The sequence below is a fragment of the Aplidium turbinatum genome, chromosome 5 (genome assembly GCF_918807975.1).
Source record: "Aplidium turbinatum chromosome 5, kaAplTurb1.1, whole genome shotgun sequence".
Lineage (NCBI taxonomy): Eukaryota > Metazoa > Chordata > Ascidiacea > Aplousobranchia > Polyclinidae > Aplidium > Aplidium turbinatum.
The window spans coordinates 26,981,063-27,125,241 of NC_137476.1; the positions used below are offsets into that span (position 1 = coordinate 26,981,063).

A 144,179-nucleotide genomic window follows, 5' to 3' on the forward strand; every position below is an offset into this window, starting at 1 on the left:
AATAGCACAAGCAAAACACGAAAAAACTACTAGCGGTATCACAACAAAATAGTTGTGCAATAGACAGGAAGCAGTGAAACTGGATTTCAGTCATAAAAACAGCTGCTTCCAAACTATGTATTGTTTGATTGCCGGAATCTTTGTCCTCAAACCACAAAAGCTTTTTTTTGAGAACTTAATTCTGGCAGTTTTATATACTGGCAGAGCTATAGGGAAAACCGGCAGCTAAACCACATGAACTAATATAGAGCTCTCCTGTAAAAAATCTTTTACTTCCAATAAACATGGATATGGAAGTATTACTGATGCCATGCCTCAACCACTTAAGAACAGTAGGATAATTGGTAGATTTAAAACATTGATATAACACTGATGGTATTGTTTTGGAAGCACAATTGCAAATGCAGACAGGAGCAAACGATGCAATGTCTACTCAAGTGCCTTGTAATAAAACCAAAATGTTTGCACAAGATTTTATCAAGTTCAGTGATAGAGCAAGAGCATGTGTGATGCTCTGGGTGACCATCCCATGATACACAAAGAAGAACAAGGTAGAATTAAGGGTTTAACAAAAGTCTTCTGAATTATACGGCAACGGTTTTAGGAAACTATAGCAGGCCTCTAAGCTCCCGGAGCGGTCCAGAAGTTACTGCAGTCAAAAAGTGACCAGGGTTGCCAATTATTTCATTATTATCCTCGGTAGCTCAGTGGTTATGCGCCCGGCTCAATCACGCAGCGTAAGTTCGTGTGTGCGCTTGAGCAACGCACTTTCAGGACTGCTCTCCATTCAGCAGCACCTAGTGAATGGAATAATTTCCTTTCAACAATCAGAAACTTCGCTCTATCAATCTCGGTAACCGGCCCTGTGTCAAGAGCCTCTACAAGTATGCGAAACTATCAGGAATAACCAATCAAGGCTTTGTCAGTGCGAGCATAAAGATTCAAAACCAGCCAGCCATTACGGTATTATTTAAAAAATATTAAAATTTATATATACCGGTACGGTAACCTCTCAAAACGTTACAGTAACAATTTTAAGCTTTGATTAATTTTTACTGAAAAATTATGCATTAGTTTAAAAGTAACTTAGTTCCTAAATTTTCGGTTTTGTATCCTTTGCGGACGTGCCTGGCAATCTTTATTGCCAACAACTGCGTGCAAACAACAAATCAATACGCAGTTGTTTGCCGCAGATGCTTGTGCTTCCTATTTCCTTGATGTTTTTTCACAATTTGTTTTATAATGCGCTTTTTTGCCTCGCGTAATTAACCGCCATGTGATGTGCCTTTCTCCTCTGCTTTGCAGTTTTATTCTTGTGCATTTCGTTTTTCATTTCATTGTGTAGATCAGTTATTTTCAATGTAGATGTTATTGTAAAATCAGTTATTTTCGTTACTTGAGTTGCCTATGGCCGAAAACGTTTGTAGTTTATAGTTTTATGTTCACTCTAATATATATATGATATTAAATGCTGTGTGGTTGCTTGGTTTTATCTGTCTGTGTGTTTTTACATCAGAATCCTAATCAATACAATTATATATAATTTTTTTGAACTTTAGGCTGTTGGTAAGCAGTGCAGTTATACTATAAAATACAAGCACTAAAAACTTAGAATTGTCTGCATCCCCAAGCTATTGATTTGTGGTTACATGGAGGATGGGAGGTTCAGAATCAAAAGCAGCACCAACTAACAACAGGAACATCTCTGAGGGAGTTAGTGTTGTCAGAGCGACAGGTATTTATATATAATCTTGACATAGCAGAGTTTTTGATCAATTTAAATTGGAAGTAAACTCATTGTTTATACAAACCTTTGTTCTATCACGGACCAGTTTTAAAATGAAAAAGCTTTGAAGACCGGCAATAGGAAAAACAAAGTTTGATGACATCTACGTATGGGTCTAATTTTGTTTATAGCATTTAAACACACTTTATGTTTATAGCATGATGTTTCAAACTGACGATGTTCCAAACTGAAATACACTTTCTAACACAGTGGAAAGAACTGTTGCATAATCAAGCATTTCTGATAAATGATTGTGAGACGTGAGTGTAATTTGACACACCAAATATCACCTAAATGACCGGGCACGCACCTAAATATCCTGATGCGTGCACCAGAACCTATTTGGCAAACACCTGTCAGCACCTAAAAACGTAGACCCATTAGCAGGCCTCTAAGCTATCGGCAGCCATGGCCACTGAAAAGTCAATAAATGGCCACTGAAACTAATGCGCTTGTAAGCCATGTTTGGTTGCCGGCTTCTACAAGCCAACATTTTTTTTTGTCCACTCACAGATTTTTTATTTTGGCTGCCGTGAGCTCTGGTAGGCCATGCTTGATTGCCGGAAAAATAAAAGAGCTTAGAGGCCTGCATTGGTATGACAAAAATATGCCATTTGGTTTATAAACCTGGGACTGCTACTATTCGGTGAGTCCGATTCGGTGAGTCCGATTCGGTAAGAACCTTTTCGGTGAGAGCCCTATTCGGTGATTTTTTTGAAATCTTTTTTGAAAATTATCTGATACCGTAGCCTAATTATCATTGCCGCTTTTACATCGTTTTAACGTCGCTAAACGTTGAAATAAGACCCTAACCCGTAACCCCTCACCCTACCCCTAACCTTAACCCCTAACCCTTACCCCCTAACCCTATAACGACAATAATAATTAGGCTACGGTACCCAATAATTTAAAAAAAACATCACCGAGTAGGGCTCTCACCAAAAAAGGCTCTCACCGAATAGGGAACTCACCAAATCGGACTCACCGAATCAGACTCACCGAAACGGGCCATTCCATATAAACCTATATGCTTGCTTGCCGTATTCTATATATAATTGTCACGTTTCAATGAACTTGATGAATCTTTGCTATTCTCTGTGATATTAGAGGTAAATTTGACACTTTGAAGTAAAATGAAAAATCATGCAATACTCAATGGGACTACAACATTTTGGTGTCTAGGCTCTATGTCAGGGCTACTCAACTGGCGGACCGCGGTCCGAATCCGGACCTTCTGGGTGTTAAAGGTGGACCTCAGCTTTCTGGAAGAATCACCTCTGCTACATTTTAAGGACTCTTTAAACAGATTTCCATTAGGGAAAAGCAATTTTTTGTGATTATCCAAGGAGCTGGGGGCTTTGCCCCCAGATCCCCCAACGCTTTGCTGTCTTCCCAGATGTGCGATCCACACAGCTACACTACAAAGCAACACAATACATTTTTTTCCTTTTTTATTTCTTTGTTTGTGTCAGACAAAAATCCAAGTCGTGTTACATACTACCTGAAAAGTGTTTCGGTGCTTGTAGGCTACTGGTTGTTTAATTTTTGTGGTTGCATATGAAATATTCACGGACCGCAAAAATATTTAACTTGTCAAAATGGATCTTTGCTAACATTAGTTAAGTAGCCCTGCTCTATGTGTATGTAGTTGTTATAACAAACAATCACCTTAGTCTCAGGCATGGCAGAGAGACACAAGAAAAAAATTCAAAGCAGGGATATCTATAACTACGGGATTGGAAACTCTGTGGAACTGAAAACCATTTTATACACCAGTAGGGTCATTTTTCTTTGTGCGCTGCTGTGGTAAACAATCACATAAATTGACCTCAAAGAGCACCAAGTAGTAGGCTAAACGAACAACTAAAAGCGTAACAATCAATTCACCTGCTGTAAATTGTAAGGTCTACGCTTGCCTGGTTTGTTTATTTGTTTGTATTCCATTAGTGCAGTCATGTTGTATTTTGTTTGCTCCTTAAAGAATTTCCAGAATGACTATTGGTTTCAGTTCAGATGACATCGTAAACGTATTGGTTTCGTACTAGATTGGTCTGTGAACAAGTTGATGATACAACAGCATATTCACTGATTGCTGAACAGTGAACACTCCTCATTTACTTCTGATCCGATTTGCAGTACGCAAAATGCTAAAGAACAACAGTAGGCGGTGTTTGGACTCGTTGCATTCAGTCATTTTTGGATTCATCGTTTTTTTTTTCTAGAATCGTAAATGTACTTTTATACATCAATTAAATTTTAATGTGATTGTACATTTTGTATATTATTGTAAAATATAATTTTGTATATCTTTTAGTCGATATTTTATTTTGTTAATCTTTCTGTAGTCGTAGTAATGTGATGACCCTACTGATGTACAACACTGAATAGAGTTTCCAATCCCGTAGTTATAGATATCCCTGATTCAAAGTACGTAGATGATGGTAAATAAAGTGACTTGCACTCTTCTGGTGGCTATTGGCTACTATGTTACCTCCTGATGTTAAGGATGATACCTAGCTTTTATTACCGACGTTTCGTCAGTCAGCAGGACCGACTTTATCAAGGTGGCTAAAACAGGTAAACACAACCTGTTCAGTAACAAATGGCACAACACAAAAACATACTGACGAAATCAATAAAGGAGCAAGAATCATAGTTAAAAAACGCATAACGCAGTAATGCCAAAAACAGTAGGCCACTATCTAACAGCATAAATTTATCTCTTCAACGTCAAGAAACGTTGAAATAATAATTATGAGACAAGACAGAAATAGAATTAGCAATTATTAGGAATGTGAAAAAGCTCTGAGCAAAGGAAAAAGTGAACACAAAGTCAAAGTAATTTTTTGTACACAGAGGGAAGCTCTGACCATCATTCTGGTTAAGAACACGTCATGCTTTTTGGTTAATGCACCAACTTTCTGTAAACAATCTTTTTTATAATCCTTTTCGGTTCTAAGAATAGTAGCGTTGGTCCAAATAATTTTATGGTCTGAAGTTATAAAGTTTTTGCAAAGAGCGGATTTCTCTAGACCAGGGGTTCTTAACCTTTTTTCCCTTATTACCCATTTCTGTCCAGATCAAAGTCCCATTACCCAAAATCTAATTTTATCTATTTTACCATATTAAAAATATAAAACAGCGTTATTCAGCAAAAACAACATTTAACGTAAAGAACGGCATCAATAGTTTCAGTGAGACATTTGCGCTGTTTTTGTGTACAATCGATGCAATATTGGGTGCGATTTTGGATACTGCACAAAGCAAATCTGACTTCAGATCTAACAGCTTGTTTCGAAGTTTTGACTTCAAAGCAACAACACTTGAAAATGCTGATTCACAGAGATAAGTGGAATGGAACATAGTCAACAATGTTAGTGGTTTTGCACAACTTTTGGATATGCTTATTGCTTTCCCCATCATTCCCCAGAATTTTCTCAAGCTTTCATCTTCAAAAGAATATAGCTCGCTCGTCTCAACACTAACTCTAAATGTACACTTAGCTATATAAACTACTTCAAACAACTGCTAACAGCAACGCAGCCATCAAGCTTGCTCATAAAACAACTGTAACTGAACTGATTATACAAGAAAAATCTTACTAATATGTCACAAAAATGAAATACATAAAACCGGCAACAAAAATGATGCGAAAAATAAATCACTATGACGAAAGAATTCTAAAAATGATAAAATATCACTGTGCTTGTTTGGTTGTTTTGAACGGACTCAAAACATAAAAAAAGCATAAGTAATAAAGCAACTTTACCACTTACAGAGCTCTGTGACATTGTTTGTTACATCTATAATTCTAAATATTCTGGTTCAGCTGATTACCCACCTGCTATCCTGAAATTACCCACATGTGGGTAATTACCCATAGGTTAAGAACCACTGCTCTAGACGTTGAAATTTAAAAGCTTTTTGGTGTTCATTAGTTCTTGGTTAAGATCATGTTTAGTCTGTCCAATGTAGATTAAACCACAGTCATGACACGGAACTTGGTAGATCAACCCAGAAACTTCACCTTCTTTCGTGGGGTCTTTAGTCGAGGGAAGGTATTTGCCTATTGTCAGATAGGGTTTCATCGCAACCTTTATTTCTATGCCATTGAGGATATGCGAAATGGCCCGTTTCGGTGAGTCCGATTCGGTGAGTTCCCTATTCGGTGAGAGCCCTATTCGGTGATTTTTATTTTAAATTATTGGGTACCGTACTACCGTAGCCTAATTATCATTGCCGTGATAGAGTTAAGGGGTAAGGGTTAGGAGGTAGGGGCTAAGGTGAGAGGTTACGGGTGAGGGGTTACGGATTAAGGTTAGGGTCTTATTTCAACGTTAAAACGATGTAAAAGCGGCAATGATAATTAGGCTACAGTACCCAATAATTTTCAAAAAAAAATTCAAAAAAATTATTGAATAGGGCTCTCACCGAAAAAGGCTCTCACCGAAAAGGCTCTCACCGAATCGGACTCACCGAATCAGATTCACCGAATAGTAGCAGACCTGAGGATATGCTGACCTCGCTATTTAAGCTAGGTATCATTCTTAACATAAGGAGGTAACCTAGTAGCCTATAATCATCATAAGAACGCAGGTCACTTTATTTATCACATGCCTGGGGAACAGTTTCACTTTGTTTTTACTATTTTTAGATGATGGTAATTGCTTCTATAATATACAATATATAATACATACCAAACTACTCCAAAAAAGTCGGTGTAACTATCCTCTTTTTCTTATGGAAAATTATTCTCAAACTTACTCAATCTGCATTCATTTATATTTTTATTTCAAAGTGTTATGGTATGCTATACTTGTAAAAGTTGTTGATTTCATTATTAATTTTTGTATTAACAAACCCTTTTCAGCCTTTTCCGCTGAACAACGCTTTCAAAGCTTACAGTTTCACACTGTTCATGGAAAAAACGTTGAGCTTACTCATGGCAACAAGGTTTGTAATCTAACCTTTCACGCATTGTATAAAACTTTAAAAGTTATGACTCAGTCCATTTTGATTGTTACCGTACCACATAAAGTTTAAAGATGAGCATTTTATTTTGTAAATACTTTATTTGTGATTACATGATTTTTCTTGAATGGTCTGAATATTTTCGCATGCATGCAAATGATGTGATTGCTTTAAATTTGCATAGCTTGGAAAGTATTTCTTGTATCTGAAAGTGTTTGCCCCATTAACTTAATCAACAAGTAACTCAGTTCAGTAGAGGGTTAAAACACCAGATTTGCTACCATTACGGATGATACCTAGCATTATAAATTTTACCTTATCATTGTGGGTAGTTTGTGCATGGTTACATCAAATTCGCATCTCGCGGCATAGGGATCACGCATTCATCTCATTTCGACAGCGGCATTAAGTCGTGTATCTTGAAATTCACCTGCAGCATGTAATGTTCATTGATTTATTTTAGCATAGTAATATGTTGTACTGTGTTCATATACCAGTCAACGAAAATAATGTTTATCATAAAGCATTGGGTACTGAAAAGGGGTCTGCTACTATTCGGTGAGTCCGATTCGGTGAGTTCCTAACCTCTAACCCCTAACCCTAAAACGGCAATGATAATTAGGCTACGGTACCCGATAATTTAAAAAAAAAATTGAAAAAATCCCTCGTTAAGGGATCGGACTCACCGAAACGGGCCATTCCGACTGATAAGTGGGATCCCAAACCGCAAAATCTGTCATTTTTATGTTGATTAACATTTAAAGATGTTAAATCAATGTAAAAATTATTAATTTTTCTGTCTGGGTTGTTGGGGTCTGCTACTATTCGGCGAGTCCGATTCGGAGAGTTTCCTATTTGGAGACAGCTTTTTTCGGAGAGTTCCCTATTTGGAGATTTTTTTAAATCAAAATTATAAAAAAATAAAATCCAAAATTCGTTTGCATACAGACGGCGATGCAAGATACATGTCAATTTTATGTGAGCAAACATTTTAATTTAATAGCTCAAAAATAAATTTAATTCGCTTTTTATTTTTCGCTAAATTTCAATTCAATTAATTTGTCTTTGTCCGAATGCAAAAGAAACAATATTGTGGAATAAAATACAAAATTCTCTAAATAAACAGAAGGCGTTGTTGGATTTTCAAAAAATCTCCGAATAGGGACTCTCCGAAAAAGGCTGTCTCCGAATAGGGAACTCTCCGAATCGGACTCACCGAAACGGGTCATTCCGGGGTTGTTGACCCCTGTTGTGCATAGCATTTGTATTAATAACCTCTAAAGGTTTGACATTATTCTAGCACAGCCCCTACCTTTGCAGGTAGCAAAGCGGATAAACAGTTTCTGTTATGGCATCACTTTCTCAAATCGACCTATTAAAATTGAAGAACGAGTTTGCATCAAGCTAAGGACAGTAGAAAGCGCAGCATGGAGTGGTGTTATGAGGTAAGAAATTGCATCAATACGCTTTTATAAACTTAATCACAGTGTATTCCTATTTGTATTATAATTATGTTCGCGTTGATTTAAACGAAGGTTATCAAGCCATTCTTTTTGTTCATTATACAAATTTGCATATAATTGATTTACCAATCCAAAACACCAATATATATCAAATCAACCTAACATAGTTTATGCAAGTTTGGGATGTTTTTGTGGAAAATAAGTAGGTCGATCACAGATAAATGTATATTCACTTACCGGTTCTACAGACTTGAATCAACGTAAAAAGCGAATGATTTGCTGTCTGGGATATGACTTGCAAAGTGCTTAAAAGTTTGTTTAATCCCTTTTTTGGCCATCCCTGATTTAAAAGATTTATTTCAATTCATCTCATTAGCACTGAGCAATGGCAAATGCACATGTAATTAATTTTAAATCTCAATTCTTCAAAACGAAAAAAACATAATTTTTCTGTTTTTTTTGCTTCATAACGTATTTTTTCTTTTAACGAGAAACAGTTTCACTGAAACTCTTTTCCAGTGATAATTTCTTTTTGTTGTAAAGTTTATTTGTACAGGTTCGGTGTCACAAGTATTGACCCAAGAATCCATGACTCCTCAACATTACCAAGGTATGCCTGTCCGGATTTGACCTGCCAGGCTGGTTATTGGGCGAAAGCTTTACCAGAAGACTTCGCAGTCCAGGGTAACGTCATAGCTTTTTACGTCAATCGCGAAGGTAAAAATCAAGTCTCTTTATCACTTCAGTATTTTGTTTGCGCCGTATATAAGTCCATATCGCAGTGAGAACCACTTTTTTATTTGCTGTCCAATGTGATAGCACTGGATTTCTTTTGTCTGAACACCGACAGCAGAACTACTGGAAGTTTCAGTATTACCGAGAGTAGTAGAATAACTTTTCCCAACCAAGCGAAGTGATTTTGAATCTGAGACATGTCATCGTTTCTTCAGCAATGTTGATTTTGTAGTTGGTTTATTCCCGGAAGTATATTTGTCGTACACAGACACGTTGGTGCTGCTTAGATGACGTAAGTGTTCTTAGCAGAAGATCACTCGTTTCATTTAGGCGTTTTGATTTCTAGGCAACGTTTGTTTATCGTTAAATAACGAAGAACAGGGAGTGTTTTTTGGCGAAATCCCTACCAACGCACCTTTGTGGGTGATGGCTGATATCTACGGGAACACTACAGCCTTGGAGTTTGTGGGTATGGCGCTTTGTTCAACGACTTTCTATTACTGTACTGTTTTTTAACTTGTATTGGTACTTAATCAGCATATTAGTTGTTTTTTTACTGATTCAACGTTCGTAGACGTTTCAATGTGACAAAAAAACTGATGTACTGACTGGGTTTTATCTGCCCAATTCAATTTACTCTGGTGCGGGTTTTGGTTAAAGCACAAACAAATGCAACAATACAAAACTGAATACTGAAAAGTTGTGCAGACGTTTATCAGGGTCAGACAAAAATGGTGTCATAGTTTGTTGGTTTCAACTCCCATGTTGTAGTTTGAATGATTACATACAACTCATCCACTTTACCACGGCCACGTGTTCACCACGCAGGAAAGTCACTTCTCAACGTGCACAGCATTTGAAGTTTTAATTTAAATTTTTAATAGGATCTTCCTTGATTTTTCTGTCTGCTTGTCTGACATCCGCTAACATTGTTCAGAAATGCACGGTCATACTCTGTATGACGCAGATCATAACTGCTCAAACAATAGCTTTTATCCTGCATTGCGTCGTTTTTTTGTTCTGTATTTTTAATGTGGGCTGTTGTGCTTTTTAATCAATTATATGACTGTAATAAGATGATACGCCTTTTTTTCAGATGACGAAAGACCATTCATTGTATCCCGTCGTGTTTCCGTGTTTTCTGAAGATGACGACGACCAGTTGATGGATAGAGGTGAGCCGTGGCCTCTCAGTTTTTCTTTCAAGTTTGACTAAACCGATTTAGCTCAAGGTCTTAATGGTTTTCGATTGAATACGGTTCGCTAATCCATACTATTCTTTCCAATGTGTTGTTTATATTAGCCTATTGTATCGACGGTTTTTTAATTTATTCTAATTAACAACGACATTTTGACGCGGCCAATTTGTTGCGGCCGTTTTGCCGCTTTAGCATAACCCCTGCACTCCAGTGTAGTTTGATGCTATGTGCATTTCGTCTTAGAAGACTATTTGACGCCTAAACTGCATCCCAATGTCGTATTACATCTTGTTTTAACATTCTTGAATCTTCAGTTGCAGAGTTGCCCGATATGAACGGATCTATCGAAACCGAAGTGAGGGGGGTCTACAACATCTCTCCTTTTCAACGCATCAAACGCATTCCTTTCTGTCAAATGGCCGGAGAAGGAGTGGAACTTTCACACAACAGCGCAATGGCGTCACTGGGAAATGTAATCGTCTTACAAAGCTGCCTTGTATTTTCAGGTTTCTATGCCATGTAGTTGTTTTGTGCTTTTCTAAGTACCAGAACTTTTTCGTTACTCTGTTTCAATATCGCCACTTCGCCAGACGTGAAAGCGATGTAAAAAAGCAAAGTGTTGCCAGGTGCCTTTGCACTTTACCGTAAGGCAAGATTAAAAAAAAAAAGCATAATGATATTTATGGTAAATCGAGCGTTTTTTTATAGTTGACAGCAGACAAAGCTGTATAAATTCAAAATTGACAACGCTTTGTTTTAGTCATATAAATTTCTTAAGTGTTTACTCGGAGTGTTAGTCTTGACAGCATTTTAAAAGCACAACAATGCCTAAACAACTTAGACCTTGGTTTGTTTTGCTTGGGATATTAAAAGAGTAACAATGTTAAATTTATCTAGCACAATTTTCCTATTCTAAATATTACCAAATCCATTTAACACAAGCTCGTAAAAGGAAAACCTCTCCTCGATTTGATTTAATTTGGATTACATCATTTGTTTGCTCTCTTGGTTTTCTTGTTGACCTCAATTTGATGCGGTTATATTTCAACCAGAGCATCATTAGTTTGTGGTATACAATCCAGATAGTAAAATAGATTAGTTGGCGATGAAGTCCTTGCTCGGACAGCAAAATCCGCCATTTTTACATTTACATTGACGTTAAATCGATGTAAAAATGACGGATTTTGTTGTCTGGATGCCTCTCAACACAATGTCGAAATAACAATTTGTTTGTCTAATGAACGTTAATTGGCCACTGACAGCATGGTATTAAATGTCAATATTTATTCCCAGTGCTTTATTGAAAGAAGTGCAGATTAATGAGTTATCACTTTGCAACGTATTGTGATATTTTACAGCACTAGTACACCAAAACGCACCATGCGTTATACGCGCACTATCCTACCAACAATTATAACATCATTAATAAGGATATATACAAAGTCAGTCAGGCTTGAAAATTTGTATAATCTTTTGATAAAGCTTTCGCCACCGTAAAGGCTGCTTCTTCAACGTATCTTCAAAAAGAATCATTTTTGCATTTTTTCTGAACAGATTGGCAATCCGCTTTAAGTTCAAGGCTTCATCCAAGTATTTATTATGACTTAACTTTTCTACCATGTCGCTTTTGCTTCTAGCTGAACCGCTCAAACCAGGCAGCACTTGGTACCTGAAGGTGATCCACGCCCGTCGAAACCCATTTCTTTCCATTGGTGTCACTTCATGTAATCCTGCCACCCTGAGGTCTGAGTTCCTTCCACTACATGCAAACACACTCGTCGACCGACCTGAGTACTGGGTGGTGGATAAGGTCTTAGTTTTTTTTCTTTTTTTTGATTGGTTACCAAGACAGCAAATCAGTCGCTTCTTACATTGATTGAACGTCTGTAGCCGTTAAATCAGTATAAAAAACGATTGATTTTCTGTCTGAGTAGTTATTTGCAAACCAGTTTAGATTTAAAATTTACTGTCTAAGATGATGAGATAAACTGTATTTAACTGTATAAATGTATAAACTGTATTATAAAGTATTATAAAGTGTAATACTTTATAAAGTGTATGTATGTATTATAAAGTGTACATTATGTATAATGTACATTTATAAAGTAAACATGTATAACATTTATACACATGTAAACATTTATACATAAACATGTATACATGTATAAGTTATAAAGTGTACATTTATAAAGTGTTCTGTATGTATTATAAAGTGTATTATAAACTGTAAACTGTATAAACTGTATTAGTTAATTACGCATGATCGTCACTCCAAATGTCTTGGGTGTTGTAATACTACTTAACACCTTTACTCCGAAGATTAACAATACATAATACATATTGTACTGTACCACCACAACAGAAGGTAGCCTGTTGCGTGTTCTATACATAATTAGATAACTCAAAATTAGTGATTATTCTGCACAAACGCATTGCGTAAATAGCTAGCAGGTAGTGCCTTTAACGCCTGGTTTGTGATGTGATGTCGAAAAAAGGTCAGTTTTATTAGTCTTTGCATTGAGTGAAATGTTTGTGGATATAGTAGCTTTTAAACATCGCAAGTGGCCTACTGCTCCAGCTGCTGTTAATTTTTGCTTATGTTCGCTGCGTAGCCGCGTGGTGAAAGCTCTGGTACGACACTCGAAGTGGCGCCGGTTCAATACCGCTCAAGAGCACGCCGCTGTGTCTTTGGCAAGACACATAAAAGTAAGCCTGAAGGTGGACAAGAAGATTAGCTCCCTTGCCTTCCCGTCCACTTAATCTAAATCATCGACCATCGAGATACGACAAAAAGCTTTGCTGTAATAATTAATTGAATTAATTTCCCTGCATGGAAGTTCCACTTATCTTTTATACTTTTCAATTCCAGCTTTCTGAACTCGTCAACAACGAAGATTTTTTCGCAATTTCACTCAATCCGAACGGTTTCTTGTCCTACCAAGTTGATAATCATCCAATGAGAAGATCTTTCTACTGTGACGTGTCTCAGCCTTTGTGGATTATCATTGACCTGAGTAAGAACGTGGAGAAAATACTTTCCATCGGAAGTGAGTTTCCAAGCTTTGTGTTAGAAGACAAAACACGATTTCAATATGGGTGATTAACGTAGCTTACGACTACCCATACAGCAAAATCCGTTATTTTTACATCGATTCCAGACGTTGAATCAATGTAAAATGGCGGGTTTTGCTGTCTGAGTATCAAAGAAGGTTATTATTTTAAACCGAATCTCTGTAGTTTGCTTATCCAGTTGAAGTCAGTTATTTAATTCACGGTTTTTCGTTTCTTGTTCTCTGTATTGCGAGGGTTACTTGTCAGCATATTTTGACCCGACTTGATGGCGGCTTTCCGCACTTCTATTTTGCCGTCCATGGAGATGGTATCATTTTAGCGAAATCGATCCTTCATAAATTATCCAAAGAGATTTGATGTGCCAGCATTCGATGTGTGCGAATTAGCCATAAAGGTAAAAGTGGTCCCATACTTGCTTTCAAGTGTCTCAGGAGTGAGAAGATAAGGTTCTCATTGTACTAACTAAGCCTTTGGCACTAAGGAAAGTAGGGTGGCCAGTTCCTTTCTCTAAGGGGCTTTTCTTTTAGCAATTACGCCACCCAATTTACTACACTCTATCAACAAGCAGCTTAATCCGAGAGTCGAACAAGGTTTGCATTATTGGAAATGAAAAGCCAACGTCTTATCCACTGCTCAATCCCACTACCAATTAGCAGTAGACCGGCTGTATTAAACCTATGCTAATATGCTGCTGTTGTGTATTGACACGTTTTTTACTTGTACAGTGACTGATATGCAATCCCCAAGCGTCGGAGAGAGTGCCCATTCATCCAGTGTCGATGCTTCGCTCCAGGAGGGATCTGTCATTGCTGATCCGCTTAACGCTTACTTGTTGGAAAACAGTGATGCGGAGGAAAATGCCACGGATGATCCGGTGTTTTCTGGATCGTTACTTTTCCCCGAAAGCCCTAATGTTGTTTTGCTAGACAGCGATGAGGAGGATGGTGGAGAGGAGAGGAGGATGATGTACCGGAGGAATAGGGGTCTCCTCAACAACATCTTCAACCGGAGTCGCAGCTCCACAGATTCAAACTTAGTGAACTCACCTATGGAGCGCATTAACAGCAGCAGCAGTAGCAGCAGTGATGAGTACTTCAACACAGATAGCGACAGCACTCCCCCCGTAGCCGGTCCTACCAGAGTCCGTCGCCATCCCTTTGGTCGTGCTCTCCTCGACAGAGGAGAGAGTGGTGACGTAGCCGCTCTCGCTAACATGTCCATTGCAACACCGCACGAGCAAGCCGAGACATCAGCTCCGACAACGAGCAAACACAAAGCCGACGAAAGCGAAGATTCCAGCAAAGTCAACGAATGCTCGATATGTTGTGAGGCTGCAGCCAACGCGGCCATATACGATTGCGGTCATGTGTGCTTGTGCATTGAATGCGGTGGCCGCTTGGTCAACAGCCAGCGCTTTCCAAAGTGTCCGATTTGCCGAAATCCGATCAAAGATATCATGAAATTATACCACGTCTAACGTCGCCGATTTTGAAGTGAGGACGACAAACAACATCCACTCGCACGGGAATGTGAAAGCAACAATTTCCAAAAAAGTTTTGGATGCAATAGCTGTCGAAAGTTTGTATTTAGCAAATTGCCATTTTTTATTTTAGTTGTTAAACTAACATTCTTTTGTTATTTGTGCACACATTCAATGTGTTATTTTGTGATGCTTGGTTGAATGTTGTTGACTTGCTACGCTGCAGTTTAATTTTTTCTTTCTTTGGTCCTGTTTTTTTCGGTTTGCGTGTAAGATCGTGGCTGGAACTAACAATATGGTAACCAAGGCCGGTATCTGAATTGGGTGACATGGTGCAGCAGCGGCTGTTATTCGTAACCCAGCCAACTAACTATTTTTTTTTCATTTTCTCAACATCTGCATAGTGCATAACATCAAAGTTAAGTTTTCTCGGATATCACTTTTGTGAGCACTTAATCGAACACTGGGGAGCCATGCTTAGCTGAACTTCTTTGCGCAAGTTGGAATGAACACAACAACATACAGCGAATTTATGCGTTTGTTGTTTGCTGTCGTGTGCCACCTTATGAATGCTTATAAGTTATTGCAACTTTAGCTTGATGTTTCCCTTGAGGGTAAGGTAGGCCTAGATCTTATTATCATCAACAATTTTGTTCATACAGACCATGAATTAAACCTCATGTTGAGGGTGTAGCCTGTTTGTCGAAGGCGAAGTCTTCCTCTCCACGCCTCATGGTCCGTTGGGATATCAGAGTCCATGTTCAAGGCTGAAAGTTGGCCGAAGGTTCTTCCCAAGAAATTTTCAGTCTACCTTGACCCGCTGTGCTCCAATGTTGACACATCTGACCTAAGATATCCAGCTAATGCTGCACTCAACGTGCCCAGCTATCTCATTCTCCCCAATTGAGGGACTACACCAACGTTTCTTATTTGAAGCCTGGATGAAAGAGTTTCAAACTGAATGTTATCTTCAGGCTTGACCAGGCAGATCTATCTTACCATTCTTCTGCCATTATGTTGTAGGGCTGTGGGCGCTTGATGGTGCTTTTTAGTGTTGCCCACGTTTCAAAGCCATGGAGCATGACGCTCCTCGCGCAGACGGAGAAACTTACCTCTGATTGTGCCAGCAGGAAGGTAATTGCTTGTAAAGGTGGGAGAAAGTTCTCACTTTTTCCAGGCTGATTTGCACCGCGGTATTGCAACAAGTTCACACCTCCCTCCAGAAGACATGGTATCTCCAAGGTAGCAAAAGTCAGCAACCACGTCAATTGAGCCACCTTCAATCTCAACCTCGGCCAACCGTCTATGGGTCTTGCACTCTTGCTGTGTCATCGGGGTTCCAGTGAACCTCTACATTGAGAAGTTGCTCATAGTGTTGTTTCCATGCGACTTTCCTTCCTTCCTCGTTGAGGGAGAGTTTACCAGCATCATTGTTTATGGGGATATCACCGCTGCCGTCCTGATTGTCACGCCGCATTTTCTTAGCGATCTTGTAGATGTTCCCTGACTTTGAGTTGACATAATGAAATAAAACTTTTTTGCTTCAGTTTAGCAGTGTATATGGCATGTTGAGCTGTTTTAGCGTTGTTGTATACTTTTCTGCTTCCTCCTGCTTTTCATGCCTTAAAGCATCTCCTCTTCTTCACATCATTCTCCACTAAATCATACCACCACCGTCCACCAGGTTTGTTTTTTTTCCAATGGTGCCTAGATGAAACATCACAGGTGTCTTGGGCAGCCTCAGTAACTCCTTCCTTCAGAGTTTTCCATAACTTCTCTACTGTGTTTGCCTGAACTCCTTCAGTCTTAAAAGCAAAAAGTTCAGCAAACTCAGCATTTGTGTCAGGGTCATAAAGTTTCCAGAGTTTTATGCGGGCTTGAATTGTCACTTGTGCTTGTGAGGAGCTTGTAGCGTCATGTCAAACACAATGAGTTTGTTCTGGGATGTGCATTCTTCATCTAGGATGACTTTTACGTTTGTGACATGCTTTCTGAACCTGCGCCGATATAGGATGCAGTCGATTTGTGTCTAAACTTCTCCAGGTTGTTAAGTTACCAGATGTCTGTGCTCTTTCTTGAATACAGAGTTTCCTATCATCAGGTGTTCGCTGCAGCAAATTCAAGTACTCTTTCACCTTCAGTATTGCGTTGGCCAATGGCGTGCCGACCATGAACTTCCACGTATCCGCATGGATTGCTCCCTATGTGGCCGTTCCAGTCACCACACACAAACAGTTCCTCAGTGGCAGGAACAGTTGTGACAAGGCTCTGAAGTTGTTCATAAAACATAATCTTAAAGAGTATCTTGTCGGAAATGCGTCTCACCTCAAATACCTTCTCTCACCAACCTTCAACCAGCATGATACCTACCCCTCTTGTGCCTTTGGCATTGCCTGACCAGAGGAACTTGGCTTGGTACTCCTTCCCAGTATTTTTCCTGGTCCCAGCATGCCTCCATCTGGTTTCTTGGAAGCAGAGTAGGTCCATTTCCTCCCAGTCATGATCTCTACTACTTTATTTGCCTTCCCTCGGATGGTTCCTAAATTAAGTGATACCACACGAAACGACTTGAGGCCTTCGAAGAATTTGCTACAATGGCCGGACCTTGCAGACCAACGCACCCGGAGGTCTGCCAAGCCCGAGGCATTACCAGTTACATTGTTGTTACTAGCACTGCATTGCTTATTCGTTTACGACTTGGCATATTTTGTTTTAGGCAGTTTTACAGCCGGATTTCATGACCAGCTTGGTACACTTTAGGCAGTCCAAGATCTCCACCTTTCCCAGTTAGCTAGGGCAGTTGTGTAAAATTACATCTGCACACTGCACCGTTGTTCCATAAATATGCTAGTGACCCGCTGCATATGCTACTGTCATCCAAGTTATGACAGGCTATCAAGAGATATCAGTCGTTACATGAACCTGTGGCTGGGAGTTGTTGCACTTCTAGGGCTCCAACCTGCCCCGAGATCCCTAGCCAGTTTGCCTTGGGTCACACGGCATGCAATTTCCGTAGTGTACCGCGGAGAGGTTTGGCTAGAGTCTTGTCAGTGAAGAGGTTATGTACCAGCAGGGAATCCTCACACAATCGGCTTCTTTTTTATCCAATTCAGTCAACTTGTTGTCCCTACGTAAGCTACTAATCCAAAAGGGTGGTATGTGATGACTTCTGATTCCCAGCAGTTGAGAAGCCAACTTCAACGCGTCAATTGGCGTTTGATGTTATTAGTAGTTTATATTTTACAACCACTAATTACAAGGAAAATCTTTTTTCGTTGCGAAAAAATTCGACCGGTGTTGCCAAGCGTCTTTGGAGAAAGGGAAATTCAAGTTGAGTCAACAACACGAGACCGAGCAATCGCTTATAACGCGTTATCTTTTCGCGTCATTTTCGCCATTCTTTATTCCTTTTTATGGTGGTGCGTTTTTCATGCGGCTTTAATGAATTGTTGTTTCTGCTTTTATCTTCGCTTTTGCTTGTCACTCTTCTTGTTACGTGTCAGGACTGACAACGATGCAGTATAATTAATCATTTATACATTGATTCAACGTCTGTAGACGTGACGTGGCATTCAAAGTCTGCAGACGTTGAATCAATGTAAAAATGACAAATTCCACTATCGTCTGCAGACGTGGAATCAATGTAAAAATTACGGATTTTGGCATCTGGAGAGTTTCCACAAGCGATTTGCTGAAAGAGTGAATACAGTATAAGTTGCTTTTTTCGCATGCATTGAGATAACGTTCGCATACAATGCGTATTGCAAAATATGTTCCATGGAGAACCCATTTTACTGACTGTATTGGGTCACCGAAACACTGTTTCAATATGCCCAACCCCATGAAAAGTCTTCTGGAAGAGAGTTTCGCTGGGCGTGTACTTGATTTTCAAAATTACATGCTATCATAATTAAAGCACTAAAATAAAGTTATTTTTCAAAGTTTATATACATGGGTCGCACTTCGAAGTTCAGTGGTCCTCATCATTGACAATTCTTTGACTGGGGTCCGTGAATACAAAAACTTTGGGAGCCACTAGATTAGAGTGTTTTATGACATTGATTCATTTTTGTCAAACGTTCAATCGCCGATAAACATTTCTAGCTTTGTTGAAGTTTCTTTTCAGAGTTTGTGTTTATATCTTTCTTGTCTTTTGATCAACTTATTTGTTTTTTATAACTTTCAACTACAGCAAAGTTTTTTTTATTGCACAGTGCTATATTGAATAAACTCCCTGCGTTGTCAATACAGTAGGCCTAAATGCACGAAGAGTTCGAGTACGGTATTGTCTTAATTAAACCAACATATGCCCGGTAAAATAGACACAGTTTTGACGCAAAATCAATGCACTTAAGGTGATATAATTTCTAGCTGATTAAATGGTTTGCGTTCAATCTTTCTGTGATTGCTTTTTCGTAATGCCATGCTCTGCGGAATAAACCTTGATTCGCCTTCTCTGGTGCATTGTCAGTCCAGTGTTGCCAATTGATTTTCCAACAGAATAGGGGTAATTTTGTTATAAAGTTACATTGAAACAACTATTCTTGTGAAGGCTACTCGGATGTGATTTTTAGTTATGCTGCAGGCATATTATTCTGAAATTTAAAAATCGCACTGCTTTGATGAGTAGATCAAAGTTTCTATAATATTTCTTTTATTGGTTATGAAGAGGTTAGAGATTTATGGTGATTTATTTGTTTAATCTCCGCCATCATTGATTGGCTGTAAAAATGTTAATCAGCTTAACATCGCATGAGCAGTAAAAAAAATCTGAATTATTGATTTTTAAGCAGAGAGGGGTAGCACGCTTTATTTGTTTTTGGATCAAAGACCCAGACAAACCAACACATTTCACTTTAGATATCATTACTTTGCATCAACCGCCTCGATAGCTCAATTGGTTAGCCTGTCAAGCGATGGAACTTCAGAAAGGCCGATTGGGAATACTACAGCTTCCTCACAAACGAAGCTACGCAGTACCTCCCATCCCCACGCACCATCAAAGTGGATGAAGCCTACCAGGACTTCTGTGATGCAATTATATCTGCGGCAAAAGACTCCATCCCGCGAGGTCGACGGAAAAACTACATACCTTGCTGGGATGTGGAGTGCGACAGGCTCTACCGCGACAGGCTCTACCGCGACTTCCTCCGTTCCCCCCAGGGCACCGCCACCACTAACTCAGCAACAGCCCTGCTGGCAAGATTGGATTCAAAGAGGAAGAAGCGCTGGACAGAAGCCATAGACTCAATCGACTTCACGCACAGCATGGAGTACACTCAACAACCTCACTGGCAGATCACGTGCCTCTCGTCGCCAATGCCCCATTTCAGCAAATGCCATCGCCTCACAACTTGTGAAAAATGGAGTGCACAGAACGAGAGACCGTGAATCAGACAAGTCCGTCCTCAAGGAAATGACGGACCTCTGGAAGGTCCCAACACCTGTCGAGGGCAACATCTCTGGTGAGTTTACCCCAGAAAAATTTGCCTCCGCCCTCTAGCACCTAAAGCCAGGCAAATCCCCGGGCCTTGACCACCTATGCCCGGAACTAATACTCCAAGCTGCCCCCTCTATGAGGTCCTGGTTAAAAGACTTCCTTCCTGCTGCTTGCGTCACCTGCGCATCCCAAGAATCTGGAGAAGAGCCCTAGTGGTTGCAGTCTCAAAGCCAAAGAAGCCCCCAGGGGATCCGAAAAGCTACCGCCCCATCTCTCTGCTCTGTATCCCCTTCAAGATACTCGAAAGACTTATCTACGCCCGTGTCGAACCGATAATAGACCCTCAGCTCCCTCGGGAACAAGCCGGCTTTCGCCACGGAAGATCAACCGTAGACCAGGTCACTCTGATGACCCAAGACATCGAGGACAGCTTCTCGGCAAAAAAGAAGCCTGGCGCCGTGTTTGTTGATCTCACGGCTGCCTACGACACTGTATGGCACAGCGGCCTTACCTGCAAACTACTCCGTCTCCTTCCTGACAGGCACATGGTCCATATGATTATGGAACTTGTGCAAAACCGCAGCTTTACCCTTTCCACCGGTAGCGGCCGACGAAGTAGACTACGTCGACTCAGGAACGGCGTCCCACAGGGCTCTGTCCTGGCTCCCCTCCTCATTAACACTTACATCTATGACCTGCCTGACACCATCTCCAGGAAGTATGCTTACGCAGACGATCTGGCTCTCCTGCATCCAGCCGGAGATTGGCAGTCAATGGAGAGGAACCTAAGCCAGGACATGTCAACTATATCAACATATCTCCAGAAATGGAAGCTACAGCTCAGCAAGGCAAAGACAGTGTCGGCGGCCTTCCATCTAAACAACAAGGAAGCAAAACGTGAGATCAACATCACCACCGATGACGAACACCTCCCCTACTGCTCCGAATCCACCTACCTCGGCGTAATCCTAGACAGGTCACTCACGTACCGACGACACCTGGAGTCACTGCGCAAAAAACTATCGGCGCGCGTTGCACTTTTGAGGCGGCTGGCGGGTTCCAGCTGGGGAGCTGATGCGAAAACCTTTCGCACAGCTACCTTGGCCCTCGTCCATTCTACCGCTGAGTACTGCGCACCCATGGCCGGATTTAGCTGATGGGGGGCCCGGGGCACTTTTAGATTGGAGGGCCCCCGTGCAAAAAATTTTTTTAAGCCTACGGCGCGAAAAACCATGTCTACGTCTACAATAGCATCAGTCCAGTACTGCACAGCATTTTGCAGAAACTTTAAAGGCCAAAAGGAAAAAAATAACACAAAATCACATTTTTTCCACATAGGGGGGCCCGGGGCAACTGCCCCCTCTGCCCCCTCCCCTAAATCCAGGCCTGTGCGCACCAGTGTGGTGCCGCAGCTCTCACACCCGCCACATTGACACCGCCATCAATGACGCACTACGCACTGTGACTGGATGCCTGCGTCCCACTCCAACGGACTGCCTTCCCATCCTTGCAGGCATCCAACCTGCTGAGCTTCGCCGTAAAGGAGCCATGATTTCCCTTGCTCGTCGCGCACTGGACCCCGACCACCTCCTCCACAGTACACTCCAGCGCCTACCTGGAGGACAGCAGCGACTGAAATCAAGACGCCCATTTGTGCCCGCCGCACGACAGCTTCTGAACAACGTTGAAGATCTTGGAATAAGTGCGGCACACTGGACGAACTGCACATGGAACATGGAGTGGCAAAACAACACCTCCCGACTCCATGATTTCCTACCCGACGTCGATCCCCACCCTCCGGGAATGTCCCTCACAAGACTTGCGTGGGTCCGGCTTAACCGCCTACAAACCGGCGTCGGTCGCTTTCGTTCAGACATGTGCAGATGGGGCCTGGCTCCCTCACCGGAATGCGAGTGTGGCGCCACAGACCAGACTGTAGACCATGTCGTCCATGACTGCCCAATCCATCAACCACCACATGGAACGCTTGGACTGAAGGCCCTGGATGACGAGACTGTCGAGTGGCTGATGACATCATGCCCAAACATATAGTCCGGAAGAACAGCTCATCATGGACGAAAACGGTAGCAGTTAGTAGCCCAAACTCTTATTTACACTAGGCTACGCGACATCTCACCAGGGAAATGTTAAAAAACCTTGAAGAGTTTTGAATGTGTTGGAGCGGCTAACACCACGTTTTTCTTTTGACTTGGCCTATCTATCACGACACAAAACATGGATTAGCCTACAATAAACTGATCAGAAAATTATTTGTAAAATGTTGGTTCATAAACCAAAATCACAACAGTCAAACTTTTCCATTTGTTTGCAACTGAATTATTTGAAGCTGATGTATTTCAGTGGCGGAAGGCAGACGAGGAGGTAAAGAGAGATGTTGAATGTGTTCGGCAGTAGTTTGGCAGAGGTTATTTTTGGACCTGGTCCTGGGAGCATTTGGCGCTAGGGGGGGGGGGGGGGCGAAAACTTAAAGAAACACTAGTGTTTCTTTAAATATAGTGCGTTTTTCTTAAAAGTGCTTTGATTTGGAACTTGAGGGGGGGCGAAAACTTAGAGTTTTCTTATTATATATTGGTATCAGACCCAAATTAGGCTATCCTCTCAACGGCCCTGGTGTTCGATGTCTTGTGGCACGAAGCAACTAATCCGTTTTCAGGATTTTGCTTTACTTCGTTACGTACCACAAACCTAAGTTGTTTCTGATAGAACACAAGGGTCGACTTGCCTTTAAGCATCCCAACATCGCGAGCTCCCACACTCGCATGTAAGGCAACGTCGACCAACGGGTGAGAGGACTAGCGACTTTCCCCCGCACTGGTGAGCCCGAAGTTCAGAACAACGCAGGGCACTCTACCTTTGCGTGTCTCGGGCAAACCCAGCCCTCTGACACTGGTGGAGTGTTATGTGGCATGAAGCAGCTAAATCCGTTTTCGGGATTTTGCTTTACTTCGTTACGTAGCCTACTGCAAACCTAAGTTGTTACCATGGCGATCTGTATAAAGGTCGCCATGGTTGTTACGTACACAAACCTAAGTTGTTTCTGATAGAACACAAGGGTCGACTTGCCTTCACTGAGCACCCCAACATCGGGAGCTCCCACTCTCGCATGTAAAGGAACGTCGACCAACGGGTGAGAGGACTAGCGACCCTCTCCCGCAGTCTAACCAATTTGTTATTGCACCCGCCTCTGCCCCGATAGCTCAGTTGGTTAGCGCATGACTTCGTGAACGAAAAAGCTTCAATATCAAGCAGTGCTGATTTAACTCTCGTGGTGTGCGCTTGAGCAGCGCATTCTAAGGACTTCTTTCCCTTCAACGGTAGGCCTATCTAATGGGTGGAATAATTCCCCGCCAACAACATTTCAACAATCGGAAACTTCACTCTGTCAAGTGTCAATCTCAGTATCCGGGCCGCAACTTTTGAAAAGGTACCATTATAAAATCCCCTTTCAACTTGGTTTGGTAATTACAGAAGAAAAAAGAGCAACAGCTGTGATGGGAATCAAACCCACGTCAATGTAATTATTATATAATTACTACCACCGCCCTAACCCAATGCGCCAAGCCAGCCGATGGGGAACGAATGACTAAACTGAGCTAGAATATACGTTTTCCTTTGTTGCTCAGAGGGGATTTTTTTATGGTACCTTTTACAAAGTTGCATCCGGGCCTGCGTCAGTGGTTTAAAGCCTCTCCAACTATGAGAAACAACCAGGAATAACCTATCAAGGCTTTTTCAGTTCAAGGATAAAGATTCAAAACTAATCAACCCAGAAAGTCGAAATTTAAGTTCTGTGTGTAGTTATTCTTCTTTATAAGGTGGAGACCTCCTTAGAAATAGACCTAAACAAACATTTTTATCTGAAGTTTCGAAACGATATTTAAAAAAATGAATGTTTTAATTGTTTTGAAATACATCCTTTTTTTTCCTCCATCAAGGATTGTGTGCACAAAGTTGGAAAAACTGCACAATATCCTGCTTCAGAAACTTTACCACATGACTGGGGGAATACGAGATATTCAATAGTGATGATCCTCTGGCAACTCTAGTTAGAAGCGGATTTAAGTTTTTTGTTTTTTTAGAGTTTTGCTGAGTTTGAATAACTGTCGGTCTGTCACTGCAATTTTGTTCCAGTGCTAATCAAATGTGGAGAAAATAAACGAAAGGTGTTTTTTAATTATACTCAGAAATTAAGCGATTTATTATGCAAATGGAAAATTAGTTTGGTTGTCAGCAATTATTGTAAATTTTGGTTAAGATTGTGACTTTGTAGACTCGTCTTCCAGACTCTGAATTGCAACTTTTTACTTAAATGGGAAGGTATTGACTGACTGCTTTGTTACAGGAAACAACCTCAGTGAATGATATCTTTTAGTACAAGTTAACTAATACTGAACATGGAAAAAATTATTCAAGAAAAAGAAGTCTCAGATTTTGTCTTGATAAGTGACAATGAACGAATAAGTGGGAATGCATTGCTTCATTGTTTTGTAAAGAGCAAGCACAAAAATGGAAATACTGTGCACGTTTTCTTGTTTAACCACTATCGTCATCATTTTTGCAATTTGCTAAACATAGAGGAATCCCAAGACTTCATAATTCATGACTATTTTGTTGACCCTTTCGGCTGGGAAAACAATGGTGATGTTACAAATGAATGCATGAATTTGTCATCAGATGTAGACCATCATTGTAAAAGCAATGAAAAAGTTGTTGTTATAATTGATTTGCTTAGTTTGATGCTTCGTACTTTTAAACATTCTAAGTTTTTTTGGAAAATTCGGAATTTGATTTCCAATCAAAGTGTTAAACAGGTTGTTGCATTATTTCATTCTCATCTGCATGAATCTATGCTATACAAGTCATTGTTCTATATGGCTACAACTGTCATGCTAATAACAAATGAAGAAGACAAACTTGCTTCAATGCAAAGTAGAAACCAACTTCAGTCTAATAGAAGAAGAAATGATATCAGTATATGTTCATTAACGCACAGAAAACAGAATGGAAAAGTTTTAACTGCCATTGAACAATTTGAAATATTACCTGACAGTTTTGAATTAGTTGTTAATAATTGGTCTCCTCCTTCAATTGTCAATCAATCAGATGATGTAAAACCTGAAGAAGACCCTTTCTCCACTGAAAACTCAGATTTAACATTTAATTTAAGTCTCACCAGCAACGAAAAACAACAACGTAGCAAACTAGTGATGCCTTACACAAAAGTTCAAATTGAAGATAATGAGAAAAAGTTTGGTTCAATCTTTTATGAAGCTGATGAAGTGGACATGTTTGATGAAGACCCTGACGACGATCTAGATTTCTGATCAAGGTTTACCAAGACTCAAGTTTAACCAGTCTATGAATTGAAATACTTGTGTATATCAGAACTTGCTTGTGGTGCATGTTGGTGGACAAAAAAATGACATGCTCAGAAAACATGAAAGATTTCCAAAAAAATGCTAACTGAAAATGTGATAAAAATAGATTGATATCCAGGCTGGCTTCATTTATATACGGTCACCAATGTTAACGTCCTCTTGCATTTTTGTGTTGTCTTCCAACTAATTGATGTTACAACTTATAAAATAAATCACAAGAGTAGTTTGAAACTTTCTACCACCAATAAAAGTTAGCTACAAAAGTTGTGTGGTGAAAGTCGGATATGTTTTATTTTACTGTAGTTTATATTTTGACTGTTTGACTCAAACAGCATTCTACCAACTTTTTCTTACAATTATGTCAAATCATGTTTTAAAAGTTTTTGTGAAAACCTTGCATGTTTAGAAAAGCAATCTTAGTAGTTTTTTGAAGTAAATATCAACAACATGGCGTGGACATATAATACTGGAATGGTTGATTCTTTGATACGTGACTACTTATTGCAACGAGGCTTTAATGCTACACTCAAGAGCTTTGATCTTGATTTAAAGCAGGACAAGGAAAAAGGTTTTAGGGTAAGTTTGAAAGTATAAATTGCTGTTTTTGCTTGTACCAATTATGTGAATCTCAATATGTAATTGCAGTATTGCAATGTATATATGTACACAATTTTTTGATTTTTATTATTTGCAGACATTTTCATATTTTTTCTATTGTATATATATATGTTACGTTACAGTGCAAATAACTAATCTTTTTTTCTACGGTCATAAAAGTATGTAATTTAATTTTATAATGTATATACAAAATGTAGTATTTTGTAATGTAGTATTGCAATGTATAAAAGCACATTTTTTTTATTTTTGTTATTGGCAGACATTTTCATATTTTTTCTATTGTATGTTTTTTTACAGCAAATAACTAATCTTTTTTTCTATGGTCATAAAAGAATGTAATTTAATTTTGTCAAACACTTAGCAGTTTATCGGCAATTAAATTTAATCCATAGCAAGCTAGTTGTTTCAGGCCTTGTTTCTGCAACAATGCTTACACAATTAACAAAAGTTCCATTAATTAATCGATATTTTTACTTTAGGCAGAAAAAATTCTCCAACACATTCTGAATTTTGTTTACTCATTTGATCTTGACTCTTTAAGAGCATATTGGAATCACCTGGAATCAAAAATCTTTTGCCGATTTGATCAAACGCAAATGCTTACTGTGAAAAAGCTTGAATACAATCTTTACCGCCTGTACATTGTTAACTGCATGCAAACTGGCAAGAAGAAAGAATGCATGGAATTTTTTGAAAAGTTTTCACAGGTTTGCCACCTCGATGCTTACTTAAACGTGTTTGTGTAATATGAACTTGGCTATGTTGTTGTTTTTTATTCCAAACATAAGAAAGAAATTGTGATCTTATATTTTGTAGGTGGATAGCTTATAGAAAACTACATGGTGTATGTAGTGCTTTCAGTTTGACAAGAATACCTGGGTATTTGAAAACCTAAGAAATAATTTTTACGATAAATAAAATTCAACTTATTACGTCAATGTAATGTAACTAGGCATTCAAGTCGGGGTTTCAACAAGCATGTTTCCGTAGTTTGACTTCCTCGAGCATGAATTGATTCAACCCAAGTAATTAAATGATCATTGATCAGTCATTGTGTTCTTCAGGCTCTAGGAGGAGTGTCGGAGTGGAAAGATTGGTTTGCTTTGCCCTTCACTCCTCATCCAGAAAGCAATAAACATTATACATCCTATTTCACAAAACAATGGTCAGACACTTTTCTTGTTTCATTTCAAAACTTTTTGGCCGTCACTTTTTCTTGGTAAGTGGTTGCGCTTGTGCAATTGTAATGATCATTTTTACGTTGCATTTCTGAAAATAATGGTGATCTGATCGGTACACCACAACTGGGCGATACCCACTTGCGCGAGACCAAGTGGGCGACAGACCAAGTGGGCGACTAGCCAAGTGGGCGACAGCCAAAGTGGGTGACCATAGCGAAAGTTTAGCCATTCGGAACGGTGGTGACATACGGTATATATTTATCTAGTTGCTTGCGGCGTCACGGTTTATCGTGAAGGGGGTTAAAATAAGGAATTAAATTCAACTTAGTTAAATTTGTTGCCAAGCACTTAAAAAAATTGCTGTCGTTTATTTCAGCATGCCGACTCCACAACTTCATGAGGTAATGGCTCAAGACAAAGCGAGGATAGAACAATTACAAAATGAAATTGAATTGTTAAAGAAGAAAAACATTGAGTCTGCTTCCACAGCGACAAAGCCAACACAAAAGACGCCTCCTAATTATGTGAAAAGCATGGGAATTCCTGGAGGTTTAGTAGAGTAAGTAACATGTGTCTCATAGTCATAAGATGAGTTGGGTTTTTTTTTTATTCAGCATGGTTTAAAAAATCAGGACAATCATCCCCGAATTCTGTAGATTTTGATGATATTCACAAACGCCGGATTTCCTAATGTAGATACTAGAGATGTACCGATATATCGGTATCGGTGATATCGGCCATTTTTTTAGTACGGTATCGGCAAAATACTGTGGCCGATACTAAACATGTAAAAAAAGGCGTTTGCTGCGGATTTTCTGCAGAAGCAAAGTTATAGATTTTTTAAAGTAGTAACTAACGTCGATGTAGAAAAATAACAACCCGTTCAAATTTTTGATACCTCACACTCCCATGACTTCATGCGCGCACCTTTTGCCATTGTTTGCTTACAGTGATTCTTTCACTCAAACAAAACGTTTTGTTTCAGCAGTTTTGCGTTGTTCGATTCTTAAGTTGTGAAGGAGACTCAATTTCTCCAATATTTATCATTTGTGTTTCTTTTTTACTCTCAGCAGAGGATAAAACCAGGCCAAGACTACCCAGGTAGCAAAAATGTATAATTTTGCATCGTTTTTACGTTGCTAAACGTTTAAAAAAACCATGTAACTTGGTTGTTTTTAGTAAGCTGGTTCTATCAGTTTGTGATTTAATTTCCACCTTTCGTTGTAATAAACTCACCAAGCTTAAACAATGTCATGGCAGAGTAAGTAGGCTCAAAATGAAAGCAATAGGTCTACGAATCCTCACCTAACTATTCAATAAATGGTCTTGTTGCGCCTAAGATGACAACCTTATTGTGAAGAAAGAAGCGATCTTCCCGTCTATCAGCACAAGGCTGAGCACTCACTAGTACAGCCAGCTGTTGCGATTCGCTAACCATAACGGTGTAGCTTCCACGCTAGCCATTTAGACCATCCAATCAACTACATGTTTCTCGGCAGCCGTTTTGTAGCAAGAATTGTATCGACAAGAATTGAAATGGCTAGTGTGGAAGCTACATCGTTGTGGTTAGCGAATTGCAACAGCTCGCTGTACTAGTGAGTGCTCAACCTTGTGCTGATAGCCGGGAAGAACGCTCCTTTCTTCACAATGAGGTTGTCATCTTAGGCGCAACAAGACCATTTTGTATAGTTTAGTGAGGATTCGTAGTCCTATTGCTTTCATTTTGAGCCTACTTATTCTGCCATGACATTGTTTAAGTTTGGTGAGTTTATTACAACGAAAGGTGGAAATTAAATCACAAACTGATAGAACCAGCTTACTAAATACAACCAAGTTACACGGGTTTTTTAAACGTTTAGCTACGTAAAAACGATGCAAAATTATACATTTTTGCTACCTGGGTAGTCTTGGCCTGGCAAAAGCTTTTCAACCAAACGACAAGCGCCCTTCGGTTGCACATTACTTGTCGAATAGTTTTTGTATGACTACACAAATGACTTGGTTTACATCATCCATTATGATAGCCTATTTGGAGGGGTTTGCGCAAACAGTTTATTAATTTTGCAGAAACCCCAATTATGATGTAATGATTCTTCCCTTATACCCCAGTCCTCAATTACGGTGGCCTTTCATTACTAAAACCTACTATTGAGTATTATGACACAACAATGCGGTTGAGATTGGATTCTTGAATCTTTAATAAATTATGCCATTGAAAGCTTTTTTTAATAATTTTATGCAAATAAGGTAAAACTTAGCATTTGATATAATTCCTTGCAAAACCAAGATTGCTTTTTTTTGTAACACCAAAGTATCGGCCAAAATATCGGTATCAGTATCGGTATCGGCCTAAAAAAGTGATATCGGTATCGGCCAAAATATTGGTATCGGTACATCTCTAGTAGATACGGTATGTTTTATGTGAAAAATTAAATATTAGTCTTTAAATCAAATTTGAGATAGAATTTGCTATTGCAGTTTGTGTCAGATTCAGGCCTACAACGGGGCTCGCTCGCAACTCATGGCAGCTATAGTTTTGGCACAATGTTTTGCTGAGCACTGTCACGATTGTGTGAAGTAAAAATCAAATTTCAAAATTTAGTGTTTGAGTTTAAAAAGTCTGAGAAGTTTTGTTAACTTTGCAAAATTCCTAAGGGAACTCAGAATATTGACTAGAACGAAATCATGACTTCAGAAAAATAGCTCTGGTAATGCCATATGTTGCAGCAATAATTGTGTTCCTGTGCTTCATATTTAATGCCCCTCTAGGACTACTCTCAGATAACAAAAGTTGTTTTGATTTATACAGCTTCTTCCAACCAACAGCATTTCCAGATGTTGAAACTATGTAAAATTGCTAACTTTCGATGGCTGAATAAACCGATGCGGCTCATGTTTGCGCAACACTTTATTTGCAGGAGTAGCCCAATGGTGGTATCCCAGCCTCAAAAGAAGAAGTCTTTGCCCTTCAGTTTTCCCACCAAAAAAAGCGCCACTGCAACCAACTCAAAGTCAAAAGCCCCTCCTAACAAGCAACCCACACAAGGTAGTTCAGGTATGACTGAAAAAAGAAAGTTGTATATATATATCTCATTTATGCCAGCAAAAAAGAGCAGCTGTTCTGGTGTATAACTGTATATTTTCGTATAAATAAATGTTGAAACATCTTACGAACTGGCGTATTGCACCTGTCTTGCTCTTTACTGTATTTTAAGACAAACCTTTTTTGCGCTAAACATTTTAAATTTTCAATCTGCGGGTTGAACAGGCTTTTTGCTTCAATTAATCCTCATTATAAAAAGACAAAGCTTTCTCCAAATATATCCGAAACAAAAAATATACTTTTTTCTACAATAAGCCTAAGCGATGTACCAGCACGTCAATGAACGGGAAAAGTGACAGAACCTATAAGTGTTTAAACGTGAATGAATAGTTGCTGGGTGGTCAGGTACAAGTATGTAGCTAGCACGGCCACAAAAACAAACAAAAATATCGTTTTTTTGCATTGATCATCGTCACACAAATTCTCTGATGACAGTTTCTCCGAAACCAATCAAGAAGCTGACGGAGGTCATTCAACCGGAACCGCCGGTCGCGATGCCAACACCCATCCAAGATAACATTGCCACAAGAAATAAGAAGTTATCGGGCTATCAAATGGAAAGGAGAGAATTACTTGGAGGAACAGCTGCTGCCCCGAAGGTAAAACATGTTGTATATGTTGTTTTTAAGTGTATTTTGGTCCTTGTTCTAGCGTTTATTTCTACTTTATGTTTCTGCATTGTATTTAAATTGTACAGCAATGATTGATTTCTCTTTTTTGATGTGTTACGTCAATGTTCAGATTCTTGTTCTAAGTTTGTTACGTTTTCTCTTTCATGCAAATAGAGTTTCCAATTCCTAAAATATGCAGTTTATCAAAAACATTATTTCACAAACGCAGGCAAAATCGATACCCATCAAAGAAGATAATTCATCAAATTCTCCTGTTGGTCAAGCCACCCCAGCCTCATCCGTTCCTTCCATGAGTGGATCTCCGAAGACGACGACGACGACTCCGGTGCATCAGAGCAACGCCACCAACACGGCTCCTATCAAGGTAGACATCACACAAGAACTGACCAATCCGGTGCTGCCAAGCCCAGCTTCGCCATCTTCAGCTCCTTATTTACTTTTAAGCAAGGACGAATACCACGAGCACCATTCTGCAATCGTGCAGTGCAGGTATGCCGTTGATGAGCGGCGAAATTTAATTGTCGTTGTTAGCGACTGCTTTGTGAAGAAGATTAACCGATATTCGCCGCAACGATTTGTATCTTCCTGCAGAAGACTGCAGTTAGGGTTTCTATGTCTTCCTCGTTATATTTGCGAAAAACAGCAGCTTGTCTATCAAGCTTGATTGATATAAAAACTATTTGGTCATTACTGTAACACGTGACCATGGTCGCACCTCTTCAAAGTTGTCCCATCTCCAGCATTTGCATCAATTGTCATTTGAGCCAAAGCTTGATTTATTTGGTCTTAAACACTGGAGTATTTTAAAACATTTTCTCTGTTTAAGAAAGACCAAGTCCATTTTTTTTCAAATATATTTTCTCTTCTGGCGATGATACAGAAGTATATGGCTACATAATGAAAACCGCCTTAAAATTCTTCATTTTTTTGATAAAACTTATTACGTTGTTTGTTCTAATCAAACTTTTCCAGGTTCAATAACACCGGGGGGACGGTAGCAAGCTGTGACAAGGACGGAGTGGTCAAGGTCTGGCGGTACGAACCAGCACTAACGACAGTGGCCACTGCCATGTCGAAATCTCCCTTTCTTTCTCTAGAATGGTGCAAAACATCAGAGACATTGGTAAGAATTTCAACTTTATAAAAAAAAGTTTTGCCTGACTTCGTTTCTCACTCTATATTTTCGCGTCGCCTTTGCAAATTGAAAAGTTAGGACTGGAGAGATTCTAATGAGGAATAATAATTGCTTTCGCCATGAAAGCATTTACAAGTTATTTATCAACTGTACGGTTGCTTTAATTTTTGTAACTCTCTCTACGGAGTATGGTAAATCACTAGAATGACTGAATTATAAAGATCGTTGGCTCTTTGTTGAAATACGTCACAGGCTAAATTAGTTAAGAAAATAAACTTTGGCCCTGTCAGAGAAGGCAGTCTCTGGATGTACTGTAGACGTAAAAAGAAAAGCCTGGTTTACTAAGTTTTTATTTAAAACCTTTTAATCACTCGTGTCATTCACTTAACCTGCACTGCACTTACCTTGAAAGATGATCCCAGGCTTTATCAGTTTCCATTTTTACATCGTTTTATCGTCCAGCGACGTTAAAACAACATAAAAATAACAACTTTTGTTTGGATTAATCTCCATTTACCTTTCTTTGCAGCTTCTCCTTGGCACTTCTAGTGGCGTGTTACGTTTATACGAAACAGCAACCAAGCAAATCCAGCAGGACATCATCACGTCGAACAACTATCCTCGCATCACTCAGATCGCTTGCAACTCGAGCGGCAGCGCTTTTGCGACATCGTGCGTCTCCCGTACTCTGGGTTCGGGGTGGTCATCGCCCGATCTGGACAGCACGCCCCTGCCCGGACGTCTCGAACTTTGGACCTTGTCCGGGAGCAGGGTGAGATTTTTCACCATTTTTTGTTCACCTTGATCGAAAGACTTCTGGTAAACCTTTTGGTGCAGCCCAACGCCACCTAGAGGTAGAAATCTGTGATGTCATCACGAATAGTTCAGAATGTCAGCGAAACCGTTGTACACTTGTACAGACTTCATGATGAATATCGCAGGATTGACTTGTGTCAACAAAACTTTTGACCGTGTGTGTTGGACAGTAAAATAAAATGAACGATTCCATTGCTTTCTGGCAGGCTGAAATCGACCGGATCCTCCACGAAAGTCCCGACAGCGACATCAAGTGTGTATCTTTCAACCGTGACGGAAACTTGTTGGTATCCGGCGACGCGAATGGAATATTGACAATGTTTGGTAAGAATTTCTTCAAAACATCCCTGACCGTTCTAATTGCGAGGGGCCATGGACGTTCGTTTTGCGTTCTGCATTGTTAAAAATAAATAATTACTCTTCAGTCATTGGCTCTGGGATTTTTCGTCATTGTGGCTAAGATCCACTTGGCTATTGATAAAATTACTTTAGATTTCTCTCTCAATTGTCATAGTAATAATAATCAAGCTTTTATTTGCGCCCATGGCGATAACATACAGAACACTGCGATCACAGATGCGATACAACAACGACAGGAAGCAAGCAGCGAAATGACATGTATAATACGTCTTCGAGTCTCAGCTGCTCTCCTTATTTTGGCTTGCCATTAAGTGTCTTTGCCGAGACACACAGCCGCGTGCTCTGGAGCGGTGTCGAACCCACGTCCTTTGGAACGTCGCGCAGACGTTCTCACCACTCGGCTACGCAGCCGACTGTCCAATGTCCATACAGGCTGAGGTAGTATACAGCTGCATTGAAGCTTTACTAATACTAGGCCAGTAACAATGCCAAGTTAAAGTATTTCAATCAAAATTTGACTCAGCAGCTATAATTTTACAGTTCTTTTGCAGTTTTTTTTATCATGAAAACAGTTGTTACTTGAAAAAATGTATGAGGCGATTGAAATTGATGTAAAAAACCTAAAAATACAAAAAACGTTTTAAACATCCTAATTAAAGAGTAACAGCTTTCAATCGTTGCCGTACTGTGCGAGCAACCAACCCAGACAGCAAAATCCGTCAACGTCTGCAAACGTTGCATTAATGTGAAAATGACGGATTTTGTCATCTGGTTAATGAATGTTAAAAACAGCATCAATATCTCTTTTGCAGACACGAGAAACTGCCAGCCAGTGATGAGCAAGGCCGCACACACCAAGTCCATCTACACGCTGCAGTTCAGCGAGAATGATAATTTTGTCTTCACCCTTGGTGCAGATGGGAAGGTACGCGCTGGAAGTATTTATATTAACAGTACAAATTAAAAAGTAAAGCACTGATTTTTATACAGTAAATAACTAAATATGTAATACAGTAAAAAGTATGGATCCTCATTCTTGTGTAATTCATCATTCTTTGCAAAATGGAAAATCAAGACAGAAGAGACATCGGCACTAACTGTTGCCAAGGACATGCACAGTTGAGAAGGAGCGATCTTACAGTGCTCGCTGTTCTCCAGGATAGTGAGTAGTCACTAGTCAGGTTGTGCTGACACCAGGAAGATCGCTCCTTCTCAACTGTAATCATTTTAATCAATCTTGTTGCCTCGACGTGCGTAAGCGGTTGTAAGCGTTTAAAAATACGCCAGGCTGTCGTAATCAAACTGACGTTTTCTTTCTCGAAATAAAACATTCATCAATTCAGTTGTTACCAAGGTTTTAACTTGCTGATCACATTATGTCAATAGTTTCTGGGTTGGGACAGTCGCAGCCTTGCGGAACCCATCACCTTTCCAATCCACCCCTTAGCGGCCGGTCCATTCGAAGTGTCCGGGTACAGTGGATACAGACAGGTTCACAAACCAAGCGGTGGGAAGCTTTTCTCGTTTGAACCAGAAGGCCGGCATATTTTAACTTGCGATGGAAATTCAGCCTTGATATACAAGGTCAGTTTAGTTGATCGAAGCCTTTGGTGATGTTTCTGTTTCACTCGTATTTTGTCCAACTGCCGTTAGCTGTTGTACATAAAAAACGGTGTTCATTCTGTCCAATGAACAGTACTTTTTCCATTATGTTTTTTTTTTGATACTATGTCTGAATTCAGGCATCCTTCCTTATGGCTGCCATCGGCTCATCTAATATTTTAAGTAGTCATCGATTGAGACGTGCTTTTTCCAGTGTTGCCAAAAAAAGCTCGCGCTTTTAAACAGCGCGGACAAAACTTTATTTTGATTATTACCAGACAAGAAATGATTTCAAAACTAGCCAGCCAAATAACGTATTATCTGGCGACAATCGACATTGTACTGTTGGTTTCGTGTTATCTTTACTTTTCAGATTGACACAAGCGTTGGCTCGTTAAAGAAAGAACTGACTTTGGTCGGGCATCGAACCCCGGTGCTCAGTGTCGACTGGGTTTCAACGTCTAATTGCGGCCACTGCCTGACCGGTTCCATGGATGGCCGAGTACACGTCACAACATTACTGAATCAATGACGGCGTTCAGTCCTCGCTCGGGGAAAACACCTCGGTTTTGCGAACCAACTCTAGCAGATGCCTATTAAAACATGTTGACACTGTTCTGCTGATCAAAATAATTTTGTCGAGTTCACGTGCAATTCATTGTATAGAGTCTATTAAACTTGTATGCGGCAATTCATTTTTACATTGTATGAGATCCAACTTATATGCGTTGTAATCCCTGCATTCTTTCACCTATCTATGCAATTGTCTGCTTGAAAGGCAGCTTGGTCGCTTATCAGCAATAAACCAGGTCATTTTAGTCTGCGTGCATAAATCTATGCTACAGTAATGATACTCAGATTTGGCGCAGCTGAAAGAGATCGCGACGTGTTGACAGAAAACTGTATTGTCAAAGAAAGAGCAACTTACAAAAACGAGAGCAACTTCACAAAATTCAAAAATGCGACACCACACGCTTGGGCAGTGTTGAAAACGATGGTATTTGATGGAACAGGAAACACGACCTACAAATGCATTCAACGGAATACGGGGGAGACGAGGAAGTATTTCTTCGCTCAAGACATAAAACACGATGACAAAATGGCGGTCAATTTTTGAGCCACGACGAAAACAGAAGATTTTCCTCGGTTCAATCCTCAATTATGTAGTTGGGGTGCACCACTAAGATGGGTTCCTGGCTTTCTCCGTCCCCGGAATCCTTCAAACCGGTTTGTCCCAGTTCAATCAGCACGTGATCCTAAACAACCAATCAGAAATTAAGTAATACTGCGGTTGAGGCGATATTAAAAATTCATTAAAGGACACGTCTTCACAACGCTTGTAAATTTTACCGATAAGCAAAGTACTCGAACTTCTAATCTAAAAACGATCCTGCAGCAATTATGTCACCGAAAGTAAAGACGTCAGGTATAAGACCTTCACATGGCGTTGTCTTAAACGTGAGTGGCCGTGATATGACTGAACACATTTTCATAACGAAATTTCGATATTATTGACGGCGCACAATAAAAACTACATCAAACGTGATCATATTGGTCAGTGAAGACAACAAAATAATTTCAATGGGGGGGTCTTCATTGAACGGTTTCTTTTACCATTCCGCTCAGAAAAAAAAATCTCACTGACCCTATGGATAAGCCTGTGGATGACTTTGCTGACAACTTCCCGCTTTTCCAACAACTCTTCTTCAGAATCGATGTCATCCGATATCTCCTCCAGATACCAGTTCACCATCTCGCTCTGTTTAACTCCTTCACTGGCTGGAGCGTCACCTGAACGGGAAAACACGTTCTATGAACGTCGTCAATGTAAATCCAACGTAAGTGATGTACAAATCAGATATGACGCATGTTTATCACCACAAGCCTTCAGTAGTCAAAAGTAGTGCAACAAATTGTGCGCATAAGTTGAGCACACCAAAACGGTATGCTGTACACTGTACAGTATTGATGGTTGGTGCACAGCAACACGATAGTAGACAAGCCGTGGACATTAACTGATCTCGCTAATATGCGTAACAGTAGGAACTATTTTCAAAGTGTTTGGTGTGACTGAACTCAAAAGGTACCAAAGACCTCCCAGTGACAAAGATGCCAATCGGACTACCACTGAATCGGTCGTTTAGAATTAGAGGGAGAGTAATGAGAGACAACACTCGGAATAAAATCTTTCATGTTCCCACCAACCTCCTCCTAGCTCTTCCTCTTCTTCCCGTCTCCTTATATAAATGACCAACATGTTGCTGAGTCTTTTGTAGTCGTTGAAGCTCATTCTGGAAGCCGCTTTCTTGGTAGCGATCACTTCTGACTGGACCTGTGTCGTCTGCTCTTCGTCAGTTCCGGTAGGAATTGAATCGGTTCCATTGGTAGCACCATCTTGTTCTGCCGGCGGCTGCTGTATTTCTTCTTCTTCCTAAAAAAATGAAACAGGTGTAGATTCTTTTTCTCTCAAGTCCAAAAAAAAACTTTTCTTGTTTCCAGTATTTCCTTATAAGCCTACGACTGAAAAATGAAATTATAAGATCGTGATAAACAGAAATATTCACATAACGAATGACTATTGCAAAAGCCAGAGCTACGTCTGCTGGGTATCTGCATGTCCTCCCACTGCCACTCTAGTAATCCCATCATTGAAGCTATGACAGAAAACAGCGAAAGGAAAAATACCTCGAGGAAGTTGATATCGGGTGTCTCGACACGGATGATTGATTTGTTCAGCAACCTCGCCGCTTCCTTGACGTGCTTCGGCAACACCGACTCCAAGCAGTGCAGCCTGGCCATAGCTTCAGATAACCTTGAAAAAATACAAGTATTTTCACTTTTCTTCTATGGGCAACAACATCATGTTGCTTACAATGATTTTGTTTAGATTAGATGGAGAGTTAGGTTTGTTGCTGACGTTGGCCAACAAGAAAATACTGCTAAGCTAAAGGTACAAAAAAGGGACACAAAAAGCGGTTTATCTGCCATACACTGAAGAAAATATACATGCACACAGGTAACTTTAATAAATGTAAAGGTGTCCGCTGCCCGTGAAAGAACAGGGCTACTTCCACAGCAAGATTCATCTATCGACAAGCTAGATAAAAAAAAAAAAAAATTACGATACTGCCAGTCTGCAGAATACGACAGACAAGTACTTCTTCAAACAAAATTCAAGGTACCTGACCAAGCTCTCCAGTTGTCTTACGGTGATCCTCCAAGATGTCCTTGCGATCCCGGAGCTATCCCTCTCTCTCATACGGCGATACTCATCCACCATAAACTCTTCCGCTTCTGCGGATATCTGCTCAAGAAAACCAACAAATGTGCGGAACAATGAAAGAAATTTGTCAACTTAAAAGATGTAAGTTTACAACCCAGTGTTGTTCGAGCATTAATGGTCGAACTAACGATTTTGTGTAATTATGATCATTCTAAAAACATTGCAGAATAAAGAAAACAACTTTTAAAAGTTTTAAAAAATATATACGCTGAACTACAGTTCGGTCGGTAAATGAAATAGCGCAGGCTGCGCAGATTACATTTGCTTCAACCAAGAGGTTCCACTTCCGCATTGTGGAAAAAACTGGTTTAAGTTGGTCCGGTAGAATAAAAGCTCTCGCAAAAGATTCAACAAAATGTGACAGACTCTGTTGCAAGAATTACCTTTGGTTTGAACATTCTGGCAAAGATGAGATAGCGTTGGATTTCCTCCAGAGTGTAAATTCGGTTGATAGATTCCTCTAACCTCGTGTGAAGATCGACAATTCGACGGGCGATTGCGTAGTCGGTTACCTAAAGTACAGCTTGCGCATTACAGACAAAAAAAATCGGCTATTTTTACCCCGAATGAAATTAAATTTCTCAAAAAAATTGAAAGTCGAGTGTGGGGTCTTCCATTTTCCTTCGACAGGGGCATAAATGAAATTAAATTTTAAAAACTTTATGTCTTTTCAGTTAAATGTAGCAGCATAAGCACATTCAGGTTAAGATAAAAGATCCGTATTTTCTTCTCACCTCATTGCATTCGTCGACTAAAATGAAGAACAGATCAAAACGGGACATGATTGGAGCGGAGAAAGCAATGTTCTGTCGAAGAGATTTGGCCCTGTCGTATCTTCCCCCGATTGGGTTGGCAGCTGCCAGTATCGAGGTACGAGCGTTGAGGGTTGCCTAGAAAGGAGATGAGACACCGAGCGATGAAAGTTCGGTCGCTCAAAGTGAGAGACAAAATTGTGGCAAGTTTAACTCACTAGTCCTGATGACATAATACTTGAAATGTTCATTAGAAACAGTAAATAAAACCTCTCCTGATCAACTCTTTGGCTATTTTTGGAATATATATTGATTACATCAATTCTATAAGCTAATGATACCAAGTGATGAAAGTTCGGTCGCTCAAAGTGAGAGACAAAATTGTGGCTAGTTTAACTCACTAGTGCTGATGACATAATACTGAAAAATGTTCATTGGAAACAGTAAATAAAACCTCTCCTGATCAACTCTTTGGCTATTTTTGGAACATATATTGATTACATCAATTCTATAAGCTAATGACACTAAACCTCTACCGTCGCCTACCATCTCTTGAGTAAGACAAAGACATATCAAGAAACTACAAATTTCCTATACTGACCTTAACGCCGGCTTTGGTGATTGAGATAGTCTGCTGTTCCATTGCTTCGTGAATAGCCACTTGGTCACGAAGCTCCATTTTGTCGAATTCATCAATGCAGCAAACTCCATTATCAGCGAGCATAAGGGCGCCTGCCGTTAAGAGTGCATTCGCAAAATGTGTATTTTAAAATCTAAACAGTCTTTTACCATTCAATATAAGAGCTGAATTGAGCTTGTGGTATGTTATTGAACACATTTCCGAGTCCAGAAAATACAACTAAACCTGTCCTTTGTACGTTAAAGTTTGCAAATGTTAAATCGATGAAAAAAGACGGTTTTGCGAGCTGGGATAAGATTGGGGTTCAATCATCAATGATAACTATAAATAATCATTCAGAAGCGTAAGGCAACTGTACAAAAATGGTCAAGTTTGAATCGGTTTAAACTAGACAGACATACCAGCTTCGATTACGAATTCGTTAGTTTCCTCATCTCTCACAACAGCAGCAGTTAGCCCAGCAGCACTGGAAGCTTTACCGCTTGTGTAAACTGCCCGTGGAGAAAATTCCTCAACTTTTCTGCAAAAAGATATTCATGCCATGATGAAATCAAGACAGGGCAAATACGGTGTCCGACAAATTGTTCGTAAGCAATTGTTCGTAAAGCAATTGTTCGTAAGCAATTGTTCGTAAAACAATTGTTCGTAAAACAATTCTTCGTAAGCAATTGTTCGTAAAACAATTGTTCGTAAAACAATTGTTCGTAAAATTAATTCTTCGTAAAACAATTCTTCCTAAAGCACTTTTTCGTGCATGCAATTAAAATTTGATGTATACGAAGAAATGCTTTACGAAGAATTGTTTTACGGATTTCGTTTTACGAAAAACAGTTTACGAACAACTGTTTTACGAACAATTGCTTACGAACAATTTGCCTATAACCAACAAATACCCACTTTCAATGTTTTTTTAAGGCCCTTCCAATTTATTATCAAATTTTTAGTGGTCATATTATCATGTTGATGAAAACAGTATTAAAAAGCAAAGAAAGCATTTTCATCCAAATCCATTACTGCAACCAAATATCAGTGAATGAAAAATCGAACAGACAGAATGCTGTAACAACGGAAAATTAATCAGTGGCTCACTTTAAAAACTGGCTTTTCGCTGTGCTTGGGTCCCCCACAATGCACACATTAAGGTCTCCCCTTAGTGTTGTGCCTTCTTCTGTCACCTTTGGTACCCCACCAAATAGCTGGAGCAGAATCCCTCGCTTTATTTCGTCGTTTCCTTGAATGTAATAGCACAAGGATGAGAAAGTGTCTAGTCGACTATAAACATAACAGGTAAAGGTATAGATCAGGCCAAGACTTTAACACGCGTTGCCTTTCAAATCTTTTTAGGAACTTCAACAATGTGTTTGTACGCAGCATTAACACAAGCGTGCAAGGCACTAAATGTTTAATTATTGCCCCATTGGTAAGTAAAAATTTCTTAGATAATCTGCTGTGGTATCCTAATTATTGAACACGCCTGACTTCTACTAACACACAAATGTCTAAAAATATTTCAGTAAACAGAGAGTTAAAAATTAGTGTTTAGCTTCATCATTATCATCATAATCCATCGTCGGTTTGTTTCCCACTAGTGGGGGTGGCCGATTGTTTCCGCGCAGCAATTGTCTTAATCCCTTTTCTCCATTTCACCATGTCCCTTGCATCTTCCTCCTTCAGTCCGACTTGTTGTTTCCACGTTCTTCTTGGACGACCGCGTTTCCTCTTCCCATCCACCTTTAGATCTAGTGCTTTTCTAAGAAAACTTCCTTCCTCCCTCCTTATCACATGTCCATACCATCTTACTCCATTTGCCCTTGCCAGTTGGTCTATGGTCTCTCTCATCTCTAGCATATCCAACAATTCTTCAGTCCTTTTTTCCCTTCTCGTTTTCACCCCACACATTGCTCTCACCATTGACCTTTCCGTTCTTCTCAGGATTGCCAGTTCACTCTCTCTCAATACCCATGTCTCGCTACCATATAGCATTGCAGGCCGCACACAGCTCCGATATACTTTTCCTTTCATCCTTAGTGAAAATTTTCTGCCATACAACATTTCCCCACATTCCCTGAACTTTGCCCAGCCCAATCTTGCCCTTGTTGTCACCGCTGCTTCACATCCACCACTTCCAATCACCCAGATAACAGAAGTCTGTCACTGTTTCGATGCCATGGCAGAACTCATCATCATGGCCTTCCACTTCATTCCTTCCTTTACTGCATTTCCCACAAACAAAACACTTCGCCAATCTTGTTGCGGCTCTCTTGACATTAGTACATCTTGCATGTACCCACTTTCCACATTCCTTGCATTGCATTGAATTTCTCATCACTCTCTTGCCACATATTCCACAGGGATCTACTTTGCTCTCAACAACTGTTCCTTCTGCTCCACTCACCATCACTTTTGTTTTTTCAAGATTCACCTTTATACCCTTGGTTTCAAATGCTTCTTTCCATTTCACAAACTTTCTCTCCATTCCCTCCATACTATTACTTGTCAAGACCAGGTCGTCTGCATACAAAATTTCACTCAATAAGCCCTCCCTCACTCCTTCAAGTTACAACGTCAACCACAATAGCAAATATCAGAGGTGACAAAACTGATCCCTGGTGTACACCAACCTTCACAGAAAACTCGTTTGAATAATTTGATCCAACTCTCACTTTTGTTCTTGCATCCTCATACATAGACATCACAGCTCTCACTAATACCTCCGGTATACCTCTTTTCCTCATTGCCCATTCCATCACTTTCCTTGGTACTCTGTCAAATGCCTTTTCTAAGTCGACGAAACACATATATAGTTTACTCTGCTTCTCTCGGTATTCCTCCTGCATTCTTCTCAATATAAACAGAGCATCCACTGTACCTTTTCCTGGCATAAATCCAAACTGCATATCATTTAATTTCACCAATGTTCTCAACCTCTTTTCTAGTATTTGCTCCACAATTTTCATTCCATGCTCTAGTAGTTTTACACCTCTATATGCACTGCAACTTCTCACATCCCCTTTTCTCTTGAACAGTGGAACAACAATACTATGCTTCCACTCCTCCGGCATTCCCTCTCCATCTAATACCCTTTGGCTAAGTTGTAGCATTACTTCAATTCCCAACTCTCCACTTGCTTTTATCATCTCTACGCTCACTTCTGATGGACCAGCTGCTTTATGCAGTTTCATTTGTACCATTGCCTCCACCACTTCATCACGAGTAACCTTTCCCACTGGACCCTCCACCAGATCAACCTCTGTCATATGATCCCATACATTCTCCTTATTCATAACATTTTCCATATGTTCCTTCCACACTTCTCCTCTGCTTTCCGGGCTGAAATGCAACTTCCCATCTCCACTTCTTATACATCTTCCCCCTACAATATCTTTCCCATCCTTTTTCATTTGCTTTATGAGTCTGAATACTTTGTTTTGGCTTTCCCCCATTTTATGAAGTTCCTCCTCAGCACCATTCTTCATAGCACTTGCAACAACCCTCTTTGCCTTCTTTTTCATACTCTTATACTTCTTTTTATTCTCTTCTGACCCATTTTTGCGCCACTGCTTGTATGCATCTCTTTTCTGTGAAATCGCATGCTTCACCTCCTCATCCCACCACCATGTGTCTCCACGATCCCTCTTCACTTTCTTTTTCCCACATACTTCATCACATGCTGCTAGGACACCTTTCTGAAATGAAGCCCACAAGTCCTGCGCACTCATGTTTACCAGCTCTTTTGCTCTTTTCACAATTCTCGTTTCTTTTTCCTCCAGTTTCCACACATTTCTCACAAAAACTCGTTCTTTCTTCACAATTTTCTCCACTTTTTTCATATTTAGGTCTCCTACTACTAGTCTATGCTGCAACTCTCACGGAATTACTTTTACATTCTTCAAGTGCTTTCTCTGTTCCTGCCCAACCACAATAAAATCAATTTCCGACTCATGTTCTCCTGAGCTGTAAGTCACCTTCCTTTTCTCTTTCTTTTTAAACCATGTGTTGGCAATACAAAGTTTCCTTTCATCACAAAATTCAAGTAGCATTCTTCCTTCCATGTTTCTCTCCCCAAAACCATACCCTCCATGAATGCCCTCGAACCCATTTGCTTGTTTTCCAACATGCCCATTAAAATCTCCTAATCCAAACACCAACTCTTTTGAACTCCGTAAATCCGTTCATTCCTAGCATATCAAGTCAAAGATGAAGTCAACATGTTCTTGCAAAACTTACATTACTGCACATCAATTTCTCACCGTGTATTGTAGGAAAAAGGCTTGAGCACAAGTTTGTATAAAGATTTTTGTCACATGACATCTGGTATACTTTTTCCCATTCCGCTTCTGTCATTTGGTTCTTGATCGTGTCGATTGTTTGTTCGTCTGAGCGGATTTCTTTTCCACCAAACTGAAAATCGATTTCATTTTTCAGCATGACAAATCAACGAGACAATTCGATAGCACCTCTATGGAGACTAAATTGCATAAAAAATCAAATTTTACAAAATACGTAAACTAAATACAAATAAATCAAGACAAAACCTTTCTTGTAATATTACTTCTTTTATCAGTTTCAATTTTTCAAAAAGCGCGGCGAGCAACTAAACTGTTTATTTGTATATTAGGCTGCCGTCGAAATTCGACTTATCATCTTTACTACCAACAGTTTTACTTCATTCCGACAAACCGTGGGATTAGTAGCTGTGACGTGGCAAGCCAAGAAAGCTTGCTTGTAGGTTAAATCCCGGACTCCCAACGACTTCAACCCTCGTATGCCTTCCGCTTCATTCTAGAAAAGGTTTATCAATAATGACAACTGCTTCAAACACGTTAGACAGTTATCGAGACACAGTATTTCAGCAAAGAAAACTTTTAATGTGCAATCAACGCACAGAGCCGTTTTATTGATCATTGTTGATGGTTGGCTCCAGGAGTAATTTTAAACAGTATATAATTCAAGAAATACTTTCGCAAACCACACTGTCAATTAAGCACCAACACAAAACACCAAAGTTGCTCAACTGCATAACGCAGTGAAATAAGGTGGCAATAGTGTTGTCGCCGAAGTGTCATCACACCCCTCTTCGGTGTCATAATCTGCTTTACATCTACTACCCTACGTGAAAACTGATGGCTTTCACTTTTAGAACAAATTCGTGTGTATAATTCATAACTTATTTTGAAAGTTTTATCAACTTTCTAATGAAGACGGATGTTCTACAACTATATTATCTTATAACCTAAAGCAAAGATATGTGTATGCAAATACGTATATTTAAACAGAGGCATCGATTTTCAAGTTAGCCCCGAGTAAAACAAACAGTCTCTGCACCTGGTTTCGTCCTCGATTCGAAGGCTCGGCTCTTGTGCCGGGGGTTGACATCTGTCCGACGTCAGGAACAACGATCAGCGTTCCAATGAAATCACACCGGTCACCTGCTTGAGCCATTTCAACGGCTTCTGCTCTCACAACAACTTCGACACTGAATCAAAAAAACTTTTCATGTAGGTTTTTACTTCCGATGCAAGACGATCAAGCGATAAAATGGGAAATTGTTCACTTATCAGGCTCGTAAACCATTGAAAGTATATACACCATTAATCAACAACTGAAAAATATTCTAATACTTATGTTATGTACCACAGGTTTATGGTCCATACGATTTTGTGATAAACAAATTGAAACGTTTCTAAGAAAAAAACAAGAGGTTTTGGCACAACTGGCAGCATGGACTGATATGCTTTAAAAACTGTCAGAATATTGTTGGTTTAAAAATACGACCTTGGTGGTGCATGATAGAAAGCCAGATGCTAAAAGTAGTGGCTCCCCAAAAGCAATTCGATTCAAGAATAACGAAGTTCGGCAAATGTTTTGCAGATCAATTAGAACTTGACATTCCAATACACTGTACATACAATGTACATACCATGTTAAAAAATTATCAAGATTAAGACTACTAAACGTACGTTTAAACACAAGAAAGTTTTTTAACTTGATTAATTAAAGCAAACATTTCCTAAATTGAGTACGGTACTTGTTAATATTGCTGACCACAGCAATGAAATAGTAGGTCATTTCAAGTGAAAATACAACCATATGAAAGTTGAATTAACAGAAAAATAGGGCAAGTAAAAACAAAGATTGTCCACGTACGTTCTTGGAATGGAACCTCTTGGTAACTCTGCTTGTGTTTCTTGAATGCGAACCTTTTGGAAGTCGACAAATCGTGATTTATTTGTATCTAGCGTGAATTTGCTCCGATTTCCACACTGGGGATTTCGACAAATCGTCGGCTGATTAATCAAAAAAAAAAGAAGTCAGCCCATTTTTTGTTTTAAATCATGAACTCATTAGTAATTCCAAATACTGCATCATGGAAAGCCTTAACATTAACTCGATAAAAGCACTTGAAAATGACACATAAATTAAAATAACAGTATAAAACAATATATTTCCCAAAACACAACTTAGATGCAACACAGCTAAATAAAACATAATTTTGATTCAAATCTTGGGCCAAGTAACATTGTTTGTAAGCAATAAATGATCAGATACATTTAATAAAATGGTCATTCATTTAGTCTATATGTATACACAAGTGCATAAAGCTTTATGGAGTATTTCTAACAAAAGTTATACATAAAATGTTTTAATTAAAACATTTCACCAGCTATCATATCAAATACCAAGCACACTTCCAAAAAAAAAAATTATTGGTATAGACTAAAAGTTTATACCTGCATGTATTTGAATTGTTGTTCAACATCTTTTATCACTGTTTGACAATCTAAACAAACAAACGTTCCGCTGACTAATTCAGGATGAACGGGATGTGTTCGAACCACCTGCCCACTGATCCGCATCAATGTGCCTATTCTACTATTTCGCAACTCCCGAATCCTGAGGAAATATTATTTGAATATTTCAACTCACAACTAATTCCAACAAATTGTACAGTGTACACTTCCGATCTTTAATCACATTGAAGTTATTATTATAATCAATTCAAGGCAATACAAATAAACACATCTTTAAAAAGGTGAATCATCTATTGTTTTGGCATTAACAGTGTGAAGCATGACAATCCATCCACTAAATGAAAGATTATATTCTATGAGACACTTCAGCTTTAAACTCCACAATGGAAACCAAAACATTCAGACTAACTTTTGACGATTGTCAAACTCTTCAATTGCTAGATACAGATCTTTGTTGTTAGGAATGCCCCTGTAATGATCACGAGAAAAATTTCGTACACCACGACATAAAAATGGATAGAATCTGTAAAAAATCAAAACAGTAATGCATTATTTCATGTTGATATTACCAATAATTTACCATGTGTATCAAATGTGCTTTACCAATAGTACATAACTTTAAACAGGCTCTATATATTTAAAAAATCACAGGGACTGGACGTTTTCTAAATTTCTAAGCTTAAAAAAAAGAAACTTGAAAACCATCTTAGAAATAAAAATCTAAATATTTTATTACCTATTGCTGCTGAATTAGTTGAGAAAATACTAATATCTTATGCTTGTCTTTTCACATTCAGATAATGGTGCTACAATAGTCCCCACTTATTAAGCCCAATTTACTCCAGTTTGAATTACTGAATGTACATGGTCCCGCAGCTAAATTGGGACTTTTTTATTTTCGCATAATTGTCTTTTTTATATGTCATATCTAATAAAGATGAAACTTTCTGCAGATAATCTTATAAAAATATTCTAAAAGATAGTACCGTATAGTAATATTTAGGCAAACTTCTTTAAACATGGCTGAATTAACAAAACGGATAACCATATGCAAATTGAGATGTGCTGGGAACGGGTCTGCTACTATTTGGTGAGTCCGCTTCGGTGAGTTCCTAACCTCTAACCCTAACCCTAAAACGGCAATGATAATTAGCCTACGGTACCCGATAATTTAAAAAAAAAATTGAAAAAAATCCCCCGTTCATTGATCGGACTCACCGAAGCGGGCCATTCCGGCTGGGAACACACCTTCGGATATTTATTAAGAGCATCTTTTTTATCTCATTTTATGTATACATATATATTGCAGATTTAAGTAATTCCTAATGTCGAAAACATTTGGAATTATTATTACGGTATATTGCTTGTGTGTAACACATTATTATAAAAATATAAACCCGCTAAGATTACTTTGTTTTGTTTGTTTATTAAGAGCACTGGCTACTTAAAGATGACAGTTTACCGAGTTGTGGCCAAGTTTGTTGCCAAGGGGATAGTTAAAATAAATCTCCACAGCCCTCGAAAGAATCGAAAGCAAACAAAAACTTTTCTGGCGGGGCTGAAAAGGTCAATAAAGGCAGACCAAACACAGTCAATGACAAAACTGGCCAAAGGACACCATGTCAGTCACAGAACCATCAGTAGAGCAGTCAATACAGACCTTGGGATAAAATCTTATGTAAAAAACGCATTGCAACCTCCTCAGTCATCACTGCCTGCTCAAGATCAAGCAGGGGTTGCAAGATGTCCAAAGCTTCTCAATCATCTCAAGAACAAAGGAGAGCATGTTCGTATTTTCATCATCAAAATTGCCCATGACACTTTAGAAGCTACTCATCTGATGCACAGCAAAAATTATGTTTCCGTGATGGTTTATGCAGCCGTGGCAAGTGATAGCAAGGTGATGCCTCTTCATTTCATTAAAGCTAGACTTAGAATCAACACAACAAAGTATCTGAAGATTCTGAATGATATTTTGCTGCCCTGGATTGGTAGAAACTACAATGCTACCAAAGTCATGCTTGTTCAAAACTCTGTGCCAGCGCATGGAGCAAATAAAGTCTACACTAATCTGAAGAAGAATCTTCCCATATTTGTCCCGAAAGACATTTAGCCAAGTAGCTCTCTAAATCTGAACATTTGCGACTACTAGCTATTTAGTATGATTGGATGACAGTTTAACTCAATTCCACACCTTAAAGGGCGGGGAAACCCAAATTAACTTTGCGAGTTTTTTGTTTTAGCGTGATGTGTCATTGTGTACAACATGCGTTTTAGCAATAAAAAAATCCAAATTTTGTTGCCCTCGTCTCGCTAAGGCCGCTTTTGTTTGATACCCGTTTGCGAGGTCTCGTTGCGCATCAAGCTGTGATGCTGTTCGCTGTGACGTCACAAGGTACATATAGTTGTGGCCAAAAGTTTAAGACCAGACTTGATTTATGACGATTTTTGCATTACTTCAAAATACTGCATCAGATATAAGATGATGCAACTGAAACAATATATGATGCAGTATTTTGAAGTAATGCAAAAATGGTCATAAATCAAGTCTGGTCTTAAACTTTTGGCCACAACTATATGTACCTTGTGACGTCACAGCAAACAGCATCACAGCTTGGTGCGCAACGAGACCTCGCAAACGGGTATCAAACAAAAGCGGCCTTAGCGAGACGAGGGAAACAAAATTTGGATTTTGTTTTTGCTAAAACGCATGTTGTACACAATGACATCACGCTGAAACAAAAAACTTGCAAAAAGTTAATTTGGGTTTCCCCGCCCTTTAAGCTTAACTCTCTTAAAGCAGCCATTCAAAGAACATTCCGAAATCTTGATACCGACAAAGTGAAAAGAAGTTGTTCACGGTTTCATCATAGAATAGCCAAAGTTATCGAAGCAAAGCGCCACTATATTGAATAATTCTGTTAAATAAATTGTAAGGATTACATTAACATGTTAAAATAGATAATTTTACTTTTTTCATCCTTGAAATCAGAAAATAACGAAAAAATGCAAAAGTCCCAATTAAGCTGCAGGACATTGTATATATAATATATTGTATAGGAATTGCATAGAATTGTCAAGGTGGGCTTCAGTGAGAACTACTAGTACCGTACTGTATTATTCAGTGGCAGCTCGTGCAATGGGGCTGCAGCCCCACCTGAAAGAAAGAGAAGAGGGAAAATATGATTTTCTCTGTGTTTGTCCGACCCGGTTACTTTTTTCCCTTAAGAATTGCAGATTGAAAATTAAAATATTAAAAGTTTTGTTTGGCAACACCAATTTTGGGCAAACTCCTCTGCAATCCGAGATTCTGTATTTCAAGCGCTCTGTTTGGCTAAAAATTATCTTTGAAGCTACACCTCTTTTGGTATTTTACAGCAATTTTTGAATCTGTTGGGGCTGCATGGAAAACAGCCCCACCTAACCGAATAACTTTACAAACTTAGTTTTTATTTCGCAGAGTAGCAATGAGCCATTATTGTAGAAGTGTTACCTGTAGAGTTAGTGTATTCAACAGGTTATAGGAAGTGCTAGTCCAGCCTAGGGCATCTCAAAATCACTTGAACCTTGTATGCAACGGCTAGGCTAGTCAAGACTAAGCTCAATACTAGTAAAGTTTGTCTCCAAAGCAATATAATACTGTTAGGGTTTTTTTAAATACAGCTTAAGAATACATCAACTTTTCAACAAAGTTTGAATGCATTTTTTAAAAATTTGGGGTAAAAACATGCTCAGAACACACCAAATTTAATGCAATTTTTCAATTTTTTGGGGGGATAATACCTCCCACTTTTTATTGCAGCCCCACTCCTCACAAACAGCACCAGCCGCCCCTGGTATTAATGAATGTTATGACTCTGTAAATGACACAAAAAAAAATACATCATAAAAACAAAAAAATGCACAATTAACATTCATTAAAGAAGACAGTTTAACCTGTAATATTCTTCTTGAATGGAAGTAGCAAGGTGATTGTTAAAATTTGCAATATCGGAAAAACTAACGGTCAGAGTATTCTTCTCGGGTCGAACTAGAGACTCTGCAGGTTGAAGATATTTAACTTCCCCATCCACAGTGTATCTACGAAAAATGTAGTAATACAGAATGAAGTATGTCAAGCAGTTACTGATTGAACATTTTATTGAAACACATTTTTGACGAGCTTTCACAATTGCTCTTTAATGCATTATGATATAAAAAAATTCTAAAATGTTGTAAACTTAAATAATATGATAAAGCAATGGTTCTTATAACGCTTGCCAGATGTTGCGTCCCTGAGATCTTTCGTCCCTAGCTTGCTAGAAGTTTTATCCCTGAGATCTTTCGCCCCGACGGTTCGACCCTTAAGCGTTGGATTGTCCACCCACAAATAGGGAACGTAAGCTGGGTTTAGACCGTCGTGAGACAGGTTAGTTTTACCCTACTGATGAACGCTCATTTCCCGACCGAGGGTCGCCGCTACAGCAACTCTGCTCAGTACGAGAGGAACCGCAAATTTGGTACATGCGCTTGGCTGATTGGTCAGCGACGCAAAGCTACTGTCCGCGGGCTTACGACTGAACGCCTCTAAGTCGGAATCCTTCTGACAAGCGACAATTTGTTTGTGCCCGGTCCGGAGCAGTCGAAGATAGGGCAATCGTCTTTATTTCGGCGAAGCCGTGGAGTGACCTAGATGAAGACCGGGGTGTCGTGATCGCTAGAACAGTATTTTGACTGCGATTTGTTGAGTCTGCCATCTGGTCTGCGATTCGTCTTGTCATAAAATGACAAAGGCACCGCCACCGTCGCGCGGTCGGGGCATGCGTGCGGTCGCTCGGGTTAGCTACAGTCTAAAATACAGCTACAACTAGGCTTACATGCCAACTTCGAATGAAACTTCTTTTCGGTTGCGGTGTTTTGCCACTCTCAATCTCACACGCTTGTCAGATCTTTTGTCCCCGAGATCTTTTGGCGGTGTTTTTCCGCTCTCAATCTCGCACTTTCCTCCAAAGTACGGTAGCCAATGTCTGTAGGGCCGAAACGTCGGAACAAAAGATCTCAGGGACGAAACATCTGGCACCCCTTATAACTTGGGTTTGACGGATGCAACCTAATTCGTACCATGAACAATTCGTACCTTGAAAAGATCGAGATAAAAAATTTAAAAAAAGCTGAAGTTGTTGATCGCAGTGTCCGCAAACATTTTAAAATTTTCCGCAAACAAACAAAAACTCTTAGGATCATTACCAGAAATTTTTAAATGTTTGCGGAAACTCTGATCAACCCTAACCCTTTTAAAATGTTTGCAGAAACTCCGATCAACCCTTAGAACCTTTTTTAAATGTTTGCGGAAACTGCGATTAGCGAGTTCGGCAAACTCTTAGGATTCATTACCGGAAATTTTAAAATGTTTGAGAAAACTGCGGAAAAACGGAAACTGCAATCAGCGACTTCGGCTTTGTTTTATTTTTTTTCTCGATCTTTTCAGTTTGTTTATTTGCGGAAACACCCTAACCCTTTTAAAATGTTTGCGTAAACTCCGATCAACCCTAACCCTTTTAAAATGTTTGCAAAAACTGCGATCAGCGACTTCGGCAAACTCTTAGGATCATTGCCGGAAATTTAGCATCATTACCAGAAATTTTAAAATGTTTGCGGAAACTGCAGAAAAACGGAAACTGCGATGGGTAACACTAAAAGGCGGAAATGCGGAAACGCGGAATAAGCCGAAATAACTTTAGAATTAAAACAGTCATAGTATTTAATGATCTCACAATTGCTTCTAAATAATATCTTTCAATGATATTTCAACATAAGAAAATGTTCGGTATTGAGTTGTGGCTAAAAATCGCATTTCCACCTTTTTTCTATTTCAATAAATTCCATTAAATTTCGAAATTTACTCCAATAACTGTGGAATTAAAACAGTCAAAGTATTTAATGACCACACAATTGCTTCTAAACAATATCTTTCAATGATATTTCAACATAAAAGTAGGTTCGGTGATGAGTTGTTGTTAAAAATCGCATTTCCGCCTTTTTCCATGTTGCAACATTTCATTCTTTCATGATGAAGTTATCGCTATGTTAAACAATATGGACGCCAAGATCGTATATCCGCGTTTTCTACATCGGCATTAAATCGCTACTTTTGCGGACAATACGCCATTTCATGCCCGGCTTATTTCCGCCTTCCGCATTTCCGCCTTTTAGTGTTGCCCAACTGCGATCAGCGATGTTCTATTTTTTTTTCTCTCGATTAGCAATGTTCTATTTTTTTTCTCTCGATCTTACCTAACCGATGCTCTGATACCCTAACCCTTTTAAAATGTTTGCGGAAACTGCAATCAGCAACTTCGGCTTTTTTAATTTTGTCTCTCGATCTTTTCGAGGTACAAATTGACGGTACAAATTAGGTAGCACCCGGGTTTGACCACAACGACTTAAGGATTCAACAAAAGTTGTCCAAGTTATAAAATTCAACAAACACTTCACCAAATTACAATAACAAAGTGTTAAGCTGGCTGTGACATTGTGATAAAACAAACTTCCCTCCAAATTAAACTGATATAAATTTTGCATAATCTGAATATTTACCGAATTGCAGCAAAATAATAGGGGTTGACCTATAATGCCGAGACACATTGGCATGCTCTTGAATACTGATTGAAAAAATTCCATTCAAGCTCGTACAACCTACAGGTGCTTTAATCACTCAACCATACAACCAACAGGCCATAATATTAAGTTGTAACTTAATGGTAAACCATAGCTACGATACCTCCACATTAAAAATAAAACATGCTTTTCATAATTTTGCTTTGTCTTGAAAAGATTTAACAAAAGTCTAAAAGTACTTGAAGATGTTTGCTAGGCTGCAGTACAAAACTTGAAAAAATTACACATTATCACTTACTCTTCTAAAAAGTCATTGAACAGTTTTTGAACTCTTTCTGCAATTGCATCGGTTGACTTTTGCAGCCTACCAGTTTGATCTGCGACATCCATTGCTCCAACGCAATTTTTTAAATCAGAAGTGTGTTAGCCAAAATAGAACACAATCTAAACAAAGCAAACAGCACAATCTGAATCTAATTTAAGTAACTCAGTCGGTCAGTCCAGTCCAGTGATATAGTTTGGCAATGAACATTGGCAATCCTAATTCTTTATGGAGGTTTCGCGCGAAAATAAATGTTTCCCGCCAAAATTGTGGTAACCTGTTTGATCATCTCAATTATATAAACCGAAGGGGAGAAAAAAAGAAAGAAGTAATTTTATTTGACAATCACATGACACACACAACCAGGGCCCACAAGAGGGGGGAACAACCAGTGCATTGCACCGGGGCCCGATAAGTTCAAAGGGGCCCGACAAAATGGCTAAATTCACGCGATAAAAAGATTGATTTCAACGATTTTGCATAAAATATTATTTTTATATTAGTTCCGTATGTCGAATGGGGCCCCCTTATGGGTAGCCTAGGCTATGCCTTTTTTTTAAATTACAGAATTTTCAATTTTTGAGTTTAAGGGGGCCCGACAAAATGTTTAAATTGGCGTGCTCACTGCTCAGGTCGATTTTGCATAAAATATTGTTTTTTATATGAATATTAGTTTTGTATTTTGCATGGGCCCCCTCATGGGTATGCCCTTTTTTCGAACAACAAAATTTTCATTTTTTTGCTTTCAGGGAGCCAATAAAATGTTTAAATATGCGTGTGTTTAAATAATTGAATAATTAAATAATAATTGTTTAAATAATTTTGCATAAAATGTTTTTAATGTTTTTTAATAAAATGTTTTTTATATTTTGAAGTTGGTATTTCTTATATGAAGTTGGTATTTCTTAATGTCATGAACAATAGCAATGCATTCATCCTAAGTTTGCTGCCCTAGTCTGTAACAGATTGAACGATTAGGCCTATAGCGCCACCTACCATCTGTATATTGATTGATTGATTGATTGAATCTTTATCCTCGGACTGGGAAAGCTTCTTGCAGAGCTTATTCCTGGCAGTTTCGCATACTTGTAGAGGCTTTGAATCACTGACGCAGGCCCGGTCACCGAGATTGACAGAGTGAAGTTTCCGATTGTTGAAGTCTTGTTGCCGGGGAACTATTCCATCCATTAGATGCCGCTGAATGGAAAGCAGTCCTTAACGTGCGTTGCTCAAGCGCACACCCCGAGAGTCGAACCAGCGCCGCTTGATCTTGAAGCTTCTTCGTTCCAGAAGTGACGCGCTAACCAATTGAGCTATCAGGGCGGACAATTGAGCTATCGGGGCGGACATATATAATATATGTGCGGTTACCATCACTATGACGAAATATATATTCTCACGAGTTACTGATGTATGCGCAAGACGCTAGTTTGATGAAGCTGTAATCCAGCACCCCAGAAAAATCCCTTATGCTATAAAATCACACTTGCAAGAGCATCTTGAAAAACTTAAAACACAAAAAATCATTGCTGATGTTGATACGCCAACTGATTGGGTAAATAACCTTGTTGTGGTTGAAAAGAAGGACAAATCGTTGCGCATTTGCTTAGACCCAAAACCATTGAATACTTTTATAAAACGTGAACGTCATAATATTCCCACACCAGCGGATGTCCAATCCCAACTGTCCGGAAAGAATTTATTTACTGTAATTGACATGAAAGACGCTTACTGGCATGTAAAGTTGACAGAACAATCTTCGTACCTCACTACGTTTCACACCCCTTGGGGTAGAAAACGATTTCTTCGAATGCCTTTTGGACTGTCGTCCGCGTCTGAAATAATGCAGAAACGAAATGAAGAGACATTTGGTGACATTGCCTATGTACATATCATAGCTGATGACATCATCATAGCAGCATCTTCTGAGAAAGAACATGATGCAATTCTTAAAGCTGTGCTAGACAGAGCACGTCAAAAAGGAGTGAAGTTTAACAAAAAGAAAATCCAACTCAAAGTGAAAACTGTTGAATATATGGGTAACATTGTTTCACAAGATGGTCTGAAGCCGGATGAAAACAAAATTGACGCTATTGTGAACATGCCCAAGCCCACAGATGTCCATTCTTTGCAACGATTGCTAGGAATGACGAAGTTCGTATCTCAATATATACCTAATAAATCCTCCATTACAGCGCCTTTACGTGATCTGTTAAAGAAAGGAGTTGAATGGAAGTGGACTGATGCTCATGACGAAGCATTAACTCGTCTTAAATTACTGTTGACAAGTAAGCCAGTTTTATCGTTCTACGATGTCATGAAGCCTGTAACAATCCAGTCCGACGCTTCTCAAAAAGGACTCGGAGCGTGCTTACTTCAAGATGGAAAACCGATTGCCTATGCTTCTAGGTCCATGACTGCCGCTGAACAAAACTATGCACAAATAGAAAAAGAAATGCTATCTATCGTTTTTGCAATAAAAAAGTTCCATCAGTACTTTTATGGAAAAGACTCTATTGTTGTTGAGTCTGATCACAAATCAATTGAATCAATTATGAAGAAGCCAATGTGCAAATACGATTTAAAAATTAAATTTGTTCCCGGAAAAGAAATGTACGTAGCTGATACTTTATCACGTGCTTATCTCAATGTTGTGGCAGACAATGAATTGAATGATGACCTTGTCCGTGTAATCCACACTCTTATAACTAGCCTTCCAGTTACGCCATCTCGCATGGACGAGCTTATTGAGGCTACAGAGCGAGATGCAGGTCTTTAAAAGGTCAAAAGCTATTGCAAAAATGGATGGCCTCGTGCACAAAGAGACGTTCCAGTCGAAGCTAGAAGTTACTGGAATATGCGTGACATATTGCATGAAGCCGAACACTTTAATAATGGCCAACGATCGAATCGTTGTTCCAGTCGAGTTACGATCGTTTATGTTGAATTTAATCCATGAAAGCCACTTTGGAATGGAAAAATGCAAATCCAGAGCGCAGGACTTGCTTTATTGGCCTAGGATGTTATCAGACATCGAAAACATTGTTGCAAAATGCAATGTTTGTTGTGCTCATCAACGAAACAACCAACGTGAACCGCTAGTTTCTCACGAAATTCCAGATGGACGCTTTTTAAAAATTGCTATGGACATAATGACTGTTAAAAATCGCGATTATCTTATCTTGAGAGATCAAGACGTTACATAGTCTCTGCAGATTTCAAGGTCAGAAATGGTATTGTATGTTAATGTAAATTGTAAAGCTATAAGCACACATATGCAATGCTATGTCAGCCATGTCGGATAGTAGCCTATTGCAATTTTTATCTTCAAAATGGCTGATTTTACCCACTTGTTGCCATGGTTACAATCAGGTGTTGCCAGAGTTAGGAAGGGTTAGAGTTAGGAAAGGTTAGGGTTTTGATCTTTGCCCAGGACTAAAAAAAATTTCAAAAATACAAGTTTTTGTTTTCAACAGCTATAAACTTTTCCTCAAATTAGGGAAGAATTCCATATCTGACAACGCTATTGAGGTTATATTTACACTATGTAGTGTTTCAGCATTTTACAGCATTTTATTTTTGTGTATAACTAGTGTGTATCTGTGAATTTAAAGTTATATTTACAATAGTGCATTGTTTGTGAAATAATGGAGTGGTAATACTTTAACCTAATTTATCCTTTGTAAGAACGCGCACCGCAAATTTTGCTTGTGATTGGTGAGATATCACGCGACATGTCGCGCTGGGGGGCCCGGCAGCAACATCTGCACAGGGGCCCGGCAGGGCTCTTGGAGGCCCTGCACACAACGCAACATTGACAGTGTTGTACGGGTCAATGAAATAAATTGACGGCGTCAGCGTCAGCACTAATTTCTAGCGCTATTTTAGCCAGTGTCTCACAACACGGAAGTATTTCAACCAAGTTTAGGTAGGGATTGTAGATCATAGGGATGCGAAACTTCATCCGCTTTTGGCTTATCCGCAACACTAGAAGGGTTACGTTTTTTTGTAATTTACAAAATATTTTACTTTTTATGGGTTATATAAAAAGAGTGAAGTTGGTTTTAAAGTGATTTAAGGTTTTTAGTTGAAAGCACCAGCAGTAAAGCGTAAAAAAAATGACAAATTGGCAATTGACCCTTCTAATGTTGAAGGAACAACGGAGTTGCATGTCCCGTAATGTACCGTCCCTAGTTTAGGCTAACAATAGCTATGAATAAAGAGCTGGTATTATGTTTTGAGACTGTAGCCTATTAGTTATTTCCTGCCTATTAGTTATATCTGCTGCGTTTGGGACGCATAATGTCCTTTCCAAGTGAAAACATGTGTTCCACAGCAGCGCTGGACGGTATTGGTGTGTTGTATTTCAAAAACAAGCCTTGAAAACGTTCACTCGGAAATGCATCACTGTTCCAAGCGTGCTGGAATGGTTTAGCATACCGGTATATAAATCTTTTAACGAGGTCCACTGCAACAAAATCGCTCTTTTCAGGGGTATAGGGCTCTTGAAAAATAGTATCTTAAACTTCCGCGATAACATTCATTGATTTTTCGCTTTCTCTCTCTGATCTCTCGTTCTCGATAGGCTGCTGCTCACGATATGAGTGATCACCATTTGGCGAACTTCTTCCGTTTGTATTCCAGGTAGCCATTTCAACCAACTCTAAAGACGGTAATTTTGTTGAGTCGCGCTGGCCAAAATACATTGTGAAACTCTCATTGTGAAACGAGATAACAAAAAATGACGCATAGCGCTTGACGCTTAAGATCGGAAAATAGTTGACGGCGCTTTCACTTCCGTCAATTAAAAAAAATGACGGCGCTAGCCTCAGCGTCAACAAAAAGTTGACGCTGTCAGTGTCAAATGACGCCGTCTAATTGACGGCGTCAACGTACAACACTGTAGGCCTACCTACGTTGATATAACACTGTACATATGTACAAGTTTTTATCACAATAAAATATCTAGTTATGAGTGTAGAGAGGTGAAACATGCTTTATTAAAATTTTATTAAGGTGTTGCGACCGTGCCATATTTTAAACTGATCGTCCTGCTTTGGTATCATGCACGCTATAACGTTCGCGTTTTGTCGCTTGTACCTTTTTCTAGACCTCTGCTATGTTTGTCATATATTGTAGGGGAAGGTGGGGCAAGATGGGACGTGGGGCAGGACGGGACACCGTGGATATTTTTAAAAGTATTAGCTTTAGCAACCTCTACCCATTTAGATGTTACAGAATACCATGATTTTCGATGACTTGCAACGTGGTCGTGGCAGCAGGATAACTGATTAGAGGCTAGTTGCTATAAGAAATCTTATCAAAACTTTTCACATTTTAGCATGATTTCAGAAAAATCTGGAAGATGATACGTGGTCTAGAGATACAGTAATAAAAGTGCTTTTTGGGGTATCTGACTTTTTAGATGTGAGTTGCATATATAATAAACAAACAGAAAATTTCAAAATGCCAGTCATTGGGGCAAAACGGGACAGAGCTGCTTGGGGCAGGATGGGACATCTGTCCCGTCTTGCCCCACTAAAGTTATCAATTTTCAATGATATGCTAGCCCGACTTGTCACCTAGGCAAGGCCTATTAGCTAGTGCAAATGCCAAGTCAACCAGTAACTTGAGAGTTGGGCACCTATTAGTAAGCTTTGCATCACAGCACCCTCCATTGGGGCTACACTACACCTACTATAGGCTAAATGGTAGAGGAGAGGTTAAATGGATTTTGTTTTATTGTAAAGTTGAAGCAGTTTTAACATGTTGCAGCCAACCTTTGTTAAAACAGTTATCATTTTAGCAATAGGTGGCTTGACCGTAGAACATAAAATGGTTGTCACATAATTATGTTATTTTCTCTTGATTATTATTATAATATTATCTCATTAAACTAAGTCAAAGCCTCTACAGACCAAAGGACCACGTTTTTGTCACAAAATTCTATCTTTGACTTGAATAAATACAACTGAACAAGCAACCAATCAATTGTCTGTATTGAAAGCCTAAAATAGTTATTCTTTGTGCAAAAAATGGTGCCGCGAAAACTGTTCTGCTTATAATGGACGTGGAAATTTTGTATATGATTTTTATGGAAAAAAGTAGTCTGTCATTTCGCCTGACAATGGGAGATTTGTCCCGTCCTGCCCCAGGTGTGGGGCAAGATGGGACAAATTATTTTTTTATTTTTTTGTTAATTATGAGGTCATGCGATACTGACTGAGTCTTTATATCTTGCTGGTTGGTAGTGGTGTGCAATAGAAATAACATGATACCAAAGTTGCCGATATTGATAAAAAGGAATTCTGCAAAACATTGATTAAAGTTAAGCGTCCCGTCCTGCCCCACTTTCCCTATTTTTCGTTGTAATAGTCAGAAATAAAAACAAACTGAATTGAACAACAACCTGTAGCTCCTGCGAGCTTTACGTAGGCTACATGGCTTTACGTTCTTTGACGTCACTCATTATGGGTTCTGGAATCTGAGCAACCATGCAGGATCTTTCATATCTGTAGTTCATTTCTGCGTTTTCCTCACGGCGCATTTGCTTTCTCTCACAATTCTTAGAATTTCGAAAAGTGCTTGTCTGCATTCTTGCAATTGCGTTACATTTAGGCTAGCCTAGGCCTACATAGTTTTGCGTCGGTCTTCACTCTACGTTGGTACCGGTATAGTTTGTTGCGTGGCACTTATAATCAATGTGTCGCAGCTACATTTCTTTAATTAAGACGAAGCTGGAGCGACCAGCGTTTAGTTTCACAACAATAATTGTATCGTAACCACGTAGGCTATCGATGCAGAAAGTAGACTACACTCGCACTGTGCTTAAGCGTATCTACTGCAGAAGGCAGCATGACCGTACAATAGTAGGCTATGCTAGCATACTGTAGTAGCCTATGAATATCCGTTTTTAAGTTGATTTCTATTAGCGTTCTGTTCTACATTCTATTAATGATTTAATTTTGGGTGTCAGACTGGTAATCTCCATAATACCACAAATCAAATGCTCCCTTCTAAACGAATTTGATAGCCTACTGGCTACTGTGCACTACGCCTGCAACATTCAAATCAGCAGACTTTCACTGCACACACTAGTGTGAACTTAAAAGCTCTGTCCCATACTGATACATCAGTTCTGTCTTCCTTCATAAACAAAACAACAAAAACGATGTTCAGGAAGGGCATCAAATATCAAACCAATGGTTATGAAACCTCGAATGAATATTGTGCGAGCAAACAAATAGAAAGCAAGGTAAATTTGCTTTCCGATGATGGCAAAGCAAGCGTGGTTGATGTCTATGGAAAAACAAAGACGATTGAGTTAGGCTACTCCAAGGCTGTAGAATCGTGGCGACTCCATGGTAAGTTCACAGCGAAGTTAGGTAGGCCTATGTGTTTGTTCTTGAAAGCACTTGCTAAGGAAGACTCTGGTGGACCAGCCCCGATAGTTCAGTGGATACGTGCCAGGTTCAAGATCAAGCGGCGCAAGTTCGACTCTCGGGGTGTGCGCTTAAGCAACGCATTTTCAGGACTGCTCTCCATTCAGCGGCACCTGGTGAATGGAATAATTCCCCGGCAAACAACACTTCACTCTGCCAATCTCGGTAACTGGCCCTGTGTTCAAGAGCCTCTACAAGTGGGCTATGCGAAACCACCAGGAACAACCAATCAAGGCTTTGTCAGTCCGAACATAAAGATTCAAAACCAACCAACCAACCAGCAGTGTTGTACGCGTCAATGAAATAAATTGACGGCGTCAGCGCGAATTGTCTAAAAACTTTACGGCGTAAAGTACTGCGTAAGCTCTTAAAGAAATTGACGGCGTCAGCGCTAATTTCTAGCGCTATTTTAGCCAGGGTTTCACAAAACGGAAGTATTCGACTTCTAACGAGTTTGGTTTTTGAGACTGTTTCGAGCTGCGAAAGACGATTTCGTCTTCTCTCGACTCAGATTAACCTAGAATACGATAAACAAACTCGAAACTGCATAATTGGATAGACGAACAGCTGCCACACAAAAAGATTGTTAATTGCTATCAGCCTGAAAGTCAAAACGTCAAACAAAATTTAACTCTCATTGTGAAACGAGATTTTCCATGCAAACGAAAAATGACACACAGCGCGTGACGCTTAAAATCGGCAAAATAGTTGACGGTGCTATCACTTCCGTCAACTAAAAAATAAACTGACGGCGCTAGCCTCAGCGTCAACAAAAAGTTGACGCTGTCATGTGATGCCGTCAAATTGACGGCGTCAACGTACAACACTGCCAAGCAGCCCCGCATTGTCCAGCTTTCTTCTGCTTAACGTGGTAACTATGTAACTTACGATACGGTATGTAACTATACGATACGGATATGCAACTTACAACTTACGATACGGTATTGTATTACCCGTTTTATTCAAAGCAATAAAAGGACTTTGTTGCGATGCACAATATGCATGCGCACTCGAAGCAACACGCACGGATTTTTAAAAACAGGAAAAAGGAAATACAGTGAAACGAACTGACCGCGACAGTTGAAATAAAAACTCATTCATTTAAACAATATTAAAGAGATATCTGGCCATTTCCAAGTACGGTCCAGCAATGCAGTAGGCTACTAAAATAGCCAAGCCAGAAAATCACGGCAACAACTAGACTCAGAAAATTCTGTGACACAATAGAATTCGCCACATATTTGTCGGTCCTGGCAGAAGTCGTAATAGTTTTAACCAGTTTGCATAATTCGTGAGTTCACCTAATTTGTCACTTTTTTAATTCCCTTTGAGGTGACAAATTCTACTGTTCATATAAATTATGCATAAAAAGTGAATGTCAGTAAGTTGAGTAGCAAGTAAGTTACCAACTTAATTAGAAGGTAAAATAAACTAATAAAAATGCTCAGCTGCTCTCCTGTAAACTCCACATACCCCATCTCTTACAATATTTGTTCCTCTTACATTAATGTAACGTCAACATGGTAATGTTCTATTCTGGTGGAATAAAGAGATCGTGATCATTCAACATTATTTCAACTAGGCTATTTACATGAGCAATGGACAACAGCGCATTAAGTAAAACTTCTCACGAAACGGTATAGCATGGCTGGAGTTTTTCAAAAGCGGCAACACTTCAACCACCATCCTGAAGCTACCAACTTTGGTGACGGCCTGCATCAGCATCCACTGGCTCAAATTCTTGGCAAGCATACGAAACTGATAAACACCGGTTTGGTGGTTGAATATTCACGTAATCACAGTTAGTGGTTGAATATTCACGTAATCACAGAATTTAGTTTCTACTCTTCAAAGTAAATTCTCTCTAGTAGTAGCCTTCCAGTGTAGTCTGGGAGCATCGTAAATCTGGTGTGGCAAAAGGATAGACCCTGGACCCCAGAGGCTCACACGACGACAAGCAGTGTAAAAGGTAACGTCTGACCAAAATATAGAACAATAAGCATACACTGTTTGAACCCGGAATGGCCCATTTCGGCGAGTCCGATTCGACTAGTCCGATTCGGCGAGTTCCCTATTCGGCGAGAGCCTTTTTCGGCGAGTTTTTGAAATTTTTAAAAGGAAATTATCGGGTACCGTAGCCTAATTACAATTGCCGTTTTTACATCGTTTTAACGTCGCTAAACGTTGAAATCGTGCAGAAAGGAATAAAAAGAAAATGTTTGAACTATTAAATTAAAATTCGTCATGTCAGTTCAGTTATTTTTGACCATCATATCAAAAACAATACACGTCAACATAGCAAAGGTAGAAGCGACAAAACGCGAACGTTAAAACGTGCTTGAATTCGTCATGTCAGTTCAGTTGTTTTTATTTCTGATCATGATATCAAAAACAATTCACGTCAACATAGCAAAGGTGTAGAAAAAGGTAGAAGCGACAAAACGCGAACGTTAAAACGTGCTTGTGACCGAAGTAAGTTATTGAGTTGAAAGAAATTTGGCAAGGTTGCGTCACCTTCAGAAAAATTTAAGATATGAAGGAAAAATAAAACAAAGAAAATGTTACAAAAAAAATAATGTTTATGTCTATAAGTTAGTACTTTTGAATAGTTAAAATCATAGGCGCCTAACTATTTTTTTGGCCGTGGGGGCAAAAGCGTGTTTCATCAGCAGCAACGTAAATTCAGCGAAATGTCACGCAGATGGATGACGTAATTATGTCGTCACACTAGGATTGCTTTTATTGCCACACTCGGAGTTATCGCTACGTTCGACCTGCCGTTAATTATTATAAACAAAGCTCGACCAAAACACATACTATGCGTCTGCGTTGGCTAGCGGTTGATGGACTGCGACTCTTTAAGCTAAGCACAACATAAAGTTTAGCAACGAACTAGATTTATTAGCATGAAACAAGAGACGAAAAGGTTTACTAAAAGGTATACTGTAAATGGAATGAAAATACTAACTTGATCATATGCTTGAAAATATACCTGTTGAAAGCAAAATCATTTATGTTTACATCAATTCAACAGCACGTCACCTTTAATAAATTTAAAAGTTGCTGACATCCGTAAACGGCCCTTGAAAAATAGTTACAGAGAGACGTTTGATTAAGTTTTCGACTTGACATTGCTCCCTTTTCACTACAATATCGCAACTTATGGCTGACCAGCTTTCAAGTTTCAATTCGCTGTAATACGCCCGTTTTTGTGTTGCAGATGAAACAAAAGATGCGCATATTCCCCGCCTTTGATCGGGTTTCTATGGCAACGGTCGTGTGTGCGCCATGCAGTTTGCGCGAGTCCGTTGTTGTGTTGATTATGCCGCTTGTGCGACTGTGGGCAGTGCGGTTTGTACCAGCCCTTGTTACGTTGGTTAGCGGTAACCTCGGGCCGAGACTTCAAGTTCATTTTCACAGCAACCTATTCACTGCCGCGACAATTCTCTGCAGAGGTTTCGACTTTCGAAAGCGACAGGAGGCTGTTTGCAAGCGCATTAAGTTAAACGCACGCTGCGTCTACGTAGCAAATTATGTTGTTTTTGGGTGCATTCAACATCCGATGACATTGAATCGACGCAAAATGGTAGATTTTTGCTATGTCACAGGCAGCAAAATCAGTCATTTTTACATTGATTCAACGTCTGCAGACGTTAAAATGACAGATTTTTTTGTCTGGGGTGGGATTGTAGCATCGCTACTCGTTCTAGTGATTATTTACTACGAGGCTGTTGCGGTTTGCATTTAAAAATGTTTTCCTGCTGCCGATCGCTAGTTCATCTATTGTTTTATGTATCAATGCCACATAAAAAGTTGCTCCCACGCGGAAATATGCGTGGGGACCTGGTCCCCACGGCTTAGGCGCCTATGGTTAAAATGATTAGTTTGGATCAACAAATGTGTGACCTACACTCCTACAGCTTAGATTGAAAGGAAATTATCGGGTAGGCTACCGTAGCCTAGTTATCCCGACCAGCAAAAATTTGTTCCAAGAACCCAGTTAGCCTAACAGTTCATTTTTACATTGTAGTAACAGAATGAAAAGGCTAACCAAGTGTGTGGCCTATCGGTTTAACGTCGCTAAACGTTGAAATCGTGTAGAAAAGGGTGCTTTTGCTGACTAGGATACGTTGAAACTGAGAAACATTCACAGAAGCCCTACGATACGTTGCATTTTTAAGATAATGTATTCAGACGTTGAATCAATGTACAAATGAAATGTTATGCTAAATGGGTTTTCGGAACAAATCGTAGGGCTTCTGTGAATGTTTCTCAGTTTCAAAGTATCCTAGTCAGCAAAAGCTCCCTTTTCTACACGATTTCAACGTTTAGCGACGTTAACACGATAAGCCACACATTTGTTTAGCCTTTTCATTCTGTTACTACAATGTAAAAATGAACTGTGTTCTTGGAACAAATTTTTGCTGGTCGGGATAACTAGGCTACGGTACCCGATAATTTCCTTTCAATCCAAGCTGTAGGCCACACATTTGTTGGTCCAAACTAATCATTTTAACTATTCAAAAGTACTAACTTATAGACATAAACATGATCTATTTTATTTATTTTTTTGTAACATTTTCTTTGTTTTATTTTCCCTTCATATCTTAAATTTTTCTGAAAGTGTTGCGACCGTGCCAAATTTCTTTCAACTCAATAACTTACTTCGGTCACAAGCACGTTTTAACGTTCGCGTTTTGTCGCTTCTACCTTTTTCTACACCTTTGCTATGTTGACGTGTATTGTTTTTGATATCATGATCAGAAATAAAAACAACTGAACTGACATGACGAATTCAAGCACGTTTAAACGTTCGCGTTTTGTCGCTTCTACCTTTGCTATGTTGACGTGTATTGTTTTTCATATGATGGTCAGAAATAAAAATAACTGAACTGACATGACGAATTTTAATTTAATAGTTCAAACATTTTCTTTTTATTCCTTTCTGCACGATTTCAACGTTTAGCGACGTTAAAACGATGTAAAAACGGCAATTGTAATTAGGCTACGGTACCCGATAATTTCCTTTCAAAAATTTCAAAAACTCGCCGAATAGGGCACTCGCCGAAAAAGGCTCTGGCCGAATAGGGAACTCGCCGAATCGGACTAGTCGAATCGGACTCGCCGAATCGGACTCGCCGAATAGTAGCAGACCCGTTTGAACCATCCCTTTTCGTAAAACAACCTTTCAAGTTTTCAAAGTATGAGACAAAGTACAATATTCATTGCAAACTTGTGTGATGGTGTTAGACAGTTACACGAAATTTCGAAGTTTAAACAAAGGACGCAGCGTATAATGAATATTGAAACAAAATCGTTTTAACAATGACCATAAAAAGATCTCATTTGTTCACGGCATTTACTGTTGGGTAATTGAATCGGAAGAAACGTAAAAGAGTTTGCAAAATACTCATTTATTCTTTGGCGTCACGCTCCAATTCTCCATCAGTTTCAAAGTTATGTGAGTGCCACCCTTGTAAAGGCTGTTCAAATAACATGTGATCCCTTCAGGGAGTGATTACAACTTTAATATTGAGTTATGTAAGCCAGTGAGAAATGTAATTTACTTAATATAATTTGAACAGCCTCTCCGCATGTAGCAAGATTACAAGCACCACTGTCTGCAGGTAGAAAATGCTTGGAGGTAATGCAGTGTAAATAGTAATGCGCATTTGTCTGTACAACTAGAGGTACAAAAATGCTGCCTCCGGTCATTTACGCTTTTTCTTATCCACCTAAAAAAATGAGCAACATTTACATACTGCTTAAGAACATTTTCAAATTAATTAAACATTTCCATGACCTGTTCTAAAGCTTTGTCGACATTAGATCGTTTCTCATTTCCCGTTTTTATTGTATTAGGAGATACCCCATTGGAATCGGATAGTCCTTCTGCGAAGTCTAAAACAGAAGCAGCAGCTGATGGAATCAATCTCAGAGTGATAAATGTTTTGCTGGATTCGTGCCTAGGCTGCTTGCCAAAATAAAATTGCATTTCAATTTTTGGAATAACTTCGTTATGTTTTACACCGAGGTACCACGCTTGGAGAAAATGTGAATAACGAAACAATATCATCTCTTCATCCCTTTGAAGTTGAAATATATTTGATGTGTCGCTATCGCTGTATGATGTTACTACAAAAATTCGGCTTTGACATAAACGTTTAGCTATTAAGTTATAATTTTCATCAGTTTTTAGCACCAAACCAGCTCCCATATTTTGCAACACTACATCAAAAGGTTTTCCCATGTATGTTGACGGAGTTGGAAGCTTCATTGATACATGGGACCAGCTGTTGCGATTTCCTCGCTTTTTGTCATCGTTATGAATCCTATACCCTTTGTCCATTTCACAGTAAACTCCGCTCCATATTTCCTGAGTTCCATATTTCATTTGCACATCATAAGTGTGGAGCTGTTCTCGGGGTATGCGGAGCTTGTCTATGACCTCCACAATGGATGGTTCTTGTATTATTTTGAACTCATTTTCATCATGATCATCAAACGCTGAATCAGATGCTATTTCAGCAGCTTCAAGAAGCATATTGAATCCTTCCGTGTTTTCACATTGTTCAATATCTTCACTTTCAACATCTCCTACTTCGACTACAGTAAATGGAACATCGTCACTAGATTCGGTAAATGGAACAAGGACTTCTGAGGATATGTCAGTTTCTTCCAGTCCTGGCTCTGAAAGGAAAACTACTTCTTTAGCATTGAAAAGAGGATCTTTTTCAGCGGTTTGTGTTGCTTGAGTTTTTTTAATTTTTGGACGAGGAGAGATGTTAGGACTGGACGGAAGCGGTCGTTTTATTGATGGTTGATCAGCTTCTAGCATAACCATTCCAAGAGAACTTGTAGCAGCAATCCAGTCTTCTGGTATATTAGACTTTGGTAGCCATTCTATGCCGTTTATATCCACATTAGACGAGATCTCAATTATATCACTTACTGAATCTTCTTCAACATCTACATATTGCTTCATCTTTGGAATAGCCCTTTTGGTCTTTGCTTCTTCTACAGTTAAGACTTTGTACACTTTATAATTACCAGTTTGCAAGCCTAGTTGGTGAAAGTTTTTCAATTCTTCAATTTCACTACATTTTCGCAAAATAGTGCGAAAATTGCTTTTCATAAGGCTAATATGCTGTGTAGCATAAGACTTAGCATCACATTTTACTTGACTTCGATAATACGCCCAGGCTTTAAATATCTTGTGATGCTCTTCCCAATCAGGATAATTTTTTTTTGTCCACGGCAGCTTAAAAATCCGCTTTTTATCAGCATCTATCCACTCTAAGTCTTTGTATTTTCCGCTTGATATTTGTTGGCACAGCCAGGCTTTAAACTGAAGATTATCACTTCTACAAGATTCCATTATGTGTTGTTCATGTGCAATTGCCTTATTATATTATGCAAACTGCAACCTGTCAGTTTCAATGGAACAAAGTTAGTTTTACTCGGCACAAGCCAGGTGCCGTATTCTTATACCGTACAGCTGGTATATATAAGATATTCTTATACTACAGAAATTCTTATACTGTACAGCTAGTATATTGTAGTACAGTATATTTTTTAAATACTTTCAGAATACTATAAATACACTGTCACAACATGCTGCTAGGGAAAAATCTCTAAGGAAGAGCCAATGTTTCATTAGTCAACAAAACAATTTATATACTGTACAGTAATCCCCGCTTATTAAGCCCACGCTTATTGAGGACCAAACGAAGCGGGGTACAAATTTCTGCCACTTCTATCCGCATAATTACTATGGCTAAAAGTTGCTAAATTTGTAACAACTATACACAACAATCGTTTTTTTCACGTTATATGTCATCATGCACTTTTGCGGAGTGCTGAAAATTGCATTTTTTTGCAAGTTGTGTCAGCAATGAGCCGGGTTTGGTGCAACCCAATGATCACACTGCTAAGAACTGAATTAGCAGCATAAGAAAGTGAGAAATTGTCGAAATCAATGGTTTTATTGTATCAAAATCTGAAGTATCAAACCTAATCATATTTAATGTTACGTAACACTATCGGTTTAATGTATCCCATTTAACCTATATTATATGAACAGAATGGCCCGTTTCGGTGAGTCCGATCCCTTATCGGGGGATTTTTTCAATTTTTTTTTTAAATTATTGGGTACCGTAGCCTAATTATCATTGCTGTTTTAGGGTTAGGGGTTAGGAACTCACCGAATCAGACTCACCGAATCAGACTCACCGAATCGGACTCACCGAATAGTAGCGGACCCTTATATGTATCCTCCTTAGAACTGTCAGTTTAAACTGATGGCTCAAAAAGAAGAGTTCTGAGCATGTTGATGCCGATAGGAATCCAGTTTTTGAGTAAATCTGATAATTGAAAGGCCAGCTAATGGTTTGATCTCTTTAAATTGTGAGTTAACAGCTATCACGATAATTACAACGGCCTGAACTCAAAAAAGTGTTTTTGCACTATTCTAAAAACTAACTGCAATCAAATGGTATGAACAAGAACAAAATTTATACACACAACTAAAAAATATTTTATTGAAGCAATTCTACGCAAAAAATAAATTAAAGATAGACTTGCAAAATTTTTGTAGCAATTTTACTACCATCACTTTAAACTGACGCTGGGACCAAGAGGGTATAGGTAAAACACTATGTACAGTATTTCCTTAATAACCACACCTGTACTTTTGCATTGTGAGGTCATAAAGGGGCTATAAAATTTTGATTATTTGCAAAAATTTCAGTAGTTTATTTGTGATTGAAAGCAGGTGCAGATACAAAATTGACCCATTGTCAATTACCCTTTGCAATCCACTAAGTTACTTTGTTTGACATGAAATTTTTTGTTGGTAGGCTAGACTTCAAAGGCTATTATTTAATTTTAAACAAGCTTTTGGTGAAAATGTTAAACTGACCTTACTTTTTTTGTCAATGATGCTTTTGCTGTCTTTTTGAATCTAAACTATTGACATTTTGGTAGCTAAAAAAGTTTGTATTTGAACATAATCATAGAACCATCAAACTAAAGCAATCTTGCATTGTTTTACCTGTACCCTCCTGCTCTTAACTGTGTCAGTTTAAACTGACAAAAGTAAAATCATCTATATTTCACAAAAACAACAATTTGTCTTGTAAAAACCTAGACCCCTATCTACAAGGCTACCTTGAAAATTGGCAGTACATGTATACTTTAATATTAATACAATTAGACCGACATAGCCGTTCATGAGTATTGTCATTAAAAACAATTGACAACTCCCTCTCAAACTATTCAGGAAACTCAACAGCCAGCTCCCAGCGACAAATGATAGAATGGCCTACCAACATGGTCGTTTCAGAGGCTATCTAAAAACTTGGTTCTGCTACTATTCGGCTAGTTCGATTCGGCTGCAGTTTTTTTTCGGCTGGTTTGTTGGATCTACTTAAGGTTTTGTTGGATTACAGAAGGATTATGGTTGAATTTTCAAAAATTTGCTGAATAGGGAACTAGCCGAGAAAGACTGTACCCGAATACTAATCGGGAACTAGCCAAATTGGACTCAGAGCCGAAACGGGCCATTCCGTAAAAACTTAGGCCATCGAGAGGTTAGAGGCCTGGAAACGTAAGGTTGCAGGCCTCATAAACTCATCACTAATCTTCTTCTTATGCAGCCGACTTTTATCACTAATAAAAGGATAAAATGGCAAAATCACAATGCTAAAGTATGCATTGACAAAATATTTCTTTTTGCAAAAGTAAAAATTTTAAATTTACGACGAAGACCACTATTTCATCACTTTTTGATGTTATTTTCACACATTATGAGTATCTCTCCTTCAAGAACATCATGGATAGATTGTGGTGATCTTTATCCTTGGATTGGGAAAGCTTCTTTGAGAACTTACTCCTGGCAGTTTCGCATACCTGATGTGGAGGCATTGAAGCACTGACTCAGGCGCGGTGAAGTTTCAGAGTGTTGTCTGTAAGCTATTCCATTTATTAGATGTTGCTGAATGAAAAAATAATCTTTAAAAAGGCATTGCTCCGATCAGCGACTTTAGCTTTGTTGTATTTTTTTCTCGATCTTTTCAGGGGACAAAATCGGGGGAAGAAGTGTTCAGGGGACCAAATAGGTTGCGCCCATATCAAAATGGTTAATTTAATTAATATTATAGTCTTTACTTAGGCTATATTGAATCTTTGGATTACCAATAGCCAATAACCTGTGGTCCCCAATAGCTCAGTTGGATAGCGCGTGACTTTGTAACTAGAAGCTTCCAGATCAAACAGTGTTGGTTTGACACCTAGAGTGTGCGCTTGAGCAACGCATGTTAAGGACTGCTCTCCATTCAGCAGCATCTAACTAGCCTATAAATATTTGATGTTGCAAGCACCGAGGTGCCTATTCATCATTCCGATATATATAACGCATTTGCTGTTAATTAGGTTAACAGTTAGTTTCATAACTAATAACTCTAACCATTAATAACATCAAACTTTTAGAAGACACATTAATGGGAGCAGAAAATGAAAAAAATACGACCATATGTACAATTGTACATGAAAAATACATACACAACATACACAATAGTACTGTCACTTAATACATAACATCATAAGATGATTTCAAGGTAATTTCAATGGATCACTGCTCCAGTGCTTGTCAAGTCTTGCCTTGAATGCATTCAAGCTAAGTGCATTTATGACTGTTGGTGGTAAATTATTCCAGGCATTTACTACACATACTGGGAAAAAGTTATTCTTAAAATACAGGACTTTTCTGGGTGAAATTTCAATTTTCATTTTCTGGACCACTCATTCAATGCATCAAGATCATTCTGCAGTTTTAAACAGTCACTTCTGTCCATTATTTTCTTATATATTTTTGTGTTGTCTGCAAATAACTTAATAAAGCTATGTGTCGTCAGCAAAATAATCTAATGGATGGAATAGTTCCCCAGGCAACAACACTTCAACAATCGTAAACTTTACTCTGTCAATCTTGGTGATCGGGCCTGCGTCCGTGGTTCAAAGGGTCTACGAGTCTGCGAAACTGCCAGAATTAAGCTCTCAAAGAAGCTTTCCTAGTCCGAGGATAAAGATTCAATCAATCAACCTGCTCTACCTGATCAAAACCTTGCAACGGTACGGTAGCATTTGTTGGTGCAAAATAACTTGTGTCCCTATTGGTGCAGTGAAGTTTTAGTTGTTTTTGCCACACATAGCCAAACACGTTTCATTGCATTAAACTAAAGTTTTTAAATGTCACTTTTGATAAGATTTGTCTGCAGACCATTGAATCAAAAATCCATGTAAAAAACAGATGATTTGCAAACAGAACATTGTTAAAATAGAGTTGCCAATCTAAAATCTAATTTATTGAAAGCGTCAATAGTTTTTTTGGCTGTTTTCAATTTTGTTGTTTCACTTACAATCTGTTTGAATAAAAACTCTTGATCTCCTTCCTGCTTTTTACAAAAATTCGTACGACCAATCCGAATTCTATTTTTCTAAAAAGAACAAGAATCCTGATCCGCTTCGCTTTGTGCTCATCTCTGAAAGGAATAAGGGTATTGCGACCGTGACATATTTTAAACTGATTGTTTTGCTTTGGTATCATGCACGTTATATTGTCCGCGTACCTTTTTCTAGACCGCTGTTATGATTGGCATATATTGTTTTTTATTCGTTGTGATGGTCAGAAATAAAAACAAACTGAACTGAATTAAGAAAATAATAGGCTACCCAATAAATAACAATTTGCAAAATTTAAAAAAAACATTAACTTTTTGGCGTATAAAATCGCGATACTCTATATTTGACTTTACCCTACTCGGAAGTTTTGATGGAGCAAAAATTCCCGGCTTTCTTAGAGTTTCTCGGCACCGAAATCTTCTTTCAAATTCATGCACACAAGTTATAAATGATGGAAGCTGGGCAATCCAATGATGGTGGCTGAGCAATCCTTGACAAGGTAACTAATCCTGAATTCGCAGTGTGGTCATCCAGGCCTGGTGAAAGGAGCTTACCCCACCTAGCCTATGTAGTGTCTGTTTGAGCAGTACGGACATGTTTGCTCATGATCCTATATTAGTTCAATTAGGGACAGTGGAATACCGGGACGACTCACTTTACTGATTTTTCTTGCGAAATGGACAACTGGAGGGTTACTAAGAAGTTCAAAAATTAGCTGAACTGTACAACGTTTTCTTTGATGTTTGGTAAATTCATTCTCATCAAATGAATTTCTATACTTGGTTAAAATTTTGGGTGCTAGAAAATCTGCAAAACCTTACTGCAGCAGTGTGAAGCTACCTACCGTTACCGGTGTTGCGTGAAGTCAACCCCTGCATTATCATTTAACTTGAATACTATTAAATAAACATGATATCACATATTTCCTACATTTATTTTGGCGATACACTCTTTGTACACACGTGGGTAGGTCATATAAATTGCACCTGAGTATGCGACATATGGCAGTAGACCTCAAGCTGTAGTTGCATCAAGTTTTGTCATAACATTGTGACCCTCCAGTTGTCCACCTTAACTGTGAGTGAGCAATCCCCTACTTCTACCATCCCTAAGTTCAATGATAAAGATTCAATCAATCAATGATAAAGCTTTGTGTGTCTGCGACATATTAATTTTGTAGCCTACAATGTAGCGTAGGCTACTGCGCCGGTGTGTGAAGCTATACTGAAATAAACTTGATTGATTGACTATAAATACGCAATCACAGTTAGAGTTTTTGTTTTCAAAGCGCTGTGCATGCTGCCACATAATATTGTTGTTTCTCTAACTCTTTGAATTATTGTTCAAATCTTCACACAAATAGACTCATTCAATAGTGATGTCTGAGCTGGCAACTCTGAGCTGGTCATTTAAATGTCTGAGCTGGCAACAGTCGCGCTAGCTCAGCGGTTCTTAAACTGAGGGGCGCGAAAGGTTCACAAGGGGGGCTCGAGCGATGTCAAACTATGTGACTAAACGTTGCGTAATGAAATTTTGGGGTCGTAATGAAATAGTTTAATTTAGTCTAGTGCCGGTAAGTTGTAGTCTTGCCATGATGTCAATTGACCGCAACCGTCGGTATGAAATGTCGAGCGACCAATAAAAATACAAGCATGATAAGCATCTCCTTCTTTTGCCATTCAATGTGATGAGCCAACTGATGTTTCCCAATTGTCTCAGTTGTTGGTTTATGTTCGCTTTGTTGGTTCTTCTTCAATTGAAGAGGAAATGCTGTTTTGCAGACCTCTCGAAACGACTACTAAAGCAGAAGACATATTCCAAGTTGTCACCACATTTTTTGACAACAATGGTCTGAAATGGAATGAACTTGTGGGTGTCTGCACTGACGGTGCTCCAGCAATGCTTGGGTTTATTGCCAGGATAAAGCAAAAAAGTCCCAATGACATTGGATCTCACTGCGTGATTCACCGTGAGGCTCTGGCCTCCAGGACTCTACCAGCTGCAATGAAAGATAAGCTACAGTAATCATACGCATACAACCAAGCAACCACACGGCATTTAACATAATGGATTAAAATTGAACATAAACTATAAGCTACAAACGTTTTCGGCCATACACACGTTAGCCCTTATCAAGTAACAAAAAATAACTGCTTATCATATCTACAATGAAAATGAATGACTGATCTAAACACTGAATTGAAAAACGAAATGCAAAATGAAACGGCAGAACAGAAGAAAGGCACATCACGTGGCGTTTAAATTACACCAGGCAAAGACGCAACATATGACGTATCAAGAAAAGACGTTGAGTAGATAAGAAGCACCTGAGGCATTTTGCATTTCGTTTTTCAATTCAGTGTTTAGATCAGTCATTCATTTTCATTGTAGATATGATAAGCAGTTATTTTTTGTTACTTGATAAGGGCTAACGTGTGTATGGCCGAAAACGTTTGTAGCTTATAGTTTATGTTCAATTTTAATCCATTATGTTAAATGCCGTGTGGTTGCTTGGTTGTATATGTCTGTGGCTGAAGAAAGTAACCTCTTTACCAAAATTGTAGTAATCATACGAGCCGTCAACTTCGTCAAAACCAGTGCCGTCAATACGAGACTGTTTACCAAGCTGTGCAAGGATATGGATTCGAACCATGAGACTCTCCTCTTCCATACATCTGTTCGTTAGTTATCGAAAGGTAATATGTTAGCCCGCGTGTATGAAATGAGAGATGAACTGATGCTATTTTTGGAAGCTCATGGGAAGCAAGATCTCCTTCTGCCATTTTCATCAGAGAAGTTTCAGCTGGAGTTGGCATAGCCTACCTCGTGGACATTTTCGAGGCCCTCAATAACTTAAATCTGCTCTTGCAGGGCAGAAATACTAACCGGAGTAATAGCTATGATTCCATTCGAGCATTTGTGGCAAAGCTGGGGATGTGGCACCGCCGAATACAAATAGGAAATGCAGCTTCATTTCCCAACCTAGATACTGCACTTGACAAAAAGCAACTTGAACTGGAAGGTGAGCTTAAGGCTGAAGTGGAGGCTCACCTTCAGCTTTTGAAACAAGAATTCGAACGATATTTCCCAGACTTGGGTGACACCGACCTTCCAGAATGGAAGATGACAAGAAATCCCTTTCGTGTTAACGAGGACATTCTTCCCGACGATTTGCAAGAAAAATTCTCGGAAATAAAGTGTAACTCCACTGCAAAAGACGATTATGAAGCAATGCCACTAACTGATTTTTGGGTTAAATATTTTCACATATAGGCCTACAAGGAAGTGGGTAGCGTGGCGATACGCACACTTCTTCCGTTTTCGTCCACTTATCTGTGCGAAAGTGGCTTTTCTACACTTTTGAACATAAAAACAAAACATCGAAACAAACTTATTGATTGTGAAGCCGATCTGAGGTGTGCATTATCAGCTACAAAGCCTCGAATTAAACTCTTGGTTTCCGAAAAACAATTAGCCTACATCCCTCACATTGATGAAAGCTAAATTCCTGTAGTTATTACACATTAATGTTTGCTAATTTTGTAGTTTGGTGGGGCGCAAGTTTGGATGGCACGTCAAAGGCGGGCGCGGCTCAAAAAGTTTAAGAACCTCTGCCGCTAGCTCAATGCGAACAAAAAATTTCCAATTATATGTGGGTTAGATTCTACATTAGGGTGTTTCATATTTTCGAAAATCCTGGGATCTGATGTGGTGGGGTTTTTGGGTAAAACGTCGACACCCAAATTGTTAGCTCATTATGACGTCATAAAGATGTGGAGCACGCTTCTTGAAGGACCAAATAAATATTTTACACGTATATCACAAACTAGCCTACTTGAGTTATTGTTGTGACAAAATTAATGTCAAAATACGCAGAAGACACACTTTCCTATGACCACTTCTAAAAGTCGAAAAATGTATCGCAGACAAAAGATAAAAAAAAAAAAGTTTTCTGAGTAAATTTTCATTTTTGAATGATAAGTTTTGGTGTAGGTCATTGTCAAACATGCTAGGGTACTTTTTTATTGCAGAGTCATAGTATTCTAAAACGTGACGTAATAAGACTATTTGATGGCCCACAACGTCAGTCACAATAGAGGTAAGCTATAGTAAACATCGCTCTAAAATTGTATTCTCATCTCACGACAAACAACCTTGCATTTCTGTCTTGAAATCATAAGTGTCTAAAGGTGCAGAGTCATCTCTGATGACCACTAAATTGAGGAAGCGGGATGCAACACTAGATTTATCAATAGTGTTCCACATTAATTCGATCTTGCAAAAACACCTAAATAAAGTTACATCTCTGTGTTTTAGCGGCAATCATCCCAAACCCCTCATGACCCTCTTAGCGGCAATCATCCCAAACCCATTATGACCCTCTTAGCGGCAATCATCCCAAACCCCTCATGACCCTCCTGAATCTGCTACTGTGCGGGGTTGGTACTCTCCAAGTGCTTCAAAATAATTCAAGCACTAAACGATTTGTTTCTATATGGATTGACTGCAAAACTTTGCTTTACGATTTGTAGCTGCGTTTGGAGTCTGACATAGATGCTTTGGCACAGTTTCAAAAAGAGAAAATTGAAAAAATTGCGAGTGCTCAAAACTGCAATTATCCCCCTTATCGCTGATTCTAACTTTCCTCTGCAGTCAACTCAAACAGGCTGACAAATAAAAACAGATTTAAAACAGGAAGCGACCACAAAAAAAACACAACAGAAATGCAGCAGTGATGTCAAAGAGAGCTTTCCTGCACTTATCTTCACAACGTTTGACAACTGCGCTATGATAATTCACAGCCATGCACCTGGCAAGCCTGTGAATTAATTGAATGTAATTGCAAAGTTGTAAACACAGGAACAGACAATTTTGATATAATTTACGCAAAAAAAAGTTACAGAAGAAAGAAATGAAGCAGAAAATCCTAAGTTTCATTACATAGTAACGTAACAGTCGAAGGTACAGCCTATTCTTTCATCTGACTGCAATTTCATGTACAAGTTTTATCGCAAACTTTGTGCGGTAGAAAGGTCTTTGCAGGTATCTCGGTAGTCTACGGTATGGTACAAGAGTAAACAACATAGAACAACGTTAAAATAACAGCAATGGCATTTCCTAAATGAATGAAAAAATACGTGTGATTCATGAAGTAGTCGTTTCAGATTAGCGCAGCAATGATCAAGTGTTACTGGTGTTCATACGGCGCCCAGGCCTTGGGTTGAGCAACAACCGTCCCTTTTGCAATGTAACAGAGACGGATTGTGCTAGCTGGGTACTCAATAGTAAAAATTATGAGTATGATGGCACAGCTCAGGCCATTTTTACACCATTTTGGCCTTTCAACATTTTTCTTCAGCTTTTTATATCACGACGCAAAACGAAAAACCAACCAAATTTAACAGTAACGCTTTAGCTGAAAAAACCCTACAGCCTACAACGAAAAAAATTTCTAAACTTTCACAGCGTCGTCTTGATGCTTGTAAATAGGAATTTCAGTTACGTTTGAAAACAACAAATCTTCTAGTAGAGTGTCAGAACAGAAAGAAGTGGAAAGACGAAAAACTATCAGTACATAAATGGACTGATTTCCGCTTAAGTGTAAAGAGTGCGATATAGGGATAGTGTTTAGATAACATCCCAGACAGCAAACTAGTCGTTTTTACATTGATTCAATGTCTGCAGAGAAGAATATCATCTTCTGTCAATGCACTTGTTGTAAATAGTTTTTGCAAATTTAGTAAGCGCAACTGACCAGACTTTTTGCTACCCAAATGCAATATAAAGTTACACCACAAATCATCTATAAAAAAAATACGTAACACAAAGCTGAAGGGCTGTAATAGCACAATACACCACGATAGATGTTAACATACCGTATTTAAACATAGCAACATTGCATGGCTATGTAGTAAAAAAACGTCCAATCAGACTGTTAACGAGGGATTAACAGTCTGATTAAAATTGTATAAATCAAATTGTCTTTGTTTACTAAAAGTTGGTAAAATTTGGAAATTTTTGCAGAATGTGACATATCAGGCCGTATCTCCAGGTAGCCATGGAACAATGTAATTATCAAAATCCTTTATAATCTTTTCATGAAGGCGAGAAAATGCTTTAATTGAGAATGCTCTGTAGCTCAAAATACTCTTGAAGGTGGTTTTAAGTCACACCATGTTAACCAGTTTAAGAAGTGTGCACTGTGCAGCACATGTGGTTTATTGGTTATTAGTATAAGTAACAAAAATATTTCAACCAGGCTTGTTTTGCATTTTTTTAAGTTGCCAATGACGTTTTTTTTTCGGTTTTGTCCCCGTAAGCGGTCAAACAACGAGACAGCAATACGTTACTTTTAAATTTTCTAAACAGAGAAATGGTTCATCAAAAATTAGTATAGAAAAAAATGCCAACCTTGATCATGTGCAAATGTTTAGAAGTGTACAGAAAATCACTGACTACTGTATATTGGCAAACCGATTGTGTTGTTCATGAAATCTCATGGCGCATCTCCAGACAGCAAATCAGTCGCTTTTTACATTCTACAGTCTGCAGAGGTAGAATCAATGCAAAAAACAACAAATTTGCAGTCTGTGTCGCGATCGATTAGCAATTCAAGCAGGACTTACAACTTCTGACAGTGTTCGCATTTTTAACATGCACAACAAATGTTACAACTACTACATCTAACATTACCACAACGTGAAATCCGTCGTATGGAAATGCTGTTTTCACAGGCAGAAGCCGGGAACAGTGTTGCCCAACGCTTATTGCCATAAGTCAACAAGCGTGAAGTCATGCAAGTTAAAATTATATTCAGTACGAAATACAAAGAAATGATTGAAAACACTGCATTAGAAGCGGACTTGAAGTAAATATGTGAAAACATCATATCACCAAACATGAGCGTCTCGTATCTCTCCAATGACTTGACTGGCAGATTGGAGTGCCTGAAAGCAAACACAGAGGATTCATAAGAGTCCAAATAACTTTATCATCATTTTTGACACTTTCACATCGAAGGGCAGGCATTGTTTCCTTCTGTGATTATAACCGTTTCAGCCTCCTAAGTTATACCCAGCAAGCAGAAGCACCCTTTTTCAACGTTGTTGCAAGTTAAAACGATGTAAAAAAAGGCAAGTTTCGCTAGATAGGTAAACCATTAATTGAGCGATTTAATCGCTTTCAACATTTTGTCAGTAGCATAGATCAGTACCCAGAGAGCAAAATTCGACATTCTTACAATATAGCGACACGAGGATAGCTTAAAAATATTCTGAAAAGCCACAAAATGCTGAACTTGCACAGTTGCCGCGTTCCGCATGAAGCTTTCGTACCTGCAGCATGTTTACGACTTCTGTTCTTCGTTCGGAAATTGAATCCGATTCTGTTAATAACCTTTCGATTTGGTCATGTTTGTACAACTGACCAACCAATTCGCTTTGAAGATGGTCCTTGACGAAATTGACAAGGAAATGCATGACTGCTTTTGGTACACTGGAAGACAAAGCCACAAAATGGAGAAAAGTGGGAGATGCAGTGCATGCAGTCAGGCAAAAGTAACTAATTACGAAAACAGACAATTTGCTAGTTGAAAGCATCGCTTATTTTTATTTTCAGTTACACAGAATGGGAAATGAACTTTTCTATAATAAACTATGCCTCAAGCACAAACGAGGGTGCGACGGTGAATTCCTTTCAATCAGCCGCCTTCTTCCAGGAACTATGTGCAATTATCCATCCAATTCACTACCCTGAAACTAGTTTTTAACAACCAGCCTAACCTGGAGTCGAACCAGAATCGCATACTTGGAAAGTGAGCTTATCCGCTGCACAATTCTACAGCTGCGAGGGCAGTATCCCAGCCAGCAAACCAGTCCTTTTTTACATTGATTCAACGTCAGCAGACGCTGAGTCAATGTAAAAAACAGCTGATTCGCCATCAGGGATTCTCTAAAAAGATATCTATCAGTAAGCATTACTCGCAGAAAACATTTTCAATTTTTCAAAGCGTTAGCTGAGAAGGAGTTTAGTTTCTGCATTTCGCACTTTCAATTTTCTATCCAGAATGACAACACCGACATTTCAAAAATCAACCTTTGCGGACAACAACAAGCTGGTCTATTGGTACCTGTCCTGAATATTCTTCTTTACAATATTATAGTACGCGCTGATCAGCCGACGAATGATCTCGACGTCACGCTTTTCTCGCGTCGTCAATTTTCGGGATATCGGCATCGGCTGAAAAATACGTCGGTACCGATGAAAACTATGCAAATGATCTCGTTTACTGGTGTCCCAGCTAGCAACGAACATTTTTACCTAATTAAACGCTTAAAGACGTCGTGTCAATGTAAAAACCATGGATTTTACAAGCTGGGATAGCTCCACGTCCGCACCACAGTGAAAAACGAAAACCACACATCTCTCAGGCTTAACGCTGGTTTAAAAATAGCATGGCAAACATACAATTGAATACGTGAATTCAAGAAGTGCCCAATTTCCACAAAGTTATTTTCGAGATAAATGTGATTTAAATATTTCGGTCATTTAATTTTGTGGTGGAACTTCGATATCGATTATATGCTGAGATATACTGATACGTATTTTGCCTAAAAATTTCACTCGGTGATGATTCTGCAGAGAAACTATGAGGAAGTTAATTCCCCAAAATTGGGCCCTTTTTCAACTCAACGAGAATGCATGTGCTGCAAACTCTTTGCAAATGGTTTTATGAGAAAATAGGCACAGAGCAGAAAAAGATTGATTAAAATCCAGAGAACAAGGTAAAACAATAATGCAGCAATGTCCAAGGCGTTTCAAAATCAAATATTTACTCCTCATAGTCAGAGTCTTCTTCGGTTCCACAATGGGGCACGTAGGCATTCAAGGTTGTCATATACTATCATTCTTCTCCTCCAAGATATCGTGCCAGTGATTGAACGCCTTTCACTTTCTAAGGAATAATGAAGCAAGGGCCTGTGTAGAGGGGATCGGTGGAGTACTCAGCTAGAGAGTACGGTGGCCTTAAAAGCCGAAAACTTTGCTCCAACATGGCATTCATACTTGTAGCCTGCTAAGTTGGATTAGAGGAGTCTGGTCCTTAGCATTAATCTTGTAACTTTATCAAAAAAAAAATTGTAGTCTTTTTATGTCACTTCCTTTCATGGTAGTCAACTGAAAGCGCTCACAGATCATGTCGTTCCAGCAGCCGGTGCTGGACATGGTGACGCTTTCTCTGCATTCTCTCTGTAATGCCAAACTCTTCGTCACATGGCAGATAACAATGACTGCGTGTGGGCAGATGGTGAGCTATGGAATCCAATTTGCCATGCAATACCAAAGAATGCTGCACCGTTGTACTATTGTAGTTTTGGCCACGACACACCTCGGTAAATACGTGTAAATTCGGTGTATTAGCATCCAGGTGGTTCGAAATGTAATCGTAAAGACAGCTCACCAGCTCATTTACACCCCTTCCAGCTTCTATGTCCATAGCGTTGACATGGCTTTTTACATGAGGTACTTTTGGACCTGTGCTATCTTGCTTCCGATATATAGTTTTGGACCTAAATCGTGCTGGATAATGCTTCTGAAGAAAAGGCGCACATTCTGAGCACATTGATATCACATTCAAGATATCGCCTTTTGTTCCCCTGAACACCATAGTGAGACACCCGGTGAGGAAAACTGATACTGTATACTAGTATAGTATGAGCAATTTTCAGCTTGATGTCATCACCTTCTGAAACCTGTTTGCTTCTTTGGTCTTTTGGTGTGGTTCCTTGTGATGTATGTAGCAGTGTATAATTTCCGTGCGCGGACATTTTGCCGAAAGACATTTTGCCGAAACCCATTTTGCCGAAAGACATTTTGCCAAAAGGACATTATGCCGAAGGACATTTTGCCGAATGGACAAATTGCCGAAAGGACTAATTGCCGAATGGACAAATTGCCGAAAGGACTAATTGCCGAACGGACTAATTGCCGAAAGGACTAATTGCCGAATGGACAAATTGCCGAAACAATTTGGAAAAAAATTACTTTGAAGTGACACAAAGTCTCGTTACTATGCAAGCAGTGCTTTTGAAATAGAATTATTTTGCTACTGTTGTTTGCTTAAAAATTACTTTGAAGCAACACCAAGTCTCGTTACTATGCAAGCAGTGCCTTTGAGCTGGTAATTATTTTGAAGTGACACCAAGTCGCAAGTCTCATTGCTATGCAAGCAGTGCCTTTGAACTGGTAATTATTTTGAAGTGACACCAAGTCTCGTTACCATGCAAGCAGTGGCTTTGAAGTAGTAATTACTTTGCTACTGTTGTTTGCCTAAAAATTGCTTTATATACAGTCCCCACAGTTTTGGAAATCAGTATTAGTTTAAGTGACACCAAGTCCCATCTATAAGTATATATGCAGTCTCCACAGGTTTTGGAGATCAGTATTAGACGTTTGCTTATATAACACTTCTGTCGGATACTTAGGCTACGCGCTGTCGCACATAATTTGTGAGTGAAATCTGTTTGTGAATGACATTTATGTGTTATTAGGTTATGATAATACATTATAATGCATTTGTATAATTTCGGCAATTTGTCCATTCGGCATTTAGTCCTTTCGGCAATTAGTCCTTTCGGCAAAATGTCCATTCGGCAAAACGTCTTTCGGCAAAATGGGTTTCGGCAAAATGAGTTTCGGCAAAATGTCTTTCGGCAAAATGTCTTTCGGCAAAATGTCTTTCGGCAAAATGTCCGGGTACCATAGTTACTGAGCTATACGCCTGATTCGTTCAACTGACTGAGTGCAACATGGGCCCAATTGCTGGAGTTGGGCCCTTCTTGGCATCAATGAAAACATTGAAAGGCGGCTTCCTGGTCAGGGGCACCGGGAGCGTCCACGTTTGGAAATTTTTTGTACTCTTCTAGAATCTTTAAGAACATGGACAAACCAGGATTTTGTAAATTTAATAAGAACGATGGACGATCGATCGTTGTGGAAAATCACGGTAGCCGACGCCTTATTCAGGCATGGCCGATGATGATGAGACTTCAAGTTCAAACATTTGGCCGATATTCAGATATGATTTTGAAGACACTGAAAAGAATCGGAAAAGCACAAAAAGTGCAATTTGAAAAACGAGTGGAACTGGGCCCTTATTAAATTCACGTATTCAATTATGTACAAAATGTCTGGTCTGAGTTAGTGAAATGTTTTGAGCAAAAAAAAATTTACGATGGAAAACATAACTAAACAAAAACGCTACAGGCAAACTATAGACCTCAAGAGCAAGACTCACAATATCGAGGAGATTCACTCCTTCAATATCTTGACGGGATGGACTTCCATAAGGAGACGGCTCAGCGGCTGCTGGTTTATCTTTTTGGGACCCAGAACCCGAACTGCTCCTTCCTCCATCGGACTCTCCATTCCCACTCCACCGCATTCCTGGAGAGATGAAGAAAATGAAGAAGCAAATTCTCCAGTTGAAAACTTAGCCAGTTTCCCATGGATAAGGATTAAGTAGTCTGCAAACGTTGAATCAATGTAAAAGTATTGATTTCACTTGTTTCGTACGTGAAGTTGAAGCATGGAGAGCTGGAGAGAAGGGTTTCAACTTCATCTAACTTCGTTTTAGCGAATTGAGTTTGAGTTGATTTCGTTGCTACATTGATCCAGTGTTCAGCAACGCAAAATCAACCTACAGTGACAGCTGTACCACATCTCAACGTCATGTGCATCATCAGTGACTGTATGACGCTAGCACAAGAAGCAGGCTACCGGCAGTTTTACTTTTCGGCTTGCACAAATGCACAGTCTACCCTTTTTACATTGAATCAACATCTGCAGCCGTTAAATATGTGAGCTGGCGATCTGACATCAATAAAATAGAATCAAAACAAAAAAGAAATTGCAAACGTCCATGCTAGGACACATTTCGTAACGATGGAGACCCACTTTTGACAACAGCTGTTTTTTTTAGTTTTAACAAAATATCTCATTTCATTTGATTAAAAATTACTGTATCCTACCGATAAAATTTCTGACGGAGCCGCTGTTGGAAGGAAGGACACTGTCCAACGATGGTACGCTGGATGATAATCGCTTTCCGGCGTCGCCTTCTCCCTGTGACGTAAATGCAATGTTCATTTATTGAAATATGATTGGCTGTTTGTATTTCAAGTAGCACAATCCACCTTTTTACATTGACTGAACTTTACTTCGACGTTGAATCTGCGTAAAAAGGTTGAATATTGCATGGTTGCTAGTTGGGATGACACTCAAATGAAGGCAGAGACTGCTTGATGGCGGAAACTAAGTTTGGTTACTGTGCCTTCGAAGCTAAATGGAGTAAATCTTTAAGCACCGGCGGATGAGCTTGCATACGACAGATTACATTAAAGACAGCAGAAATTAGGCCAAATAAAAATCCTTGACATTGTTTAACATCGGCGTTGCATTAACGAGGTGTAACGTTTGAGATGGCAATAATCAGCAACTAGTGGATACCTTAAATCGCTGCCTCACTTGTTCCTCAGAGATTTGCTTTGGTCGTTTGGGTGGTTCCTTAAAAAGCAAAAGATAAATATACACATAAATAACAGCACAGTAGGCTAGGGTGCTTCAGTAGCTCATGAAACTTACACCATCCCTAGTTCCAACTTTTACTTCATATTAAAGTGTTCATTTATGTCGAAAATTACACGCCAGTCTGTCTCTCACCCATCATGCTTCAACAAAGAATGGTCTTCATCTCAAAATATCAGGGTTGCCAGCAGCTCTCCATGTTTTAGGAATATAAATTTTTCGATATTGGATCAGACAAAGAAAATTCGAAAAGGAGAAAAATGATATTACTCAGCTAGAAACAGCTGCCATCTTTACATAGTTTCAACGTTGCTAAACGTTGAAACCCGGATGGTGTAAGTTTCAGTCTACATTTATACTGGATACAATGTAAGAAAAGGTAAATTTTAATGGAAAACCATAAAAGATAAAACTTAATTGAAAAAACATAAATTGTAGTGCATGAGAAGTGATTGAACAATTGTTGACACAAATGAAAAGTCAAACAATGAAAACTTCACTCACGTTGTTCTGCTGGAAATTATTGAGCAAAACTTCGGAAACAAATGTGGCTTCTGTGAAGTCTGGGTGCTTAGTGTTAATGTATGCGAGTTCAATAGCGACTATGTTTGACACCTGCAAAGTGAACAGAGGATTTGATCAATTAGTTACATAAATACAATGCATATTTACAATAACAAATCGATTCTACATGTTTATTGTTACCTAGACAGCAAATCAGTCTTTTTTTCACATTGATTCAATACGGCGTTGAGTCAGCGTAAAAAACGACTGATTTGCTGTCTGCGTAAATAAAACCGTTGAGTAACTGCACGGAAGTCTAAAGCTACACTAAGATATAATGTACTTTGGTACATACCATGTCGTTGGTGATAGGAAGCCGTTTCCTTAGCAACTGGGTAACCACCTCTACAATGCTGTCCCTTAGATTTGGAAATCGTATGATGTCCTGTATTTGGTTGAAAATAAGTATGTTTACAACGATGATTTAACGTTACTACAGTAGAACAAGAAAATTGACGCAGAATCTTGCTACAGTAGCCAGGACAAAGATTTCGAATGTTTAGACTTCGGTTTCTATAGTGTGAAAAATGTCGTCTTTAATGTCAATGAACGTGACTAGGTATAAGGTAAATTTGCAGAAAAAGACTATGATTAGACGTTTCTTTTCGTAAGCGACATTTGGTAAACACAATAATGCATATGGGAGGTATATGAGGAACTTATGGTTAATAACGTTGTCACTAGTTGAGATAATCTGGTGACGTAAACACTTGCGGAAATCCTTATATTTGACATCACACCGCGTCATATGACGGACGTAAACATGATACAATGCTTGCTCTCCTTCTCAGGCGCTCAATTCGGACACATCGACACCAATTGAACGTCCTTACGCATTCGACGTTGAATCGAGGTATAAGCGTCAGATTTGATTGACAGCTGTTGCTATCACCTGGGCGACTGTGTGCTGAACAATCCTCTGCATCTCTTCATGTACGAGCTCAACACAGCGCAAAGAAGGTTCTTCTAGTCGCTTGATTTGCCGCTTCACCAGCAACTCGAAAGATACTTCAGGGACAAACCAGGACGGCCGCGAACCCTGCGTGGTAGCTCGTCATAAGTTGCTCTTTTTTGTAATCTTATATTCAGGGGTGGATGTACCCACAACAAAACTAACAAGAACCCGGTTAAACCAATCCCTCTGAAATTGGTGAATGTAAATGTAATATAAAACATTTTGGCAGCTTATCCATTAAAAATAGCCACGAACCGCCACCGAATCGCCTAGAAAATCAGTTTGCATGAAATTCATTTGTTGAATTGATCACTTATCAAAAATTTATATACGTTATATACGCGGAATGAACTAAATCGTAGTCAGTTCACGAAAAGTAATATTTTACAAGTTATTTTAGTTTTGGTATTTGTGAATCACCGACCCTTTTTATTAAGAGTAGCGCTTGGAACAACTTTTTGTAGGCCTACTGTGAAAAAATGTGTAAATATCAAAACGTCTAAAAACCTCAATACATTTTCATTAACCATTATCACAAACGCTACCATGCATCGTAGGCGATAGAATATATACGACAGAGTAAGACAATCTTACTTTCAGGACAAGTTTAATAATAGACGCGATACACAAAATACAGTCATACAAATGCAACCATTTTCATTCATAAGCGTGATGCGTTTTGCCTTTATTTTAAACAAGATCTTAAACCAACTCACGCTGGCGTTACGTATGGCTGTGAGTATGTCGAGATCGGTGAGGCCACCTAGCGGCGTGATTTGTTCCAACGTTTTCCCAAAAGTTTCATGAAATATATAACAGACCCTAGCGCCGCCATATCTGAAATACAATTATCAAGATAAGTAGCTGACAGTGGAAAATACTCCACAATGCAAGGTGTGAATCACTTAAAAGAACATGTCGACTGAAAGGTCAAGGAAATCAATTGATGTCCTATGGGCTTAGACAAGGGTGAGATGACACAGGCAACGTTATGGATGTATCGTGAGAATTGAATTCTTCTTCGTCAACGAAGATAATATATTATACCTCAAAACCCATGGCCTTAAGCAAGCTTCTGCTCTATCGTTAAACGCGGCCAAGTGCATGAACATTTTGGGAGATTGGATTATTAGTATAAGCATTCGAATGAGTTACAACATTAAAGAAAACAGTTGAGTTTTCGAAGCGGTTGTTAAATTCTAGTTTGATTTTTACAGTTTACATTCCATTCTTTATATTGAGAGTTTATTTCACTGAAGATGTGTGTAAACCACTTTGCTTCTGAAACTATTCCTGTTTAGATTTACAAAAAATACCAACAACTCATTAACATAAGCAAGATTACTGCAATTCTCAAGAGATATGTCATTGTTAAGCGTTAACTGCGAGTAATACGTGTATGTAACAGTAACAGTGGCCAATGCCACGGCCAGGTTTGCGCTTTGTAAGTTTAAAACTGACGACTAATCGAACAAACAAAACTAAAAGCAGAATCTTGTGCTTACAATTCTTTAGTCTCAATATTTTTCGATGTTCCTTCAATGGTATTGCAGTATTCCGATGCGAACGTCATGATTATTTGCAATAAAGTGGCGTTTTTGTCAAGAACTTCGTCACCGTATGACGTCAGCAAGCTTTGAAATTGTGCGGCCAAAACATTGATTCTCGTCTTCAGATCAGGCAGTCGGTCACGGATATGGTGCATCAGTAACCTTCAATGAAAATATCGTGATATAAATCGTAAGTAACAAAGTAGGTAAGTTATTGAGTGCACAATCATGCAATACAGGTCTCATGTATTCACTCGGTTAACTTAGCATTGAAAACTTCCATTCATTAATCCAGACCCTTAAATGATAAAGCCGAGTAACATTAAATTTATGTTTTTTGGGTCTGGTATTTTCAGATATCCAACTCAGTTCTCAAACGTTTTGTCACACCTAAGTTTGTTAACACTGTTTGTCAGATGTTTTTACATGAAACTCGTAGAGAAATTTCGCGTTAAAAGCTACCAACTTTAAGCTGTTACGAACAGAGGAGATGAAGTAAAATTTGAAAGAATTTTAACAAGTGAGGAGTCGTTTCTACAAAATTGTTCAATGTTCAGTCATGTATTTATTGTCACGACTTCACTGCTTTTGGGACAACGTGTGGTTAACATCTCTATGACAAAGTTCGAAAAAAATGCGATATGGTCAAAATATACCAAAATCTGAAATAACAAAGATTGGAATATCTACTCCTACATTCTGCCATAACATCTACTTGCAGAAAAAAAAAGACTTCGAGGAGATGAAAAAAAAAAACTTTGCAGCTGAGACAAATTTGGTGGGTTGTAATGATATTTTAACTATCCCGTGGGAGTCATGCTTGTTGTTGGTGAAAGTCCATGCGAGTAACAGCATGAACCGCTAGAGGAGGGAAACCAACTCTTTGCAACTGATACCTTTTGCTAGATAACATACTTTTATGAAAAAAAGCTGTGGGATTATCGTTTGCACTGTATATCACCAAGTTTAAACGACTTCTGGCCTTGACCCTTAGATAAAGTTATCGTACAACTGAAAGTTGTTGCTGAGGGCTTTATAAATCGAGTCATAGGCGAATGCGTGTCGTATGTATTTACAAACTTGTTCAAAGTCTTGGCAAGAAATTTTGTTCCGTTTCTACTCGCAATCGATGGGTATTTCTTTTGGAAAAACGCTTGCTCGTCTTTCAAAGCCTCTTCAATTGTCTTCCGCTTATTGATGTCCAGCTGGCTGCGGTTGGTGACGCCTGCAACATAATAGACACGAACTGAGAGGGCTATCCCAGACCTTGGTATAAACACAAAGATCTAATATTGGCCGATGAGTACTTTGGCTGCAAAGCTGCACTGAGTCATAGCAATAGTGGTTGCAAAAGGCGATGCAATCAGAAAATAACAATTTGGTTACTCATCAGTACTTGTTATCATGCCCATGCTAGTAAGTGCACAATTTTTAGACTAAAAAAATAAAGCAGCACTAAGTAGTATGTTAATAAAAAAAAAGGGAATTCGGACAGTTTCACTGGTCACTTAGTTTAAATGGTAGCCATTTTCTTGGAAAAAACGTAACGCGCGGAAAATGCGGTGGCAAAACTCGGGCATTTTTTCTGTAATATTGTTGTACATAGAACCGAAAAAAGCATAAAAAACATTTGCATTCCAAAGTTTTGGCTGGAAGAGTTATCGGGCCCATATCTTGTTCAAATAGAACTCCACTGACTAATGCAATGCTATACTGGCTCAATTGTACAGTAAAGCATTGAGCACTGTGCAGACTTATTGCTCGCAAAGTTCAATCACCAAGCACCAAAAAGACTTTATCAAATCTTTTCAATCTTACCAATGATCCCAAGTTTTACTGGAATGGTTCTTCCACATAAGACATCAATGGCATCTGTTCCTGCATCCATGATATCGAGTTTGGTGACAACAGCAAGAGTTCGCCTCCCATCGGGATCAACCTGCTTCGCAATCTGAAGAAAAAGCATCATTTATTTTTGTGTGTGTTTTTTGGTTCAGGTATTGACAAATCTTGTCTGATGCAAGTCGATAATCATAAGTTAAGTAAACTGGAAAACAAAACTGGTTGGGGTGTCTTGATAACCAGACAAGTACAAACAAGCAGTGGAAATCAACGGCTTTCAACTGTAGTTTGATCAATCGTGCTACAATCGTTGTTAAGTATGCAGCTATTCACTCTACTGATTTTTTCTGTAACTTGGCATAAACGTGGTACTGGTTTCACAAACACGTTATTTTGCAGGATACCCCTGCATCAGTGTTTTTTTAAAGGTGTTTTGGGGGACCGAAACGGTCCCCCAAATTTCTCCAGCGGTTTCCCAAAATTTGGACTTGCAACTACAGTAGAAAAGTAATGATTGTTTCTCGCTATGTCTTGTCGATAATACGAATATAGCCTACGATCAATAGTTCACGTCTGGAAAAAAGAATAAGTGGAGGTACAGCTAACAGCTGAATCAAAGAGTTATTCACAAAAGAAGTGCACCTTCGATACTCGTCAATGTTTATTTCTGATTTATGGCGCATAATGATCAGTTTTTACGTGTGGAAACATAACAAGCAGAAGCCAACAAGCACACTTTGTTTGATTGTGCAGCAAACTTGTTTGGCGGCCGTGTTGGGCAGGCTGTTTGGTTGCTGTCACAATCATTTAAGCTGTGCCTTGTCGAATAATTCATTTTATGTTGCGTTGATTGTATGTAGTTATGGCTATTTTTTGGTATTTAAATGAGACACTTGCAGTCTCTTAAAACTACTTAGCGGTCACCCAAACCAAACCTTAAAAAACCTGCCCCTGCTATCTCTTACATAGATCTTCAAGTGAAATGACACCATTTAATCAAAAATATTTTGCTGCAAACTGGTATATATAGACAATCACATTCACTAGTCTTCACTTGTGAATACATGCTCTCAACTGGCCAGAAAAACTTACGATTCAAAAGCTGCAAAAAACAAACCCAACACACTCACATTCAGAGCCTCAGAGGTAGCAAAGTCAACATTGGCGGGTGACACCGCCACAATGATCGAGTTGGGATTCGAAATGTAGCGAAGTGTAAGATCCCGAAGTTGTTGCTCGATGTCGTCAGGTTGATCACCAACTGGAATCTAGAGTTGAAATGATGAACAAATGCCGTGTTTTTATATAGCGCTGTATCCACCTCAGATAGGCATTGCTCTGAGCACTCTACAGAGCAGACACGTAGGAAATAGACTCGGCATCACTTTTAAAAAGGTTTTGGTATGACCCGATCGAAATCGATTGTTCTTTAGAAATCTAAAAGAACAATTAATTTTAGCAAGAAACAATCAAATATCGAGTCATTCATGAATTGTGGGATTCAGGTCTTGCGGCATTCGCGTCTTGCGGCTTAGGGATCGCGTCAATCGGACGGCGGCATAAAGCGTATCCTTGAAAAAGCAGCTACTGCACACCCTTCTCATTAATGCAAGGAAAACTAGATTGTGATCCACTTAACCTATTGATTTATGAATGAAAAAAAGAAATTAAAGTTTGTTTTAACATCCAAAACATGGAAAAGTTATGTAGTTTGACTTTGGTCTTTAACTGAAACGAGAAAAGGTGGGCGTAAAGTTTTACAAGTGACCTCAAGGGCCACTAAGGGGCAGCCTAAAAGTTTACAAACCCTTGGATGAGACAGATATTAATTGGCATGAAAAATTGCTCTGGTACTGCCTGCTCTAAAAATAAGCAGGAACTGCTGTAAATCCATATAGGCCTATTCAATAGCCTAGCCTACTCAATGAGTTACTGACGAAAGACAGCTCACCTTCCTGCCAAAGAATGTGACATCTTTTCAGTGTGTGCAATGGATAAGAGATTTTTAGATAGTTTTTGTATATTGCTTCTGTTGTTAATTTTTTTGGCCTCTGAACAAAAATGTTAAAAACGTTTTCAACTCGTCGTGTTTATATCACTTGATATCAGCCCTTACCTTTGTCAGCCCAGGTAGATCAACCAGAGTTAAATTAAGCACTTTAGGACTGAAGATTTTGAGAAGAATTCCATCAGTACATATTCCTTTGTTGTCGCCACACATTCTTTCTGTTTCACGTTCAACTTCATGTTTCACTTCTTGAAAGTCATAATACACTTTATCTTTGGTGTGAAGAAATTTTGCCCATTCCCGAACTTCATTTTTGTCACTTCCTTCACTACTCGCACCGTCAGAATCATCTGAAAGAGACTTTAATCATAAAATTATTGAACAAATTTGGCAACAACATTACAGAACACAGCATAAAAATACATAAAGGTGCCTTTAAGCATGAAATTTAAGCTAAGATTAATTTATGTATTTCAAGATGGCAAAGCCGAGAGACCAGTACAAACATCTTCACATGTTTTATGTGCACATATAATAAATACTGTTTATAATTCACACTGTTTGGTGTGTTAATAGAAAGTTGAAATGAAAAAAAATAAGAATAGAAAAGTGTACATGATTGAAGAATTTGAAATTTCTATTTAAAACTATAGCAGCAGATACACCAAACAAGTTCAAAAGGTGGTGCGACAGAATAACAGACCACAATGCAAATTAAAAATCCGCAAAAGTAATTCCAAGTTGTGAGATTTAAGCCAAAAAAAAAAATGACAGTAGTGTTGCCAACCTTCATTGCTGGAAAATCTAAGAACCTTCATTGTTGGAAAGTTGAACTTGGTAACTTCTAGGTATATTTGAAAAACGTTTGTAACACTTACTGCACATCAACAGAATAATATGCATACAATGAATGAATATGAATGCATACAAACAGTAAGCTATGAAGCAGTTCGTTGATAACCAGAAATCTGTAACTCATTCAACAAACCATCATTGGGTGTCTTTTTATTTGTTTCTTTCTCTTCCACATGGACAAGCTGCAGCACAAGTGGACGTCTTGTAACGATTCCTGTTCCTCGAGGAAGGAAATCTTGTCCAACTATATTTTCAAGTACAGAACTTTTTCCACTACTCTGAAGCATAAATGTTTTTATTACCATATATTTTTCTACTTTGATTGTTCGCAAAGTGTTTCTATAATCTAATCATAGGCGCCGACTTTTCAAAAAACCTTGGGGGGTGAGAAAGGTGATGATGTCATAACCGTAACGCTATTTTACTCAATTAAAATAGTCTTTGATTAAGCTTAGTGTCTTGTTTATTATATATAGACAAATAGGTCACAAACCGAATTCATTAGAACCGCTGCTTGAAACGATTAGTTTTATGCATGCAGTACGCCTAGTTGTAAAAATTTTGATATTGTTAGCTCGTAATTGGAACAGTTGGAAAACAAGACGATTCGTTTCCGTTTCGTGCGAGTGAATAACAACAATCAAGACAGTGAAGTTATCGAAATAAAACGCAAAAAAATCATGATCTCAAGCAGAGTGAAAACCCGCTATCAGTTTTATTAACCTCGTTTCGCTAATTACTTACCTTCAAAGCGTTGACAACGGCGAAGTGTTTTCTCTTCTGTTTTTTATCGAAAGTCTTTGTAGTCTTTTATTGAATACAGTAGGCTTTATATACTCGAGTAAAGGTCGAGATGTTCGCAAGTGATTTTCACCTCAAAAAGGCAAGTTCAACTAACACGGGACATGCTGTTGTCTCCAGCTCGGCAGTTTTCAAAATGAACGCACTAAAAATCATTGTCGACGTAGGTTACGGAGTGTGAAATCGCGTCGGCCTAAGTAAAACTTTTGAATACGTTTATTTGCAGTGATTCAAACTTAATTTTCAAATTCAATGATTTCTTGTCAATTCTAAACTTTATGCACTTGTTGAGCAATATGCAAAGCTCACGAGACAAAACAGAAAGAGCTGTTTTAAGAAATTATTTTTTTATTTTTGCGTGTAGGATATATCGTTCTTATTATTACGTAACATTCCATGATCGTTAAAGTCGATGTCAAACCTTAGCGGCCGCATAAAACAATGATGTCAGGTTAGCTAGGTCAGGGTGGTTCAAGACTGCGAACATGAAGGGCCACATTAGAGTCTGAGAAAAACTTCACGGGCCGCATAGTGATAAATGATAACGCGTTGCTGAAAGTAGAAACGTTGTTAAATAAAAACTTAACTAGGTTGCAATTTTGAACTTCTTTTCTATACATTTCGATCTGTTTTAGCTACATTCTTACGGTTGGGTTCGCAGGCTATGAACATTAACAAATCTTGTCGCTGACAAAATACAGTTGCAATGAAAGGACTGAGTTTGCTGTTCTGATCGACCTAATGTTTTGCTGCACGCCTAACTCACTTTTTCATCTCTGCTTGCGACTCAAAAAGTGATTTTCAGCTAGTAAAAAAGATACGATACATAACACGTCAACAAATTAGCAAACCAAAACAATTTATTGTTTTTTGCTTTTGCATATAGTGTCGATCTCTGGTTTAAATTCATTGGTCGACAGACGTAAGCAGGCATCCAGGGTTTCATCAGCCATTCTGTTCCGTGTGTCGCTTTTTAATCGCTTCATAACGGAGAAAGTGCCTTCATAACAGAGAAAGTGCTAGCAGCAAAAGCAAAATATCAACGCACGTTTGTGTCGTCACAACCCGACATTGTTCCTCATAGTTACCTATTGACCCGATTATGCGCGACTTATTTAGGGTTGTGGCGAATATAATGTATTTATAAAACGTAGGTGTATTTTTAAACCTTGGATTTAGCACTGATAATTCCGGCATGCACGAAGTGTTCGCTGGCCGCACAAAAGCTTCACGCGGGCCACATACGGCCCGCGTGCCAGGGTTTGGGCCACTCTGAGCTAGGTGATAATAGCGGTAAGAGACGTCGTTAATGCAGGCAATATCTGCGACCAAGACCATTAAACACCTTTTCTTTTATCGGTTTTCGATGTAATTTTCACACATTGCGAAGAAAACAATGCGTTCTGTTGAATCATAATTGTCTCACAGCAGGAAGACCTCGTTGAAAATAGCGCGTCTAATTTAGCTGGTTTACTGAATATTGCCATGAATAGTTACGTGACTATTCCAGCAGCGTAAGTTACTCTACCATCTACTTTGAAATTTCCATACGGTATGAGAAAGCCATGCGATCAGCTGCTGTTTTGCAGGCAAGAGCAACGTAGGCTTTTCTTGCTTTCGGCATTCTTTAAGTCCGTTTAAATTATCTAAATCTCTTTCGCGAAGTGTTTTACCTTTAAAACACCACTTGTAATCACCATTTTTGTTGCCTTTCAACCATAAATTTACGGGGAGCGCCGCCCCCCAGAAGTCGGCGCGTATGACTGTAATCTATTGGAAACGTAGATAAACATTATATATATAGCATTTTTGTAAAGCTGACAGCATTGCCAGCAACACAAACTAAAATCTTTACGTTATTCTTAAATCAAACCTTTTCATAAAACAATAAGGTTAAACTTATTTGCATAAACTCAAAGTCAAAAAAGCGAATACGGTACATAATTATGTGCCTAGCAGTTACAAAGCTAGAAAAATTACATGCTATTGCTATTATCCCAAGACTTTATGCAGATAACCAGAATGCTAATACCAGCACAACAATTTCACTTCCTATACCTGAACGCCAACAACAACAATCTGAGGAAGTTGAATTGCATCACTTCCAATTGTGTTGAAGATATCTTGCAGTTTGTTTATTACTGGTAACAAAGCATCCATTTCTTTTGAAGCAACACAAAACCTATATCATATACAACTATAATCCAAACATATAATCTAAACAATATATAAGCTTTAATCTAAACATGAATGTTGAAGAGTTGAACTTTGATATCCACAAAAAAGATAGCTTGCAGTAGCAGTGAGCATACAAGTGTCATTTCTATAAATTTGTTCAAAATCAATATTAACTGTCTATCACATTCAATGAATGTGTATTGTCAATACCAGTGAACTAGGTTTGATATAACAAGGTTACAAACTATGCTTGAATTTGATGCATATTCATTCATGGTTAAATATTGCAATATTTACTGAGCCAATGCACTTCAAAAAAATTAACAGCAAGTACCGTACCTGCATAGCAACATAACATTCTAGCAACAATGTAAACATGAACTGAGTGAAACAATTTGGAGAAAGGATTCCCTTAAAATGCAACTGCACAATCTAATTAACATTGGCTAAATCCATTGCCAAGACATCTGGTACCGGTTGAAAAACTCACTTCCTTACAATTGAGGCCCACAACCAAGCAACCTTTTTCTCACGCTCTCTTGCGCTTCTCTCTCACGCTACCTGGAAGTGGCAAACTTGTCAATGACATCTGGTGATATGACGTCAGTTCAAGGCAAACTTAGAGACCAAACTAGCTGAGATAGGCTTGGTTGCTAGTAAATGCGCAAAAAGCGATTGTCGCTTCGAGGTCTGTCTCGAACTGTGTGTTGTGTAATACAATTACGGAATACTAAATCGAATCCAGAATACCGAATCTTATTAAATTCCAGGCTCCAGCAATGCAATTAAGTAAAAAATTTCATGCAATGTTTATTTGCAATTTTAGACACATCTAGGGCTACCATACGTCCTCTTTTAAGAGGATTTGTCATCTTTTTTCAAGAAAAATGAATTGTCCTTCAAGGACGCTAAAAAATGCTCAAAAGTCCTCTTTTTGACAATATGGTTTCTTGCTTATATTTTCAACCGGATTATATTGCTTGATGACGTTTTAACGATGGCTTGTATGCTATTTGTTCTAAACATTTTGTATAGGCTACCAATGTAACATGCTGATTTATAAATTCTACAAGAATTTGGCGCATTTTATGGAACTGTTGTTGAACGTTCATTGCTTGGTTCATTGTAAGATATTAAACGACATTTTAAAAGCCATACTCACACTTTCACAAAAATTATTTTTTTACCTTCATACTCTTTATGTTGATACAACGCTTGTAGACGTTGTTGATTACCAACTCAGTTCGGTTCGTTTGTTACTTGAAACAAATCGAAACAAATGTCAAAAAATGCAATGTGTATAACACCTAACCTACAGCAAAAGAAGTCGTTGCATGGATAGGCCTACAGCTTTGCAAGGAAAGGAACAGCTTTTTAGTTCACGCCGTTTTTAGCATCTTGATGGTTATGTGCAGCCTACTGTTTTAATCATATTTCTTGTAAATAATGTAACAATTTCGTTAAGGCTGACCATTCCTTGTTGAAAAAAGCTAAGGCTTGCCCTAGAGGTCGTGCCTGATTTGTCACATTTTGCAGATTTTTGCGATCATTGCTGTCTGACTGAAACTGTCAAAAAATTAGGTATTTTTTCAATTTTTGCTGAATCTTATAAAATCATTTGTTGTCTTAAGGAAGCACTAGAAATGAGAAAAATAAGTTAAACGTTCAGTCACTCTGTTTTCTTGTTTTTTTTAGGTAACTTTTGCTGCTTAGCCTATACTGTAATGATCTAAAAAGGGTGCAACCTAATTTGTACCATGAACAATTTGTACCGTCAGTTCGTACCTTGAAAAGATCGAGAGAAAAAATTAAAAAAAGCCGAAGTCACTAATCGCAGTTTCCGCAAACATTTTAAAAGGGTTAGGGCAGGGGCGGGCAACATACGGCCCGCGGGCCGCACCCGGCCCGCGACGAGATTTTGAGCGGCCCGCAGACAGTTTCCGGTCTTTACATTATAATATGGCCCGCGGCCACACTCTGCCGCAATCCCCCACTACTTGCTTACTATGTCAAATAATAGAGACTGTTAGTTATTCTTTAGTTCTTTGTTTTCGGTTTTTGGCCAAGTGACAAGCATGTTATGTTCCGACCTGAAAACGGAAATATTACGGTTTTTGGAGATAAAGAAAAGAATACAGCAGAACATCCTTAACTCAGAAATTCCGAATTGCTATCAAATCTGGCGTTTTTAGTTGTTCTGTTTGAAAATAAGAATGAATTGAACACCAGACTTCAAGGGAAGGGCACTATTGCTCACAAAATGTACTCAACAGTGAAGGCATTCAGGGTGAAGCTAAAACTGTGTTCTTGCCAGCTCAATTTGAATATCACAACACACTTTCCAACACTCGAAAATATAGCACCCCAGATGATGACAATTGAGAAGTAGCCTAGCCTACACCAATATGATATCTGCACTAGACTAGACAATGAATTTGGTCGTCGTTTTGCGGTCTTCCAGAAACTTTCTGCTGAGTTTGATATCTTGTCATCACCCATTACAACTGACATTGAAAAGATGCCGGATGCTCTGCAGCTGAAATTGATTGATTTGTAGTGTGACTCTACCCTGAAAGAGATAGGCTATTCCAATCTAAAAACATTGACAAATTTCATGCGTCACTGAATGAATCCAAGGTTGCCAACCTGAGAAAGATGGCCATGAAACTACTTGTTCTGTTCGGGTCTACATACATTTTCAAGCAAACATATTCGACCATGAACATTAACAAGATAAAGCTGCGATCCAATCTCACTGATGTTGACGTGCAGTCTTTACTGAGGGTTTCTACATCGACATGCAGCCAGAGTTCAAGGAACTTGTTGACAACTTTATTCCACCACAGATGTCTCATTGACTTTAGCAGCTATTGAAGTACATTACGTTAATTGTTGATAAACTTATTAAATAGCCTACTGTTTTTGGTCTCTATGCTTTAAACTTAAAGCTTACATTACATTAAATACGGTACGATTTATTCCTTGTCTAGGTAGACAATTTTCTCAATTAATGTAGCGATTCATGAATCCGGCCCGCCAAGTACTTCATTTTCCCGTATCAGGCCCGCCGACTGGAGAAGTTGCCCGCCCCTGGGTTAGGGCATCGGAGTATCGGTTAGGTATCGGTATCCGCAAACAAACAAACCGAAAAGATCGAGAGAAAAAATAGAACATCGCTGATCGCAGTTTCCGTTTTTCCTCAAACATTTAAAAATTTCTGGTAAACTTGCCAAAGTCGCTGATCGCAGATTTGCAGTTTCTGCAAACATTTAAAAAAGGTTAGGGTTTAGGGTTGATCGGAGTTTCCGCAAACATTTTAAAAGGGTTAGGGGTTAGGGTTGATCGGGTGCAACCTAATTCGTACCATGAACAATTCGTACCGTCAGTTCGTACCTTGAAAAGATCGAGAGAAAAAATTAAAAAAAGCCGTAGTCGCTAATCGCAGTTTCCGCAAACATTTTAAAAGGGTTAGGGTATCTGAGTATCGGTATCCACAAACAAACAAACTGAAAAGATTGAGAGAAAAAAATAGAACATCGCTGATTGCAGTTTCCGTTTTTCCGCAGTTTCCGCAAACACTTCAAAATTTCCGGTAATGGCTCGTTGGCTTAGTGGTTAGTGCGCCCGCCTCTGAATCGGTAGGCATGGGTTCGATACCTTGTCGGGTCATAGCAAAGACTTTTTAAAAATGGTACTGAATCTAATTTCTGCTTGGCACTGAGTAATGGAGTGGATTCGGGTAATAATGTACTCAGTCGCGCCTCTATACGGCTGCATTGACACTGTCTGCTTTGTAAAGCGCTGAGGAGCAACGCATTCTGCGATGGATACAGCGCTATATAAAAACTAACATTATTATTATTATTATAATGCAAATATTTTAAAATTTCCGGTAATGATCCAAAGAGTTTGTCGAAATCGCTAATCGCAGTTTCCACAAACATTTTAAAAGAGTTAGGATTGATTGGAGTTTCCGCAAACATTTAAAAGGGTTAAGGTTTAGGGCTAGGGTGTTTCCGCAAACAAACAAACTGAAAAGTTGAGCGAAAAATATAGAACAAAGCCGAAGTCGCTGATCGCAGTTTCTGTTTTTTTTGCAGTTTCCGCAAACATTTTAAAATTTCCGGTAATGATCCTAAGAGTTTGCCGAAGTCGCTGATCGCAGTTTCCGCAAACATTTTAAAAGGGTTAGGGTTGATTGGAGTTTCTGCAAACATTTTAAAAGGGTTAGGGTTGATCGGAGTTTCCGCAAACATTTTAAAATTTCTTTAAATGATCCTAAGAGTTTTTGTTTGTTTGCAGAAAATTTTAAAATGTTTGCGGAAACTGCGATCAGCGACTTCGGCTTGTTTAATTTTTTCTCTTGATTTTTTCAAGGTACGAACTGACGGTACGAATTGTTCGTGGTACGAATTAGGTTGCATCCGGGTTGATCGGAGTTTTCGCAAACATTTTAAAATTTCTGGTAATGATCCAAGAGTTTTTATTTGTTTACGGAAAATTTTAAAATGTTTACGGAAACTGCGATCAGCGACTTTGGCTTTTTTTAATTTTTTCTCTTGATCTTGATTGATTGATTGATTGAATCTTTATCCTCGGACTGGGAAAGCTTCTTGCAGAGCTTAATCCTGGCAGTTTCGCATACTTGTAGACTTTGAATCACTGACGCAGGCCCGGTCACCGAGATTGACAGAGTGAAGTTTCCGATTGTTGAAGTCTTGTTGCTGGGGAACTATTCCATCTTTTCAAGGTACGAACTGACGGTACGAATTGTTCATGGTACGAATTAGGTTGCATCCATCTAAAAACATGTAAAAGATTCTTCAAGCGTAAAATTCTACTTGCTGGCGAAACGTGTCCTCTTTTTAGGAGATGAAAATATGGTAGGCCTAGACACATCCCTACTGAGCCACATCCTCCTGATGCATGAACCATGGATATAAGCTGAGAAATTAGCCTTTGCCTAAAGAGCCCTTCTTTATTCGTGTGAGGCCTGGAATCGGAGTTTTTATGAAATAAATCAATCCAATTTATTTTGACATAGCTCCACATTCATTTCAGTGACCAACTAGCAGAAAATCACCTAAACTTGACCAAATTCAAACCATTATCAAAAGTTTATTTGCAATGATAAAAACATCGGCAGCAGTCGGCAGCAGTGGCAGTAGCAGTAGTAGCAGTAGCAGTTGCAGTAGCAGTCGGCAGCAGTGGCCGAGTGGTAAGCGCGTTGGGCTCGCAGTCGAGAGCCTGCATGTTCGACTCCAGCCACCCGCACTTGTTGTTGTTTCTATGGGCAAGAAACTTTACGATAATTGCCTCTACCCAGTGATCGATTTCGAGTAATGGGTAGTACCAAATTTAAGTCATAAGTAGAGTAGACAACCGGAAACAGACATTGCAGTCGGCTGCAGCGTGGGTCAGGTGTACGTCGGAAAGCGTACACCGATGCATAGCGCTCAAGTCCGCTTTCCCGCAATGCAGGATAAAGATAATAAAACAAAACAAACAAACGACAACCAATTAAAAGAACATGTTACTGTTTATTGCAGTGCTAACTTTCATTTTTATATCTTATTCAATATGCGCGCAATCGTTGTTCGAAGACAGCCCCCCAACGAAGCTTTTGGCCAATGTATTTCAATGGCGAATTGATCGTCTTTCAGTTCACGCCCTGCGTGATCACGATAATTGATTGTCTCCCATTTATTCATTTCTTGCTCAATTTCAACAGATTTGCTATCGTTGAAAAGCACAAGCATAGATCTAACCAACTAAGTTAATAACAAGTCCCAAAATACTACTAGCTCCATCTGGTGACCACCTAAACTTGACCAAATTCAAACCATTATCAAAAGTTTATTTGCAATGATAAAAACATTAAACGACAACCAATTAAAAGAACATGTTACTGTTTATTGAAGGGCTAACTTTCATTTTTATACCTTATTTAATATATGAGCAATCGTTGTTCGAAGACAGCCCCCCAACGAAGCTTTTGGCCAATGCATTTCAATGGCGAATCGATCGTTTTCCAGTTCACGCCCTGCGTGATCACGATAATTAATTGTCCCCCATTTATTCATTTCTAGCTCAATTTCAACAGATTTGCTATCGTTAAAAAGCACAAGCATAGATCTAACCAACTAAATTAATAACAAGTCCCAAAATACTACTAGCTCCATCTGGTGGCCACCTAAACTTGACCAAATTCAAACCATTATCAAAAGTTTATTTGCAATGATAAAAACATTAAACGACAACCAATTGAAAGAACATGTTACTGTTTATTGAAGTGCTAACTTTCATTTTTATATCTTATTTAATATGCGCGCAATCGTTGTTCGAAAACAGCCCCCCAACGAAGCTTTTGGCCAATGCATTTCAATGGCGAATCGATCGTTTTCCAGTTCACGCCATGCGTGATCACGATAATTGATTGTTTCCCATTTATTCATTTCTTGCTCAATTTCAACAGATTTGCTATCGTTGAAAAGCACAAGCATAGATCTAACCAACTAAATTAATACCAAGTCCTAAAATACTACTAGCTCCATCTGGTGGCCACCTAAACTTGACCAAATTCAAACTATTATCAAACGTTTATTTGCATTGATAAAAACATTAAACGACAACCAATTGAAAGAACATGTTACTGTTTATTGAAGTGCTAACTTTCATTTTTATATCTTATTTAATATGCGCGCAATCGTTGTTCGAAGACAGCCCCCCAACGAAGCTTTTGGCCAATGCATTTCAATGGCGAATCGATCGTCTTCCAGTTCATGCCCTGCGTGATCACGACAATTGATAGTCTCCCATGTATTCGTTTCTTGCTCAATTTCAACAGATTTGCTATCGTTGAAAAGCACAAGCATAGATCTAACCAACTAAATTAATACCAAGTCCCAAAATACTACTAGCTCCATTTGGTGGCCACCTAAACTTGACCAAATTCAAACCATTTTCAAAAGTTTATTTGCAATGATAAAAACATTAAACGACAACCAATTAAAAGAACATGTTACTGTTGAAAGATATAAAAGTTAGCCCTTTCATAACTTTTCATAACTTCAATATATTGAAGGGCTAACTTTCATTTTTATACCTTATTTAATATATGAGCAATCGTTGTTCGAAGACAGCCCCCCAACGAAGCTTTTGGCCAATGCATTTCAATGGCGAATCGATCGTCTTCCAGTTCACGCCCTGCATGTTCACGATAATTAATTGTCTCCCATTTATTCATTTCTTGCTCAATTTCAACAGATTTGCTATCGTTGAAAAGCACAAGCATAGATCTAACCAACTACGTTTTGAGCCACAATACGCAACAAAATTAGCCAGTCCCTATATCCAGTGCCGGTCTTTGAGGTGTGCAAACCGTGCGATCGCACAGGGCCCGCAAATTAGGGGGCCCGCAATTTACTCAGAAAATGCAGTCATTTTTGTAATTTTCAATGAAAAAATTCAACAAAAGAATTAGCAACAAGAAAACATAGAGACACAACTTATTTCGTCCCCTGAATATTTCGTACCCTAAAAAGAGCGAGAGAAAAAACAACAGAGCCGAAGTCGCTGATCGGAGTTGCCGCAAACATTTCAAAATTTCCTCGATCTTTTCAGGGGACGAAATAGGTTGAAATTCGATTTTGTTGACAGTGGACAGCACCATTTTACAGTAATATTCATACCCAAATTTTTTTTGAACATGCTCTCAGAATACCCCAAATTCAAAGTAATTGTTCAAAATTTTTTGGGAGAGGTCCCCCAGACCCCCTACCGCTGGGTGTCGCCTTCGGCAAACACACCATCAGGCAACGGCCGCCGACAGTCAAACCACCCCCTCCCCTTTCAAAATACCTAGCTACGCTATTGAATTGGGTCATTGTCATTGGGGCCTGCAAAGCATATTCCGCACAGGGCCCGAAATACCCTAAGACCAGCACTGCCTATATCGACCCTAATGAAAATCAAAAGTCATATGAAACAGTTTAAAACTCACTTCAATTAAAACAACTGACACAATTAAAAATTCATACAAACAATGTCACATTCTTGCTCAGTGTAGCGCTTTGCGGCTTAGGCTATGCGTGTTTTCAATGTTTTGTTACCGTCATGAAACCTGTTTAGGACATTGTGTAGCTCAGATATGAGTGACGCTAGCTGGGAATTCTCCAAGCTTCAAACATTTGTTCAATTTTGTGCATTTTTGCTTTAGCATTTTGAGACGTGGTTAGGCATTTTTGCGTGCTTGGAATGCCACAAACTGAGTAAGGGAAGGTTGAGGCCTATGATCTCCCTTTTTGATTTAGCCCTATAGCCTAACTTTTTTATATCTGAATATTTTCACCTCATATTTCATGCTAGCATAACTTGTAATATAACCTGTTGAATCATCAAAGAGAAAATTTGTATCTTGTCAGATTTTCAATGTAGAGCAAAAAACGTAAATTTGTTGAAGTGGCTCATAGGATCCAACGCGTGGGGTCCTATGAGGCACCAGTACAATTAAAAGAATAAACGTATTTACATGAATACATTGATGAATACATTTACATGAATACACAACAACACATTTACAAGATAATGGGACGTGATAAGTTGAAAATAGAGGCTTAAGTGATCATGAAACTGAAAGATTTCCACAATTTTTAAATAAAAAGATAATAATTTCTAATAATCACATTAGGCCTACATTTCTTTTATAAGTGACAGATCATATAGGCCTACAAGGCTAGAAAATATGAAACAAACTAAGCATGCCACAACCCTGCCATCATTTTTATGATCACAAGCTTTCAAAATCGATCCATCGAACATAGGCTACTAACAGGCTATTTACACAAGATCAAAAGCAGAAAAGTCAACCGAAATTTTTCTAATTCCCTTCACTCTTTTTGTTGACCCAGTAGTGATGGGTGGACTACAGAGGAAACTGGAACAGCGATTTACAACGGTGAGTTTATTTAGCAGTTGTGTTCCCGACAATGGTTCACCAAACCAAACGTCATATAAAACCGTTCAGGTCTACTGAATCTTAGCGTATTACGTCATGGAATTTTTCTTAAGAAATGAGCCAAGATTGCACCATCGTTCGTAAGACTTGTATCACACCTGTTGAGAATTACTTCACAATGTTTCACTATGACGTCACAGTAACTGCGTACGTGAGTTTGAGATATTGCAATCTATTCTGGTCATTCGTAAAATGATTGCTTGAAAGTTGGTAGCATATTTAACTGTTTGCTTAGTGCTTGCCAGCTGGACAAAAATTCCGTCTTTATCTAAGTAGTTTGGATTGTAGTGACAGGTTTTTAGTGGTGTATCGCGTTGCACCCCATTTTCGATAGCGGCGGGCTAATTTTACAGAAATACACTTTTTGAATAGACGTTTCAGAAGAGTGTTTCTTTTTCGGTCATTACATACAGACGAACGGATCCGGGAATCTTATGTTACAATTTTCCCACAAAGAGATTATGGTTTACCGCTGTGACCAAAAAAAATAAAGACGTTGTTGTCAGTTGGAACTAAGAAGCACAAAGAAATAATAAAGACGGTACTCTAGCTCAGGGTTGTCCAAAGCCTGGCCCGCGGGCCGCATGCGGCCCGCGACCTCCTTCAATGCGGCCCGCCGCCTCTTCTAGAAAACTTTTAAAAATTACCGTATATCCTCGCATATAAGCCGACCCTAGAAAAACAACCTTAAAATGGTAAATTTATAAAAATCCGCATATAAGTGACATAACAACCAAGTATGATACCCTGATACCCTGATTGAAGACTTCAACAAGCGATTTCAAGATTTCCGGCACCTTGAGAAAAACTTCAATATATTCAATGCTCCGCTGACTATAACTATATCAGAAGCCGATGACGATTTGCAGCTTGAATTGTGTGACTTGCAAAGTGACCAGTTTTTATTAAGCAAAGCTACACTGCCAATCACTCAATTTTGGCCTCTTCTTTCTGAAGAGCATTATCCTAATTTACGCCGTTTTGGATTGCAGTTGCTGTCAATGTTTGGCAGTACCTACCTTTGTGAAGCAGCATTTTCCGCAATGAAGTCGATTAAATCCAAAGAGAGGAATCTACTTAAACAAACATCTCTCGAAGCCTGCCTTCGTTTAGCCTTAACCTCAGTTGACATTGACACAAAGGAGCTGGCTTCCAAAATACAGGCACACCCATCTCACTGAATTTTAAGTAAACTGTACCGTTTTACGTACTTCCTTAAATATTTTTTACGAATAAATTTATGGTTTATTCTTATTCATACTTGTCAGTTATTTTTAAGGTTTCCTGGTCTACTGACGTTGCTTAAAATTTCCAAAACTCTCTTATTCGTAGTATTCACATCTTAGCTTCTTTAATCTATTCTCCAATATGTTTTTATGATAAATATAAAGATTCATTTACACATGTACGTGTTTTACTTTACATCTGGTACGGTGAGACAGTGTATAAGAGGAAAAATGTCAACTGCAGCCCGCGATCTAATTTCCTTGCCGAATGCGTCCCGCGTCCCATAAAGTTTGGACAACCCTGCTCTAGCTGGTGTTTGTAAGGAAGCACAGGCAGCATAAATAATAAAGACGTTACTCTAGCTGGTGTTTGTACGAAAGCACAGGCAGTATAAATAATAAAGACGTGGCTTGTTAGTTGGTAGGCCAAGAAGCACTTAAAGAAATAATAAAGACGAAGTTGTTGGTTGGTAGGCCGCAGAAGCAAAGAAATAATAAAGACGATTTGCTGCTGGTTGGTAGGCTACAGAAGCAAAAGATTAAAGCCGCTTTCTTCTCAGTTGGTGCAGAAGAACTTAAAGCACAAGAAAATTAAAGACTTTTCTTCTCAGTTGGTACTGAAGAACTTCAAGCTAAAAATTAAAGGCGTTTCTTTGTTGGTTCTGAAGAAAAAACAACATTGGCAAGAAAAAAGATTAAAGACAATCGATCTGTGCTTGAAGATTCAAGTGGACGAATCCAAGCAAGTTTTGTGGAACTTTGGTCGGAATTGATATACCCCTACAACTACGGTATTGTGCATTTAAATTCTTTTTGTATTTTTTACGGTCTTTGCATTTAAGTTTTTTATAACTTAATAATTTTGTGTGCTTGTGTAACTTAATTTTTTAATTGTTAAATTTAGCCCCAACATGTCTACACTCGGTGGCGACAAGGACTCGGCCGCCGTCGACTCGACTGAGTTTAAGCCTGATGATGCTCTTTGCGGTCGGGCAGGCCATTCTGGGGAGGGACCCAGTAACGATGAGGCTAAGTCAGTTCGAGAGGCTCGGCATCTTAGAAGGGATATTTTGACTCAAATTGGGGAACTTTCTGTGGCCCTAGATTCTTTGAATGATAAGCAGGAACTGTTAATTTTTAGATCTAACTTATCTACTTTAGAAGAGGAATTACGGCATTTTCATGCTCTTTTGAGTAAAATTTTCAACTCTGCAATTTTGGCAGAACTTCGTGATATGGTAGATCCCGAATTTAACTCGTTGAAAAATAACTTCGAACAAAAAGTAAGTGAGTTCTCAGATATGTTGAACGCTGACATACATCCTGAGGATAGCGCCTCAAATATAAGCACTAGGATGTCTGAGAGCTCGTCACGGATAGTTGCACAAATTAACTTACAGCTAAGACGAGAGGAGCTTCAGATACAAGCCGAGGCCGAAGCGAGAGCTTCTGAGGCTGCCGCGAGAGCTGAGGCCATTCGAGCTGAGGCTGCCGCGAGAGCTGCTGAGTTTGCACTCAAAGACGCCCAGTTGAGGGCTGAACAACGTAAGGAGGTAGCTTTAGCTGAATATCGATCAGAGGCGGGCTCCCAGCGTAGCTCTAAGTAGGGATCTTCTAGGCATTCCAGAAGTGAACATCAATCGCGGTTAAATTTACATAACCTTTTCCAGACGCATGTTCAATCTGTAAGTGGACCAGTGCAATCCACACGTTTTCAAGCTGTTTCAGGAGGTCTCGGGGCCGCGGCTAAGGGTCTTACGAAGGCTCTACTGTAGAAGAGCCAAGGCCTGCGAATTATAGCCGAACTCCTCCCCCAGATTGTGAGAGGCGTATCGCGTCTCCTGATTTTAACGTGTGTGAGGATCGTGATCGTGCTGTGCATGTGACTGAGACCCCTCAGCCCTTTAAGGAATATAGCTTGTCTTCTCCCGCTAAATCGAGTTCTCAGCAGCAGGATTGCTTTTTTGAATACCAAAATAGTAGGACGTTTTTGGATAAGGCGGCCTTGATTGGTTACGATGGTAATAATATGCCATTTATCTTCTTTAAAAATCGTGTTACGGCCTTGATGGCAGCTTCGCCCTTTAAAGGAACTCGTTTGACTTTGTTACAAGCAGCTTGTGTTAGGACAGCTGCTCAAACGATTGCTAATTTGGTTTCTGACACTCCTGGCTTGTCAGAGGAAGACAGGATAGAAATGTCGTTAGCTCGCTTGTCCCAACGTTTTGGGGTTCGTGGAGGTCTTTTCGCCGAACCAGAAATTAGAAAGTATCGCTATGGTGGCAAATTAACTTCGATCTCTTCCAGTGATTTGAAAGAGTTTAAAGATGAATTGTCGCAGTGTCTGCTTTACGCGCAAGCTTATGGTCAGCGTGATAAATTGGAAAGACGCTTTGTTTTGGATTTGGCTAAGCGACTCCCGTTTGACGCTAAGCAGCGTTATCTTGACTTTTTAGGTGATCAGTACGGTAGCACTAATGAGCCTACTTTTCAGAGTTTGTTCGATTTTGTAGTACGGAAGGAAACGCGCAAGTCGACTGATTTTAGCATTATGCTAATGGGCGATTCTGGTGAGTCACAGCATTTAAAAACGTTTGGCAAAGGAAAATTGCCTTCATGTCCGGTTAGGCAGACGTCGGTAAAACCCCATGATAATGTGATTTCAGGGAGTTCGTAGTACTCGACTGCTGTTGGCGCACCGCGCGGTGGTGTGGCCAGACGAAGAGACCTACCGGAATGCAGTGTTGTACGTTGACGCCGTCAAATTGACGGCGTCATTTGACGGCGTCAATTTTTTGTTGACGCTGAGGCTAGCGCCGTCAATTTATTTTTCAGTTGACGGAAGTGATAGCGCCGTCAACTATTTTGCCGATTTTAAGCGTCAAGCGCTAAGCGTCATTTTTTGTTTCCATGGAAAATCTCGTTTCACAATAAGAGTTTCACAATGTATTCTGGCCAGCGCGACTTATCCGAATTACCAGTTTTTGCGTTGGTTGGAATGGCTCCTTGGAATACATGCGGAAGAAGTTCGCCAAAAGGTGATCACCCATGTATTGAGAACGAGGGATCAAAGACAGAAAGCGAAAAATCTATGAATGGCATCGCGGACGTTGAATATACTTTATTTCAAGAGCTCTATGCCCCTGAAAAGAGCGATGTTGGTGCAGTGGACCTCGTTAAAAGATTTATACATGCTAAACTATCACAGCACGCTTGGAACAGTGATATCTTTCCGACTAAACGTTTTCAACTTGTTTTTGAAATACAACACACCAATACCAACCAGCGCTGGTGTGGAACGCATGTTTTCACTTGGAAAGGACAGTATGCGCAGGGGCGCCGGAACCAGGGGTGGAGCAGGGGGAGCGGATGCCCCCCTGCCCTCAAATTTCTGTGGATGGGGAGGGAAGAGGGGGCAATGGTGCCCTTTTATGGTCATGTAAGCTACTGCACACTTTGCAATATAACAATTTATGCTATACGCTTTCAGCCTAAATATAATGTTTTATTTTTGCCTTAAAATAATATTCACGACACAAAATTCTCCATCACAGTAAGTTATATTACATGATTATAAAATAGCATGATGCCTTCCCAGCTAGAAAGCTACGTATATTACACGTTGATTTTTGGTTGATTTTAGGTAGTATGGTATCTTAGGTAGAATTCAGGTGTTATTAAGGACCCAAGGTACGTAGAATCTACGTGTCAGATACGAGGAAATTAGGTGTAACGCGGGCGTAAAACACGTAAAATCCACCACCAAATATACGTGTAATGCACGTGAAATAGTGTCTACACATATGCGTGTATTATACGTGAAAATTAACGTATAATACACGACCCAAGGTACGTAGAATCTACGTGTAATACACGTGAAATTTCTAGCTGGGTTTCCGTGCCATTGTTCTTTGTGTAGCGGATACTTGTATCATTACTCGATAATGAGCTGATAGATGAGCATTATCGCTATATCTTATCTTAAAACTTAAAAAAAAAAATTGGCCTTTCAGCAACAAAAGTGCCCTTATTTCATACTCCTGCCCCTCCAGTCAAAAATCGCTTCGGCGCCCCTGAATATGCGTCCCATACGCAGCAGATTGTCAGACAAACGTTTTGAAATGCTTGTTTTTCTGAAAGGAAATAACTAATAGGCTGAGCAGCTAGTTACAATACAGTCTCAAAACATAATACCTGCTCTTTATTTATAGCTATTGTTAGCCTTAACTTGGTTGAAATATTTGCGTTTTATGAGACGCTGGCAAAAAATAGCGCTAGAAATTAGCGCTGACGCTGACGCCGTCAATTTCTTTAAGAGCTTACGCAGTCCTTTACGCCGTAAAGTTTTTAGGCAATTCGCGCTGACGCTGACGCCGTCAAATTATTTCAATGACGCGTACAACACTGCCGGAATGTATTTATTGTTCGTCACGGGGTCAAGTTGAACATCATTTTTTGTCTAATTGTAAAGATTTTTTGCGCTTGACACCTAAAGATCGGAGAGATGTTATTGTGAAAGCTGGCAAATGCTTGAATTGTTTGCGCCAGCATATGGTTAGGGACTGTAATCATGCAAACAACTGTCGTCAATGTGGGCCTAACAACGATAGAAAACACTTTTTTCTTCTGCATGATTTTTATGTGACGTCACATGATTCTCTGGGTTCGATCGGCAAAGATGATGCTGGTGCCAGAGTTCCTGTGCGTAATGTTAAGATTGGAAATGTTAAAGCAGCCTATAACCGCGTTACTGCTGCTCGTGTTTTGAATCCAATGACTGGCAAATCGAAGTTGGTGTATTGTCAGCATGATCCTGGTTCGCAGTTGACGTTTATTTCGAGTGATTTGGTGTGCAAACTTGGCCTTAAACCGTATGATAAAGCATCGTTTAAAATGGATACCCTGGCTGGTCAGAAACCTACTTGTGCTAACCTTGTTAAACTCAACATCCAGTCGTTAGAGACGGATGAACTGTAATGTGGTATTGTGGTATACCTTCGGTCGTTAACCCAGCTTGGGCTGACGATGTTAAAACTTTACCTCATAAACAGGATTTAAGTGGTTTCCGTCATTTTCATGACGTGAATATGTTTCATTTAAATGATTGTAGTACTGTAGATGTACTGATTGGCAACGACAACGCTTATTTGATGTGGGCTAAAGAAAAGCGTGTTGGTGAGAATCGTAGTGAACCACATGCTTTACTCACTCCTCTCGGTTGGTTGGCTTGTGGTGGTAAGTCACCCTTAGATGAAAGCGTTGCTAATGTGTGCAGAGTGCAGACGTCTTCAGACTCGGATGTCATCTCTGGCTTTCAGCTTAAAATTGAGTCTCGTGATATGGAAATAGCAGATCTGAACAAAGTCATTCAGGATTTGACCTTGCAAAATGAAACCTGTGAATTGTCTCGCAATGACATTTTGGCTAGAGAACTTGTTGAACCAAATATTGAGTTAAAAAAATGGTCGATTTGAGATACCTGTACCGTTGAAGGAAGATATTGATTTACCTAACATTTTGTGTTGGCGTCAGATAGAGCTGCTGCTTTAAGAAAGAAAGCTTTAAAACAACCTGAACTTTGTGATTTCCTTACTGACACCATAAAGGATCTTAAATCTAATGGTTATATTGAGCGTGCTGGTGAAGCAGGAAATGTAAAAGGATTTGAGTGGTATTTACCATACTTTGTGACGTCACAATTAAAAAAGCGTATTGTTTACGATGGCAAGTCTGAATTCCGAGGAAATTGTGTAAATGATGTAATGTTTTCGTGTCCTGATTTGTTAAACCCTTTGGCAGATGTCTTGGCTAGATTTCAGCTTGGTAGATTTGGTTTCGTGGCCGATATGACCAAGTACTTTTTTCACATTTTGGACTCTTCAATACGTAAGCCCAATTTTATTGAACTGCTTACGTACACAGGCAGTGCCGTTCGGATCGTGAACGAACGCCCTTTGGTACCTTTGAGTGACGACCCTAGGGATTTTACTGTCATCACCCCTACCTCACTTTTGACCCCATACTTAGACCCATACTGTGCTGTTGGGAAACCACATGATCGTGACCAATTAAGAAGGGATTATCGGTTCAATTTGTCACTTTCTCAGCAGTTTTGAAGTAAATGGATCGATTTTTACTTGCCAGGGCTTCAGGGCCGGAAAAAATGGCTAAAAATGGCCGAGAATTTGGAGCCTGGTCAACTTGTAGTGATGAGTTCTCTCCAAGACATTGGTAAACGTGGGAAGTATCAACTTGGAAGGGTGCATGAGGTAGTTCCACAAATTAGGAAAGGGAAGCCTGTGGTTCGTAGAGCTAAAGTTGCCGTCTGCAACTATGATGAGAGTACGGGGAAAGTAAAAGTAGACTACGTGTTGAGGGATATCTCGTGCCTCGCCCCCGTAAAGAACACTTAAGTGTTAGGGTTTGAGCCTGGTTTTGTCTGCGGTGGCCGACTCTTGTCTGATCCCAGAACAATCGGTTATTATCGCAACAATTGTATATAGCGTCATTTTTGCGTGTAGGCCTACCTATGGTACCAATTTCATGTATCGTCACGTATTATTCTTATTGCTGTTCATTCTTTGCATGCCCTTTGTATTTGCATATTAACTTAAACGTGAGTGATTCAAACAATTTGTGTATCGTGTGTTTTTATTCATTGGCTCACAATTGTCGTCAATTCTTTTTTAGTTATGCCATTGTCAGACTGTCATAACTAGGGGCCGCTATGTTCCCGACAATGGTTCACCAAATCAAACGTCATATAAAACCGTTCAGGTCCACTGAATCTTAGCGTATTACGTCATGGAATTTTTCCTAAAAAATGAGCCAAGATTGCACCATCGTTCGTAAGACTTGTATCACACCTGTTGAGAATTACTTCACAATGTTTCACTATGACGTCACAGTAACTGCGTACGTGAGTTTGAGATATTGCAATCTATTCTGGTCATTCGTAAAATGATTGCTTGAAAGTTGGTAGCATATTTAACTGTTTTGCTTAGTGCTTGCCAGCTGGACGAAAATTCCGTCTTTATCTAAGTAGTTTGGATTGTAGTGACAGGTTTTTAGTGGTGTATCGCGTTGCACCCCATTTTCGATAGCCGCGGGCTAATTTTACAGAAATACACTTTTTGAATAGACGTTTCAGAAGAGTGTTTCTTTTTCGGTCATTACATACAGACGAACGGATCCGGGAATCTTATGTTACAATTTTCCCACGAAGAGATTATGGTTTACCGCTGTGACCAAGTTGCTCGAGGCATTATGGTCAGTTTTGTGAACTAATTTTTGAAATTGCTTATGTACAGATATAGCCTACAAACGTATCTTAAACTGTTAAACAAAAATTGAAAAAAACACAAACAATTTACTATAATCTCAACTAGCTTAAATATAAAAAATAAATAAACAACTTTCTAACAATAAACTAATTGTGATCTGAATTTCCACCAAGTAGGATCCTATGAGCCGGCCTCATAGGATCAGCACACAAAGTGGCTCATAGGTTCCAATTCTCCATATTGACAAGTTCACATGTATTGACTCTAAACCATTAACATTAATACAGCACTTCTTTTATTATTCCTTTAAAAAGGATACTACTTGTCACCAAATTAAACCATTTGAATATCTGTTGAGAAACTAGGAAGTTATGGTAAAATTTCCTAGCCCCTCAAAATTTACTTTTTCAACATAAAAACAAAGAAACTCTCCTTTCGCTTCGAATTCTCACAGGAGATTGTCCTGGCCCTGAGAATAGACCTTTTGCATAACAAACCAACAGAGCGTGACGTTGGAGTCGTGAACGACTAGTCGCTGTTGACATTGCTGTGCGCTAGGGTTAGTGGCGTAGTTTGCAGGCGAATAAATTGTTTAACGTTTGCTTGAGCTGTTGTTTTGTGGTGTTTACAGGCGTGTATCAGTGTTTCAGTATAATTTGGCAGAAAATAAAATTCTTTGTAGGCTACAGAAGTGTTGTTAAAGATGGTTGGCACCGGCATGGGCTGCACTGAAGTACGTCTCGAAACATCATCCTCACTTCACCGTCAGTCGCAAACGTACTCGAACTATAAAAGTACTAACACTGCAAAGGCATTAGTGGGATTTGATCCAAATGGGGGTATTATGTTTGTATCTCAGTTGTTGTACCTTAACCCTACACTCGAATGTGAGTGACAAAGAAATATGTCAGAGGAGTGGATTTTTTCACCTTTTGAAGCAGAAAATAGCTGCTAATGAACGGCACTTCAATGATGCTGTTATGGCCGATAAAGGGTTTCTTATAGAAAAAGACTTACATGATATTGGTCTAATGTAGCCTACATTTGAATATCTCACCGTTCCTAGGTAGAACGCCTCAAATGAGTGAAGACGAAGTGTTGAATACACGAAATATTGCACGCCATCGCATTCATGTAAAGAGGGCCATAAAAAAAATTCGTCAATTTCACGTCTTCAACAAGAAAAATACCACACTGGCGGCTCGTGGTCTCAAAACATGGGGGGGCTGCATCAACCAGTAGGCTAACCTAATATAAATAATTATAAACCTGTACCGGACTGAGTTATAAAATGCACTGAGTTAGGGTTAGTAACACAGTAACATGTTCTTTTCATTGGTTGTCGTTTAATGTTTTTATCATTTAAAGTAAACTTTTGATAATGGCTTAAATTTGGTCAAGTTTAGGTGGTCACCAGATGGAGCTAGTACTACTTTGGGACTTGGTATTAACTTAGTTGGTTAGATCTATGCTTGTGCTTTTCAACGATAGCAAATTTGTTGAAATTAAACAACAAATGAATAAATGGGAGACAATTTCCTTCAGGTGTTTTTCAGTGCATTTCCACCCCGTACTTTCTCCTTTATTATAGTCCATTCCAATCTGTGTGACGTTTCATGACGTCACATCTCAAAAGGACGAATTGTGAAAAGCACCAATAATTACAGTAATTGGCTTTACTTCACATCAAAACTAGTCTGTCTCAGTGACTTCTCAAAACACAGACCAAGTAAAGTAACCTACGATCCCTTCACCTAATCACCGATAGCTTCCACACGCTTACCCTAAAGATTTACGAGAACCAAAGTTGGAATCCCTGACCTGACCAGGGTCTGTTCTATTTGCAGTCCCTACAACGCCTGTTCAGTGACGCTAGAAAACTTTTTTCTGAAAAACCTACGTCATAAAGAAAAGAACAAGCAACACCGGACCTGCAGAAATTGCAGACCCAGAGTTGCCAATTAATTTTTCACAATTTTTTTTTTTATAAAAAAAAATTAATGAGTTTTTTTAATTCTTCAAGCGAAATAAATTAAAAAAAACATGGCAAAACTATCTATATGTAATATAATTCACATATGCACAAAAATATTGGGGGGGGCTGCAGTCCCGAAGTCCCTTATGACGAGCCGCCACTGCCAGTGAGCTGTGACTAGGCTATGCTTGGTATCATCAATCAAGTGTGGTTGGTTTGTTGCATGTTAAGCAATTTTCAAGAACCTATTTTGTTTGAACAAACTGAAGGAAACTGAATAAAACATGCCTCAGTTTTATCCGCTTATGAAAACTTTCAACACCATGAATTTTAATTTATTGACAGAGAAAAGACGATGCAAAATCAAAATAAAATGTTGCAAGACAAGGTAGGCAACCATTGACGTGGTCCATAATACCCGGTCAAAATGCACACGCTCCACAAACAGCGACTTGGAAGTTACACAACGAAGTTCCATCACTGTAGTCCACTACCTAGTTGTCCTTGGATCGGAAAATAGTATTCATGTGTTGTTTTAACACTTTGCTCCTCAAAGGGAGGCCAGATTTGCCCCCCCTCATATTTCCTTTGATTACTTGAAGCACAGTAACGCCATGCACTTGGTTTTTCTTGACTTTTCCTAAAATTGCCAGGCGGATCTGATGATATTAAATTTGATGCTAAAAGTTGTGTAGTTTTCTTGTAAATTTAAGATTTTGGTGAATTTTTGCTATTTCTAGCTAACTTCCAGCAAAGCGTAAAATGGATTACATTGCGATAACAATAAGCCATAAGCTCATAATTGCTTCGTGCATCGATATGCGCGAGCAGAGAGAAACATCTTCTTGTTTTCCTTTGTTTGGTTTGACCTCAATAATACAAAGTGCGTTATTTCTTATGCTACAAAAGAAAAGCCAGTGATCACAAAGCTGTTAATTAGAAACAATAATAGCAAACGTTTTTTGCGTTATCAACTCTACGAAGAATAGCAATCCACGATCAAAATAGTAGGCTATGTAGGCCACAAACTATTCGAAACAGTTGTTTCAAGCAGATAATATTCATTGACGAATAAAAAACGTTACAATAAGAAATCTTCCCTTGGGTAAAGACATGAAAAACCTGGTTTTGAAATAAACGTTCTATGGAATTGCTCTCATTGACAAAACTTGCAATTGAGGAAATGTATCACTGCAAATGCTTTTGGGAGAACCCGGAGAAATAGCGTTTTTGCAAACAGTAATTGTGAGATACACTCAAAATTATGAGATAGGCTCCATTTACACGTAGCAGCTAACTCGGTGGCTACATGTCCCTTCCCTGCTTTATGTCGCCTACTTGTTGTTATGTCCTGCATTTTTGTTTCACAGTGCACTGTGTGCAGTGATGGGCATTATCGGCGATGACTTATCGGCGATGATTTACCGGCGATAATTATCGGCGATAAATTTTTATCGCTTATCGTTATCGCTCAATTATTTTTTCAGTTATCGTTTATCGTTATCGCCAAAGGTAATATTTGATAATCGCCGATAAATTTTATTTCGGATCAACACACAAGTGGAAAAACCATGAAAAGTAATATTTTTCTAGCCACCTAACTTAGTTAATGAAACTAAAATTGAAACCAGTTCTTCTTCAGTGCTTGAAGTGTGTGTGCACAGGTCGTTGTCAGGGGAGGAGACACGCCCCCTTGCAGCGACGGCCTTGACAACACAATAATTTTTAGAGTTGCAAATTGCAATGCAATGAAATGCATGCAACAATTCTCTTGTTGTTTTGCTGCAATCGACAATCGTGAGTGAATTTTACAATTAAAATGTAAGCGCAACTCTGATTGCAGCATCGTGCATTTTACCGCACTTTCAAGATCAAGACTCTGAAAAGTGGGATTTTATTGCATAGGCTTAGATTAGGGGCGTAGCAAGTTAAAAGTTGTTCCTGTTTAAAGTTAAAGAAAATTAGCCATGCAGTAAGCATGAAGTAGATAGGCTATATATGACCGTCGAGAAAAGATGCAAGAACAATACAATAGGCCTTGTTCAGTGCTCTTGCCAGAGCGAAAAAAGTAGGGAGGGGGGCACCTGCCCAAAGTGAGAGAGCACCAAAATGTTAACCTAATGAACAAGTCATAAAAAAGCCGGTCACATAATAAACGCCATAAGTTTTCGTGGGGCAGCAATATTATGAATGCGGAATGGTAATTTTGCAAATCAAAGTTAACAAATAACTAATCAACATAATAAAAAATCGGTTTATAAGAAGAGGCCACAAAGACAAAAAACGTAACAAATAATAGCCTAGTGAATTTAAATGAAAAATCATTTAAAATTCAGCCAGAGAACTGGGGAAGCGCTGCAAACTCACTCAGTGGAATCCGAGTATCGGAAGCTCAGGGAGTTTATCAGAGAGTTTTTGGCATTAAATGGCTAATTTTAACATTAAAAAATCCGATAATGTTGTTCCGATGTAAATTTCGTTTGATTTTGCGTTGTTTGGAATTTTTTCAATTATTGCTGACTTTGCTGTAAACAGCCCTTGAAGCAGAAAGCAAAATACAAAGTTTGGAATTTTTTATGGTATTTTCATTTGACGTTTCTAGCACTAGTTGCTACGTTCATCTGATGAAATTGAAAGTAAAATTAACAACAAACAAGATGGTTTATTGCTTCACTGACGTTTCGCGCATCATGACAATTTCATCAGATGAACGTAGCAACTAGTGCTAGAAACGATAATTGTCCTGATGAACACCCAAACTTTTCAGTATTCATTTTCATTTGATTTAATTATTTTGCCTACTGCACGTAAGCGGCAGTGTAACTCAATTGATAAAAGCATACAACTGGTATCTGAAGTTATAATCTATGTTATAATATAAGCACAGCGGTTACCTCAGTGGTTTGATTCTGGATCAAGAGGTTGAAGATTCGATACCCACTGCCGCTGTTGCGATTCTATTCATGCATAACTTACAAAAAGTTTTGTCCCTTTACAGTAGCCTATATTATGTTCGATTTTTCGTCATGTTGATGAAAACAGTTCGTGCTGCATGGGATAGGGCAGCGCTAATCAAAAAAAGAAATTATCATTATCGGCGATAATTTTATCGTTTATCGTAATCGCTTAACTTTTTTTGATTTATCGTTTATCGTTATCGCTTTAGGCATTTTTCGTTTATCGATTATCGTTATCGCTTAACTGAAAAATGAGTTATCGCGCCCAACACTGACTGTGTGTTGTTCCAAAGAGCGCAAAATAAAGATGATAATGCCAATGTAGACGAGGCATAACGGTAGGCGTCACATAAGACAAACAACAAATCAGCTTTCTTGATCATTGATTCAACATCTGAATACGTTGCGCCAATGTATAAGAGGCTGGCTATTGTGAAGACCCGCCATTTATAAACGATCAGATTATACCAAAAGTGGGACAAACTAGTGGATCAAAGAATGAATAAACAATGCTGAGAAAACTAAATCTAAGTGACGAACAATACTGATGTCTTCATTTATCTTAGAAAAATGCTGCCTAAACTTATCAACAAAAATACCGTAAATAACGGCAAGGATCCCGAAAGCAGAATTTGCTCGACTTTGGCATGAATTTAGTCAGACATCTAATAGTTCCACACATACAATAACGGCTAACGGGCTCTCAACGGCTGTAAGATACATAATCCACCTGGTTTTGGGCGGTTTGTGTAACAGTTTAGGGGAAGACACTACTTGAAATGATGCACCACACAAAAAATTTTCAATGAAGACTGAGTCTAAAAATCGATGTGGATTGTGCTCCACAATGACTTCAAGTTTAGGACAGAAAAGGCACAAAAATATCACGATAAAAATAAAGACCTTGTGGAAAATTTTCGAGAATCATAACACGATGCAAATACCATAAACGCGTAGTTTGCATGCTGCTCTGAGCTGGCCGGCAAACACAAAGGTACACAATACAGGCAGTTTATAATTCGATAACAGCGCAATAAACATTATAAATACGTAAACCGACAATTTTCTTTTACAAACGTTTTACGTCTAATAGTAAATTTTCCCCAACAATTTTTTGTGAAGCGCTTGTAAACCACGGTTTTGTAAAATAATTTATCATTATTATTTTTTACTTGTCGGATGTTATAAAACGTCATCAGAAAAATCACAAAAAAACATTTCATTACTTCAATGTAGGAGAATTTTTGTAGCCTAAGAATTTTTTATAGAATTGTAGCCACGCTGTTTCAACAAAGAAGCCATTTTTTGGAAATATAAAGTTATAGAAAATAATTTGCAATTATACAAATGTTTGGAAAGAATCTAGGAAGTCTTCTCACAATCTGGCACAAAATGATTATGTTTATTGTATTGCATCTCTGCAATAATTTTTACGACAAACTTTGAAGCTTCATTATAATCATTTTTATCTTTGAAGTCAAAAGTTAATTTTTTTTGGCCTGAAGCATAATCGCTGCCTTGCTGATGTTGTTGCCTTTACGCGTATTTTTTGTGCTTCAAACAATAAGGACCCAGTCAGCAATCCAGTCCTTTTACATTGATTCAACATTTGTAAACGTTAAATTTATGATTTGCTGACTGTGGGTTATTTCATATTTCCTTTGTTTAAGCATGTTCCTCAATTCGCTGTTGCATTGTTTCGACGCTGGCGGACTAAAAATGTATTTTCAAATTGATTGACACAATCTTCAATAAAAAGTGAGCTTCAAACTTAGCTTTGTTGATGTAAATGCTGTAGGCTATTTTTTGTGGATGTAATTTATGAGTCATGTTTATAAACACCCGTAAGCGAAATGACTTATGATGTAGCCTGCATGATATTTGTGATACGACTTGACACAAATCCACAATTTCAAAAGCACCTAATTTGAACTTAGAAATTTCAGATAATTTCAACAACTTGTTCAATTGTCTTCTCTCTACTAAAAACATTCATACTACAAACTCAATATTGTAAACCTACAATACACAAACGAAGATGTAAGCAGCTATTCAAGCAGGCTAAGGTGTTACTTATGAAAAGTTTGGTTCCATAAAACTAGAAGCTAGCCATGAGTTTCGAAAAGCATTAGTTTAGGACAAAAATATAAAACAACAAACGCAGTTTTGTCTTTTTTCAAATTCGTGTAACAATATTGCTCTGATTGTAACTATTTTAGAATCAATGAGTAGCCTACAATAAGATTTGCTCGCAAGTCGTAAATCTTTATCAATGCAATGATTCGGCACACGTCACACACACTTCGTGCGGTTGATCGAGCTCTTTGTTATTCAGAACGTTGCATGAAATTGGATTAGCACGGTAATTAAACCGCGGCAAGATAAATCAAAATTGTCGTTTTTGGGTACCTTTGCATAAATTGAAATATCAAGTTTAACATATAAAATTTTAGAATAATGACTTTTCAAACTTATAGACAAATGATTTTTTTTCACACCAGTGCAACTTCTGTTGAAATAGCACCAGCGGATAACACGTAACAGCTGGTTGAATTTGATCCAAAAACGGCCCCCCCCCCCTTGAGCAGTTAACTTCCAAAAAATGGTTGAAAAGCAAAGGGTTAAGTTGTATGTCGCCATCCACGACATCGAAGGTAGTGTTACGGCCAATCTCTGTACAAATCAAACGTCACATAAAACCGTTCAGGTCTACTGAATCTTACGTCATGGAAATTCCTAAAAAATGATGCAAGATTGCACCATCGTTCGTAAGACCTGATGAAACATTGCATCACCACTTTTGAACACCTGTTCTGGAAGAACAGTCACCTTCACGCGGTCCCCCCTGTAAGTAGCATCATAAAAAATGCGAAACAAAGACTGTCAAAACCGAACCTCGACCCGGAACGCTCAGTACAGGACCCCACGAGAACCGCTCTTTTCAGAGCGCGGCAATTCCACTGTCGACAAGTACCGTCGTCCCACCATCTTACAGCTGAACGCTGAGGGCATCACATCCAGCAAGAAGAAGAACACCTGTTGAGGATGGTTTCATAATGATTATCATTATTACGTCACAGTATGAAAGTTATGCGTTTGAGATATTGAAATTTATTCTTGTCATTTTAAAATTGTTGATTCAAAGGTTGGTCGCATATTTAACTGTTTGCTTGGTGCTTGCCAGCTGGACGAAATATCCGTCTTTATCTAAGTAGTTTGTATCGTAGTGACAAGTTTTAGTGATGTACGACTGTACGGTGTTGCATCCCAATTTCGACAGCCAGGTGGCTAATTTTACAGAAATACAATTTTGAATAGACGGTTTCAAAAGAGTGTTTCTTCGGTCATTACATACAAACGAACGGATCCGGGAATCTTATGTTACAATTTTCCCACGAAGAGATTATGGTTTACCGCTGTGACCAGGTAGAAGTCCTTGTTTCGGATCCGGGAATCTTATGTTACAATTTTCCCACGAAGAGATTATGGTTTACCGCTGTGACCAGGTAGAAGTTTCCAGTATCCCTAGTTAAAAATTAAACAGTAATGGAGGCTAAGTCTTAAAATCAGTTGAGCCAGCTAGACTAGGCTGAGAATGCACGAAGGGGATGGACAGTGGACACACACAGCAACTCAACTGGTCTGGTGGCCTAAGCTACCTTCCTACACTGCCTTACCTAGTCTGTTAGCCAGCACTATGATTAAAACGAACAAGAACAGAAGTGTACCGATAACCTACAACAATTCATAAACACAAAAAATTTACTTTCACCTGCCAGCGACCTCATGCTTGCATGCAATAACAAGAAACGCCTTCATAAACTTTAGTAAACAAGCGATTCTTAACCCTCAGACTTCGCGTAACTTAAACGTCACGCTCTGGTGATTTTGAATGTGCAAAAAGGTCTAATGAAAAATGCATTCAAGCATGAAGCAAAGATCTCGACTGAAACGGAGTGGAAGAACTTTTTATTTAAAAAAATAAAGAGGTGGATCATAGGACCCTATATTTGGCTTGGCTTGGCTTTTTAATCTTTATCCTCGGACTGACAAAGCCTTGATAGGTTATTCCTGGTAGTTTCGCATACTTGATAGGGCCGGTTACCGAGATTGACAGAGTGAAGTTTTCCGATTGTTGAAGTGTTGTTGCCGGAGAGTTATTCCATTCACTAGGTGCCTCTGAATGGAGAGCGGTCCTGAAATGCGTTGCTCAAGCGCACACCACGAGAGTCGAACCAGCGCCAGCGAACAAAAAATATTGACGCCGTCAGCGTAAACGCAAACCTTCAAAAAACCATACGCCGTATGCGTCAACATAATTTGTAAAAAAAGTTGGCGGCGTCAGCGTCAGCGCATACACTAGCGTAAACTCATTTTGTTTGCTAGGTGCCAACCATTCACACGGTATAAACCACTCGAAACAAACAAGTTTTATTGTGAATTTCCACGAAGAAACACAAGCATCTGAAAGTGTTCATCTGACATTTTGCTGCGTTTTGGTTTCAATACGTCTTTGCCCATTGAAAACATTCTTTCAACTGCAGCGCTGGAAGGTATTGGCGTGTTGTAGAGAAAAAAAGATATTAAAAAGTATGCGTTGACGCTATGCGCTAAAAAACCGCAAAAACTTTACGGCGTAGCCAGGGGCGTTGACAGGGGGGTCTAGGTGGTACTTTTGGACCCGGCCCGGAATATTTAAGGGGCCCGGATTTAAAAAATTCCCGGCGACTTCAAACATTATCAAGATTTTAATATAATCAGATCTAAAGGAATTGCCATCAGAGGTTAAAACAGCCATTTCAGCCGTCAGATGGTAAAGTACCGGGCCCCTTCTGGGTACCGGGCCCACTTTAGCTTTCTGGTGGTAAAATAGCCACTTGTGCTACCAAACAGTAAAATTCATTCAATTCAATTCAATTTTTTTTTTTGTCAGAATGCAAAAGAAAAGATATTGTGAAAAAGAAATACGGTAACAAAACCAACAAAAGGAAAAGGTGGCAAAACCTTAATGATTTAAGACGTGCATGAAAGGATCTAATATTGCGGTATATGCATCAATAAATATAGTTAAGCACGGCCACCAAATCTGATACTTTAAAATAAGTTGATGAATTAGTTAAGAATCAGTCGCCTCCTCGTTCCTGGAACAACTGGAGCGCCAATTCTTAAAGCAATGAGAACACGACTGAACCCAACAACATCACAGAAACAAACTAATATACACAGTTACACACACATATTAAAATTACGTAACGGACTATCAAAACAAGGACTATTTACAAATTTCATACAGAAATAAAGTGTTCGCAGCAACGATATTAAGTAGCCTATATATTGCAGAACAAATACATAATATGACAGCTCATTATCAAGATAAAATAGATAAAAAAGCTTTGTTTTTTAAATTAATTTCCTGCGCATGTAAGAGCATAAGAAACATGATGATATAGCAGCGTGTTTTTGGTATTTCTAATAAGAGTTGAATCATCTTTTATAGTGTCAATGAGTGATGGAGTGTTTTGGTATCACCAATGAGAGGTGGAGATTCTTTGGTAGTGCCGATGAAGGATGTAGTGTTTGAGTTGTTTCAAGCATCTTTTCCAAACCAACCTAAATAATAATCTTACGAAAAGTCAAGCGATCCTCTGAACGAACATAGCTTATAATAATCAGGGAGTAGTTAGATGCAAGCTGGTAGTAACTTAGTGATATATTCTTATCTGGCAAATATTAAATTATGCAATATGGTATAGTAGCTTATTCATGGAAGAGAAAAGATAGTAATCATCATCCTTATCCAGTCGGGTGAAATATATGGTAAGATATACGAATAGTAAGATATGTTAATGTATAATATAGTAATATATGATATGTAGGATAAATGTACAAAAGTGGCATTTGGAGAGGCATGCTATACCAGGATTTGGTGCAACAATCAATAATACAGTCAGATAATTAAAGAGTTACAGCATAGGTTGTTAGAGGTTAATTTTCAGAACGCATGTGCTTTTTCAGGTTACTGCAAAATATTGAAAAGGTTTCAATTTCAGTGATGGTTTTCGGGAGATTGTTCCACACTTTAACTCCACTAAACTGAATGGATTGTTGAGTCAGTTTTTTGGAGAAGTAGGGGAGGAAAAAGTGATTGTTGCTTCTGGTTGATATTGAGTGCAAATTGTTATTAAGTTGAAATAGAGAATTAAAGCATTGGGGTAAGTGATTGTGTTTGAGTTTGAACATAAATTTTGCAGTTTCTATTGTCTATAGTTCGTCAATTGTGAAGAAATTATGGGATTCAGAGTGATTTGATTCATGTTTTGCAATCATTTTTATAAATTTGTTGCAAATCTTTTGAAGCTTATTTAAAACAGTTGCTTGACCATGCTTCCATACACTTATGCAATATCTGAGATTGTTTTCAATTAAGGAATGGTAAAGACAAATCAAATTGTTGGTGTTTAGGTAGGGCTTAACCTTGCAAATCACTGCAAAGTTTTTGCGAAGTTTTTGCAGTAAAGATAGCATGTGGGGTTTCCATGACAAGTCTTCGTTTAGCAGAATGCCCAGAAAACTAATAGTGTTGACACGTTCAATGGGTTGATTGCATATAGACAGTGTGTAAGAGAGGTTTAAAAGTTTATTTTAATTATTAAATAACATGTATTTTGTTTTTTTTACATTTAGTGATAGCTTATTTGCTGCTAACCAATTTGTTACTCCTGTCATTTCCTCATTCGCCATTTCAAAAAGTTTATCATAATTTTTACTGCAAAAGAATAAATTGGTATCGTCAGCAAACATTATAGATTCAGAGTGTACTAAACATCTCGAAAAATCATTAACATAGATTAAAAATAATAGTGGTCCAAGGATCGATCCTTGTGGTACTCCATAACATATTTCTCGTTTAGCAGACATTGAGTGAGATACTTCTACAACTTAAAACTCAAAAACTGAAATGGCGCAGCTAAAAAGATTGCTATCCTTATTTCTGCACTAAAATTTAGACCAAAAGCGCTTTTCAGATTGCAGCAATCAGCAAATGTTTGACCTAGGTCCAAACACCTTTCCCAAATCAAACTGAAAACTTTCTGACTATCTGCAGTGCTGTAAATTCTCTTCTGGTGAGCCTAGAATAACCAGTGAAACATCAATGGAATCGGGAAGTAATACTCTAGCGCCATGTGACAAACAAAAGTTCAAAAAAGCAACTGCTAGATAGAGATACCTGTAGTAAGTTTTGCGGTTCAAGAAATTTTTAAGATTGTGCAAGATTTGTTAAATAACCATGCTTAAACGACATCAACAATAGTTTGTACACAACCTTTATATTCATAACTTTGTCGATGAAGGGGGCCCGAAAATAAGTTGATACCGGGCCCGAGAAATCCTGTCAACGGCCCTGGGCGTAGCCTCAAGCGACAACTATTCAAAAAAAATGTGGCCGTAAGCGTTAGCGTAAACAAAAAGTCTAAGCCGTACATCTCTGATTATAATATATGGATGATTTTTTTTATAAAGTATGAAGATCAGTAGGCCTACAGTATAGTTTTACTTTCTCTCGAGATCCATACTATGGGGACTTTGGGATATTATCGGGGTGATTAGTCCCAGTTAAACTTAGCTTAAAAAGGCGTTGTAATGTTTCTCATTATTTATCACAAATAAAAACTTGCAAAATTTTGTGTTTTAGGGATAATGGATTCTATTCGGTTTATCCGGTCGTAGATAGCTGACGAATATCAATAAGGAATTTTAATGTTTTTCTGGAACTTAGACGTTGGCCACGGCAGTTCATGTAGCTTACCGTGTGTAATTATAGGCTAAATGTCTTATAATCCTATCACACGATTTCGCTTTTGATATGGATAAACTTTCTAGAAAAGCAACTAGTTTTTATTTAAAAACAATTTTCAACAGATTAAAATTTTACGAATCATAACAATCAAATAATAATTAATCAAAACTCAATGACCTAATTGTGCTTGTCTGACGGTTTGTCGTTGGTCACAGCGGTAAACCATAATCTCTTCGTGGGAAAATTGTAACATAAAGTTCCCGGATCCGTTCGTCTGTATGTAATGACCGAAAAAGAAACACTCCTTCGAAACGTCTATTCAAAATTGTATTTCTGTAAAAATAGCCTCAAAGCTGTCGAAATTGGATGCAACGCCGTACACCACTAAAACTTGTCACTACAGAACAGATTACTTAGATAAAAGACGGAAAATTTGTCCAGCTAGCAAGCACCAAGCAAACAGTTAAACTTGCGACTGACTTCCAACAAACAATTTTACGAATGATCAGAATAGATAGCAATATCTCAAATGCACGTACGCAGTACTGTGACACAATAGTGAAAGACATTGTCACGCAATTCAAACCGGTGTTCAAAGGTAGTGATGCAATATTTCATCAGGTCTTACGACCGATGGTGCAATATTTGGACATTTTCTAGCAATTTCCATGACGTAAGATGCCAGCTAGGTTAAGTAGACCATAACGGTTTTTATATGACGTTTGATTTGGTGAACAAAATTGTCGGGAACATAGCGGCCCCTAGTTATGACAGTCTAGCATGGCATAACTAGAAAAGAATTGACGACAATTGTGAGCCAATGAATAAAAACACACGATACACAAATTGTTTGAATCACTCACTTTTAAGTTAATACGTAAGTACAAAGGGCATGCAAAGAATGAACAACAATACGGGATAATACACGACGATACATGAAATTGGTACCATAGGTACATGCTAAAATGACGCTATATACAATGGTTGCGATAATAACCGATTGTTCCGGGCTCGGACAAGGGTCGGCCACCGCAGACAAAACCAGGCTCAAACCCTAACACTTAAGTGTTCTTTACGGGGGCGAGGCACGAGATATCCCTCAACACGTAGTCTACTTTTACTTTCCCCGTACTCTCATCATAGTTGCAGACGGCAACTTTAGCTCTACGAACCACAGGCTTCCCTTTCCTAATTTGTGGAACTACCTCATGCACCCTCCCAAGTTGATACTTCCCACGTTTACCAATGTCTTGAAGAGAACCCACCACTAAAAGTTGACCAGGTTCCAAATTCTCGGCCATTTTTAACCATTTTTTCCAGCCCTGAAGACCTGGCAAGTAAAAATCGATCCATTTGCTCCAAAACTGCTGAGAAAGTGACAAATTGAACCGATAATCCCTTCTTAGTTGGTCACGATCATGTGGTTGCCCAACAGCACAGTATGGGTCTAAGTATGGGGTCAAAAGTGAGGTAGGGGTGATGACAGTAAAATCCCTAGGGTCGTCACTCAAAGGTACCAAAGGGCGTTCGTTCACGATCCGAACGGCACTGCCTGTGTACGTAAGCAGTTCAATAAAATTGGGCTTACGAATTGAAGAGTCCAAAATGTGAAAAAAGTATTTAATCACATCGGCCATGAAACCAAACCTTTCAAGCCGAAATCTAGCCAAGAGATCTGCCAAAGGGTTTAACAAATCAGGACACGAAAACATTACATCATTAACACAAGTTCCTCGAAATTCAGACTTGCCATCGTAAACAATACGCTTTTTTAATTGTGACGTCACAAAGTATGGTAAATACCACTGAAAGCCCTTTACATTTCCTGCTTCACCAGCACGCTCAATATAACCATTAGATTTAAGATCTTTCATGGTGTCAGTAAGAAAATCACGAAGTTCAGGTTGTTTTAAAGCCTTCTTCCTTAAAGCAGCCGCTCTATCTGACGCCAACACAAAATTGTTAGGTAGATCAATATCTTCCTTCAACGGAACAGGTATCTCAAATCGACCATCTTTCAACTCAATATTCGGTTCGACAAGTTCTCTAGCCAAAATATCATTGCGAGACAATTCACAGGTTTCATTTTGCAAAGTCAAATCCTGAATGACTTTATTCAGGTCTGCTATTTCCATATCACGAGACTCAATTTTAAGCTGAAAGCCAGAGATGACATCCGACTCTGAAGACGTCTGCACTCTGCACACATTTGCAACGCTTTCATCCAAGGGTGACTTACCACCACAAGCCAACCAACCGAGAGGAGTGAGCAAAGCATGTGGTTCACTACGATTTTCACCAACCCGCTCTTCTTTAGCACACATCAAATAAGCGTTGTCGTTGCCAATCAGCACATCTACAGTACTACAATCATTCAAATGAAACATATTCACGTCATGAAAATGACGGAAACCTCTTAAATCTTGCTTATGGGGTAAAGTTTTAACATCGTCAGCCCAAGCTGGGTTAACCACCGAAGTTATATCACAAAACAGTTCATTCGTCTCTAACGACTAGATGTTGAGTTTAACAAGGTTAGCACAAGTAGGTTTCTGACCAGCCAGGGTATCCATTTTAAACGACGCTTTGTCATACGGTTTAAGACCAGGTTCGCACACCAAATCACTCGAAACAAACGTCAACTGCCAACCAGGATCATGCTGATAATACACCAACTTCGATTTGCCAGTCATTGGATTCAAAACACGAGCAGCAGTAACGCGGTTAAAAGCTGCTTTAACATTTTCAATCTTAACATTACGCACTGGAACTCTGGCACCAGCATCATCTTTCCCAACCGAATCCAGAGAATCACGTGACGTCACATAAAAATCATGCAGAAGAAAATAGTGTTTCCTATCGTTGTTAAGGCCACACTTACGACAGTTGTTTGCATGAACGCAATCCTTAACCATATGCTGGCGCAAACAATTCAAGCATTTGCCAGCTTTTACAATGACATCTCTCCGATCTTTAGGTGTCAAGCGCAAAAATTCTTTACAATTAGACAAAAAATGATATTCAACTTGACCACGTGACGAACAATAAATACATGCCGGTAGGTCTTTACGTCTAGCCTCACCACCGCGCGGTGCGCCAACAGCAGTCGAGTACTGCGAACTACCTGAAATCACATTATCATGGGGTTTTACCGACGTCTGCCTAACCGGACATGAAGGCAATTTTCCTTTGCCAAACTTTTTAAAATGCTGCGACTCACCAGAATCGCCCATTAGCATAATGCTAAAATCAGTCGACTTGCGCGTTTCCTCCCTTACTACAAATTCAAACAAACTCTGAAAAGTAGGCTCATCAGTACCACCATACTGATCACCTAAAAAGTCAAGATAACGCTGCTTAGCGTCAAACGGGAGTCGCTTAGCCAAATCCAAAACAAAACGTCCTTCCAATTTATCACGCTGACCATAAGCTTGCGCGTAAAGCAAACACTGCGACAATTCATCTTTAAACTCTTTCAAATCACTGGAAAAGATTGAAGTCAATTTGCTACCATAGCGATACTTTCTAATTTCTGGTTCGGCGAAAAGACCTCCACGAACCCCAAAACGCTGGGACAAGCGAGCTAACGACATTTCTATCCTGTCTTCCTCTGACAAGCCAAGAGTGTCGGAAACCAAATTAGCAATCGTTTGCGCAGCTGCTCTAACACAAGCTGCTTGTAACAAAGTCAAACGAGTTCCCTTAAAGGGCGAAGCTGCCATTAAGGCCGTAATACGATTTTTAAAGAAGATAAATGGCATATTATTACCATCGTAAACAATCAAGGCCGCCTTATCGAAAAACGTCCTACTATTTTGGTATTCAAAAAAGCAATCCTGTTGTTGAGAACTCGATTTAGCGGGAGAAGACAAGCTATATCCCTTAAGGGGCTGGTGGGGCTCAGTCACATGCACAGCCCGATCACGATCCTCACAAACGTTAAAATCAGGAGACGCGTTACGCCTCTCACAATCACCCAAATTACGTGTAGCTGGGCGATCAAAAACTAGCGGCGCAGAAAACTGTGAAGGGGGCAATACATTACTTCTGATAGCGGCCCCGTGACCTGTACGCCCTGGGGGAGGAGTTCGGTTATAATTCACAGGCCTTGGCTCTACAGCCTTCGTAAGAACCTTAGCCGCGGCCCCGAGACCTCCTGAAACAGCTTGAAAACGTGTGGATTGCCCTTGTCCACTCAAGGACTGAACAGGCGCCTGGAAAAGGTTATGTAAATTAAATTGCGATTGATGTTCACTTCTGGAATGGCTAGAAGAGCCTTTCTTAGAACTACGCCGGGAGCCCAACTCCGATCTGTATTCAGCTAAAACTACCTCTTTACGTTGTTCAGCCCTCAACTGTGCGTCTTTGAGTGCGAACTCAGCAGCTCTCGCTTCGGCTTCAGCTCTCGCGGCGGCCTCTGCTCGTACGACCTCAGCAGCTCTCGCGGCGGCCTCAGCAGCTCTCGCGTCGGCCTCAGCTCTCGCGGCGGCCTCTGCTCGTACAGCCTAGCAGCTCTTGCGTCGGCCTCAGCTCTCGCGGCAGCCTCAGCTCGTATGGCCTCAGCAGCTCTTGATTCGGCCTCAGCTTGGATCTGGAGCTCCTTTCGTCTTAGCTGTAGGTTGATTTGTGCCACTATCCGAGACGAACTCCTAGACATCCTAGTGCTTATATTTGAGGCGCTATCCTCAGGATGTATGTCAGCATCCAACATTTCGGAGTACTCACTTTCTTTTTGTTCGAAGTTATTTTTTAACGAGTTAAATTCGGGATCTACCCTATCACGAAGTTCTGCCAAAATTGCAGAGTTAAAAATTTTACTCAAAAGAGCATGGAAATGCCGTAATTCCTCTTCTAAAATAGATAAGTTAGATCTAAAAATTAACAGTTCCTGCTTATCACTCAAAGAACCTAGGGCTACAGAAAGTTCCCCAATTTGAGTCAAAATATCCCGTCTAAGATGCCGGGCCTCTCAAACTGACTTAGCCTCATCGTTACTGGGTCCCTCCCCAGAATGGCCTGCCCGACCGCAAAGAACATCATCAGGCTTAAACTCAGTCGAGTCGACGGCGATCGAGTCCTTGTCGCCACCGAGGGTAGACATATTAAATGTTGGGGCTAAATTTAACAATTAAAAAATTAAGCTACACAAACACACAAAGTTAAGTTATAAAAAACTTAAATGCAAAGACCGTAAAATACAAAAAGAATTTAAATGCACGATACCGTAGCTGTACGGGTTATTTAAGTCCTAAAGTCCACAAAACTTGCTTGGATTCGTTCACTTGAATCTTCAAGCACAGATCGATTGTCTTTAATCTTTTTTCTTCAAATGAATGTCAATGTTGTTTTTTTCTTCAGAACCAACAAAGAAACGCCTTTAATTTTTAACTTGAAGTTCTTCAGTACCAACTGAAAAGAAATGTCTTTAATTTTCTTTGCTTCTGTAGACTACCAACCAACAAGATCTTCTTTTATTATTTCTTTGCTTCAGTACCAAACACTAGACAGAGCCACGTCTTTTATTATTTATGCCTTCAAGTGCTTCTTGGCCTACCAGCTAACAAAAACGTCTTTTATTATTTATGGTCACAGCGGTAAACCATAATCTCTTCGTGGGAAAATTGTAACATAAAGTTCCCAGATCCGTTCGTCTGTATGTAATGATCGAAAAAGAAACACTCCTTCGAAACGTCTATTCAAAATTGTATTTCTGTAAAAATAGCCTCAAAGCTGTCGAAATTGGATGCAACGCCGTACACCACTAAAACTTGTCACTACAGAACAGATTACTTAGATAAAAGACGGAAAATTTGTCCAGCTAGCAAGCACCAAGCAAACAGTTAAACTTGCGACTGACTTCCAACAAACAATTTTACGAATGACCAGAATAGATAGCAATATCTCAAATGCACGTACGCAGTACTGTGACGCAATAGTGAAAGACATTGTCACGCAATTCACACCGGTGTTCAAAGGTAGTGATGCAATATTTCATCAGGTCTTACGACCGATGGTGCAATATTTGGACATTTTCTAGCAATTTCCATGACGTAAGATGCCAGCTAGGTTAAGTAGACCATAACGGTTTTTATATGACGTTTGATTTGGTGAACAAAATTGTCGGGAACAGTCGTAGACTCGAAAAGATTTTGACGTGTTTGTGACAAAAGTCCCACAAGTCTTGTTTTTTTTTTAAGTTGAGCTCGATAGCCTTTTGCATTATTTGGCGTCAAAGTCGAATGTTTTCCATCCAAATTCACAACCCTGTTCCATTCCATTTTCTTTCCATTTACAAGCTGCTTCCATTCCAATACGTACAAGTGGGGTCTGGCTCCCTCATCGGCCTACGAGTGCGGCGCGGACGAACAAACTGCTGACCATGTCGTTCTTGAATGCCCCATTTACAAGGCGCCAATGGAATGCATAGCATAGTAAAACTGAACGAAGTTACACTCACCTAGCTTTCCATCACCTGCAATCTGAACAATCCTGTCTCACATGAAAGAATAACCTTGTTTAAACTAAGGCACCCCATAAATGCCATAAATAAACAAAAACAAATGAAGGCATAAACACTTAAACAAAACAGGTCATGGTTGGTAAACGAAACTACTGCCTTGTTGGCATCAGAACTTTCTTTTTTCTAAAAAAAAAAGCTAAAGTGATAATCATAAAATTTTTATTTTCTTTGGATTGAAAAATGTTTTGACTCTAATTTAATACTTTCTTGCCCTATTGAAACAGGCCTACGCATTAAGAAACATTTTAGACCCTCTCACTAAATATAGGGGTCCACAATAGCCTAGTGGATTTTGGGAGAGGAGGCGAGATGGTAATCTCACGGCAGTTTGGTCGGCATATTTCTCTTTGAGCTATCGTCTATCAACAGAGGAATAATCCATGATGTGAAATATGCTTTGTACAGTATTGGAGATGGTGAGGATACTTCAGACAGATTTCGTAGGCCTACTGAAATTCTGCACTCTTCAAATTAGATGTTAATCTAACTGAAGCTATAAGTGAACACCTGGATAACTCTTCTGGTGATGTTCAACTTCCTGCTTTAGCCTATGTGTCAAAGTAGTTGAAGGTAGCGGCGACGCCAACTGGGCCCCACCCAGGAGAGAGGATCGCTGTACCAACCCCTCTTTTGAGGTGGTTAAATCGTTGTTCGTCTTTTTTTGACTTTAATCTATTTGCTTTCGTGAGAGCAATTAATATACTGTATTAGATCGCGATGCTTCTTTGAAGAACAGCAAGACACTTTGTTTAGGCCTATACATGCTTGGTATGCTCAACCATGGTAGCTCAACACAGATGCAGACCTAAAGAGGGCATTTGTTTTTGCGCCCGTTTAAAATAAAAAATAAAAACATATGATTTTTCTCATTTGTTGCAAACTTTTGTTGTTCAAACGCATTTTATTAATCTAACCAGCAGCATTGGGCACGCAATATTTCGAAGTAAACACATTGCTCATTAACTATAGTTTAATAATTAGATTGAACTATTTTAGTGTCAACAGAGGAATAATCCATGATGTGAAATATGCTTTGTACAGTATTGGAGATGGTGAGCATAGGCTACTTCAGACGGATTTTCGAAATTTTACTGAAAGCTTTCGAAATTTTGAAATTATTATTATTAAATAAAAACACGATTATTATTATTATAGTACATAATACTATGCAAACCTTCAACAAATGAATTATGAAATCGTTATGCAATCGTGTAGAAAAGTGTTTAAAATGTAACTTTTGAGGCTGTTTTTTTGCCAATTTCTTCATGGTCTCTAAAAAAGTCTTTGTTTTCTGAGATGACGTTTTACTTTCTGCGTTGAGGCAGATTCCTGTTACAACTCTCAGAAACCCAGAAATTTCTTCAAATTCAAATTTTGTTTTCAGCAACCATAAAATTTTAACAAATATGGACCACAATTACCCATGTGGCAACACTGAGCTAAATTAATTATTATTTAAATTTTAAAGAAAATGTAAGAAAATTTATATGATTTGCAAGTAACAAGATTGACATATTCGTTTCGGTAGCTCTTAAATGGACTGTAGGCTATGTTATTATTTGCGAAGGATTGAAATTGAGAGTCTGTCATCTGAAAAGGATTTCCTTTGTCCGTCTAAATAGAACATTAATTGATTTTTTCTGATTGATTATATGTGAACATCATAATAACGTCAAAATAATTATTTTCTCACAAAAGATTTCCCATCTTTATTGACGGCATGTCCTGTCAATTTGAAATCCTTTAGATGCTTTATCAGTCAGCTGAGGTGTATTAGCATGAGTTAATCTTCGCCAGCAAGCTATAGCCTAGGTTAAACCTGTGAAGACTGTTTAAGCTGTAGGTAAAAGTTTGCATTGCTTTAGGATTGACTTTCAGCTTACTCAAATGAGATTTTTAGTGGAGTTTGAAACTAATTTAATTAAAACGAAATTCTTCTCATAGAAATTTAAATCAAATCAAGACGTTTCGAAATATAACCGGTGTTTGTGCTGAATTTTCGAAAGCTTGTACACTTGCCAAGTCGTTTTTATTATTGTTTCAAGATCATAACAAAACAAAATTTGTTTTTATTCAAAATGAAATCAAGACAAACAAATTTGCTTTGAAACGAAACAACTTAATTTGCGAACAACCCTAATTGCTTGTGCACAAACTTTAAAATGACACAAATATTTTCTACATGGAAAGGGTTAGTTTGAGCCAATAACTCAGCAAGATGAAAATCTGTTTAACTTGAAAAACTTCACAATAATGGAAAAGTAAAAATAAAAATCAATGCTCGTATTCTGGCTATACAGTTTTGGTTTACAGTTAAACAGTTTACAGTTATTCAGTTTCCAAAATCTATAATACATTTTACATTCATTGGAAAATATTAATGTATCTTATTATAACAATTATGTTAAGTGTCTAAACTGGTAAGACGTCGAAACATCATGATAAGATTGATTGGCCCAAAAAGCTGGACATTTTTACCAAATTCAGGATGTTTTTTTTCAGCTGTGAGAGCAACCGCCTCCCCTTCCACCCATCTTCTACGGCTATAGTGGTGAGGGCCTGGCAAATCAACTAACGACGTAATAGTATACAAGAACACTAGCTTCTATAATGGTTAATCTCAAAGAATAAAGCTGTATTTGACCCATCAAAAGTTTTTGTATCGAGTTAATTTAACGATGAAGAGAATTTCAGCGTAAATTATTTATTATTCTATAGAGTTATTGCTTTGTTGTGGTGGCAATCATTTATAGATAAGTCGTTTGATGAAAGGGTAGGCTTATTGGAGAAATAATCTAAGGGTAGTCTTAAAAGCTTTAAGTTGTTTCGAAAATGAATGCCTCTGTATTGAGCGTTTTCATCAACGAGCAAAGTTATAACAAAACGTAACAAATTTGGAACTAAATAACAAAGTATTTTGCTTATATCCCAGAAAGAGGTTCAGAGACTTTCGTACTTTGAACAGATGATCAAAAGAAACTCACTGAAAAAAGGCAATATTTGGTTAGGTCAGCGCAAAAAGAGGAAGGAACTGTTCAAAAATCGGCGACTGCATTAGCTGCACAGAAACAACGCTTGACATCGGAATAAACACGCAGAGTTAAAAGAGGTTGCGAGAAATTGGCAGTTATAAAAAAGGACTAGACAAAGAAAAACTGAGAGTCTGAACCGTAGGACAGATGGCAAGAGAAATCAATTTCTAACAGGATTTAAATTGCAAGTGGCGGAGCTTCTTATTGGATATTGCGGATATACCTGCGAGCATCGGTGCCGTTTGCGTGGTAAAACTCAAACACGGGCTTGCTATTGGAACTGAAATAGTCAATGCAGGCTTGAAAGTTCAGTACGGTAGTGTTGTTCATGTCGAGCATTGTTTGGATTTGACACTTGAGAAGATGCTTCTTTATTTCAGTTTTGTTGCAGACCGCTTCACTACATGTCGTCATTTAAAATATTAAATTTTCAAGGTTGGTCATTATCCAATTTGTTATCATATAGCTACAAATTGATTCAGGCTTCATGTTACATCCAAAGCTAAAAGTACAAAGCATAGATTATTGCAGGCTCTTTGTAGCCTATTTTGATGCAACAACAGTATAACGTCATCATAACACCTGTTGCGTCTTTAAACAGCCAACAATAAACTCACCTTTTCATGAACTGTCCTGTTTCTGTTTTAGGAATGTCTATTATCAACTTTATCTTTATTCTACGTATAAATATGAAAATTTTACACAAATCGTTCTCGTGTAGTCTTTCAACAAAAGGTTGTTGTTCATAGCGACGTTTCGTGAGCGCGTAATAAGATCTTGACTGAGCGTGTTACAATGCTACAACTGAATGATGGAGAACTTAAACACAGCAGCCTATCACACACTTCAAAATTAAATCATCAAGCAACCGGTCTTAGACACCTGGTAACATATCAACAGAAGCTCATAATTATGTTTGTTAAGGATAGTCTGGAATTAGGTAACAAAATTTTAACCATGCTATATTTAATCATTTTGTTGTGACGTAGATTAGGCTCTATTGCATGTAAGGGATGAATAAAAAAGTTCTGTAGATTTAGCTTGAGCCAATTTTTTCGACTTTAGCTTGTCTATAAACGCGTCTTTGTCAATTAAAACAAATATGGTAACTTACGATTATACTATAACAGCACTTCCTTTACGTGAGCATCCTAACAAGTGTTCTGTAGTCTACTATAAAAAATATACAATGCAGTAACATGGTATCGGTAGTTAAAGCATATGGAGTAATAATCCTCGGTTTACTACCAGGCCAAATTAACTTTGAAAGTCAATTCCTTCTATTTTAATAAAAATGAGAGGTGCTGAAGAAGACACAATTGTGTGGCGAAAGCTCTGAAATGAACTTGAATCTATAATTTCGTGCAGTACACTCTGCTTTTTCTATTCTATACAACTTGAAACTTTGCTCTCCACAGCTCTTCTTAAAGTTTAAAATTAAGATCTGCTGTGGAGCTAGAAATCACAGGATGTTACTGGAAGGCCAGTCATCGTCTGTGGCATATGCTCAACTTAAAACAGACCAGACATCACATTTCAGACAAGATCCTAAACACATAAGATGGATTTTAGTGGTTGTGATCCAAAAGCCTTACAAACCACTAGAGGACTTCAGGAGCTATCATCCAATATTTCCCCTGCACGACTAATCTCTCTCATAAACATTGATGACGTAATCAGTAAATTGATATTGTTATGTTCCTTCATCTTTTTTCTTTCAATATTGATCATACTTTGCATGAAAACTTTTTTATATTCACACTATTGGGCTTTTGATGAAAGAGATAATGATATCGAGAAAAAGGCATCACGTTACATTAATACAGAATAGGACTGCTCACCAGGTATTATAGTTTTAGATTAATTTCTTGCGTTCTTCCGGTGACTGTAGATTAGACTATTACAAGATGTTGGGATGATTTCTAACTTTTTATTTCCGACGTTTCGTCAGTCAGCACGACTGACTTTCTCAAGGGGCTGAAACAGGTAAAACCACCTGTTTAGCAGCAACAGTACAGTACAATTCTTTGCACATCATTTGCATTTGGCATCACACTAGGCGGCAATTTTGTGCGTTTTAAACTTTGTATTCTATAAGATTTTTCATTTTGTTTAATATGCTTTTGTGTTGTGCCATTGCTGCTAACAAGCCCGGATTTAGGGGGGGGGGCAGAGGGGGCAGTTGCCCCGAGCCCCCCGACTTTTGAAGGGCCCCCCTATGTGGGAAAAATGTGATTTGTGTTATTTTTTCCTTTTGGCCTTCAAAGTTTCTGCAAAATGCTGTGCAGTAGTACTGGACTGATGCTACTGTCGACGTAAAGATGGTTTTTCGCGCGTAAGCGCGAAACATTTTTTTGCACGGGGGCCCCCCGATCTAAAAGTGCCCCAGGCCCCCCCATCCTCTAAATCCGGCCCTGGCTGCTAAACAGGTAGTTTTACCTGTTTCAGCCCCCTTAAAGTCAGTCGTGCTGACTGACGAAACTGACTTTTTGTGTCTGAAATGAATTTCTGTAGTGTGGCAATTGACTAGTAGACCGTATGGTCGTTTCGTTGTTTTCCTGCCAATATGGAAACTTGTGCCACTTTTGCAGTGTATGTAAAACTTGCAAATTTCGACTTTCGATAACAATTCCTTCTTCTTGCGCTGTGTTTTGTGTATCTCTCCGCAGTTCCCGCTGTTGTTTGATTCCTACTAATTATCTCCAGCTTCGCTATTGGGTATTCTTGAATTCCTCTTTGTGTTGTGAGGCCTTTGTTAGGTAAACGCCCATACAACTTGGTAACGAACAAATGAATTATGAATTAGGACAGAGGTAGCATCCTTAGCCGTTGTCAAATCATCTGCCAAGAGTTCGAGAAAAACACGAGAAAGCGCGAGCGACCAAAAACGAGAAACTCATTGTAGCCTAGGTCTTTAGAACTTTTGAGAGAAAACAGTTTCTGCTAATCGTTCAGCTTAGTTTTACAATAGGCTATATCGTTTTGTGAAATTTTTAAACATAGGCTACTTTAGTACGGCAGGCTAGGTAGCTGACTTGAAGTTGAATGTATGTAGAACTTCTACAGGAGAAGGTATATTTGAGGCTTTGAAATTGCAAGATTTTGCTATGCTCGTAGAAAACAATATGCTTTTTGTGTGAAAAATCCGTTAGGCACATGTCAAGTTTTCTTTGGTTAGATAGGCTACAGCTGCTGATGTTTCTTTTGCATTATTGTAAGCAGATTTTTTAAAATAGTTATTTTCACAATAACATTTGTAGTGATGTAGCCTAAGATATTTTTAGTTGAAACAAACGATGCTGTTAAACGTATTTTTACCATTGGCTTGTGACCTGAAGCAAGTATAGCCTATGTTACATGACAAGTGGCTTACGTTTTATGCATTCGTTTAGGACTTTAGATAATAATAATAATAAAAACATGTCCTTAGTTTTTTCGCTACTTTTTTGTTCGGCGCTTAAAAATTCTGCCTGAGCACCTACGCAGCAAGTAGGCTAGTAATTTTTTACTCAGTAATCTTGCGATAAAGCGCGGGTACAATCATAAAAATCCTTAATAATAATGTTATGGTTTTATTTATTGTCTCTCTACCCTACAACAGTTAACGTCTGTTAACGACAGAGCTCAGTTTTAATTTCATATCAAGTTTACGATGTCATCACATAATTACCCGACATATTCTGACTGCGGTATGCAAGAAAGGACACAATCGGTACCGTTTTTAAAGTCTTCGGTTTGACCCGAACTAGATTCGATCTCAGATCTACCAGAGCCGAAGACGAAACTATTTGGCCACTGAGCTGGTATAAAAATTCTTGATTGCAATTGAATCAATAAATAGTGTTTCTAAAATTTGCGAAAAAAACAGCAATTGCTTGAACTGTACACAACATTGGATTTTTGCGAGTCTTTCCTGTGTCTAATTAGTAGGAGTAGCCAAATCATCTTCATTCATGCTTCTGGTTTCAAATTGAAATAAAGTGCTACGTTTCTTTTGGATGAATTGAATGGTAGAAAAAAACTTAGGCTATTTAAAATGATTTTTAAAAATACTTTCTGAATAGTGAGTATAATTTTCGCTTAGAACAGGGGTGACGAACCTTTTTGCGGTCCAATTACACATGAGTTATCGGGCCACACAACTTTTTAATCGTAACCTACTATGAAATCTTTTAGAAGCGACTCAAGATATTATTCATGAAAAGTAACAAACGGCAGATGAAAGTAATAAAACCCACACAGTTGAAATTATCTTACGCAGAATCGAAACATACAACAGTAAAAAATAAAAACAAATCAACTTGAGCAAAAAGGATAGAGCAACAGTACTTGCACTGATAATGACGACAGTTTAATTTTCGAAGCGCTTGCTTTCATGTGAGTATGATTTCTTCTTTTTTTTGGCTATCCTTTTTGCTCAAGTTGACTAAATGTTTCGACCATTATGCTCCGAAACAACAAATCAGTTAATGAAATTTCTTTTTCAAACAACAAACAAAAGCCCATGCGAACCATACAGCTGAAGCGATCTAATGCAGCATTGAAGCATAAAATATTAAAAAAATAACATTTAATCATTGAATTTTTTTGCTTGGTGGGATTTTTGGAACGTTTTTTGCTTGAATAAGCGTTCAATATTAAGTCGAACAGACGATGTGGCAACTCTTTACTGCACAGGAAAGCTTAAACAGCTTTGAGATGTCTTTTGTCTTTAATGCATGAGCGGTTGTCACATTGTTTTGCGGGCCGCATAAAATTCTTTGACAGACCGCATGCGGCCCGCGGCCGCAGGTTTGTCACCTCTGGCTTAGAAACTAGTTCAAAGTTTTCAGGTTATGATATAGATACTATACGAAATTGTAAGGCTACGAGGATTGAGTTGTTGTAGTTTCAGAAACCACAGTATTGTTGCAATAATAAGATATGACCAACGCGATAATCTTGCAAGTATTACCATAAGAACATATATGTTTAACTTAATTAAAGAGCCCAATTTAATGTTGATTTCATTGTTTACATTCAACTTATGTAGGTTGCTTTGTTTTGACGTCATAAGGCTTTAAAATATTGATTAGTTGGTACTTCTTCATCGCTGGTTTGTGATCACCTTCCAAGCTTTTGTTAAAAAAGTTAGAATATTAAAACACCAGAGAAAAATAGGAATTGAGGTTTTCATACTTTCTGTCCTGAGACTTTATGGGTTGTAGCATAGTCTTACAACTATCAACCGACAAAATCGCATCCGTTAAACCAAATCTGCAGCCTGGTTACCCTGGTAGATCTCATGGGCATTGGTGAATTAGTTTTACGTATTCGTAAATTGTTAGTCTACAAACTGCATCATGTGGACTTTAAAACCATTGTGGTCTTGCCACTTTTGCTTTTACTGGTTTTGCATTACTGTGACTACATCGTCGATTTTGCATTCTGAGAATGGAAAATACATTGAGTTGAATTAGGCTATTATAATAAATGGTAAGCACTATTTTACACTATCTGAATTCTAAACAAGGAGTGTGCAACTGTTTTCATTTGCAAACTAAACATGCTTAACTACTGTAGATTATACTCTTTACGATTTTCGTAAAGAGGTGATTTTCTTGAACCATAGCCAAATAAAACTCTACTGTTAGGTTTTGCTTGTATACTGTAAATAACACCACGGTCACACCTTCTTTTAACTTATACTGTAAGTTGTCTGCGAGTAGTTGATACAAAAGTAATAAGACCTTGCTTTTGTTTAGTCCTTGGCGTACAAATGTAAGCTTAATAATGTTTGCTGAAAACCATGCAGTCCAAAAATATTTTTGGTAACTTTTATAATTTAATAAAAAGCCGTTTTGCAATCAACTTAATGATACTGATATTGATAGATTTAAAATATGCTCTCTTCACATATCTTATCAATAAAACTTTTGAAAGAAGAGTTGATTAGACAAGTGTGTAACATTCTGGTATTGTGCCTTTGCGAACAGTTTCACTTTTAAATTAAAAGAACTGCTTAATTATATTCTTCTGAAAAAATATAATTTTCTTACATAATTTTCTACTTTTTTTTTATACTGGTTTTAATACACGTAAGTTATCTAAAAGGTGTGAGAACGAATTCGCTTTTCTATTGCAACCCGTTTGAGTTCAACGTTTGATTGCAATTCATTTTTTCAATTAACAGAAACCTTAAATTATTCTCAATAAGTACAGTACGTTAGTGTAGGCAACTATTACCAAAACCTTGTAAGTCGACTTCGTAATCATGAAATTTCCAAAACGTGTCATATGTTAAGATAATGTTTTTCAACCAATTTTTGCGTATTGAGTATTCTAACTTTTTTTCTTTGATGCCTTGGGAGTTGGACTGTTTATGCTTTGTTCAGCTGCACTTGGACTTGAGGAATGCAACACATCAAACTTGGTCAGGGTTTTAAGGTAGTGGAACCCGAATGCTGTTGCTGGGGTGGCAGAGTAATAAGCAAATTGTCTTGCTTTAAATATGTTTAAACTGTACAAAGAAATTTATAGAATTTCTCAATTTTTGTTTGCAGTTCGGCAAGTGCAGATTAAGAGGAAAATTTTCAAGTTCAAAACTGCGTTTCGCTTAATTCTTAGCTAAGTTTCCATAAACGAATCTGCTGGGTGCGCAAATCTATAGACAAATGCAGACAATTCGAAAATGCTTTAAACCCTTTGAATAATACATCGATCAAACTTACATGGCCTTTGCTGTTGAAATCATTTTGTTTTCAACAACTCAACGTATAAAAACGTAGCAGCGATGATTCGTCAGTGAGTGCGTCATTCAGGTGATTTGTATGGAAATGGATTTTGATGAATATTATTGATAACAAACAATTCAACATTTGTTCATCGATCTTAGAAGACAAAGATGTCACAACCTACTATTTTGTTATGTAACGTGTGTGATATAAGTTCTGACATCACAAAAAAGATAACTCACAACATAGTCTATGACGTCATAATCTTCCTTTGGGAAAACGGGAGAGAGAGGAGAGAGAGAGAGAAAGAGAGAGAGAGAGAGAGATTTGGGAAAACGGGACAGTGAGGCAATTTTCAAGGAAGTTTTGAACTTGGAGCTTGTAAAATGCCTTCAGCGCATTTGCAGTCACTTTGCTTAAAAATCAGCGGTATTTGTAGGCAAAAACTTCGTCACATATTTGAAGTAAAAAAGTTGGAAAAACACGAAACCTGATAGAAATATCTCTTTAAATTTTACCCCATGAAAGGTTTTGTTTTATGATTGAATCTACACACTTTACAGAAAGCAATGTAAGCTTTGAAGTGATTTATCATAATTTCACGTCATGTCGCAAAAAAGGTCTGGCATTTATTGTGTTTATAAAAAATTTTACCAATAAAATATTTAGCGTTTCTTCGTATCTCTGTGTTTGGTTGAACTTTTGTTTATAACATCAATTGAAGCTAATTCGATGTCTCTCCTTTCTATTGTTGCTTGATAAGTAAGAAACAACAGAAAGTAGTTTCTTTCAAACGCGGCTTATGAAACAACTACAATACAAAGGACTCTTATTGTACATAGGCAGAAAGATGCTGTGTTGTATTTCTGGTTAAAAATAGAAAGCCTGTTTTAGTCTACCAATCTACTGAAGATGCGCTGTGGACTTTCTATACAAACGAGTTTTTTTAAAACTAGATGGAACATGTATATTAACCTTTGCAGTGTTTTCGTTGCTGCGAATGACTGATAAAATTACATGAAGAAAACTGCTTCAATTACGAGAAGGAATTGTTCTCTTGTGATCACATGTTTTTACCTGGTAAAAACGACGATATAAAGTATGGGAAATACAGAAGACGTAAAGTGATTATTATTTGTATTTAGTCTAATCATGAACGCCACTCCTAAAAGTCATTATGGTTTTCGGTTGAGGTAATTAAATATTGATGGGTTTGCATCATTATCAAGAACAGCGAGATGTTAAAACTTTTACCGGTTTGAAAGATTCAGTGTTGTTGAGAGTCAGGGATATGAACTCAATTGAATTTTACTCGAGTTTAACTCAGAATTTGAGATAAGCGATTTTTCACAAATTGCAACTTTGTGTTTAGCAAAATGCGAGGCTTTCGTGTTGATCATGAAATCTTGGGCGCACTCGAATTTATTGATTCTTTTTGTACGTGTTCGTATTTTTGTCGGCAATTTCTGTTATATTTTGTAGCATAACATACAGTACACGTTGCAAATATGTCCGTAAAAAATGAGTTCAACCGAACAAGAAAATGTCCACCGCGCGACGACAGTTTCGCACAAACTTCCACCATGATACAAAATAGGGCAAAATTTTGGCACACTTGACAGGATGTAAGTGTTTAGTTACTAATTTAGCTTTGTTGCAAAATTGGGTGAGTTATGCTTTTTATGTGATTGAAATAATGTTTTAAAATGATTCTTTTGTTTTGCTATTTTCATGAAAGGATAAAGCAGCAATCACCGAAACGTGGTGCAAAAAAAGTTAGGCTACGTCCTATCACCAAGCTTGATATCTGAAAACATTTTTGTGCAGCTTTGCAGTTACAAATTTACAATCATATGAAAAAAGCTCCATGTTTTTGTTCGCACCGTATATTCGACATTCAGTTAGTCCATTTCCCTAAGAAATCCATTGGAATGAAAAGGCGTTGGTTATTGTATCATGTAACAATATTACACAGAAAGCTTCATTACAACAATGCTCGAATGATCACGTTACGTTTGGGAAGCGATTGCCTTGTCGCATAATGACTCTAATCAGATTTCCACAAAAAGTTACGTAAAAGTTGTG

At 38.7% G+C, this 144,179-nt stretch overlaps 6 protein-coding genes across 6 annotated transcripts; 3 read left to right on the forward strand and 3 right to left on the reverse strand.

Moving 5' to 3' along the window:
• Positions 1-1,570: 1,570 nt before the first annotated feature.
• On the forward strand, positions 1,571-19,154 carry LOC145770541 (E3 ubiquitin-protein ligase NEURL1B-like). The gene is made up of 10 exons (XM_082582218.1): positions 1,571-1,735; positions 6,657-6,739; positions 8,078-8,202; positions 8,777-8,937; positions 9,302-9,424; positions 10,052-10,129; positions 10,468-10,659; positions 11,791-11,963; positions 13,023-13,200; positions 13,951-19,154. The coding sequence occupies exons 1-10, from the start codon at positions 1,657-1,659 to the stop codon at positions 14,700-14,702; spliced, it is 1,944 nt and encodes a 647-aa protein (XP_082438344.1). The 5' UTR covers positions 1,571-1,656; the 3' UTR covers positions 14,703-19,154.
• Positions 19,155-24,514: 5,360 nt separating this feature from the next.
• On the forward strand, positions 24,515-25,495 carry LOC145771389 (elongator complex protein 5-like). The gene has a single exon (XM_082583147.1). It carries the CDS (start codon positions 24,561-24,563, stop codon positions 25,488-25,490), a length of 930 nt encoding a protein of 309 aa, XP_082439273.1. The 5' UTR covers positions 24,515-24,560; the 3' UTR covers positions 25,491-25,495.
• Positions 25,496-25,947: 452 nt separating this feature from the next.
• Positions 25,948-35,809, forward strand: LOC145771388 (WD repeat-containing protein 91-like). Its single transcript, XM_082583146.1, has 13 exons — positions 25,948-26,120; positions 26,642-26,869; positions 27,227-27,381; positions 27,720-27,902; positions 30,262-30,398; positions 30,882-31,045; positions 31,287-31,567; positions 32,051-32,201; positions 32,743-32,985; positions 33,236-33,353; positions 34,202-34,314; positions 34,776-34,973; positions 35,365-35,809. The coding sequence occupies exons 1-13, from the start codon at positions 25,992-25,994 to the stop codon at positions 35,521-35,523; spliced, it is 2,259 nt and encodes a 752-aa protein (XP_082439272.1). The 5' UTR covers positions 25,948-25,991; the 3' UTR covers positions 35,524-35,809.
• A 69-nt stretch (positions 35,810-35,878) lies between these two features.
• Positions 35,879-53,537, reverse strand: LOC145771387 (DNA replication licensing factor MCM6-like). Its single transcript, XM_082583145.1, has 18 exons — positions 53,314-53,537; positions 50,355-50,498; positions 46,828-46,941; positions 46,398-46,560; positions 45,814-45,953; positions 44,992-45,142; positions 44,347-44,448; positions 43,917-44,067; positions 40,756-40,897; positions 40,068-40,186; positions 39,628-39,758; positions 39,009-39,164; positions 38,658-38,786; positions 38,174-38,295; positions 37,677-37,803; positions 37,197-37,422; positions 36,637-36,782; positions 35,879-36,247 (listed from the first exon to the last, which is right to left on the reverse strand). The coding sequence occupies exons 1-18, from the start codon at positions 53,403-53,405 to the stop codon at positions 36,140-36,142; spliced, it is 2,463 nt and encodes an 820-aa protein (XP_082439271.1). The 5' UTR covers positions 53,406-53,537; the 3' UTR covers positions 35,879-36,139.
• Positions 53,538-66,561: 13,024 nt separating this feature from the next.
• LOC145771082 (uncharacterized) lies at positions 66,562-68,157 on the reverse strand. Its single transcript, XM_082582824.1, has one exon. It carries the CDS (start codon positions 68,155-68,157, stop codon positions 66,562-66,564), a length of 1,596 nt encoding a protein of 531 aa, XP_082438950.1.
• Positions 68,158-76,907: 8,750 nt separating this feature from the next.
• LOC145770835 (dynamin-1-like protein) lies at positions 76,908-95,572 on the reverse strand. Its single transcript, XM_082582567.1, has 17 exons — positions 95,455-95,572; positions 92,729-92,873; positions 91,849-92,090; positions 90,863-91,000; positions 89,709-89,841; positions 88,971-89,115; positions 87,846-88,052; positions 87,057-87,177; positions 86,278-86,424; positions 85,681-85,770; positions 85,326-85,436; positions 84,744-84,800; positions 84,266-84,359; positions 83,533-83,681; positions 80,368-80,477; positions 79,574-79,733; positions 76,908-79,186 (listed from the first exon to the last, which is right to left on the reverse strand). The coding sequence occupies exons 1-17, from the start codon at positions 95,554-95,556 to the stop codon at positions 79,130-79,132; spliced, it is 2,208 nt and encodes a 735-aa protein (XP_082438693.1). The 5' UTR covers positions 95,557-95,572; the 3' UTR covers positions 76,908-79,129.
• Between the last annotated feature and the right edge of the window lie 48,607 nt (positions 95,573-144,179).

Excerpts from the sequence above, each read along its gene's own strand:
- LOC145770541 (XM_082582218.1), top strand. The coding sequence starts at position 1,657 with ATGGGAGGTTCAGAATCAAAAGCAGCACCAACTAACAACAGGAACATC. Across the intron at positions 10,130-10,467 it reads CGACCAGTTGATGGATAGAG|TTGCAGAGTTGCCCGATATG; the intron begins GTGAGCCGTGGC and ends TTGAATCTTCAG. Across the intron at positions 11,964-13,022 it reads AGTACTGGGTGGTGGATAAG|CTTTCTGAACTCGTCAACAA; the intron begins GTCTTAGTTTTT and ends TTTCAATTCCAG.
- LOC145771389 (XM_082583147.1), top strand. The coding sequence starts at position 24,561 with ATGGAAAAAATTATTCAAGAAAAAGAAGTCTCAGATTTTGTCTTGATA.
- LOC145771388 (XM_082583146.1), top strand. The coding sequence starts at position 25,992 with ATGGCGTGGACATATAATACTGGAATGGTTGATTCTTTGATACGTGAC. Across the intron at positions 30,399-30,881 it reads ACCCACACAAGGTAGTTCAG|TTTCTCCGAAACCAATCAAG; the intron begins GTATGACTGAAA and ends CTCTGATGACAG. Across the intron at positions 33,354-34,201 it reads TGGAATATTGACAATGTTTG|ACACGAGAAACTGCCAGCCA; the intron begins GTAAGAATTTCT and ends TCTCTTTTGCAG.
- LOC145771387 (XM_082583145.1), bottom strand. The coding sequence starts at position 53,405 with ATGGATGTCGCAGATCAAACTGGTAGGCTGCAAAAGTCAACCGATGCA. Across the intron at positions 44,449-44,991 it reads CGAATCGAGGACGAAACCAG|AATGAAGCGGAAGGCATACG; the intron begins GTGCAGAGACTG and ends AACCTTTTCTAG. Across the intron at positions 37,423-37,676 it reads CCGATATCAACTTCCTCGAG|GAAGAAGAAGAAATACAGCA; the intron begins GTATTTTTCCTT and ends TCATTTTTTTAG.
- LOC145771082 (XM_082582824.1), bottom strand. The coding sequence starts at position 68,157 with ATGGAATCTTGTAGAAGTGATAATCTTCAGTTTAAAGCCTGGCTGTGC.
- LOC145770835 (XM_082582567.1), bottom strand. The coding sequence starts at position 95,556 with ATGGATGCTTTGTTACCAGTAATAAACAAACTGCAAGATATCTTCAAC. Across the intron at positions 89,116-89,708 it reads AGTAAAACTTGGGATCATTG|GCGTCACCAACCGCAGCCAG; the intron begins GTAAGATTGAAA and ends ATTATGTTGCAG. Across the intron at positions 88,053-88,970 it reads CTTGCCAAGACTTTGAACAA|GTTACTGATGCACCATATCC; the intron begins GTTTGTAAATAC and ends TTTTCATTGAAG.